This window comes from Cryptomeria japonica, chromosome 11, assembly GCF_030272615.1.
Source record: "Cryptomeria japonica chromosome 11, Sugi_1.0, whole genome shotgun sequence".
Lineage (NCBI taxonomy): Eukaryota > Viridiplantae > Streptophyta > Pinopsida > Cupressales > Cupressaceae > Cryptomeria > Cryptomeria japonica.
Genome location: NC_081415.1, coordinates 299,090,623 through 299,234,801, shown reverse-complemented (window position 1 = coordinate 299,234,801; position 144,179 = coordinate 299,090,623).

Sequence of the window (144,179 nt, the reverse complement as noted above, 5' to 3'; positions counted from 1 at the left end):
GATGAGATTATTCCCACAAAGCTTAGGTGATCAAGCTATGGAATGGTTCTCCCAACTTCCACCTGGTATTAAGTCATGGGGTGACTTAGCAGAGGCATTTATTCAACATTTCTCCTACAACATAGAGACAGACATATCAGTCACTACTTTGTGCAACACCAAGCAAAAAGAGGGAGAATCTTTTGCATCATTTTTACAAAGATGGAGAAATCTAGCCAGCAGATGCTCTTGTGAAATTCCACAAAAACAAATGGTAGAAATGTTCACCCAAAATGTTAACAAAGAGATTGGTTATGATCTAAGGAAAGCTTGTTTGTCCACCTTCAAGGACGTTATTGAAAAAGGCTTAGCGACAGAAAAGGTTCTAATTGAACAAGGAGTCATCAAGATATTTAAGGAAAACAAAGATGACTTTAAAGGGAAAGACAAGCCAAGATTTTGGAATAAAAACAAGAACACAATCAATGATGGTGTTGTTGATGCCAATACAGTGCGACCCAAATTCGTCTTTTCGGGATCAAGTTCTACAAACAATCAAGTGAATACTCAAACAACTTCCAGATCACGAAGGAAGTACACTCCATTGGGAGAACCACTTGAGTCAGTTTTCAAAAAGCTTGTGGCAAACAAAGTGATCACAGTTCCAGATTTTCCTCCATATGAACCAAAGGTTAAACCAAATTGGTGGAATGATGATGAGTATTGTGAATTTCATAAGAGCAAGGGTCATAAGACAGGTAATTGTCATCGACTGAAGAATATTGTGCAAGATCTCATTGATAGAGGTGACATTGAGATTGAGGGACACTCATCCAATCAAGAACATGAGATGTTTAAGGATCCATTCCCAAAGCATGACAAGGGAAAAGCTAAAGTCACAGATGATCAAGCCAACTATACTAGAGCACCTTACAACTATGATTCAACTATCAATCATATCTCGATGGACAATCATATCTCTACTATTACCATCAAGAACAAAAACCCTGAGAATCCTCCTCAGCGACCCAAGACTGTCCTAAAAGGTGTTGGATCTTCTTCTGAACCTACCTCTGAATGTCATGTTACAACCCGTCGAGGTAAAATTACTTTGCCAGGTGCCTCAACTAAAAACACCGCTTCTTCATCTACCAAACCTGAGTATGACCTTGGAGAACAGTTAGGGAAGACACCCGCGCTCATCTCCATACTTGAGCTCTTACGCATATCCCCCGCTCATAAAGCTATTCTTGATAAAATCTTGAGAGACACTACCGTTCCTACTGATCTGAACATGGACCAGTTTCAAGCCATGGTGGGATACCTTTCCATTCCACACTCCCTTACATTCACAGAAGCCGATGACACCTCCGTAAGTCAGCCACATAATGCACCATTACACATTGAAGCCTTCATACACAAACATAGAATCAAACGAGTCCTGATAGATGGAGGAGCAGGTCTAAACATTTGTACATTGAGAACTATTAAACAATTGGGATATTCTGATAAATTTGTGAATGCCACAAACAAAATCACCATCAAGGCATATGATGATGAAGAACGTTCATCCAAAGGCACAGTCACCTTGCCTCTCAAAGTTGGGCCAGTTACAAAGGATGTGGTTTGTCAAGTCCTAGACATCGATCTCACATACAACATACTCTTGGGACGCCCATGGATTCATGAAATGAGCGCAGTCCCATCTACATATCATCGATGTATCAAGTTTCCACACAATGGAGTTGAAGTGACCGTCAAAGCGGATCCAAATCCATTCATATATTGCAACAATCTGCGACCTAGATTAGAAATAACAATCCCAGTCAATCGCGAAGCTGTTCCTTCATCGACATATGTGGATCCTGAATCCTTAAAAGCTTCTACATCCAAACAAGCAGAGCTAAAAGAAAAGTTCAAGATTAAAGACCTAGGATGTGGTGAGTATATATTTCATGTTGACCAACTCCCATTATCTCCTAAGGTATTCTGTCAACTGGAACAACCTACAAGCAATATGCAAGGCCAAGGAATTGGGTGTGAACCACCTAGTGTTGTGGCTACTAAGTCTGAATGCAAATCTCCTCTAGTGGTGCAAGCATCTCTTGATATCAATAGTCCTAAGAGTGGTTCCAGTGAAGAATCTATTGAGCGTATTACCAGCCCTCTTGATAACTCACATAGCCTTACCATATCATCCACTCATTCCATTTCCACTCCACTTCCAGACTTGGATCAACAAGCATTACAAAAGCCCTTACTCATTGGGGATCAAAAATCAAGCTTTGAAAAGAAAAATTTAAAAGTCAAAATTAAAGAAAAGTCCTTTAGTCCAAATCAAAATCAAAAGCTATTGGACTCTGCAAAAATCAAGATCAAGGATAAAAATCCAATGAAAGAAAAAGAGCAAGAGTTGATCTCCCCTAATACCAAAATAACTGGGGGCAAAAGTTCTACAATTGCAAGTCAAAAATAATACTTGTTGATCCTAAGTCTCCATCATGCTATCCTACTTTCACTTCTTTTCACAGTCATAAGCTTTCATCACTCATCCACTTGTTCCACACATCATTTCCTTTCTGGCGATACATCATGGACCTTTAATGGAGCTTCCTTGAAGGACTTTGTTATCAGGGATGCCCAAACTTCTTCAGGTGACACGCATACGGGCCTGTGTAGTCCACACACTAGTAATTCTATCTCAATTCCTTCATCAAGGAAGACAGTCACTCGAGCTACACATCATTCAGTCAATGAACAATACAACTACAATCATAAAGTCAAGCCTCGCACATTTGAGGTAGGTGACTTGGTTCTCAGAGAAAATCCCAAAAATCAGCAAGACAGAGAGAAGAAGGGCAAGTTCAAACCAAATTGGCTTGGTCCTTACATTATTACAGCAGCATATGGATCTAGGGCATATCAGCTCTCAAGTACAGAAGGTGAACCTTTGGAGGATCCAATCAACAACATTCACCTTCGCAGGTTTTACACATAGCTCTTCAGAGTATCCTAATTCAAAAATACAAAAAAAATAAAAAAAATTCAAAAATACAAAAAAAAATTATAAAACAAAAAAATCGTTACTTGGTGAAAACCTGGCAAACAGGCACCTTGTGACACAAAAACATTGAAAAATCGAAAAAAGTAAAGAAAAATAATTTCGTCCAATGGTGAAAACCACTTCAGTGGCGCCCTGGGCAAGTACCATGGTGAAAACTGGGTCACCAGCGCCATGCGTAGAGACATTGCTCCTCCCTCCTTCAGGATTCTCTTTCATCATTTCACTTTGCACACACTCACAACCTATTTGTTCATAATAAACTTACCCATTCCCATCATGGCTTGTTATTGATCTACCCAAGATTGGTTAGCCATTCATAATAAACATTCCTTTTCATCCCTTTCCATCCATAATAAATCAGATCCTATCTGTGGCTAAGGAAAATCCTACGTCTAGTGATGGGTGTGGAACTGAGAACATCACATGTTTCAAGGAGTAAAGTTTCTTCCAACTTTCTTTAGTCTATCCACGCACAATCCGCAATAAAGCAACATTTGCATCACAGATCCGCAATAAAGTTTCATCTTCTCTGCAATAAAGTATCAGTTTCATGGATTCAGTCAATTTCAGATGAGACACAACAGCAACAATGGGCTTCAACAAATCAAATATTTCAACAGACTCAGACAACATATGGTTCAGTGCTATCTATCCTTTTTGTGAAAGTAAACATTGTGACCACAATCAAATAAGACTTATACAAGTGACAAGAGACACTAAACTTGAGGACTACAGTGGGTGTTGGTGTTGAGTCTTGGTTTTCTTCTGATTTTATCTTTCTGGTGACATGTCTTTTAGCTTTTCCGGGATGTCTCTGACTAGAGATTCTATCTCCAGGATGTCTTTGACTAGAAAGGCGAGGATGGGGTATCGTCACCTATTTGTATTTTCTGTCTGTGGATTGTCTCTTAGTAATGCTATGACTTGTCCAAGGATATGAGGACACTGTGAGTCTAGTATGAACTGGGGCATTCCTTGTTTGTGACTGTCTTATCTCCATGCAAACAGGTACAATGACTTTCTGGGTCGAACATATGCCTCGATTGTCATAACCTACTTGCCATAATAAAGCTCAATGATGATAACGCACAAGAAGCTCTTTCACTTTCATATCTTCTGTCTTCCATCCCCCCTTTCTTGATTGACTTCCATCATCCTTCTCGAGTCCGCGCAGCCTGCTATCACATGACTGAGTATAATGACACACCAAAAACATTTGCATTTCATGTAGCTGCACCTACATTACCACATATAAGCATTTCATACATACATATAGATATCACAACAGCATCACATCCTGCACACAACACCTATTAGCACAATTTACATTTGCATTGTCATATTCATCTGCATTACTTACATTCACATTTGCATCATGCATACACATATAAAACATAAACGAACAAAAAAAATAAAATATTACATTGCATCATATACATATTTACATCCATATCATAAGCATCACATAAGAACATTTCATCACATAGGTACACATGTATATAGCTGCCGCAAAGATGCATCATCTCATATATATATATATATATATAAAGTGTCATGATACAATGATGTCAAAATCATATGGCTACAATCACCCGCAGGTGTCTACATCATTATACAAAATGGTACAAAACTGATACAGAGGAACTCACTGATCACTCCTGCCAACACTATTGGTAGTGCTAATCCTATCCATGTCATGGTATCCCATGCCACATGTCCCACCCTCATCTCTAGTCTTGGATCCTAGAACACTCGTCTAAGGGCATCCCTATCTCCATCTCGATCGTACGGAATCAGCTCCCCATCAATCGGTATTCGCATAATACTATATACATCCTCCAGGGTGACTGTCATCTCACCCATCGGTAAATGAAATGTGCATGTCTCAGAGTGCCATCTCTCAGCCAGCGCAGTCAGCAAACCCATGTTCGCCCGAAACTCAGGCACATACAGCACATGTCTCAAACCCATCTCCTCGATGGCAGCTCTGTCCTCGAGCGACAACTCAGTTCGCAACCTCTGTGTCGACAGGAATCTCTCCCGTGACTCTAGCATCGACAAATACTCCTGCAGTCAAACAACTCAATCATGTCAGTTATAGTGGCATTCACTATTTATCACAAAATGCTACTCGCTATCTAAATGCATATGGCTATCTACCCTAGTGACACTCATTGTTCATCACAAAGTGTTGCTATTTATCCTAGTGGTACTCACTGTTCATCACAAAGTACTACGTGTGTGACACTCCCTGTTCATCACAAAGTGTTACTCACATTTGCACTCCCTGTTCATCACAAAGTGCTGCTCATATTTCAGTACTCCCTGTTTATCACAAAGTACTCTATCTTGGTACTCGCTGTTCATCACAAAGTGCCTTGATCTATCCTAGTCTTCCTAGAGGACCTGCTTGAGTGTATCCTCTCAGTAGCTTATCCAATCGACAGCATATGTTTATCACAGAACTGCCGATTTGACCTAGAAGACCAAACTTGCACTTTTCAAATGCAAACGTTCTTACATGACATAAACGCGCTCAAAGACTGCATAGATGCGCCTGAAAAACATAGACGCGCCTTCTTGACACAGACGTGCCTATGCTCTGCACAGAGGCGCCTGAACATTTTTTGACACTTTTTGGACCCTAGCCCTAGCCTTCATTTCCCAAGTTAGTCTTCATTATCCCGTGACTCTGTCACTTTATCCAGTCAGTCCATTCTATCCCGTCTTTCTTATCGAGAGATTGTCTGCAATCTTTTCAGACATTTTCATCCAATCTCTCGAGGGGGCATATCATTCCCATCTTGGGGCAACTCTGTATCAGTTCATATTATCTTCTTTGAAACAACGCGACAAGCCGCATTGTCTCAAAGAGGGGCAAAATGTAGACACCCAAAATTGTCATGTCTAATTAAATAAATATTTTATTTATTTAATTATCTAAGCCTAATTCTTCTATTAATTAAATAAATCTTTATTTATTTAATTAATTCATTTATCCTCTTCTAGCCTTATTTCTCATTTAAATAAATACATTTATTTATTTAAATTATCATTTTCCTAAATTAAATAAATATTTTATTTATTTAATTGATCCCACTTCTTCTATTAATTAAATAAATCTTTATTTATTTAATTAATTCATTATCCTTTTCTACACATGACACATGTCATTCATCTCTTAATTCATACATTACCTACCCCTTTCATTATTTTATTATTTCTTCTACCTACCCTCTAATCATAGCCGACCTCTTTTTACACCTCTCAATCTTATCCCTCCATTTCATATTGTGTCTTCTATTTAAGGAGATGCCTTCTTCATTATCAAACCCTAATCGACAATTTGGAGGACTTGACTACACTACGATCCTACTTGCAACCACATTCCGTTCTTTGTTGAGCTCTTGTACATATAAAATCTGAGAGGAAATATATCAAGCAAGATCAATGGAGATAGGAAGAATGGAGATCAAAACCCTATTGGACATGTGATGGTATAATCTTTGTGATTTCATGTGATTTGCATTGTCTTAGGTAATCTTCATATGTTATGGTGGATCTTTGTTGATTGTTAGGCCAGGGTTTTGTGGTTGAATCTATTTAGCCTTTCAATATTGTTATTATTGTTATCCATTTTCACCATATACAGGCAATGTTGTCAAAGGGGGAGAGTAGAGTGAAAAATGTATGGAGATGATACAAGTTTTGAGTTTTTGGTCTAAGGGGGAGAGTAGAGTTAAAAATGTATAGAGGTGATACAAGTTTTGAGTTTTTGGTCTAAGGGAGAGCCTTAGAAATTTTTGATCCGGTATACAGGTTGACACTTAGCCATTTTTCTCAAGTGTTGCCATCAATGCCATAGCGGGAGATTGTTGGAAATTGACACTCATCTGATGGATTTGATAGTGCTTGCATAATGGATAAGGGTTGTCATTTATGGCAACTCTCCTTGGAAATCCCATTTGGTAGTTATGGATTTTGGTAACCGATAGAGGAAGTGATCCAGTAATCTGTCACTGGTATTTCAGGATAAGCAGACCACTTTTGGTTCGGAATCTTTGCGACGATTGCAATGGTGAGATTTGTGCATGGGATGATAGGGCCGACATGTAGAAATCATTTAGAAATTATTTGGTTGATCTACATATGTTTTGGTGATCCAGTCTAAGCCGACACCCGGTTACACATTGCATTGCATAATATGGATGGTCGATTTGATGAATGTTCTATTTTTTTGATTGCGGATATATATGATCGATATAGAAGATCTTTTTGGTGTATAGTGTTGCATGGCATAGCAAGTAGTGATCGAGAAACCTATTTGGTGTAGTTTCACATGCACATTCTTGATCCGGTAGCTGACTGAGAAGCAGAACAAAGTAGAGTTGCCAAGGTGTTGCAGTCAGACTTTTTGCACTTAACCGAAACTCATCCTGACAGTGTTTGATGCTATTTTGGGGTTCAATCATTGTAGTTCTCATTGTAAATGATCTATAAGTTAGAGAGACTTCCTTATTGTAATCTGAGCAGTGAGATCTAGGTAGTGAGCCTGAATGCATGTGCATCCACCCTTTATAATCTTTATGTACTATTGATCACAGTATATGAATATTGTGGGTTCCAATCCCACCGTGGTTTTTCCCTTTCTGGGTTTCCACGTAAAAATCTTGGTGTTATGATCTTGTGGTTGATTATCTTGTGTTTCTGCATTTTATTTTGTTGCATTTGCTTCCGGTGGTCTGAGAATAAGTTTGAAGATTTATTTATCAGTGGAACACTAATTCACCCCCCCCCTCCCCTCAGTGTTCCTTTATTCCAACAATGATAGCTTAAAATGGAGTTATCAACTAAACTAGTCTTTTATCATTTTTCAAGGTTTTTTGTTAATTTTAATGTAAAACGGTGACTTTTCACCCCAAAGGGGGTATGGTGCCCATTCAACCACATATATAAGTGGTGAAAAAATATAGATATGAAAGGAGAATAACATAAGATAAAATAGAAGACTATCCATAAAGGGTAGAAATTGTAACATATTATTTTCAAAAAAGGGGCTTAAATGTAAAAAGCTTTCAAACATTGTGAAATAAGTATAGTGTGATTTTCTCTAATTTGGTTTCACTTGTTATATTGGCTAAAGTAGCCAAGGTTGTTTGAGAACTCCTAAATGTCATATTTTTCCTATTATATTGATTTGAATATCAAAGGTATTTCATATTGATCAAAGATATTTTACTATCTTTGTGTGATTTGTTGTCTTGATTCTCTCAAGGAGAGATTAAAATTTCTTGTTGACGAGTTGTAGTAATAAGGATAAAATTATTGAATGTAAGGATTCAAGCAACTGACAGATTCATGCAAGGCATGGATGTAAAAATTGTCTAACAAAGTGGTGCAAAACCAATGAAAGAACATGAGATTGACTCTATTGCCTAATGGATGAAAGGCACTAATCAAATCTCATTTCAATATGTTGTCCTCATTTTTGAAAATTCAAAAATGTGACAACCCCTACAAATTTTTGGTTTAAATGTGTCATTTTTGTCTCCAAGGCATATTTTATGAGGTGCAAAACTCACATTTGTTAGTGTCAAATAATTGGGAGTGTCTTTTCCATCATTGTCCAAATTTTGGTCTTCTTTTTCCTAGCGTTTTGTGCAATTTCGGGTTTTAGAGCAGTCATTGCAGGTTGAAGATTTTACTCTTAAGGCATGCTTATGGAGGCAAACGTTTTGCTTCTTCTTGGACTGGATTAATTCTCAGGCCATTGTCGATCCACGTTTAAAATTTCACCACGTTTCGAGTTCGTTTGCTATGTTTTTTCTTCAATTTCGGGTTTTTTCTTCGTGACCGCAGGTGGGAAATTTTCCTTTGATTGCAAGTTTTAATTTTCTCTTGTTTTAGTGTTGTAGGGAAATTTTAAAACAATTACAAGTGCACTTTATTTAAAACTTGTCACTTGTAACTTACGTTTTATTTCCCCCTTGCTTTTATGTCTTTTAAGTCATTGTAGGAATTTTTTGGACAAATTGCAAGTGAATTTAAAATCATAAGTTTAAAAGAACTTGTAATTTCTTTTAAAAGTTCCTATTTAAGTGATTTTAAGTTTTGGTAGGGATTCTTTTTCTCTATTACAAGTTTTAATGTTCTTTTAATTGTAATAGGGTTTTTATTTCCCTAGTACAAGTCTTTTTGTTCCTTTATGTTTTTAAAACTTGTAATGGGGATTTTACTTCTCTATTACAAGTTGTTTTGCTCTTTATTTTTGTGTTCTTCTTTAAAAAACCCAAATTTGCCTTTGAAGGAAAAAATAATGTAATTTAAAACTTGTAAAGGGGTTTTAGGAACCCAAATGCATCTTTTGGAGGGCACATTTTACTTGGAGTTGGAAAGGAAGAACCCAACCTGCACATTTGTTCTCCCAAATCCACTTCTTGTGGCATTTCTCCACTAAATCCATCCTAAATTCATGCAAAATCATTGTAAATCAATGTTTATTGCCATTTTTTTCACCAAAAACAGATTGGGCAAACACATTTTGCATTTTTGTAGGCGTTTTTAGAGACATCTTTGCTGATTATTGCCACGTTTTGGAGTATGAGAATTGCCTTCTTGCCACATTGCAAACACGTCCTCCATTAATGAGTGTTTGAACTCAAGCATACCTCTCCTTTTAAGCCATTTTTGTTGGAAGGGTTTGAAGGCAAAATCGATTTGGTTTGCTAGTTGCAATCATAAATTAGTGGCTTCCTTACCTATTTAAAGAGCATTTCAGTTTCTTTCAAGTCCATTTGCTTTGATCTAGGGCATTTGCTCTTGCTCAGATTTCGGGTTTCTTCAAGATCTTCCCCAAATTGGTAAGTTATTTGCAAAGCAATTTGTGAATGTGCAAGATTTTTTCCCTTTTCATTTTTACTTATATTCAAAATTTCAAAACCCGATTACAAGTAGCTTTGATTATGTTGTCCTTCCCTTTGGTAAAAAGAGTTAACCTTCTTTTTACAAAAAATACAATGTTGAGAGCTTTTCCCATTGTCCAAGTTGCCAAGATGAGAATGTCCCTCTCCATATCTATCCATGGTCACATAAAGTTTGCTATTACCGGTTGGTATCATTTTTCCCATTACAAGTCCACTTGCAACCAAAATTTTAAAACCCGACTGCAGTTGCATCTTCACTTGTAGTCAGCCTTCCAGCACTTGAAATTGGTCCAAAATGCACTAAAAAACACTTGAAAATGAGTCTCTAGGGTACAATTACAAGTGCAAACTTTTATTTTCCCATTACACATATGAAATTACATGTTTGTTCTCAATATTTGCAAGTCAATGCTCTTATTTTACCACACCTGTAATGCAGTTATCAAAACTCGAAATTCACTTGTGAGCCCATCTTTGAATCAATTTATCCCTACCCATGTCAATCCTGTTTGCACACACGACCTACCAAATAAATAAATTAAGGCATGGGCCTTATTTTGCAAGCAAATTTCAGGATTGGAGGATGATACAAAGAAGAGATACAACAACAATTCATGGATGCAAATTATAGAATTCTTTCAAGATAGAGATGGTCATGACATGAAAAGAGGAAGGCAACCCTTTCCCTCCTGAATGAATGGTACTACCCCAAGATTGAAAATAATATTGAAGTTTGTTGGCGAAAGACATAAAGACTATCAAGGGTGCAAATTCTTGTTCCGATTCAAGATGTCTTCACTAATCCAGAATACTTCAATTTCTAACATCTTGTAGCAGCATGAAGATCATCATAAACAAAGGATGATGTAGTTAGAGTCATGTCTTTGGACACATAGAATAATTTCAATTATGCATTTGTAATTTTATTTTACAAGCTACATGTAATGTTAAAAATTGTAATTGCAAGTGTCACTTTTACTTGCATTTTGTAAAATTTAATTACATGTAAAGCAACTACAAGTAGAGTTCAATTAGGGCTATAGTTGGAATAAGTCATGGTGGTTGAGAGAATTTATCAAGTTAGTTAGGATCCTCCCACCTTTTTTTCAAGGTTCCTCTCCTATAAATACTTGAGGGGGTCTATTTTAATTTTTATCTTTTGGCATTGCAACAAAATTCTGCCAATTTGTATGTGCACTCCAAGACTTTGAGCTTGGATGTAAATCAAATTGCTTTAAATAAAAGAGGCAAGTTGTGTTGATACTTTGTGCCAATTCAAGTTGTTATGTGACGACATTTTCTAGGAGTCGATTGTGATTTTTGTTCTATTGTTCAAGAGGGATTTAAATTCAATCTTGCAGACTTTGAGTTGCTAATTGCATTTGGAGATATAGGTTTGGTTTTCAGACTTGGTCTTGCAAACTTTGAGTTGTTTATCACGTTTGAAGCTAGTGTAGAAAGCTCGAGCAAAGGGGGTAACTTGCAGACTTTGTGGTGCTTTTATTTCCTACGTTTGTGCATAAGAGGTGTATCATGTAGTTAGACTTTGAGCTACTACATATCGTGCTTGGTTACCAGAAAACCATCTAAAAAAGGTTGATAAGAGAATAGATAGTTGAAGACTTTGAGATTCCTTTATGTTTTCTCATCCTAGGGAAGTGACAGAGGTCTTTGTGCCTTCATGGAAACTTTGCTTCCCTTTATGTTCCAAAAGTTCTACAAAAAGTCTGATTTTTGTATTTGATGTTATTTATTTCCAATTGCTATTGCTTTTTCGTGAAGAGAAAAGAGTATAGTTTTTCTTGAAAGAAGAAGAAAGACCGTTCTCACCCATATTAGATTAGTTTAGTTTGTAGATAGGGGGCCCTTCCCTAAATTAGGAGAGTATCATACTCACACACTATGGCTGAAACCACAATTTTGTACATCCCACAGGCATACAAAATTTTCAATCAACACAATACCAATTAAATTACTTTCATTTTTTAGTTTCAAGTTGCAGGAGTTACTATAGAAGATAGTATTGAATTCAATTACATTTTTCTCACCTTATTCCAGTGAGGGATAGAACAAAGGAAATAGAAGAGAATCAATAATCTGCTTGTATGAGTGGTACACCTGCCAAGGTATAGCAGAACCTGGAGAGAATGAAATTTGCAACCTCAAAGGTTCATTCTGTTAGCTGGTCAAAGTTTATTGTCTAACTTGATCATAGAGTTTGGCATCCTCTTAGAGTTTGGAAACGTGCAACTTTGAGCTCCAACACTAGGGATGATGGGTTTATATGGAAAAATGATAACAAAGGGGAATTCTTAGTTAAATCTACTTACAATGCGTTGTTAAAGAGTGACTTGTCATTTGGGTGTTGGCGAAAGGTTTGGAACCCCCACTTGATCCCTAAAATTAACTTCTTTTGGTGGATGACCATGCATGGTAGAATCCTCACTCAAGACAATCTTGTTAAAAGAGGATTCCAAATCCCCAATCAGTGTGCCCTATGTAAACAGGAAGAAGAAACCATCTCACATATAATGCTCACTTTTCAGTTTGTTGAACAAGTTTGGCTGAAAGATATAGAAAAACTTGAAGACTCTTGGGTTAGAAGTAGTGATATTTAGCATCTCGTAGAAGAATGGAAAGGTCCCTCCCATAACTTGCCGATTTAGCAACTCTGGAGACAAATCCCCCCACATGTTTGTTGGAGCCTATGGAAGGAAAGGAAAAAATAGAATCTTTAGAGACATTGAAAACGCAGTGGAGATGGTTATTAGAACCATGTGTAAAATGCTTTCAGAGAATTTATCAGTTACCACTTGGAAATGTCCAAGCTACCCCTCGACTCCCTATGATGATAGAGTGGCCAAAAATTGGGGATTGTCTAAAGACTATGCTAAATTTGACAATTCAAAAAGGCTTGTTAGGAGGAACACTACTTGGAAACCTCCTAACCCAAGATATTATAAATTAGATTTGATGGGGCTACAAGACAAGAGAAGGTAGTTGGAGGTGGAGTTATCAGAGGGGCTGGGGGGCAATTGAGTGCTGCTTTCTCAGGTAACCTCAATGAACTTACCAATAACTAAGCTAAGTCCATGGCCCTTTATTGGGAGATCAAAATTTCCCTCTATGAACATTAAAAACTCTGGCTATTGAGGGTGATTCTAAGCTGGTCATTGATGCAACCAAAGGACAAGTCAAAATTAATTGTTCCATGGATGCTATAATGGAGGATATTAGCAAGCTCCTCAGAAGTCTAATTCTGTCCACAACTACTCATACTTATAGGGAGGGTAATAGAGGTGTAGATTTAATACCGACAATTGGACTGCAGATCAATGGTATTATATGTTGGAGACAATGGGATTCCCTCCCCCAACAAGTAAGAAGACTCCTTAGGGAGGAAATCAAGAAAAATAAATTGGGAGATGCAAATCAAAATTAACTTATATTGGTGCTCCATGTTAGGCTTGCTTTTGTTCCTTAATAGGAACAATGAGAGAATGAACATGCTAGCCCAGTGGTAACATTTGATTAGGGTGGGAGATAATTCAAACCACATGAATAGACAAAAGGAAGTTGACAAGTGGAAAGATGACGAGGTAGAGACCCCAAGTGGTAAAATAACATGGCCCATGTTGTGCAAACATTACTATAGGGCAAGGTACACGCTAATATGATGGGATGGTGTCATCCAAAGGACATAGCTAAGGGTGTGATAAGATACTTAGTCGAAAGATAGATTTGGCAAGATCATGTGATCAATGTTGCTCTTATTTTATTGATGGGAATGGTTTTTCAACACATGTGGAGTGTAATTACAAGAAAAGGGAAAATAATGACATGCATAATAATGATGCCCTCAATTATTTTGTTGTTTTTATAGGCCTATCAGAGGTTATTTTTTCTATCAAATTAATAGTGCCAATATTGAACTTTTGAAGTGCTCTAAGAACACTATTGTAGAGAGTGACAATTGGGGGAGATAGAGTAAGAACAAAGCTAATAAGCATGATGAATTAAAAAACAAGCCTACTATTTGGCATATTTGCAAGGAAGGAGGGTTGGCCCAGTATATTGAAGGCATGAATGGATAGAATGAAAATATATCCATTTAATTCACCTCCTCATGGGTTGATCATAGAGTAACAATGGGAGGGATTTTGTTTGAGATTAATGAAAAGGTGATAGAGAAGGCAATGGGTCTCCCTACTATGGGGAGAAAATGGAATAAAATGAGCAAGGTAGCTGATAATGAGAGCCTCAATCAATTTTTTAGGGAGAATGAAAGACCTATCAAACTTCATGGTGGTTTTGAGAGGGAATAATTACCAAAGCCTTAGGACCCGGTATGCCTCATGGTAATGAAATATTTTATGCTCGAGGGTAGATTAAATTTTTTTTGTTTCTATCACATGCCCTTACTCAACCATTTCCACAATCACACTTTGGTTTCCTTTCTATTTTTCCTTTTACACTCTTTAGAGAATTTCGTTATGGAGGTTGTGGAAGGAGCAAAAACGTAGGGTAGAAAGCCCATCCCCTTACACCAAGGCTTAATTTTCCATTTTTCCATTTTCATCTTGCCCTCTGCCCATCGAGACCAATTGTGATTTAGGAATCCCCCTATTCGCCCCCCCTCTCTTAGCTTACTTGACACCCCAGGCCCTAGCAGGAAAAAATGCATCAAGAAACCGAACCTCAGGTCTTGCCAAAGCTCTCAGGAAACCCCTACCCATAAAGCCACGAAGTCGGGTACAGTAGAAGGAAAGCGTAAGACTCCATTGCCAAACAAGAAAGGGAAAACCATGACCAAGAGGGCTAAACTCACTATCCATGAAGTGGGTTCTGAGGATGAAGCGACCGAGGAAATTGGCACTCCTAGAAGGTCTAATAGGCTTGCTTCTCAACCTATTACGAAGGGGAAGAAAAAAGACATCGAATATTCGTGGTCTAAGGAGGAGGAAGAGCACATGAGTGAGGAGATATACATTAAGATCAAAAAGGTGTTGACAAAGAAAAAAGTGGAAAAAGAAGGGGAGGACTTAGAGACTGCTAATAGCTTGACCCATGTGTCTAAATCTGGTAAATATTAACCCATTGACCTTACCCAGGATACGATGTTAGGTGTGGTGGAGGAGACTGCAAGGGATTCATTAGGGACCTATAAAAATAATCAGTTGGGGACTTTTTTGAAATGTACTAAATTAGAAGTGGAGTTGAAAAAAACTAATGGGAGGTTGGCTGAGTTGGAAAGAAAAATGGCTAGCATCTCTAGGTTTAGCTTGAGGGTGATACATAGCACGACCACCATCCTGTACCTTCTATAATAGGAGATGCTTGGCTAGGATGACAAAGTGGATGGGAACTGGAAGGAATTGTTTAAGTTCCTCACCAAAGATTGGTCAAATGTGTTGTAGCAAGCAGGGTGCAAGATTGGAAAAGCTCGCTAGGGATGTGGTCCCTTATGTGTTTTTCTTTTATTGCTTTAAGCTAGGCTTGGATAGACTCTAAATACTTTAATATTATTATGGTTTCCTTAAGTAGTTTGGTTAATATTGCCAAGACTGTTATTAGTTATGTCAGTATGGCGTTGAAGTGTTGTTATGGCTAGCCTCTTTTTGCTTGCTATAGGTGTTTTTCTGGTTTTGTTTTTTATCTTCGTAGTATGCGATTAATGTGTTGCTACTGGTTTTCTGGTTGACTTTATGCCCTCTGGACTGTTGTATTTTGTCACAACACCCATGGTTTATTGTTATTAATATAAAAAACAAATACTTTAATACCTATTAAAATCGAGAAAATAATTATTAATACAATGTTTATAATTGATGAATGATCGTATAAAAAGTGATCTCATGTCTATTTATAAAAAGTAATAAGTCATGAAAAGTATTCTTCATCATCATTTTTGGGTGTTTAATTATGTATTTGTAGAGTGATGAAGCTATATATATTTTAGTTCTTCAATGTTTTAATTTGGTTATTACAGATAAAAGTGAGTGTTCTCTAATGATTGTGAAATTGTTCAAATTTATACTAGTTAAGATTCATGATGATAAATTATTATATAAATGTGTATATTTCATGAATAGATTAGATTTATTAATATAATAATATAAAATATATTATAATTTTTTCTTTTGTGAATTGAACAACTTTATATTCACATCCTTTATTTATAAATATGTAAAATAAACTAAAATATCATTATTTCATGCTCTCAAAACATGGAATAGAATTTTCACAAGTCAACTTGAAAATTTGAGCATGCCATGTATGATTATACATATAACAATCTTTAAAAAAAAATCTATATAAGCTAAAGCTAAAACACACTAGACTAAACCATACTAGTCCATCTCAATGATTTTTGGCTTGATGAACTTAGGATTAATCACTCCATACTGTTTTTTAACAAAACCTCTGTGTAAAAGAGGTTTTCAATAAACCTTTCCTCACGTAGGAATGGAGTAGTATTTTTCTTGGCTTAGCTTCCTTCTTAAGAGAAGATCCTTTTTGGTAACTATGATCTAGTTCCTAGAATTGCCATAAAAAAATGATGGATCCTTGATTAAATTTAAGGCCCTATAAAGAGAGAAAATCTACAACAAAATGTGACAAACTAGATTTGAAGAGAAGATTCTAAAGATTTGTGAGTAAGGCAAAATTTTGGTCAAGATTCAAATTCATAAGACATGAGAATGAGTAATCTTCGATGTTAAAAGTAGGATTATAATCCACCAAGGAAGTATCCAAAAAATGAGGGGAGACTCTAAGTGGGTCAAAATACCCTAAACCATGTTGCAAAGGTGCTTAAGATGAAAGAGGAAGAGAGTATGAAACAATATACTTATGAATTTCATTCAAATCACATCACTTCATACTAAACCTAAGAGGACTTTCCTTTTTTTACAACTATAGAAGCTTTGGACATGAATCTACCAAATGACCCATTGTAAAATATTATATGCATTTGAATGCAACCTTCATAATCTAATTGTTGCTTCTGCACATATCCCACTCCAAGACCAATTTAAATAAGAAGAGGATGCCTTGACTTGGGCCTTCCTAGAAGAAACCTTCCATGTGATCAAATGAGCATTCTATTGGGGAATGGTAGAGTTTTGCTTTGCCTACAATCCTGAATGACAACAATGAGTTATGTGTTGATATGAAAGGTATTTTTTTTTAGCCAAAAAGAACTTTCACATAAAAACATAAGCATCTAAAATCATTTATTTATATTATTAAAATGTAAATACTAGATCATAATTATTAATATTTAATATCGTGTAAAATTAATGATGAATGCAAAAAAACATTTGATATAAGATTTTATATTGATTTTTAAAATTAACAATTAATAAATATTTAAAGTACCTATAAAATTAGAGAAAATAATTATTAATACAATTTTATAATTAATGAATGATCTTTAAAAAAAGTAATCTCATGTCTATTTATAAAAATTAATCTTCATCATCATTTTTATGGTAACTAAAAGTTATGCTAACTATTTTTATAAGTACATTTATATAACAAAAGAGTAAAATGTTATCATATGACTATTAATGAAAATAGGAGTTTTTGGTGGCCTGTTAATGGGCCTCATAGGGCTAATCCAATTAATCAGGATGAGGATAAAGTAGTGTGGCAAAGATTAGATAAATGGTGGATTAAGATTAACTTCGATGGTGCTTCTAAAGGAAATCCATGTCCATCAAGTGTCGGGTGTGTAGCAAAGGATGATAGGGGTAACATCCTTTCAATTAGTGCTTAGAAGCTCGAATATGGAACAAAGAATGAGGTGAAAGCCCAAGTGGCAATTCTTGCAATCAACTTGGATTCTCATCTCTTTGTTACACAACTCCACTTTGAAGGTGATTCCCAAGTGATCATTAACTCAATTATCAAGGGAGAGGCGCAATCTTGGAAGCTTGAAAAATATGTCAAGCTCATCATCTCAAAATTAAAGCAATTTCAAAAAATTTAAGTCTCTCACATCAAGCAAGAGGGGAACAAGGAGGCAGATGTCATTTCAAATTGGGGTTGCCTTGCCCAAGAAGGTAACCAAAAGGAATTGTGGAATGATTTTAAAAACTTTTAGTTCATCACTGAGATGAGTGATGTGATGGAAGGATGGGATGAGGGTCAGCCAAGGAGTAATGTGGATTTTGGTTGTTGAGTTGGACAATTGACTCACATAGGAGCGTAGCAATTGGGTTCTCCGAGGGCTGCAAACATTAATGATGTAGGTTGAAATTCATGCGAAGTGGGGCAATTGCTCCTTTAAACTCTCTTTGTATCATTCCTTATCATTACCGACTTTTCTCTTCCCACAAATTGGTGCTAACAAAGATAGTAGTTGTAAAAGAGAGATATGTGTCCAGTTGCGTAAGCCATAGAAACCAATTTCTCCTTGGGGATGGACAAACAACAACTTGCCTTCATGGGCAAGGTTTCAAAGGAGCAACTAAGGAATATATTCAAGATCGAGGACCCCCGATTTATGAGAATGGTTGACAAATTTATAGGTGAGGATTTCATGAGCTTCAAGTTTAGATACTAGACCAATGTGCTCGTGGTGTCCATGTTTCTGGCTTGGTGCCTAGAGATGGGCACCAAAGAAGATGCTAAATGGGTCATGAGGGAATGTGTAAGGGAGGAGTGGAAATACGGCTTGGAGACCTTACTGATAATGGTACATTCGGGAAATGGTTTCATTCCTAAGGGGGGTTGAATGGATTTGTGATGTTGAATTCATTGCACCCTTACGATCATTTTTACTCTAGGGCGCAAATAGTGATCTTGAGCAGAGGAGGGTAGAAGCTCATGAGGGGTGGTCTCTCAATAAAGAGTTTTTGTTTAATCGTGGGCAAATGGAGCAAACAATGGGAGGAGTAGAGCGGAAGAAGGACAAGATGAAACTTGTGTTTTGAAAGGAGGACTATTGGATTGGTGGTGGAAGTCTGAAGGAGAAGGAGCAACACTAGTAAGCAATAGTATCAAGTATGGTTTTTGTTCAGTTGTTGGTTTGGGAGTCTGGGTCGGTGCTTATAGTTTCTTCATATTATGGATATTTATACATTGAGAAATATATAGCAGTTTATTTTGGATGGGTTCCTTGTGCTTAAACTGGGATATGTATTCATATACAACCATATGTGTAGCTTCTTATTTTAATATTATATAATATATAAAACTTTTACCATAAATTTTTTTTAAAAAACAGGAGTTTTTGGTAACTAAAAATTGTGCTAACTATTTCAATAAAGTACATTTATATAACAAAAGAGTAAAATGTTATCATATGACTATTAATGAAAAGAGGAGTCATGGATGTGTGTGTATGTGTGTGACAATAAATGTGAGGTCCTAGTCTCTAGTCCTTTTGTTACAAGTAATTTGCAAAATGTCTCTTTTATTTATGTTTAATTTTTGATTTTATGATGTCACTCACATTAGAAGTTGAAAAACATTGATTTCCAAATAAAATGTATATCATTTAACATAGAACTTTAATTGATAGTCTCGATTTAATATACTTGAATGTTATCCATTAAAATACTTTCGCCACTTTCTTTCACCTTTTATCCCTCCACATCTCATCACTAAGGAGAACCTAAGAAAGTTACATAAAAATGAAATATCCATAAAGTTCAAATATTTTTGTATCTATTTTGTGTTAGTGTAGGTTTTTAGTTTCTCTTTTGTTAGGGAATATTTTTTTTTCCTACATACATTATTAAGCTTACTTAGGTTATATTATAATGATTAGTATGAGGACACGTGGCATAATCATTCAATAACATGTGTCACTCGCACCCACTTTTAGGTTGTTGAATGTCACACCCTCTTTTGGATTTATTTGCCACCTCCCATAACCACTTGTTTGTCCTTAGTTGAATTGGCGTAACCATGTATTTGACATTTACCAAGTAGGTAAAACTCCCACCTGTTTTCACGGTTAAATCATCATAAATAAGCTAATTAGATTAAGGGCAATCACGAAAACCCAACTAATTAACACATTCTAAATGCAAATATCAATGAAAGTGTGCAAATATCAAATAATTCTAATTAAAACACCCTATTTGCAACTTCGCTTCCATTGTCCTTCTCTTCCTTGTGAAATGTTGGCTCTTAGTGTTGCAATTATCATCTTGCAAAATGGCACAAGAATTCGAAGTTCACGTTGAAATTGAAGGATTGAAAATCAGTTTATAGATTTTGAGAGGAGATTGATTGAGAGGTAGAACTGAAGTGAGCTAAAAAGTTGATTGATAGTTGAATTGAATTGATTAAGAGATAAACTCATTTGATTGATGAGTCAACTGAATAGAATGATTACATGACTAGATAGATTGATTAGTTAATTGAGTTAACTGGGGAGATAGCTAATTTGATTGCATTGTAAGAAAAAGTTGATTTGGAGTTGGAAAAGGTGATTGAGGAGTTAACTAAGTTAACTGGTTAGATAACTGAATTGATTAATCAGTCAGGATTTTAGCATGTGCTGTAGGATTTTTTATTTGAAAAATTCAATTTTGATTTGCATCTGAGTTGAATTTTGATTTTCAAATCATGAAATTGAAATGTACATTTATTTTAAATTAGATGAAATTAGCATTTGGGGATTTTTGAATATTTGAAATGAATGAATTAGTTAATTAAATAATTTAAAGAAATTATTTAACTATTGAAAATTGATTTTAATTAAATAATAAAGACTATTTAATTAAAGGTATTAATTCAAAATTAGTTAAATAATAAATATTTAATTAATAATAAAAAAGGGAATTAAATGATTATTTGATGAAGATAGAAATAGAATAATTAGTAATGTTGAAATATGGTGATTAAATTAGTTTAGAAGAATAACATTACCTTAATTAAATAATTAAAGAATTATCTAACTAATAAAGGTGGATAATTTGCATGTTAATAATGAGACATTTTTAGCTGTCTACATTTGCCCCTCTTTGAGACAATGATGAAACAATATTGTTTCAAAGTAAACGAAAGATTTTCCTGCCCCAATGTGCCTCGGCGATAGTAGGGTGTAATTATGCCCCCTCAAAAATTTGGTCAAAAATTTATGAAATTGAGAACAAATTAACGATATCATGCTCATGAATCATAGTTTTTTATTTTAGGAATTTTCAAGTATGTTTGATTGATCTACAAGTGCTTTAAAGTTCAGGGGGACCACGGTCGTTATGGAGGGAAAAAACCCTAATTTTTGTTCTATAAATAGGAAATCCAAGCTCCATTTGGTTCATTTGCTTTCTTTGAGTTCCTGGTATCCAAAGTACTTTTTGAGCTTTAAGTGAGTGATTTGAGCATGATGGCAGGCATTAGGACACGACAACACTTGTCTGAGTGAGTTCGATCATGCCAGTGTCCAGCTGACACACGAGACATGGTGAGTTTATCCAAATTTTTCATTGAATTTTGCTTGTTTTTCCATCTTTTTCAAAATTTATTAGAGCTCCAAATTTTAATCATTTCGCATGCGTAGTTCAATTTTTTCGTATTCGTTCTAAATATTTTGCATTAGTCATTTGCATGTCGCATACATTAAGTTTATCGCATAAGTATTATGTATTTCGCTTAAGTCTAAACTTATTCACTTAAGTCCATAGTGTGTCGCACAAGCAATAAGTATTTCAAATTTGTTATTTCTCTGTTGCATTTTTAATGTGTTTTGCAAGTGACTTATGTTTTTGAATTCATTCCAATAGTGACAATTTATAGTGCTTTGGTCCAATTTAACATGAAAATTAATCATTTTCATTAACACTCTAATTTGTTTGTCGTTTAAGCCATGCTTTGTGTTCTTAGGACTCGACAGAATAGGCTGAGAAGCCTAGCCTTATAGACTCAGCTACTTCCTGAGGATATTGCCTTGATTCGCCACTTGGGACTATACCATGTTCTTCATCTCCCTGAGGTTACGACCAACAAGGGTCTTATTACAACTCTAGTCGAGAAATGATATTCTAAGACTTGTTCATTTCATTTGCCGACCGGGAAGGCTTTTGTGACTCTTGAGGATGTATGGAGGATACTCCACATTCCTATCCATGGAGAGAGAGTCGCATATGATCATCAGGTAGGGGTTGTTGCTCTCTGTGAGCTCTTTGAGTGCGATGAGCAAGATTTACATATGGATAGTGCTTATGAGATCAAATGGGATCAAGTTAGTCCAGATTATGATGATTTGACCAATGTACTATGTAGCATAATAGTAGGTCCTTTGGTTCCTGACAGATGATGCCATAGATTCCTGGTAGGATGGGGTCAGGTATTAACAGGCATGATTATGGACCGACGAGTTTATGCATGGGTTTCGTGTGTTCTAGCCATGCTATATTATCAGATGCACTTAGTTGTTTATTTCACATATAGATCTATCAGTTGTGGTGTCATGCCTCTCTAGATTTGGGCTTGGGAGCACATTGCCATTTTTCATCTAGTTGTACATGTTCAGTTATTGGTCGATGAGCCTTATTCTTATAAATATATAGGTGCAATCAGACATAGGGGTATAGGTAATACCCTATATTGGTGGCATGCTATTAATATGATTCAACACTTCACATGGAGGCCTTACTTGGATTGCCCTAGTTGGGTTGACAATGCACAACATCTTTCATTTTGTAGGTAAAAACAATATCTTATTGGCAGGATTGTTCATATACAACAAATCATTGAGTTGCATCTGCCAAATTGAATTTTGAGACAGTTTGGGGAGATCTAGGGTATTCCAAATGTTACAACATATTTTACTCGTATCGCTCAAGAGGTGTTAGATTGGGGGTCTGTATAGGTTCTCATGTTGCCTTTGCAGAGTTTGATTCTCCGAGACCAATGTAGTGGGGATGGGTAGTAGGAGTTGTCAATCCTAGGACCACTCCTCAGTATGATGCATGGTGGGCAAGACATCATCCTATTCCTTTGATTGATCCTGCAGTGCCCATTTCACCATCGACCTAAACGACGAAGGGGGAGGGATGGAGATGGAGATGGGGGGAGGGAGACTGAGATGAGGAGATAGACATTGGTGGAGACACCAAGTCAGTTAGCAGGGAGGATGATTCTTTATCGAGATCATTGAGTGGAAAGGGCAGTGAGGAGAGCACAAATGACACTGGCATGCCTAATTTGGAGGATGTTCCTGTTGGATAGGATGTTGCCCCAAGTGAGGATACACAGGTTATGAGGGCACAAATTCTCACTTTACCTGATGTTATAGCTAGAGAGCGATAGCATAGGCGAGACAATTGAGTCACATTCCATTGTGAGCAGGAGGTGTGGATCAGTGAGCAAGATAGATTGATATCTGAGCGTGATAGTTTCCAGGTGGCTCAAGATTTTTCTATAGTAGAGAGAGATCTATTCCTTACTAAGTGTGATGATGTTTTCCGATGAGGAAAATTAGCTCATGATGCATATGAGCATTATATTTCTCTAGGTACCGGTACAACTTCACGTGATGCTAGGCTCATTCATCTGGCATAAAGAGGCTTTACACTGGTGCTAGCATTATGAGTTCATTGTTCCTATGGGACAGTGTTTGCATAGTTATCAATCATACAGGTCTTAAAGGAGGTCTAGTAGATCAAATACTTGAGAGACGAGCAGTGGAGGTGTGATGGGGCCACCTCGTCCACCACCGGGTCGAGTGGTTAGGTAGGATCGAGTGGTCAGGCACCTGGATAGGCTCTTGATAGGGTGAGTGTCGGTTCAGACACTTGTTAGTCATGTTATTTGAGCCTTTGGGCCTTTTATGATATTGTATTCTAACACATTATTATTTTGAGATATATATGAGATATGTAGTTTTGACGGTGTTCTATATGCATGATTTTATGATGCATGTGCTTATGATTTACATTTTTTTACGAAGATTATTATGTTGTTTATGCTATGATTTTCTATATGCTTTTCTTGATGCATTTTATAATTATGTGATGTTATCTTACTTATGCACTTCCTAAATGTTGTTATTGATATGATGATGCAATGATGGTAACACCTAATGAATGAGTGTGCTTATAATGGTAAAACTAAAATGACCTAACGAGTAATGATCTTAAAATGTGATATTTATGTGATTATGCAACCTAATGAAAAATGTAACAATGAATGCAACTTGAATGCAATCTAATGAAAATGAATGCAACCTAATGATAATGAATGATAATTCAACCTGATGATAATGATAATGAATTTTCTAATGTTCAGAAACTCCTTAGTGCTTGTTTGATTAGAGATAGAAATAGTTGATGAGAAAATGATCTTGATATAGAATTAGAGATGAAAGATTGGAAATGAAAGATCGGACATGATAGAACTAGGAACTTTTGTGCCTTTATTTTTTAGCGTAACATATTCATCATTGAGCCTTATTATGTTTCAATGGAGATTGCTACACCAAGGTATAAGGAACCGAGGTGTAACTAATATCCCATTGCAAAAACAAACACGTTATAGGAAAGGAGTGAATCTCTCCATTTTGGGTGTAGCACTAAAGGTTGAGGTATGTGCAATAGTCCCAAGCATAGTTATTGTTAGAGTTATCATGTATTAGCTAATAATTATTTATTTAATTATTAGTCTATTATCCTCTACACTTAAGCTAAACTTAGGCATTTATTAATATTGTAGGTGTTTAATAATTATTCTAATTATTAAATACACATGATCCCTTTAAGGTTTCTTTAGGGTTGCACAATCTCCTTTTATAAGGATTGTATTGTATTTCTTTTTTCATTCCCTCTTTGAATGATAATCTTTTTCTTCAGAGCCATTATTTCTTTTTTACCTCCATTCTTCTCTTGTGACAGGGATTTTGCTTGCAGGTGTTCTTGGGATTTGTGAAGTTGTATTTCTCAACTTCTTCATGATATCAGAGCCTACATCCGCTGCTACTTGTTCCTGATTTTCCAAAAGAATTTTTTGGAGGCTAGGGTTTCAAGATTTTCAAAGTTTTTAAATTGAATATGGGGTGCTTCTTTGTTTATGGTCATTTTGGGCTCAAGAAAACCTCACGATTGAGCTCAAAAACACCCCCAAACCCCTATTTTCGTATAAAATTTGTCCAATTTGGACAACTCTGGCCCCTGTAATTTTCTTTTTTGTTTTTTTTCCCTTTTGGGCATGCATTTCGAGAAAAAAAATTGGGCAATTTAACGACGTACCTAGGCCGACATGGTCTCCGCACCGCTATGGTCATGACACCGGTCACCGAAACCGCTGTCCCGCCACTAGCAGCAGTGGTAATTGCCACCACCAGCAGCCATAATTGCCACCAGCAATGGCAGTAACCATCACCGGTGACCGCCATTGTCAGCCGACCCACCACCGCTGCCCGACCGACCCACCTTCTCTAGTTAGTCACCGCCAGACCCCTCTTGAAAGTCTTTTTGATAGGGGGGTCATTTTTTTGCCATAACTTGGGTAAACGGAGTCGGATTTTGGCAAACAAATAGGCATCAAAAATCTCTTTCCAAGCTCTCTTCAAATATCGAGGTTTAATCTTCTATTTTTGCTATTTTGATGTCTGTTTTTTACTGTCAAAGCCAAAAGTTCTTTTTTGCACTCTGGGAGGCATATCTTGAGCATCTGGACTCCATTTTTGGCACAAGTTGGTTATGTGAAATTTCCAGTGGTATGGGTCTTCTTTCTAGATTCTTCTCTAGGTACATTTTATTTAGTATTTTACATTTATGCACTCTGGTGAATATCTTGGATGTTTCAGCTCCTGAGATCCTTTTCTTTGTGTGGGATGACTCATCTTTTGCTATTATTTTTGTATTTCTAGCCTTTTGTCTTCTTTGAGCATTGTATACATCATTTTGTAAGCATTTTCCTTTTTGCAAACACACTGAGATAAAGTGCCACTATGTCTTGCATGCTTGGGATCTTGCACATCTTGTGCCTTATTGTACTCACACTCCATTATAAAGTGCCATGGGGGGGTTTGATGTTTTCCTTTGTTTACCATCTACCTTTGTCACGTGAGTGTTCCTTCCACAACATTAACCTCATGATGTCTGTCAAGTGAGTGTTCCTTCCATGACACTAGCCTTTATATGTGTTTTTACTTTTTGCTGCACTCTCGATGTTCCTGGTTCTTCGTCATGCAATTTTTCTTGGCATTAAGTTTCAGTGTACCTATCCCCTCTCCCTTGTCAGCATTATGGGGGGTTTTCTCCTGTTGGTTGTTGGTTCTAATGCTTCCTTGGTTCGTTGGAGTGAGCTATGTATTCAATATTTGTTCCTATGTACTAGGCAGATGCAGTGGCTGGTTACCTATGCATTTCGGTGAGATGGATCATTTACCATATGGACACTCTTTCATTCTTATTTTTGGAGGTAACCTTCCATCTTTGATTTATCAACTCTTCAAACTTTGGTGTTATTGCCATCTGTATCTTCGAGTTCAGTTGTTTGCCTTTGTTTGCCATCTAATTCGAGTAGTGTTATTTGAGTGCACTCATGCAGATTATAGTTTTCTCTACCTGATCATCTTCTATTTCAGTGGAGGTTCTTCAGATCGACAATTATTCTTTGACAGTGTTTGCAGCTTTATACTTCAGTGGTGTTCTTCATGTTTATCCTTTGTTCCTTTTTTCGAGGACATTCTCTTGTTCGGAGGCTTCTTCAGTCCTTCACTTGTATTTCTCTCTTTAGGAGAGGAGTTTTTCCCATGAGGTTTTCTCCTTTTCTCCAGTTGTGAGAGATCTTTTGTACTTGGGTACCTCATCAGGCCTAGTTGCCGAGACCCATTGTTACTTTCATGCATTTGTTTACATGCATTTTTATCCTTAGTTGTTTTTAGCTACTCCCTAAGTTCATCTTAGGGGGGGTGTGTTAGAGTTATCACGTATTAGCTAATAATTATTTATTTAATAATTAGTCTATTATCCTCTACACTTAAGCTAAACTTAGGCATTTAATAATATTATTTATTCTAATTATTAAATACACATTATCCCTTGATGAAAAAGGGTTCACATCGCATCTTTTACTTCACTTCCATTTTGGGACTTTTGAAGGTGATTGCCAGTCGAGTAGAGTTCCAAACACAATCTCCTTTTATAAGGATTGTATTGCATTTCTTTTTTCATTCCCTCTCTGAATGATAGTCTTTTTCTTCAGAGTCATTATTGCTTTTTTGCCTCCATTCTTCTCTTGTGACAGGTATTTTGCTTGCATGTGTTCTTGGTATCTCTAAAGTTGTATTTCTCAACTTCTTTAGTTATCCTTGACATTTTTGCATAGGATACTTGTTGAATGAATGTACCAACATAGAAACCCAAAGTACCATTGCCCCAGAACTTCATTAGTTCACACCACAAAAAAACAAACAAAGAAAAAGATCATGGACCATCCTGGCTCCTCTACTCTCTTGTGGACATCCTTGAGTGGCGTAGGAACATGACCTGTTGCCAATTGATAAAAGATAAAGACTTACTAGGACCAAAAATCTAGTAGCCATACTGATCTCTGCCTTTTCTTTGATTGTTTGATGTGATGGTTGATAATGTCTAATCTCAAAGATTGAATACCCCGTTTAAGACTGATTTGTCTAATTTCGAGTGTAACCTGTTGGCATTTTTGTGGTTTATGCTGTGATTGTCATTGATGGACACACACTTGTATTGATATCCCCTTTATATGTATGAGCTTATGCTCAACCGGTATTTGTTCCAACCGGTATGTTGTATACTAGTCTCTAGACTAGTGGCGATTTTGCAGAATGTGTTTCCCGGTCTGAAGCAGCATGTCGACCCTAAGCGGTTCGTAGATCACAAGCGGTATGAGGGAGCAAAGCGGCACAACACATTCTTACCAGTCTTCATTTTTGTCAAATCGGCAACTGGTATTTTGTATGAACCGGTAATACTCTGTGATGAGTTACCAACCGGCATTTTGTGATGAGTTACCAATCCACCGATTGTTTGACGGTGCTGACACATTGACGGTGATTCCTGTGTCATGTTACTAAGTATATCTAGGTTCATTGAACCTAGGAAATTGTAAAGAAATCCTATTGGATCGACATGAAATCAGATTCCTTTAAAAGGACATCATGTCTAGGGTTTTAGGTGGTTGCGAAAAGGGTTAATGTTGAGCTAGGGTTTAAGGTGGATGTTGAGTTGTTGTAAGAGCGATCTTATCTGAGAAGATCAAGTTGTAACTGAGAGAGAGATAGAGAAGACTGAAGTAATACTGGAATGCATTAGCTGTGAGCAATACTGGATCTAACCAAGCAGTTTGTGCTATTAGACAGATCAAACACTTGTTGATTACTCACATCTTTGACAAGTCTGTAGCCCCTAACCGGGTAGGCCTCAAAGCCTTTGTAAAATCCTCTAACAAGGTGGTTCACACATGTGAATCTAAAATCCTCTAACAAGGTAGTCTTTAATCAGACTTATCTCCTAACAGAGATTGAGATTCCTAACAGGATCTGTTCTGGTGAAGAACATTGTAAAACCTTAACCGGTCTGGTTTCTATTCTGCAGATAGTGACTTGTGAGTTCCATCTCACCGTGGTTTTTCCTAGTTGGGTTTCCACATCAAATATCTTGTGTTATGGTTGTATTACTTTTGTGGGTGAATGTTTTATTCGCATTTTGGTTTGCATGTGTGGTAATCAGTTTGACTGTCAGACTGCTTTATCGGTTTATCTTTAGACTGTGTAAGTGTTTTAGTGCAAAGATTTTTGGCACACTAATTCACCCCCCCTCTTAGTATTCATCAATTGGTATCAGAGCCAACCTTTCTATAAGTTTAACCACTTGGAAAGAGATATGGGGGAATACACCTTGAGGGAACTTACTCAATGACTCACTAAGTTTGAGCAAGCCTATGATGATCTTATGGTCAAATACAAGGCATCTTAAGCAAAAAGAAGAGAACAAGCAGAGAGATTGATGGAACTATCTGAAAGTAGTTCTAAAGATGAAGCTAACATGGAAGCCATGATTGCTGAAGTGAATAAGCTGAATGATTCAAACTCCAATCTAAGAAAGGAATTGGAGGGACTGACTATTCGGTTTAGTCAAGAGCTTGAGAACCGGAGAAAAGTTGAAGATCGGATAAAGCATAGAGATCATGAGATCTCCAAGTTGAAACAAGAGATTAGTGCACTGACTGCTCACCTTCATGAGAGCAGAATGGAAAAGGAAGACATGCGAGGAGAACTGAACATAGCCATCACTAAAAATGCAAGTCTAATGGAGACAAATACTGCTATTTCCAAAGAACTCTTTGAGTCAAAGGAAATACTTGATAAGTTTGGCAAAAGTATTGTCAAGCTAGAGCAAAAGCTTGAGTCATCTAGACCAGCAAAGAATACCAATAGTCTTGGTTTTTCTGGACATGAGGAAGGAGAATCCTCAGGAACAAATGCTGAAGCATCAAAGAAGCAACCGACACTCAAAGGAAAAGGTAAGCAAAAATTCAAACCTGTTTGCTTTAACTATCTTAAAGAAGGACACACTGCCAATGTATGTAGGAGCAAAGCCTACAATAATTTTCCTTATTTCATCAATAATGTACCTAGATTCAATAAGTTCAATGGTCATTGTTATGCATGCAACAAGTTTGGGCATAGAGCATTTGAATGCAGGTCTGTAGTGGATAACACTGGAAGATATCCTCAGAGGACCCAAGGAACTGGTCCTGAATCTTTTATGAACCAGAACCATAGTCGGTTTAATGACTTCAATCATCAGTCAAGAAGCGGCGGTCATCAAGCGGCAACCGGATGGAGAGAAAGTTGTATGATCTGTCATGGTCATGGTCACACTGTTGCAACATGCAGAAGAAAGAATGGAAACATGTACAATGGACCTTGGAGAGCACTTGGACTTGCTTTCTATCACTACAACAAACCGGGTCACATTGCAAGATTCTGCAGAAGCAGAAAAAGTATATCTGATGATATACCGATCACTCTGGAAGGAGAAATAGATGTTGAAAAAGTTCAAGGACAGATGAAGAAAACATGGAGGAAGAAACCAATATTGTCGGAGGAGAAATTGGTTTTTGCACCTAGTGTGGAAATATCGGAATTGGCAAACTAAGCCTCAAAGGCTTAGGGGGAGCAAATGGCGAAATGCTTTCGAACCCTCGGTTGACACCAATAAAAGACCTTAACCGGTATGTGATACTTGTTGCTTGGCAGAAGACCAGAAACGGTAAAAAGGCAAATTAGGGTTTATGCCCTAATAGAGGAGCATTAATGACGGTAGGTGAGAGACATGTATAAATGCAATTTTTCAAATCATTTCTCACTATCTGTTTTCGAGCGAAGAAAAGTTTTCAAGTACAGAGCGAAGAAAAGGCGATTTGAGCTTAGATTTCAAGAAATTGGATATTCTTGAAAGAGATTCAAATTTAGTTTGCAAGTGGTAGTGGAGAACTCAAAGTGGTGATTTGGCATCCGACGGAGAGCGAAGTGAAGCAGAATCTGGAAGCCCTAAATTCGCGTTTGAAAGGTATTTTTCGTGTTCTTGAAATACTCTACAATGGCTTCCGCATCACATACCAGTTCGAGTACATCCATAGAGTTAGAAAGTTTTATTCAAAGGAAGGCCAAATATAATGCTTTATCACAAGTTCCGGCTGGAGTCATAGTCGAAGAAGGAATTTCTGATTATATTGATTGCAAAATAGAAGACCTAGGGTCTTTAGCTATTCACACTCAGTTAGGTCTATTTTGTGGCAATGATAAAAAGATCAAACCAGAGTTCAGTATCTTAGAGAAGAAGAAACTCCATAATGCGGTATATTTTCTGGAAGACTTCACAGAGGATCACATCAGGATCATCTTGAGCAGAGTCCATGTTGACAAGATGTACTTGGAGAGGACGCATGATATCACACCTGAGGCAATTCATGTAGTCACCGGTTTCTACAACACAGGGGAAGTGCCAGCCCTGAGAACGGTAAGCAAAACGGAAATGGCCAAGCTCACCGGTTCGACAAGTGATTCATGAGGTATGACAGTTAATCCTATCAAGGATGAACTGGTGAAATACGCCTGCATGGTGATAGGCTACAAAACATTCTCAGCCAACAGGATTAATTCTGTATCTACTACAGTGGTAAATGCCGCTTACCAGATGATTAAAGAGGATAAATCATTTGACATATGCACCGGTATGCAGAGGCAACTCCTGTTAAATCTTAAGGCAATCAAAAAGGACAATTCACTGAGGTTTAAGTTTGGACAACTACTGGTAGGGTTGTTTTTCTATTTCCAAGGCTACTTTCTGGGTGTAGGAGATGTCCAGTGGTCCCCTGACCAACCGGTAACCAAGCAAATAAAGGAAAGTGTGCAAGCCATTGGAACCGGCTACCCTGAGGTACTAAACAAATACTTTGATGAGTTCAGAAGAAAGATGAGTCAGAGGGTAAGAATCTTAGGTGACATAGTAAAGAAATACGAAGATGACATCTGTTTCACTATTCAGGTGGACAAATGTCTAATGGAGGCTGTTGAGACTAGAATGGAGGAAGTGGAGCCTATGGGCTATGAGGTCATGTTTGACATGCTGGAAGGGTATGCTTCAACCCTTATTGCCTCGCCTCTTGATACAAAGGCTAAGAGGATCGAAACCTACTTGGAGAGGATCACACCAGTTGAAGAACCATCGGTGAAGAAGGGAAAAGAACCGATAGCTAAGAAAGCTAAGGCAGTGCCTGCAGCATCGACACCAGCTACCACTGCGACTCCAAGAGTGACCAAGCGGTCACCAGCAAAGAAGAAACTGGAGGTAACACCAACAAAAGTATTTGAAAGGAAGAGGAAGACTAAGGCAAATGAACCGGACTCCGAAGAAACCGAGTCTGATGAACAGCCAAAGAAGGCTAGACAGACCAAGAAGATGAAGAAGAATGAACCGACAACATCCGCACTGGTAAATATAGATATCTCCTCTTACAAACCTTTGACACATTGTCAAAGAACAGTAAAGAATATTAGGAGAAAGTTGCTTCATGATTTAATAGATTATTATGATGAATTCAATAGTGAGGAAAAAGATGAAGTACTAGAGGAAATCATTCTTTATTTATGTAAAAATGACTGATCACCATCAAAGATTAAATCTCAAACACCGGATTCATTATTTAAAGCATTGGATAACAAATGGCGCATTGCCATTGAAAAGGAACAGGAGATTAGGGAGAAATTTTTTGCACAGTACTTCCCTGAACTCTCAAATTCAGAATTGTTTGATGTATTGGATCAAAATAAAGGTCTCTTCTTCACAAGGAGAAGAAGACTCTGGTTGTTGGAGGGGAGAGTTGATGATGTAGAAAAAGATACACATTAGCACATGGCCCATGCTATCAGTTCTCACAAAGCACGAATGGCCAACCTCCAAGCAGAAAAGGAACCGGTTATTTCCAAACCGGATGAGGTTTTTGATGAGGAAGGAAACCTGGTGGAAGAACCAATCGACACCGTAGATGTCGATGCCCTGGATGTAGAAGATGTCACTCAAGATATACCTTCTAAGGATACTGAACAGGGGCAACAGGCCGATCAGGGTGGTGAACAAGCCGTGGACACACAACAAGCGACAAAAGATCAGGAAGAGAAAAAGAAGGAGGATGAAGATGAGAAACAAAAGAAAGAGGAAGAGAAGAGAAAAGAGGAAGAGGAGAAAAGAAAAGATGAAGAAAAGAAGAAGCAATAAGAAGAAAGGAAGAAGAAAGAAGAAGAGGACAAGGAAGAAAAGAAGAAGGAAGAGGAAGAGAAGAAGAAAAAGGAAGAGGAAGAGAAGAAGAAAAAGGAAGAGGAAGAGAAGAAGAAGAGGGAAGAAGAAGAAAAGGACGAGCAGAAGAGGAGAGCAAAGGAGAAGAAAAAGGCAGAGGAAGACAAGGAAGAAGAGAAGAGAAGAGAAGCGGAAAAGAAGAAAGCTGAAGAAGCCAAGGAACAAGAAACGACAAAATGCTCTCAGGTGGAGACTTCGAAGGCAACCGGAAGTCAACCCTCACCGGTTGATCTCTCTAGTCCTATCGATCTCCAATCTGCAAGTGAGTCGGAGCTTATGTAGAGCATCAAGGTTGCTCAAGAGCGCCTTGAGATCATTCGCAGGAAAAAGGAACAGGACATCATCCAAGCAGCTGTAGATACACTTACCGGTCTAATACCCGACACTAATCTTCCTGACATTGATTCATCACTAGCACAACTCAAACTTCTGTGTACTGTAGTGGATGATCAGGTGCAGAGTCTAGAAGAAGCAGCAGAGGCCAATGTAAAGAAAGAGCACCAAAAGGCTCTTAATGTTGCTCTAGTGAAGAAATTGAATGAGCTTAGGACTGAACTGCTAAAGGATCAAAAGGACATAAGGAGTGCCATGGATGAGGGAAACTTGCTACTCAACAAAATCTGTCAACCTCATCTGTTCTGTGATGATGTGCTAGCCAAGAAGCAACAGCTTCAAACGGACTTACAGTCCTACTTGAGCACATTCAAGACTCCTTACGACTCCTTTGCAGCATATGGGCAAACCGTTCACCGGTTCCAGATCCAGTCAGCCAAGATGGAGCAAGAGATCAGCACAAGGTCTAGGGATTTGCATGAGCTTCAACTGGTATTACTTCCACGACTGCAATTTCTCTAGAAATGCTATCTGAACCTAGATGCCCTGACAGTCACACAAGAACTAAGCACAATAGATGCCATGGAGGAACAGGTATCACAAATGCAGACAGAGAAGGAAGTGGCGACCTCCCTACTTGAGTCCTGGTCTCTTTCCATGAAACAATTTTTGCAGGACTTTAAAGTGGTTTTTGACAAGTATTATTCATTATTGTCATAAACTCTTTTATATATATATGGAAACAAGTTTTTCAGCGGTACTTTGTCATTGTTGGCAAAGGGGGAGAAGTATATGGTTTTAAATTTTGAAATTTTGGTATATTAGAGTGAGAAGTATTTGTTTTGAAATTTTGATATATGCTGTGATATATTCTATATGCTCTGATGATTATGCTCTGAATGCAAAATTGCTATACACTCTGTTGATTAAGGGATAATGTATATGCTTAGGGGGAGCAATTTTGTTAATGTCAAGTTTTTCTGTTGTAAAACACTTAGATGTCAAAATTTTATTTTCCTAAGTGTTGCCATCAATGCCAAAGGGGGAGATTGTTGGCATTTTTGTGGTTTATGCTATGATTGTCATTGATGGACACACACTTGTATTGAGATCCCCTTTATATGTATGAGCTTATGCTCAACCGGTATTTGTTCCAACCGGTATGTTGTATACTAGTCTCTAGACTAGTGGCAATTTTGCAGAATGTGTTTCCCGGTCTGAAGCGGCATGTCGACCCCAAGCGGTTCGCAGATCACAAGCGGTACGAGGGAGAAAAGCGGCACAACACATTCTTACCAGTCTTCATTTTTGTCAAACCGACAACTGGTATTTTGTGTGAACCGGTAATACTCTGTGATGAGTTACCAACCGACATTTTGTGATGAGTTACCAATCCACCGATTGTTTGACAGTGCCGACACATTTACGGTGATTCCTATGTCGTGTTACTAAGTATGTCTAGGTTCATTGAACCTAGGAAATTGTAAAGAAATCCTATTGGACCAACATGAAATCAGATTCCTTTAAAAGGACATCATGTCTAGGGTTTTAGGTGGTTGCGAAAAGGGTTAATGTTGAGCTAGGGTTTAAGGTGGATGTTGAGTTGTTGTAAAAGCGATCTTATCTGAGAAGATCGAGTTGTAACTGAGAGAGAGATAGAGAAGACTGAAGTAATGCTGGAATGCATTAGCTATGAGCAATACTGGATCTAACCAAGCAGTTTGTGCTATTAGATAGATCAAACACTTGTTGATTACTCATATCTTTGACAAGTCTGTAGCCCCTAACCGGGTAGGCCTCAAAGCCTTTGTAAAATCCTCTAACAAGGTGGTTCACACATGTGAATCTAAAATCCTCTAACAAGGTAGTCTTTAATCAGACTTATCTCCTAACAGAGATTGAGATTCCTAACAGGATCTGTTCTGGTGAAGAACATTGTAAGACCTTAACCGGTCTGACCTTAACCAGTCTGGTTTCTATTCTGCAGATAGTGACTTGTGAGTTCCATCTCACCATGGTTTTTCCCAGTTGGGTTTCCATGTCAAATATCTTGTGTTATGGTTGTATTACTTTTGTGGGTGAATGTTTTATTTGCATTTTGGTTTGCATGTGTGGTAACCGGTTTGACTGTCAGACTACTTTACCGGTTTATCTTTAGACTATGTAAGTGTTTTAGTGCAAAGATTTTTGGCATACTAATTCACCCCCCCCTCTTAATATTCATCATAACCTTCCCTGTTTAAGACAAGATGATTATTGATTGATATGGTTGGTTGATATAATTGATAAGACGACTTGATTCGTTTGTTTGTAGATTTTGATAAGATAGTTTTATCCTTTGTTGACTTTGTGCAAAATTTTTACTGGATATCTACTTAAGTGTTTGATCCCTGCAAGACATTTTATTGCAAGATTTTGTTGTTGGTTTTTTCGATTTTTAGTGCTTTATTCAGGACATTTTCTTCTTTTTAGGAGTTTTTTCAAGAATTTTTCTGAATGTTTTTGATGATTTGTATGATGATTTTCCAAATTTTTACGGTTTTTACTCTTTTTTCGATGTTTTAGAATTTTGTTCTTTTTCAATGTTTTTGGATTTTTGTGATTTTCATTTTTTTTTTTTCAATGTTATTGGATTCTCTTAGGACATATTCCATTTTTTAGACTTTTTTTTTGAACATTTTATAATGTTTAGGATTTTTCAGGACATTTGATGATTTTTATGATTTTTTTTTAGGATCATATGTGAATGTTTTTGAATGATTTTTTTAGGACCTGCCACTAGTTTGCAAACTCGGGTGATGCAATTGATGAACTATGCATATGATGACAACTGATGCAACATAAACACTTTAAACAATGCAAACTAGAATGATAAATAAAATGCAAGATTTTATTTCAAGGACATACTAATGTGACTTGGTCATTTTGTTACACCCTAATAAAGTTAGGGTTGCAAAACATTTTGGAGATAAGGACCCATTCCATTCGCAACAACCTTTAGATGACTTAACCCACCGCACCAGGTGAGTATGATTTATAAATATAGATGCAGAAAACTCCTCCACTGACTCTTGAGACTTTGGTCCACAATTGCCTATGTGTGTGCATTTGAATTTATTTGCACTATTATGATCATTAACGACCCTTATAATCTAGTATGACTAGCTATGTGAGTCATCCTAACTCCAAAAGCATCTTGGATAGAGCCTCGCTGCTAGCAGACGTCTATAGCCCCGATTAGATTATCAATATAATTTCTTGAATATTTCTCTATTGTCAGCCAAGCGTCCATAGCCCCAATAGAGTTACTTGCATGTTCCCATAGCCAAGTTTTTGATATTCAATGCATTGATTTATATTTTCTTTTTCTTTTAGTTTTGTCTTATTTTTGGATATATTGTTAGGCATCTTTTATTTTTTCCTTTCATTGGCTTATAAGTAATGAAACTTACATGGGTATGATAATTACAGTGGCGTTGAAGTAGGATTTTAGATTTTTCACTAGCCACATTATCAACCAGGTATCTACAATGAATTATAGCAACTTATTAATGTGTGTAAGATATAGCAATTGATAGATTTAGGTAACAAGAACAACAATGAACTCTCTACCCAAACAAAGACCAGTCCTAACGACAAGAAGACACTAAAGATGAGTGACTTTTAGTTTCTAAAACTTCACAAGTGAATATCTAAGAAATGAGATGAAGCTTGACATGTTTAGATGGAAACAATTTGACCAATTCCCACAATTGCCTTTGTTTTATTGATGCAACTATGTATAAATGTCATGCAAGACGAATTGACTTAAATGGGAAAATCAACTATATGCAATGCCATGTAAATGTAAATGTGATGTAACTTTGAAAGAAACTATATGCAATACAATGCAAAATGAAATGCTAGTAATCTTAAACTACCTAGCCACTAAACATAATACTTTTTGAGATGCATAGTATTAATGGGTTCAGAGAGTGAATCTCCCTCCATTGTTGTCAGATGATATGAACCATTTCCATCGACCTTTGTTATTATATACGGGCCTAGCTAGTTAGGTTCAAACTTGCTTGGTCTTTCTTGTTCTACCAGATTTATTTGATTTTGTTTCAAGACTAGGTCTTTGACTTCAAAGAACCTTACCCTTACTTTTTTATTGTAGCTCCTTCTTAGTCTGTTTTGATATCCCTGCAAGTGGTTTAGTGCACTTTGTCTTTTTTCATCTAGTAATTCTAACTCTTGTAGCCTTGCTACTCTGTAATCCTCATCTAATATGATATGTTTCAAAGAGACTCTCAAAGATGGTAATTCTACCTCAATAGGCAAAATAATTTTGATCCATAGGCCAAAGAGTAGGGCGTAGCTCCTATAGTTGTGTGAACACCCATTCTATAAGCCCAAAGTACAAGATTCAACTGTAGGTGCTAGTCTCTTCTAGCTTCATTGAAAACTTTCTTGAGAATTTTGAGAATGGTTTTATATGTTGCCTCTACTTGGCCGTTATTCTGAGGATAGTAATGTGTTGCAAAGCAATGTTGAATGTGGAATTGATTACATAATTCTTGTACTTCCTAGATCTTAAAAGGACATCCATTTTCTATCACTATACACATCGAGACTCCATATCGACAATGTAATTGAGCATGAATTTTGCTATTTGTTTGTCGGTTGTATAAGTTAGAGGGATTTACTCTACCCACATGGAAAAATATTTTGTTGTTGTCAAAATGAATTTGTTCCCATCGAAAGAAGTAGGGTTGATTTTCCCTACTAGGTCGAGTCACCATTGCAAAAATGGTAGTGGTGATATGATAGGTTGGAGGTCTCGAGTAGGTGCATGAATCAGATCTCCATCTATTTGGTATTGTCTAGATTTTTGCACATATTTATATGCATCTTTCTCCATGGTAGGCCAATAATCTATGCGCAAGATTTTCTTTGCCAATGTAGGACCACTAGAATGCGCGTCGCAGTTTCCATTGTACACTTCTTTTAAGGTGAATTGTGCTTCTTCAAAATCCAGACATTGAAGAAGTGTACCATATATACTTTTTCTATACAAGGTATCTTCTATGAGGACATGTCTAGATTCTTGACGCATGAGGTTTTTGTGTTGATTGGGTGATAGATTAGGAGATATATATTATTCATGAAGATATGCGTATATGTCATAATACCATGGTGACTCAGGACCGACTATTACGTATAAATATTCTAAACATGGGATTTCATATGTTGGAACCATCAACTACTCTACCATGAAATCGAATCGTGTTACACTAATCGACACGTGAAGAAGAGATCCTATAGTTGCCATTGCATTTGCTGCTATGTTTTGTAGTCTAAATTTGCTCAAAAGTAACGTGACTAAAATGTTGCTTGAAAGTAACGTGACTAAAATGTTGCTTGAAGTCATCCACCATCCTTTTATAAGGCATTATCTTATCATCTTTAGTGGTATAATCATCATTGACTTGGTTGACTATGAGCTGTGAATCTCCATAGATGTGCAAGTCTATTATTTTCCACTTTACTGCAGTGCAAAGTCCTGTAACCAGGGCCTCATATTCAGCCATGTTGTTATTACATGGGAAACTTATTCTATATGAATTCAGAATTGAATCACCTTGGGGGTGATAAAAAAAGAATTTTGGTTCTTGCTCCATGCTTTGTATAAGATCCATCAAAATATAGCTTCCACCTTATGGAAGTCGCCAATGTAAATACTGCTTCATCAGGGAAATTTTTGAGCAATGGATGAGTGTCTTGTACAGGTGCTCCTGCTGATCGATTTGTTATTATCTGTCATTTGATTACTTTTATGTCAACATACTTGATGTCGAATTCACTTAGGATCATGACCCATTTGGCTAGTCAGCTTGTCAGCGTAGCCTTGCTAAGGAGATACTTGAGCGGGTTAAATTTTGCAATAAGTTGTACTTTGTGGCTAAGCATGTAGTGCTTAAATTTTTGTGATGCAAAAATCATTGCCAACCATGCTCTCTCTATGGAGGTGTATTTGGGCTCATAGCCTACCAATGGTTTGTTGATATAATAGATAGTTCTTTCTTTGCCATGGTCATCATTTTGTGCCAAGAGTACACCTAGAGATGACTTAGTTGTTGATATGTACAATAGCAATGGCTTGCCTGGTGTTGGAAATACTAGGTCTGGTGTTGAAAAAAGGTAATCTTTTAGTGCTTGAAATGCTTCGTGGCATTGGTCTGTCCATTTAAAAGTTACACCTTTCTTGAGAAGGTATTAAAATGGTTGGCACTTATCTGCCAATTGTGTTGTAAAGCACCTAATGTATTGTAACCTTCCTTGTAGAGATCTCAATTTTTTTTAGCATAGATGGTGTAGGCATTTCTAGAATATCTTTTACCTTGGTGGGATCTACTTCAATGCCCCTATTTGATACTATGAAACCCAGGATTTTTCTAGTTGTTACTCCAAATACACACTTTTTTGGGTTTAGTCATACATTGTATTTCTCGAGCCTATCATATATTCTAGCAAGGACATCAAGACAATTATCTTTGGTTGTGGATTTTGCGAATAAATCATCAACGCAGTCTTCCATGATATCGTGTATCATGTCATGGAACAAAGTCGCCATAGCTCTTTGGTAGGTAACACCGACATTCTCAAGCCCAAATGGCATCACATTCTAGTAGTCTGTCCCCCATGGATAGGTGAATGTTGTCTTGTGTTGATCCTCTAGTGTAATTCTTATTTGGTTATACCTAGAAAAGCCATTCATCAATGATAAGATTTCATTCCTAGTAATCAAATCCACAATCATGTCAATGTTTGAGAGTGGAAAGTCATCTTTTGGGCATGCTTTAATTTTTATCTCTAAAGTATGTGTAGGTCCTAATGCCCCCAGTGGGTTTGGTTATAGGTACCAAATTAGATATCCACTCTGCATAGTCTATTGGCCTGATAAAACCCACATCTAGTAGCTTTTGTAATTCTACCTTCACTAACAAAGTGATCCGTGGATGCATTTTTTAAAGTCTTTGCTTATATGGGTTTGCTCCTGGCAGTAATGGCAGATGATGCAAAACAAGTTCTGGATCTAACCCTGGCATATCAACATATGACCATGCAAAATTGATTGATCTTTGCTTGAAGAATTGGATAAATTTCTCTTTCTCTTCTGGGTTTGAAGATTATACCAAGTGGATTTTGTGCACAGTTTAAGCATCCCTAATGCTGACTTCCACTATCTTCTCTACCAACAATGCTAACCTTTCTTGATAAATTGGGAGATCTTTGAGTTTTCTCTTGTCTATATTTTGGTCTTCGTCAAGGTTTTCTAGATCAAGAGAGGAGCTTGCCTCTCCAAAATATGTCATTTTGTCTAAGTCAATTGTGAAGCTTTCCTTGCGGTCTCCATAAGGAAGTCCTTCTTGTGCTCCAAGTAATTTTGCTATGGCTTCATCATTTTCAAACCAATCTAGGTGTTGTTGTTCTTGCTACTCCCAGTCTATCAAATGTGGATATATGAGGCAAAAATCATTGTCGTCGTCAGAGTGAGGTGTTGCTAATATCATGCATGCTCAATTGTCATAATATCTTTTCCAAGAGTTGGGATCTATTTCCTTGTCCTCATAAGTAATGCCATCATCCACGGGTGGATGATGATCATAAAATCTGTCCACTGCATCTGTGTTGCTGCTATGAAGGGACAACCATTCATATTCAATGGGAGTATATTTTTATTTCAATATATGTCTCCATGTTTGACTCAAACTCATATATTTCTTCAATTTATTCAATTGGAGAAAGAGGTGTCCCAACAATGTTTATGACTAGTGGAATGTTTCCATAACTTGTTGACACTTGTTCCATTATTGTGGCTATGCTAGTTTCTTGAATAAGAGGTAGTGGTCTCCCGACGTCTATATCATTAGCGGGTGTTATACTAGTCCCCATTGATATATTGGGCCTCTCTTCTATCACCAAGAAAGAAGCCATTTCTTGAGTAAGGGATTTAGTTTCCATGATACTTGATTCATTAGAGGGATCTACCTTAGTTTTTATTGATGCATTTGGATGAGATGAAGGCACAAACATCTTCATTGATAGGTTTTCTTGATTCAAGTATTTTGGATTAGCGATTATGCTAATAGGATGTTGTGTTGCTGGAGTAGGCATATTCAATATAACTAAGGTATGTTGTCTAGACCTTAGTCTCTGTGATGTATCCCCATATCCCAGACCTTGATTTCTTAGGTTCTCTGAAGGTAAAATTGGCTCTATGATTCCTTTCCCTTGTGCCCCCAGGCCTGTTTTACCATTGTAGCCATGCCTTTGCAATATTTCAAAGCCATTTCCATATTGATCTAAGGGGATTCTAATAGAGGGATTGTCTTCCTCATCTTTTTACAACCATTTGTTCACATATTCATCCACATATTCTTTCTATAAGTCTCCCCATCTAATAAAGGAGAAAGAAGAGCAATATTGTACCACTTCCTTCCCTTTACTTTGAATAACTGAATTGGGCAAAGGTCTCCCAAAAGATCTTGGGGAGAGAGACAATTGCCCCACAAACAATGCGCTCAAATAGGAATATTCACATCCTTCTTTAATTTGTAAAGGTGGTGCAATAGGTGTATTAGATGAAGAGGCCTATGCATCTGTATTTGCCAAGGATTTTGCTTGTGATGTAAGAGGAGTTGCTTGATTGATAGGAACTTGGTTTTTGCTACTTGCTCTTAAGTAGTTGTAGTGCTAAAATGGGTTTGGGTCACCTTGTATGGTGATTTCAATGTCATTATATGGAAACTTAATGCATTGATGAAAAGTTGGTGGTACTTGTACATTTTATGTATCCACGGGCGACCCAGTAGCATGCTAGACCCTAGATCTTTGTTTGACGTATGACATCCGTAGTGACAGGTCCTACTTGTACAGATAGAGTAACCACACCTCTTGATGGATGTTCTTCATCATTATAGGTTTTAATGCTTATCCTTTTTGTTGGATCAATATGAAGATGTGAGTACCAAAATTCTTTAATCAGATTGATAGTCCATATGTTTAGATCAGCTTTGCCATCTATCAACACTCTCTTAACTTTTCTCTTATGGACAGAAACTTCTAAATGTAATGGGTCATTATGAAAAGGTCTATCTGTTGGGACATCTTGCTCCATGAAGGCAACATAGGGAGCAATAGCCAAATTTCCAACCATGGATTGGGAAGTGTTTTCATCTATGTCTCTAGTGACAACAGACTCATGAAGAGCTTTATCCAAGATTGCTTTATGATTAAGAGAAATATGGATCAACTCAAAGAGTGATATTTGTGCTGGAGTTTTCTTCAATTGGTCCACAACATTATAGGTACCTGTTGGCGGAGGAGGATTAGAAGGGACTCCTTGCAATGCTACTTTTTATCAGTGGGTGATAATCTCATAGTCTCGATTCCTTGGGTTGATAGTAATTATGGCCACTACTTCATCGCATGTGCTGATAGTGTTGATTGCATTATCATAGGCAACCTTAGTGTAGTTGGCCTGATTGTCCTATGAATTTGAGCTTGAAGCTTTTCCTTTGTCATGTTTAACAAATGGTTCCTTGAAAATAATATGATCTGTATTGGCCAAACGCTTATTGTTATCTATAGTGATATCTCCCTGGTCAATGAGGTCTTGAATCAAGTTCTTTAGCTTGTAGAAACTTATTGTTTTGTGGCCTTTGGTGTGATGATAATTGAAAAAATCATTATCATTCCACTAGGTTGGTTTGAAAGGACCTAGTTCATATGGCCTGATCTCATGTAGAGTTATGAAATTTGTTTGTATTAGTTTCTTGAGTGAAAACTCAATTGGTTCTCCAAGTGGCGTATAATTTCTTCTATATACATTAGTCCTTGGAGGTTTGGAATTACTAGACTGTACTGCATTTGCATTTGAAGCTGCATTGTTGTCTTGAGACTGATTTCTGCTTGGCGCGAAAGAGTTGACAGGTCCCTATAGTGAAACTACGGGTTGAGCTCTGTTAACCACATGGGCATCTACAACCCCATCACTTGTCACAGTTTTGTTTTTTGACCAGAATTTTGACTTATCATTATTTGTATTACTGGTCAAACCACTTTTTTTTAATTGTTCTTCAAGATACCCGTGTGAGGGAAAATGTGCAAGATAAACTAAACGATTGAAATAATGAAGAAAATAACCAAACAAGTCATTAAACTCAAACACCTCAAGATTATAATGATAAAACTAAAACAAAGAACAAAGCGATAAACAAAACAAACCATAATTCTCGCTTTAATTTGATTATTCTAAGATTGGATGTGTGCTCAAGATGTCAACAGATGTTCGATTATGCTCCATGATGGAAAATAAAATGCGAAGATGATTGGTGAAATATGCGATGGGATGGGAGTGAGTAGCGATTTTTGTAGAGTAACAGTGCATGGAATGAAGATGGATCCAATGGTCTAAAAATGGAGGGATTAAATAGGCAAGATGAGGAAGGGAAGGGGAGGTGAAGAGGAGATATTTGTCCTCAAAAGGGACAAGTGGCTCAACTAAAAAGGAAAGGAGTGAGGGACACATGTCCATTTTGGGAAAAGCCACCCAAAATAGGATATTTTTCCCCTTTTGACGGGGAAAAGTGGTTAGGATGTGCACATATGGAGTTTAGGAGGGATAGGATAGGGTTGGTTGGGAGGTTTGGAGAGTGACTAGGTTCGGGGAAGTTTGGATGGATAGGGTTAGTTATCACCCTAGGTTTAGGACAAGGGTTAGGTTAGATGGGGGGTTAAGGTTAGGAGCCATGTGCTCAAATGGGATAGAGAATTAATTAAATTAATTGATTTAATCAATTCATCGGATTGGGAAAGAAGGGGCATTTATTAATTAATTAAAAGGGGGAAAAGGGACATTAATTAATTAGAGGAATACAATTGGGGGATTAATTAATTAATTGGAAGAATAGGATTTAAATTTGATTAAATCGATTGGTCAAATTTAGGTGTCTACAATACCTTGTTCCACAAAACCTTTCTTACACTATAAGCCTTTCTCTGTAATCTGTTTGAAAGTGCTGAGACACTGCATTTGTAGTGGGTATTTGACTTGAGGAACAAGATTTTTTGTGAAAATATCCACTTTCTCTACCTCATGGATGTGACATGGACATCTACAAGCAAGGGATCTCCAACATTGTAGAAATGAGGCGAAAGTTTCACACTCTCTTTTCCTAGTGGCACATAAATCCATCAGAGTTATTCGATTATCTATGTTATGAGAGAAGTTTGTTATGAATTACCCAACTAATTCTCCCCTTGAGGTGATATTTGGTGGTAAGTGTGAAAACCATTCTAATGTTGATCCACCGAGACTTTTTAGGGAATAGACGCATCAAATATGTGTCTTCATTAGCTACCTCAATGTAAGCAGTGAAGAATTCCCTGATGTGATCTCTAGGGTCACCTTTTCCTCCATACTTATCAAACTTGGGAGTTTCAAATGTGGGGGAAAAGGTGGCATGTATAAGGTCCTATCCAAGGGACGAGGATGAAGATCCTCCATTGTTTAAGTTTTCTTCTCATTTCCAAACTACATGTTTGCCATCTTCTTCTATAGGTTTTGTACTTGTTGGGACGAGATATTCATCTGAGTCACAGACTCATTTTCTACATATGTGTTCCCCACAAAAGGATTAGTGTTTATTAATATTGGTGCTTGTTGGAACATTGAGTGATTATAAATTTGTGTGTCATGGGCTCCACTAGGTGTTGTAAAGTAAGCAAACTGTGTGCTAGCATTAGGTTGAGTTGATCAATGTATATTGGTGAAACCTTGATTCAATCTTTGACCAATATAAGTAGATCCCACAAAGACAGATACTGCAAGTTGGGAAGTACTTGCGGGAGTGGTGATCTAAGAAGTGCTAGTTTGATTTTGCGTTGAGGTGCTTGAGACATTCAACGTGGATTGTGAAGTGACATTAGCATTTGTTTGAGATGTGATGTTTGTCGTTGAGGATACAGTGCCAGATTGTGAGTTCAAAGTTGAAGCCATAGTGGCTTGAGTTGATGTTGCTTGCATATTTTGAGTTGTACCATGGGCTGAGCTTGAAGATGCAGTGTATGTTTGTGAGGAGTTAGGTGTTTGATTCACACCTTGGTTTAAAGTGACCTCTACTGGCAATATTGTTGTGACGTCAAAGTTTGAGGGTAACTTAGCTCCATTTTTTATTAAGAGGGAAAGATATCTATCCCTATCATGATTAAGAAGAGCATTTAGGACCGTGAGAACATGCGGGTCTTGTTGGGCAACATCTAGTTCTTTTGCCATTAAGTTGTGTTGGATTTTGTCTATTGACCACATGTTCTTCATGTTTGTTGGCAATGTTACACCCCTCCAGGGTTGTGAGCATGGATAAGTAGACAAATTCATGTCCCAGGTAGGGTTGAATAATTGGTTAGTGTTTGGGTCCATCTGACTCTTAGCCTTTTGTGATTGTGTTATGGGCATTTAGGGCTCCTAAGATGACTAAAAAATGTAAGGCTTATGACTGTTTATGATGAACTATGGATCTAAATGCAAGACTTGAATCTAAGGATTGATTTTGTATGCTAGTATGCACCCTAACTTGACAACCTATTGAGGGTTAGGACAAGGTTGTTGTTGTTGTAGCCTGAGTCTCTCAAGTCTCTACTGAATGATTTCTCTTTCAACTTCGGCCTCGATACGATGAGATTTTCATATCTCATCCTCTATGATAAATGTAACTCCTATACACTGAGGGACGTTCCTTCTTAACCTCCAAGCAAGGTTACTAAGATTGTCAATAACTTCCTCTTGATCATCATTTGGTCCTAAATTAGGCTGCAGGAATGGAAAGAAACCGTCACCTGGTAAACCCATATTGACTCATGCTCTAAGGCTCTTTCTAATTGAGAGATGATTTCTAAGATGAATATGCAATTAATGAGATGTAAAGATAAAGGACCAAATGGTTAACACCGCTCTAAAAGTATTAAGGTTTAATGTTGACCCAGATTGAGACACTGATATACAATACCTTATACTAGACTGATGAGCAAGGCACCTAGTTTGATTGATGGTTGATATGAGGGTCTTTTGATCTTAATGAATTCTTAAACAAATGGTTGGACTTGATCCTAATATAATGTAGGTGCTAAATTAGGACTATGCATGGAATTTTTGAGACTTGATAAGGACTATTTGATGGACTATGCAATATGAGGACTATGCAACTTTATGAGACCTATGGATTTTGGACAAACTTATGATTGCAAAAGATGTGAATAAGATGCTTTTGTTTTGAATGTGAGGATCTTGTTTGCAGTTTGTTGTTGATTGAGTTTGTCACTTCTATGATTTTGTTTGAGCACATTTCAATAATTTTTGAGAACATAGAATACAAATTGCAAAGACAGTATGGCCAAATGAATTCATTTTTGACAAACTTTGATAGATAGAGTTGCACAAGAAAGGACCTAGATTAGCCAAAGATTTGATTGACTCTTTACTAGTCCAAAACATGAATGATTTTAAAGATACTTTTAAAACACTTGCAAGGTTAGTTTGTAATGTGGAAACCATTCAATTGAGCCTCTACAATAGAATACCACAAGAAAGATGAACATATAGAGATTTTCTTAGTGTTGGATCCCCCACCATGACACAATTATTGGGCATGCTATATTCTCTTACCCCCAAATTTTGAAGATCTTATAACCGAGGCATTCCTGTCTCATCTTGAAGGGTACATAAGAGGTATCTATGGGGTATGATCCACACACCCCGAACCATTAAATGTAAGATTTTTTCGTACTAATTTGGTTCGTAGTATTGTTCCAAGGAATCCCAGTCCAACAAAAGATTCTCGAAGCAAGCTACTTAAGGCTTTATTTGATCTTATCAACATAGAGAAGGCCTCCACATACATCAAATTTACTCAGCACTTCAGTTGTTTGATCAATATATTTGTATATCATCTTGAAAAACCCGCTTGAGATTACGCTAGGAGAGTGATATCCCCAATGCATCCCAATTTTAAATACCCTTGTGAGGTGATATAATACCCAAGCAAAGATATACCTCTACTAGAAAATAAAATGTGGGTGGCATTATCACCTTTCCCTCTCTCCCAAGACCTCGAAGACGGGTGGAAAGGTACTCAATGCAATAGTGGCTCCACCCTCAGATCGAGCAAGCACTCAAGAGACAAAAAAAAAGTTCATTTCTTTTAAAGATAGCAATTTGTGAGCTAATCTAAACAAAAGGCAGATCCATGCCAATTTATTAAACCCAAATTGAAGTGTGAGCTACCATGCATATCCATTTTATTGCACCAAATTGAAGAGTAAAATTGCTAAAAGGAAAACAAACACATCCTATAGGCCAACAAGTTAGTAGTTTGATTTAAATATTTGGCTGATCAAAACATCTTTGTTACCCTTGCCACATGTTGTAGAAAAACCATTAATAGCACCAGAGAATTAGATTAGAGTAAAGCACAAAGACAGAATGAAATCAATGATTATCAGTCTTATGCGAAACTGGAACTGGATGTATGTGACATGCTAACTAAACACATGCAAAATATTGTCTGAGCGATTGTGAAATACTAATAGAATGCATGCAAAACACTAATTAAACACATGCAAAACACTAATTGAATGCATACAAAACACTAATTCAACACATGCGAAACACTTTTCTGTGTAAAAATTGAAAAACAAGATCTTACAAAAATGAGGGTTAAAATTCATGAATTATTATCAGATTCCTAACCTGACACCCTCTATCATCTTGTATTGCACTATATAGGCTTGGACACATCTCTGATATTGAAAATAGGAGATTTGCAACTTTGGTTCAATGAATTTGCGTTCTGCATGAAAGGTTCATAGATAATATTTTTGTTGTCTTCTCTGGTCTGCGCGTCATCTAGATCCTGCAATCTTAAATTTCACTTTGCATGTCATTTTCATTAAATAGATTGCAAATAGAACATTCATCTATTCAATCCACTAAAAAAAATTTGAGGTCTAAAACTGAGAGGCGACACAGTAATAAATCAGAATGATTTAAATACTTTACCTTGCTTTTACCTGGAACATGTGCGAAACACCTGAAGAACGGATGCAAAACACCATCTCAACGCATGCAAAATATGATCTACACACATGCAAAATACTGCTCATATGCATGCAAAAACCTATGTATAATTGTGAAAATCCGTACAATGTATCTACAAAAACATAGAAAATTAGGTTACTCTAGTTTCACGTTGAGTTCACCATTGTTTTCATGGTTAAAATAATTAAAACTAAGCTAATTAGATTAAGGACAATCATGAAAACTCTTGAACTAATTAACACATTCTAAACATAAATATCAATGAAAGTGGATATGTTACCTATTTTTGCTAATAAGCTCAATTAGGTAGAGCTTTTATGTTTTTAATGAATAGTAAGGTACATTTTATTTATGTTGTATCACATTCATGTGTATAAAGAAGAGAACATAAGATTACACCATCACATTTCATTATGGAGATGCATATGACATAGGAGAGTGCACAATTTTTGAGGAAAAAGTAATCTTTACTGATAGTATAAATGGATGATGTCTCACACAAGCCGTGAGACTAACTTCAATAATGCAAATGAAAGAAAACATTATATATTTGTAAATGCAAATATAAATAAATGTACACATAAGGAAGGGTGACTCATCATTTCCTAAATGATGAGTCTTGACTGAGTTGCCTTTTGTCATCTTGAGTCTTCCGCCTAGCTTATATCCAACTGTTTCTTCCTGGTTGCCCCTAGGTGCCTGCATTTGAGAGAGAGAATATTGTTAGATAAATGAGAGTCATCATTTAGTATATGCACATGCATCTATAAACATATAATATAATCCTCATGTTCATTAAAACAACTACCCATTCTGATTACCATAGTGTCCAAAAATAGGAGATTATGAAAGAAAATCATCAAATTCACTGTTTTTATCTAACTTGTTTGCTTCCTCTGCAGGTATAGGTCAAATCTTGATTCCTGTTTTGTTTTATCAAATTACACCATGTGGGTAAAAATATGGCTCCCACAAGGGTTGAGCCCAACATGTTCTCCTTTTGTGGTGATACTCTAAAGATACAACTTGCAACAACTACACTAAAGTTCACAACCCCATAGAACTACCACAGGAAGCTTCTACAATTACAATGAATTTGTATTGATAAGTGAGGACAATGAATATAACATTGAGCAAGCAATCTTCAGTCACATTGAAAAATTCATGTTTGTATTAGTACCTTCAAGGTCAAAGCACAGTGAACTTAAGAGATAGCAAGCGGTATTCAAAACAAACACAGTGATATCATACCATGAAATGGCAGTTAAAAAGCTATTTTTGGGAGCACAAATTATATTTAAGACAGTTTATGAGATTGTATTCATAGTATTAAGGCAAACATAGCTATAGAAAAACAACAGTTACTAAGAAGATCTATAACAATGACTTTGAATAATCATCAAATAATGGCAAAGATATATAACATGGCAGTCCTCACAGTGCAAGTGCACATAGCGAAAGTAAACTATTTCAGAATACTTAGAGCAACCTATGTGAGACAATACAGTGTCAACAAGCACAAAGTTTTCAACATCACTCACATAGAAGGGACATTGAGCAATAATTATAAATAATTGTGAATCACCATAGTCAAAGGCACCTTCAGCTATATCATATTGAGCTTATTTTGAAGGAGAAGGTTCCAGTCGTAGGTCCAAACACAGTCAGTCAAGTTTGCAAAGATCATTGCCTAAAGGGTAGTCAAATCTTTTGATGTGATAATACACAACCACACCTCATGAGAAAGCAATACAGAGGAAGAGGTCTATCAAAGACTAAGATCATAATATAATGGTACCGAACAATAATATGTCACAGAGGAAAAACAATATGTATTCATAAGGACTGTAGTATCTATAACAAAATTTCATATGAGCAACCCCTATCAAAGGTAAAGAGAATCAATGAGAAGCTTTGAGAACAAGGGCACAATTAATCACTGTCAAAAAGACCAAGACAATATATGTCATTGATACAACTAATGATCATAAAGATATAAGGAGCAATGATAGATAAGGTATTGTTACAACAGTCTTAAGATCAGAACATGAAGACATAATAAATCATGGATTTTACCAGTTTTGGTGATAAGAAATGTTTGGTAGACTCAATGCATAATGTATAGTGTTAGAAAAACATCAAGGCATGATATATTATCATGAAAGATCAATAATAACAGTGACATATGAAGATTGGTAGCTACAGTTTTGATAGAAGTCACTAAGGCTAGTAGACAATGATCACACTAAAGCCATTACAAGATGTATAGAGCAACCATAAAGAATAAAGTCACTATCTGAAAAAACACAATCACCATAAAAAGTAATCAAAAAATAGTCTTCTCCATAGGGAAATAGTCATTCATGACTATTACCAACACATTCAAAAGCCACAGACATGTGCAGTGAGACAAGGAAACAAAAATAGTAACAATGAATCTAAGGGAGTATAAAGTCAAAATGGAACATAGTAAAGTGATTCTCTATCAAAGGGACAATGTTTTCAGAGCCAAGACAGAGGCCCAAGTCATGAACTCACAAATCTTTGAGTCATGGAGCCATATGCAGTGAAAGACAATCATTGTTTATCATCCATGATGCATCAAAATAAAAAAAAACCAATAAGTAAGGCCCAATGGATCATGAGCAACTTTGAGCTCTAATGAGCTTGATACAGAAAGAAACATTAGCTATATAGAAACAATCATAGCTAGGACTGTTCTTTTTCCAATGGTCAGGGGAATTACAAAGGATGTAGCAGTGGTACAAAAGATAATCATCTATGATCACAACTTTTGGTTATAGCATAGTCATCCCTGCAAAATATTAGACCAATAACAAAGACAACTTGATTGTCATGATGAGTAATATCAAATCAAAAAAGATCAAGGTACATAGATTGACTAGAATGCAATATGATTTGCAGTAATAGTTTTGGCTCCATGATAACAAATATAGTAGTGTGCAACAAGCACAAACTTTACAAAGATCTCAGGGACACAATGAAGCATTCAAATGAGCCCATTGGTATGGGGTTACAACCCTCAATACAAGAATATCACTATTTTATAAACAACCAAGAGCTCAATAGTCTCGCAAAACAAAACAACAGAGAATATGATGCAAGGTATCATTAAAATCACAGCGATAGTGCAACCCATGATTACCATATACAATAGGGGCAGATCTTTCATAACCAGTAAAGAAAGATGCCACAGTCGCAAATATGGTGATCTTGAAGAATGCAACCACATGTTCATTTCACAAGATATTTGCCCAGGAGTAGTCACAAAATGATATGAGAAAAGAGCATAAATGTAATAGGAAGTGAGCTTACCATGCATTCCTCAGTAGAAATCATCAGCAAATTGTGAGAGACAACATCAATTGGGGGTTCATTCAAGTTCAGTTTCTAGTCGATTAGGGTTTCCATGGCGGCGACACCCTCACAAGTGGTAAAGAAACAAATGAGGGAAAAAATGAAATGCTTTGATGGCTTTTACCTTGGTATTAGGGTTTAGAAACCCTAATAGAGTCGATAAGATGCAAAGGATTTTTTACCTTTATTTTAGAAAAGGCTTTATTTACATGTTTGTGTCATGGGTCTTTTGAATTTGTAATTCTTCTAAGTGATTCATAAACACATATAAAATTCTTTTATTTTTGCATTTATTTAAAAAGATTGTAAATCTTTATTTTAAAGTGAAAATCATAAATCACTTTGAATAAATGATATTTTGAAATGCAAGAATGTAGATATCATAGATGTTACGTTGCTTTTAAAAAGAATAATCATAAAAGGGGTTAGTTATCTTTGATACCTTTGCATGCATCTAGGAGACAATTGAAGAGATTTGCAAATATGTGGAGCAAAATCAGGTGATTTGGTCATCTACTTGATAGTTTAGCTTCAATTAAAGAGTCCAAGTGGTTGGAGTTTGAGTCAAGGAGGATTTTGAGGAACATAACTCCTTGTTTCTTTTAGTTACATCCCTATTTTGGAGGGATTTTCAGTTGCATTTGACCCCTTGAAGTTGTTTTCAAATTGATAAATATTTAGTATTTTTTGAGGAGTTTTCTTTCAGTCACATGCCTGATTTATGGAGAGGATGGAGTTTTGACAACACATCATGTTTTGGAGCCAAAATTCAAATTTTGAATTTTTGCAACCTTTTGTATAAGTCTTTCTTCTTCTCTCAGTTCTCTCTAGTTCTGAGATTGTGACTACTGTAGTAGGTTGTTCATGCTTCTGTAACTCATTTCTCATGAGTATTTTCAAGATTTTGCAATACAATCAATTCCTTATACTCAATAAAGAAGTTGAGCTCCTTTTCATTTTATCTTGATGTCAAATTGTTGTATGTGAATAGTGAGTTGAGAATATTGTGATTTTGATTAGAAATACTTTATTTTTATATAATTCCTTCAATGCTTGGTTCAAGAGTAGCATGCTATAGTGCGGGTCCTTGACCGTGTTCTCATTTTATGAATGCAAGTTATGAAAACAATATTTGTTTTCTTTCAAACAAGCATCAAATATTGAAGCCTTTCAATGAAACATTTATGCAAAGCATGTGCAGTTAAATTGTGAGCCTTTTTAGCTTATTAGTAGAGTATTTTGTGAGTTTGACAACATTTCAAGTCTTTTTTATCCATTGGTGCATCATTTGTTAGTCATTAGTTTCAATTTTAAAGCATCTCTCTTACCCTTTTCCTTGTAAATTGTTAGTTTTAGGATCATAAAAAAGGAAATCGACCTATAATCCAGAGGTCTACTCTCACTATAGGATACCCATAGCCTGAGAGTATTCCCATGTTGTAGGAGATTGCATATTTTTTCATATTTGCATCGGGTGCAAATCCTTGTGACAATAATCACACGTATTTCTCCTAGCATGGTTGTTCACATTTCTTCCACTAGTGCTAGTGAGTCTGCCCTAGATACTCCCCATGATAATATTGAGAATTTATTCTCTGCTTTTTGCAATTTGTTTGAAGTTTCTACCACCATGTTAGATGAATTTGACAAGTTTATGACAAAGACGGGTCCTAGAACCAATGATTCATCCCTTGAAAATATTCCCCTAGTTATCACCACAATGTCACCTATTATGACTACTACCCCTCAAGAGTCAATCAATCCCTCTCAAGTTGTGACAAAAGGTGACAATGATGATTCAACATTGCCTCCATGGTTATTATCTAATGCTCCCAAGAGAAAGAAGCAAGCAATGTCTCCTAATGGCTTTGATTTTAGTCAGCTTCTCCCCACTAAACCAAAAGTCACCAAGAAAGCCAAAACCTTATGAAGAGTAAATGTGGAGAAATCAAGAAACAAATATGCAGAGATTGCCATCCCTCCTCCTAATAAAGATATTGATCATATTCACTTGAATTAGATTATGTAATCAAGAGGATCGAGTTAGGCAAACAAACTCATGACTCTACTGCAGAAGATGCTCAATCAGCTTTGGAAGCTCTTATTGCCAAGTATGATGAAGATAAGGCAAGAAAGGATCAACTCAAGGCACAGATTGATCAACTCACCACTGTGTTACTCAAAGTTATCAAGTCTTTGAAAGTTATTGAGCTGGTGACTTCATCACTGGATGAACAAGTTGTGAAAAGGGCCGATAGAGCAACATTACGAGTAGAGAAATGCGAGAATGGATGGACCACATGCTAAGTCAAGGTACACGACTCTTGAGATCGAATTTCACTATTCTCAGTAATATTGATGTTGTAAGAATAGAAGTGGACAACATTATAGAAATATTTTGTCAAGAATTGGAAGCACAAGAGAAATTTTTTGAGGCATGGTTAAAGCTTGAAGACTTTTATTTATACGATCTTATCAAATATATGTTGAGCAACGAGAAGCACTGGAGCATGAAATGAATATTTTAGAGCACCTTATCAAGGACATGAGGAAAGCCCAAAAAGAATGTGCAGACAAGAAGAAGGATATTGTTGATAAAATCTCTGAGATCCCATGTGCTTTCCTTGATGAAAATCAAAAGTTCTTGATGTCGATGTGGTCATTAATGAATTCAGCTTGTTGACATCTTCTAAAATTGATAGAGAGGACTTCTCTTTGTCCTCAATTGATAATTTAGTTGATCTACAATTCATTTTGGACTTTCTGGATTCTCTTATGAAGAAACATAAGAAGTGTTGCATCGACTTAGAAGACTCTATCATACAAGTTAATATTATAACCAGTCATACCCAGGGACCCGATGGAACTCAAATGAAGAATGTCTTACAGAAATTTGAAGAGTTCCAAAAAAAAAAGACAATATGAAGAAAATGACACTTAGTCATTTTTGTGATCTAAATTGTGTATGATTATTGCTTCAATGTATTGAGGAGTAACACGAGTTTATAAAGGTAGAATTTGTGTTACTTTGAGAATTCAAGAATAGGAAATTGGTGTGTATAATATTGGAAAGTCTTTGAGCTTTTGTTTATTGTCTTTGAATTTTATATTGAGTGGATAAGAAGGTAAAGTCTTTGTACTTTACAAAATTATCTTGTTAGAGTAAAAAGTCTTACAATATATCTGAAAGCCTTTGAGCTAGAAATATATTGGTATTTGGGATACAATGGTTGATGGGACTTAGGTATTTGAGAGAAACTTTTAGTTATTTGTATACACAAGGCTCATCCCTAAGTCATTTTCAGAAAAAAAAAGAAAGATAAGTAACAGAAGGCTTTGTTCTTTCACAGACACTTTACTTCCTTATAAGCATAGTTTTAATATTACTGCAAGTTTGAATCATTTCGATTGAAAGAATAAATTCGTTCTAAATAGAGAATTAGATATAACTTGTTATGAAAAAAGAGAATAAAGTTGTTGTGGCATCTTGGATTAGTGTAAAGTTAGCAGGTAGAAAAGGGAAAATAGAAATTGTCGTAGAAAGGGGGATCCTTCCCTTATAATTAGGAGAGATTGTACTTTTCCTTTTGAGGAGTGTTATCTTATGTACTGTTGTGAAACTCAAATTTTGTAATCCTTCACTATTTTACAAAATTTTCACCCAACAAAGCTTCACCTAGGTTTCCATGGAAAATGTTAGTTGCTTGGGCCCTACACCTTTTAGGGAAGCCATTAGTCTATAATTTATTCTCATGGAGACATTAGATGTAGGGCTCAAAGTCATAAAACTCATGCACAAAGTGAATGAAGGAAATGTCTAAATAATGATATTTTTAACAAATTGACTATTTAAACATTGCATAAAATGAAGAAAACTTGAATCTCTAAATGCATAAAATGTAATACAAATCAGATCTAGACATCTAAATTAGAAATAAGCATAGGATATGTCAGGTTCATCAATATGTAATGGTAGGGAGATGATCTACTAGGATCAAGAAGGCTTAAGCACTAGGTGGATGCAATGATTCTGCGTTCTTGTGTACTTGAAGATGACTATGTAATTGTAAATAAGAATCAAATGAACTAGGATCAAATAAGCTCAATTTGACAGCTTTCGACATGCACAACAAGATAAGAAATTGGCAGACTAATTGCAGAAGAGGAGAAAACAAAACATATTGTAAATAGTCCAAATTTGAGGCATAAATGGAGGGACTGGGGTGCCCTAGGTGACCTGCTATAAGGACTGGGGGACTATGGGTGACCTGCTCCCAAGACTTTTTGCTTTGACGAATTACAAACTGTAGATATCCACCTAATCAGCTTGTACCTATTTCTGCAGTTGTGCCACATGTTCCTACATAATAGAAAAGAGAAAATGTTGGGCAAGGGATTTACCAAAGTCAAATCCTGATTTTGGAATCAACCTTGAAATTGAATTGAATTAATTTGAACATCAAATGAAAGTGTTTTGTTAAGTAGCAGAGGCTAGAATTGAATTACACCTTCAAAACCCTCTTTAATGTCAAAATGCTCATGAAGATATGATGTTGCCTTAAATATAGTTGAACTTAAGAATATAAAATATGGGAGACCTTCAGATATGCATAGACCTGTTAAATGCTCCTAGTTTTCAATACCTTCAATGCTTGATCTCTTGCTCTTGAGGACTTGAGATGTAATTGTATACACCTAAAAATGGTCTGAAGATAATTAATTGAATAAGCAATTATTTAATTAATCCTCCTCCCCAATCTAATTGAATTCATCAACAATTTGATTAAATCTCCCATTCATCTACTTATTAATAAATCTAAGGATTTATTTAATAGGTTCATTTCAATAATCCCCTTTGATTAATTGATTCAAATTAATTAATTCCCCCTATCAAATTCATTTATTCTAATCCACTAATTAATTAAAACAAATCAAATTTATGAGTTGAGATTAATTAGCCTTTTCCTATTATTTAAATTTTTAAATTCAAATTCTCCTAACTTCTAACCACCTAACCTAACCCCTTCTAAACCTAACTCATTTCATCTAACCTTGGGTTTAATTAACTCCATCCTAGCTTGCACATCCTAACCACCATGTCCCCTTTCCTTGAACACTTTACCCTCTCATGAGCAAAGCTTTGTGACACTTGTCACTAAGTGTTCCCTTTCATCCAACCCCTTCTAGAAGCCTCTTAACACTTGTCACCATAGAGATGACAGATGTTCCCTTTAATCCAACCCCTTTTCCAATCTCCTCCAATTTAACCATTGATATCTTCAAATCAATCTTGACCGTTGATTCCTGCCACATCACCCTTAGCCTTGGAAAATCCTATAAATAGACCTCATTTTGGAGCACAAAGGGTCACAATTTCATATCATTTTTTCACCCCGATTGATTCATCTCATTTGCATTCAAACATTGTTACTATAGGCATCCAGCTTCTAGTTTATCATTTCAAGCATTGTTATCATGTTCAATCTTAGCTTAAGTGCATCTTCATTCTAGCTTATTTTCTACAATAATCATGAAATCATATAGCTTAGTCATGCTATCATTGCTAGATCATGCATCTTTCTCATTCAAATCCTTCATCTAAGTGTAGTCAAGTCACTGGAATTTGCATAACAAGATCTGAGAGCAAAATTCATACTCACATTTACTAGGGGGCGATAGATCGCTTAGTTATGATTTTATCTTTCTTTGATTTAAATTCATAACCATGCTTGTAATGATCTATTGAGTGTTTTTGTGTTTGCAGGTACAGGTACACTTCACATGCACGACAGTGTTATCGATATCATGTCATCATATTACTTGAGTGGGTTACCCAAAATGAGGAGGATACCTTGCTTATATACCTCTCCCAAGAATTTTGGGGTGTAAAACTCAAAGCAGGCCAACATAGGAAATGATTTCCCACCCAGCTTAGTTTAGCGTGCCATGGTTTAAATTTGGGGCCAAACATCAGGGAGCGGGGCACCTTGCTCCCCCATGTGGCCTCAAATTGGGACCTATGGTCCAAAATGAGGAGATGTCGAAAATAGATGTTGAATTGGGGCTGGATCAAGCATGTTGGACACAAAAAGCTAAGAATGCTAAAATAGGGCCTAGATGAGTAATAATTGCATTAAGATTCAATTTACGACACTACAACTGTATCATCTCCTAAGACTATACCTCTAGTAGGCCTAATTGTTGGGAAAATGGTGTCTCAACCTTGTATTTACATGAGGTTAATATTTATAGTAAGTTTTTGTTTGAGCATGAAATGGTACGAAATTCTCCCCGAAGCTTCTATTTGGCTAGATGAGCGTTTCGGTAAATTTTTGTCACACGATCATAGCTAGTTTTGAAGATATTAAAGTTTTTATTTTTGGAAGGTGCGATGAAAGGTTTAAATTTAATTTTGAGGACTTTAGAGCCTCTGAAATACCCTGAAAAGTGGACATAAATTGAATAGCCATTTACAAGATGATAGAGCCCTTCAAAAGCTTTACAATGCTTCAAATGGTTTGTCAATTGGACACATAGTTCACAAGTTATGGCCTCTGAAAGTATGGACTCCTGAAATAGGAAATATAAATTGCATCGGACACATAAATGAGCTATAAAAGAGAGGGACGCCTATTGATGTGTGTTTTGATAGGTCATAGGGCATCTAAAATGGAGATAAGGTGAGATCTACTTTATTGGGTGGTTTTAGCCCATGGTTTTGTAATACTGTTTGACAGTTTCTTGTATTGTATCTCCTTTATATGAGGTGGATGAGGTAGAGGTTGTGTGTAAGAGTCTTATGGCTATTGAGTTACATTCGAGTCTCTAATTAGTGGTACTCCTATGAAGAGCTTGCTTTGGAAATACATTATAATTTGTTATTTATTGCTAAATAATATATTGAGCTACTTTTAGAGTGTGGGTTTTTTTTCTCCCGAAAGGGTTTTCCCCACATAAATCACTATGTTGTTGTGTTGTGGTATGCGTGATATTTTATTTATTTTTGTTAAGTTTCTATAACTGGTATAACAATCTATAAAAGTTTTTGTATTACCCTCCTCTCAAGGTTAGTGTAGGAAGTTGTTCTGCTACTTAACTTCCTTACACTAATATTTCCTTTCAAAGCTACATCAAAACTTAATTTAGCCTAATAAGGGTAGTATGGATCATTTAATGTTAGTTGTAGAGGATTTTTTGCATTAAAATGAAAAACAGTATCAAAACTAATTTTATATGAAAGAACCACCTCTGGGTCAACAATAGAAACCTTTAATTTAGGAAGATAAGTAGCCCTACTATTGGTATGCAAGAGGAAATTCTCCTCAATAACAAGACAAAATTTATTAAATACTTTTGTAGAAAAATATTTATGTCCCTATAATCCATGTTATTCCTCTCTCTCCATATACCCCATGCTATATAAGGAGGCATAATTTCCATTTGAGAGAGTGGTTTTATAAAGGAGTCTTCTAAGAGATCAAATCTTATACCTCAAAAGAGAAGACCTAATAAACTCTAAAGAGATCCAAAATCTTAATCCAAACCTCCCAAGACAAATGGCATGTAATTGATCAATGGGATCCACTCTCTTCATCAAACTCATAAAGTATGACATATATGAGGATAAGTAAAGCCTCTTTTAAATAAGTTATCAACCATAAGGATGCTATTTTTGGTTTCCAACTACAAAAATAACGATCTTTAACTTATTTTTGGTTTCCAACTACAAAAAAATGTTCTTCATAACCAAGAGGATCATTTAAATATCATACCAAAAAGATATGGGCCTTGATTAGAAAGGAGGAAAATGATAAATCTTTAGTAGGAGAGGTAACCTAAATTAACACATCTCTATAATCAACCTTAGATAATATGAAAGGATTGCAGTCAAAAATTGAGATTTGGTAGGTATAATTCAAATTGGAAGGAACAAACACATTCTTCCAAACATTCATTTCCTTAATATATTCTACAAATTTTATCAAAAACATAAATGTGAAAGATAAAATAATAGGATTTGTCCAACGTAAGACACTAAAAGGCGAATCAACGATCCACGAGCCCCCCAAAATGTATATACTTTTGAAATCTTCAAGTTTCCATTCAATTCATTTTTAAATTTTTTAAATCCACTAGAAACTATACCTTTCTAGATCATGGTGTTGTCCTTGTTTTCATTTTTTGTGAAAACAGGATAACCCCTATGATTTTTAAAAAAATTCATCCTCTTTTCTCTTAAGTCAAGTAATGAGGCATTTTTGTCATCTCATTTGTCCTCGAATACTTAGTATTTGATCTTGGAATCCTATCCCTTTGTTTAAAATTTCAAATTTTAACTAAATAAGTTATCTTTCCTATTTTGGTGTCAAGTCGGGTTTTGAACCCGATCTTGCATCATTTTTGGATTTTTGGTGTCATGTCGGGTTTTAAACCCGATCTTGCACCTTGGAGATCAATGTTGGTGTCAATTGAACTTATAAGTCCAAATAAAACCATTATGATACATGATTTACAATTTATTGCTTTAAGAGTCCAATTGCAATTGTGTTTCGTATCTTTTTATTATCGATTCACGCCCTTATTTCTCATCATTTGTTTGCTTGGAGATTCATAAGGCATCGAGGATTTTCTTGTTTAAAATCTAATTCATCTTTCATAGGTATTTTTTGATCTTACCCCCACTTTTTATTCATCGAATCTTTGCTAGATCAATGCAGGTTTAGAATGATAAAAATATACAGTTAAGTTCATACTTCAATGTATATTGTTATTATTCAAGAAACTACTACTCATTCTTCCCTTTTGTTTTAGAAACCCTTGTAGATGGTGTGAGCCAAATTTTGAACCCAACACACACCGAAGCTTTGGTTTCAATATGTGTTGGATTCAAATCCGACTCACATCGTATTTTGATTATGCCCTTAGTGGTGGATGGCAGGACTGTGTGTCTATCATGCACCATTGCTATTCCTTTGTGGTGTGTGGTGGGCACACAACCCCGCCACCCACTGTTTTTTTCTTGCATTGTTTTATAGTGGTATCGGGAGAGATTACTAACTTGATTCCCACCATAGTCTTTGACTGTGGTGATGATCAACGTCATAACCTCAACCCACCATCGTTTCCATGTTTTGCTTTGCTAAGTTCCATTTCTTGGTGCGTGGCGGAGATGTAACCCCATCACACACAAATTTTTTATTTAGTGGTGTGTGGTGGGGTTACAAACCCACCACCCACCATTTTTTTTGCCCTCTTTTCATTTAATTTTGATTGGGTTGAAAACCCGCTCGACACCACTTGGTCATTTTTACAGTTTTTGTGCAGTGCTTTTCCAAGGTGTTGTTTGGGGTTGTATCCCTGACTTATACCAAATCAATCTTTTTATGATGTAAATTGGGGTTATAACCTTGATCCACACCTTGTTTCAGTTCTTCCTTTCAGCAGTGTAAATCAGAGTTATAACTGTTGAACACAAGATGCCACTGAGAGGGGAGGGGTGAATCAGTGATTTCCAAACATAACCCTTTTCTATCCTATGTGTGTATACTAGTTAACTGATCTAACATAAAATAGACATACCAGTTAGATGGGAGGATAAAACAAATACAACCACACATAAAAGGGACATCTCATAACACCAAATGTATGAGGAAAACCCAAGATGAGAAAAACCTCGGTGAGAAGTGCTGCTCCAATCAAGCCTCACAATGAAAACCTTGGTTACAACATTTAGGGCACCATCCCAAGGAGTACCACTCCTTCTTTAGGGCACCAACCCCTAATTTATGACACCAACCCAAGGAGCTCCAACCCCTGCACCAAGCTCTAACTCAGTGATTACAAGATCATATCATAAATACAAAAATAATATTCCTGTTACAAAAGAACTTTGTAACTCTCATGTATGTCTCTCCACCGATTCTCCTCTCTCCAATTCACTGTTGGTTCTCTGCTTACTTTCTCTACTGCAACCTTATCTCCTTATGAAACTTACTCTATGCTAAACCCTTACCAGTTCAACCTATTCTTCTTCTCTACTGGTTTTACTCTCTGCCAGATCTCCTTCCTCTCTGTCACAATGCTGCTAGTCACCATCGGTCTTCTTCACTCAGTCAGATGTCTTCTATTTGATTATTGCTGATTTTTAGCTTACCTTCTATGCAATCTTACGTGACTCTTCTCTGTTAGTTCATTCACCACCGGTATACTCCTTTGTCAGACTTAATGGTAGGCTACTGGTTGCCTCACTCTTGCCAGCTGAACTCTTCAACTCGATTCTCTCTCCCACACTCAGTCTCTTCTCTGATTGACATTGAGCACTTGATTGATTAGATCTCTTCACTTCTTCACTCTCTCATGCAACAACAACATCTACTTCTTTGGCTTGCACTCTTATAACCATATTTTCCTGCCTAAACGTGAGTTTGAATATAGGCACGCTAAGGTTCCCGCCATGCACTAAATCCGCATCCAATCTGATCTTTGATCATTGTGACACATCATATCCGAGCAGATCTCATGTCCTTGATTGATGATCAACACTCAATCAATGAGCATTGCCCTACTATTTTTCTTGTGATTCACATCTTCTATCTTTAGTTGTTTGTAGCATGATTTTCAGCCTTGTGTCTGGTCAATCACGTGCATGATGTGGTTTCCTTCATCCACTTCGATTTGCTAGATCAGTCTATCCTGGATGCCTGTTGTTTCCTTGATCTCGATCCACAATCTTCTGTCATCCTTCCTCGAGCTTCGTAGTCACCATTTAATGTTAGACGAACCGCCAATGACCTCATCAACACACCACGTCGACTTGTGCATGCATGCCACTTCAACTCCATGTGGCCCCTTTGTCAGCATCCACCTTTGCTAGGTATTTTGTGTTAGTCCAAACAAGATCACCGACCAACCACTCAATCGGGTTTATCTACTGGTTCACAAACCCTGCTAGTTATACCCTAACCGGTCTGTCTTCAATCTGCACTTTTCTTTTCTTCCAGTGGAATAGCTAAACCCATCAGCACACTAGCCAACCTACCTCATGCACATCTTCAACAGATGGAAGCCTTTCACTTCTGCACCTTGTCAACTTTACCGGTGGACATACTTATCAGTCACCACTTTGATGACACTATGATTTCAACCTTCAACAAATCTTCATCTGTCTGCACTGCTCAACCTTGCCTTCTTCATCATTTGACCGGTTCTACTATCAATTGGTTTGTCAAAGTGACAAACATATCCTTCCTTCTCTATATCGGCAACCCATCATGTCTGCCCTTGCAATTCTGGTACACATTCCCGATCTCATGCACCAAAGGCAACTTAGTGTTTCACTAGTTGATCCGGTGTGAGCCTTAAAACACCTGCCTTTAACTCTTTTGTCTTATCTCAGATGACTATGATGCATTCCATGCATAATAGGAGATAAGCTTCATTTATCGGTGGGAGTGGATTCTTGTCATCTACATCCAGCATTGGACCAATATGGCTTCCTTGTTTGAGCATGCATATCGTCAAATAGACACATATGTGTTGGCATTTGCATGAAGATTGCATTAATGATATTTTATTCTGTCATTGATGTCAATTGAACCAGTAATGGTATATAGGATATTGCTGATATTTTTATTATTGATATTGACTTGTAACTCATCACGTGCTTTGCATTAGATGCAATCCACTTTTCTCATTCCCTAGACAATCAAACAAATGTGCCAAAACAATCTGAACTTATCTTCTTACAATGATCACACATGTCACTATCATTATCATTCAATAGATAATAAACCAACATAACCATTTTAGCAAACTTAATCGGTTAGGGTTTAACAATTGGTAGGGTTTACTGGTTTACATAACATAGAAAGGGTTTAACCTTATACACCGATTACCGGTTCAACTCACAAACTTTCATACCGGTTTACAACATCTTCCTCAAAGATCTTCCTACCGGTTACAAGACAATATCAATAACAACAATATCAACAATATCATAAATACCATTACCGGTTTAATTGACATCAATGACAACATAACATATCATTAATGCAATCTTCATGCAAATGCCAACAATCTCCCCCTTTGGCATTGATGGCAATACAAATATCAATGCCAACAAATACTTCACTGACCAAATATTTCATCTCCTTCAGACTTGAGATAAATATTACTATCATCACTAGTTCTTGCAAATCCTATCTTCATCAGAGGTGTATGAAGTTGTTCATACCATGCTCTAGGTGCCTGCTTTAATCCATACAAAGCTTTATGCAATCTGCATACCATGTCTTTCTCATCAGTCAATGCATAACCAATTGGCTGCTCTATGTATACCTCTTCTTCCAATATCCCATTAAAAAATGCAGACTTAACATCCATCCGATATACCTTGAACTTCTTATTCTTATTGGTCCACATAGATCTGTATTGCCATCAATGCCAATATTTGTATTGCCATCAATGCCATCAATGCCAAAGGAGGAGATTTTTGGCATTTGCATGAATGATATGTTATGTTGTCATTGATGTCAATTGAACCGGTAATGGTATTTATGATATTGCTGATATTGTTGTTATTGACATTGTCTTGTAACCAGTAGGAAGAGCTTTGAGGAAGATGTTGTAAACCGGTATGAAAGTTTGTGAGTTGAATCAGTAACTGGTGTATAAGGTTAAACCCTTTCTATGTTATGTAAACCAGTTTACCCTAACTGATTAAGTTTGCTTAAATGGTTATGTTGGTTTATTATCTGTTGAGCGGTAATGATAGTGACATGTGTGATCATTGTAAGAAGATAAGTTTAGATTGTTTTGGCATGTTTGTTTGATTATCTAGGGAATGAGCAAAGTGGATTGCATCTAATGCAAAGCGTGTGATGAGTTACAAGTCTGATGAAGTGGTGATCATGGAGTGGTTGGAATTTTCTTTAAGAATGTGTATTGATTGCTATTGAATTCCAACAGTCACACTTGAACTGATTTGTTTGTAATCTCTATGAGATAATTAGGTTTTTGTTATGTTACCGACCTAATTGATTTGTATTTAAGGTCGATGAAGTTGTTTTGTTTAGTGTTGGCTGAAATCAGTTGAGTGTGTGGTTGCCTAACTGGATAATGGATTTGTAGTTTGAGTAAAGGCAAATTGAAGCTTAAAAGGATCTGATCAAGCAAATGTAGTGCTATTCAGACAAATCAAGAAAAACCTATTGTCTTCTAACAATTACAGCATAATTGAAATCCCCTAACTGGGTAAGCTCTAACCAGCTTGGTTACTTCTTAAATCCTCTAACAAGGTGGTCCATTAGCATGGATTCTCAAATCCTCTACCGAGGTTACTCCTAACAGGGTATTTGCTTTTTATCAAGGCATTTTGTAAATCCCTTAACCAGGTGATTCCTAACAGGATAAGTTCTTAACAGGACTTATTTTAAAAGCTTTAACAGGCTTGGCTCCTAATAGGGTGAACTTCAGAAGAATTCAGATAGCTATCTTGTGAGTCTCATCTCACCATGGTTTTTACCTATTTGGGTTTTCCACGTATAAACATTTGTGTCATGTGGTGAATGTTTTTGTGGTTATGATCTTATTTGTTGATTTGATTAACTTCTGATAAGGCATGATAACTGGAAGCATTGAGAGATGAAGTGTGTTGATATATGATTAAGCATTTGGATGTTTACAAGATTGATGTTATTTACTATTAAGTTGTTATAACAGTTAACCGACTGATGTTAAGCATTCTTATGAGTATTGATCTTGATAGTGATATTCTATTGATAAGTTTACTTTGTGAGTTTTAGTTTGCGATTTGGAAGTTTGTATCAGTTTTTCAGTTTACTGATTCACCCCCCTCCCTCTCAGTAATCTACTGGATACTTATTCTTTCATCATACCATCAATATGATCTAGTTGGGCACATTCACTGTCAGTCATCTCTTCATATGGTGACCGCATCTTTATCCGGTGGGAGTCGTGTTGTTTCACATCCACATAGCATACCGGTGGCCTGCACCTACTTCACCTTCGATGTTGATGTGATTTTTGTAACATTCCACCTCTTCATCACAATCAACAACCCAACATCTTGCTCTCTTGTTGGTTGGAAACAATGCACCGCCAACATGTCACTTACCGGTCTACAGTCCTTATGTCTTCAACACAAGTCAACACTAACTTGTGTATCGGTGACTTGCTAGGATAGGTGACATCAAAGACATCACATCCTATATGTATCAATAAAAGTACTACACATACATCTCCCATACCGGTTGCTATCATATACCGGTTGACATCAATGACAACACAATGCCAACAATAACTCTGATATACACTTGATCAAAAAATTTCCCTTGGTGCATATTGGACATACAAAGCCGATATACACTTGTTTTAATTTTTTGATTTATATTAAATGCAAATCAGACTTATAAGTCTGATATGCACTTGTTGATGAATTTACACTTATATTAAGTACAGATTGGATTTATATGTCCGATTTGCACCTAATACACACACTTGCAAATTGGTGGTTTTTGGCCAATTTGTGATTGATCGATGGCTTTTATCCTATCAAATGAAGATCCTTATGGAGACTAATCATTTCAAATGATGATCTTTTCATGTTACAATGCAGCTATTGCAAATGACGAAGTCCTCACCTAGTAAGAAAACAATGAAGTTCAAGAAACAAGAGATTCTTCTAGTTTTTCCTTCTTCGTCTGTATCATCCAATATTGATAATATAAGAGATACAAAGATTGGCCATGTGGATCATGACAAATTCTCGAAGAGAGTGAAAGTGCCGCCAGTGTCCTAAAAAATTGACCCCACCATCAATAGTGGAATTCATCTAGTGGTGGCCTTTCCCATGTCTATACAAAATCCAAAATTTGTGTTTTTCCTAGCTAACATGTATGATCCTACCAATAGATTAGTGAAGGATGCAGATGGAAAGAAGACCCGTGTCAAGATCGATGAGGACTTATTTGACACAATTTTCAAATGTCCTCCCATAGATCAATATGAAGATATTGATATGCAATCAGTTGTTATTTACTTTGACAACAACTCAGATAAATGCAGGAGGAATATGAATGAGAATTGATTGAAGACTCTTAGGCATACAATTGCAAGGTGGCCAGAAACTCTTCCCTCGCAATGATTTCATTGAGGAGGCAAATGACCAAATTACTCTTCTTGGCAAGGTAAAGGGTCTCCCGACTTCTAACACTTACCACAAGTGGATGTATCAATAAATTCACATCATCAAGAAGAATAAGAAGTAGATCTACTGGGGTAAGTAGATTGTAGATGCCTTGTGCGAGCAGTTGACCAAGGTGCCCACCACCTTGAAATTTTACATGACTTCCTATCTTGTTTATGTAGCCATCTCAATAAGGCATTTTCCAAGTTTATCTACCACAGGTGATAGGAGTCAAGTTCTTGTTTACATTTACTTCACTCAGTTAACTCTCAAGGAGAGTTTGGACCATTTTAGGAGGGTCAATGATGATTTCTTTGTTCACTATATGTGCTTATTTGATAAGGATCTTCAAAACAAAAGAGTGTCAGATGAGGCTTGGAAGATGGTGAGTGAATATGGTTGTATTTTCCTACAATTCCCCACATTTACATATATCAAGATTGGATGCTTTGATGGAGAACCCTTCATGCTCCCAAGGTATCCATCACATAAGATGATCCTTATGGAGATAGCCCACCGGATGATATTAATTCATGAGTGTCAATCTGGTGCTCATAGGGAAGGTCTTAAGTTCTCCATTTCCATAGGGAGATATTCCATCAACTCCATCTACAAGGCCATGCCATGGAGGAGGAGATGAGGACGGTGACTATGATATTTTTCAAAGCCAGGAAGTATTTTGACTATAGGGGCATGAAGAACAAAATAAAAAAGACCTACACTCATGTCCACTAGATTGAAGATGTATGGGTTGATTGTAGAACTGAAGAAGATGTCTGGAGACTTGACTACTATCGTGTGATAGTAGAATTGAGAATTTTGGTCTCGCTGATGTTCTTGAGGATCTAGAGGAGGATGGAGACATCTTGGATCCAAAGTATGAGAAGAACAAGGTTGTCGGATCACCTTTGCCTCTTATTCAATGGTCCCAAAAGGAGAATACTTCAATAAGGGTCAGGTTCCAAAATATTTTAGCTAATACCAACATGTGTTTGAATTTGCATAGTGTTAAATTGAAGCCTTTTCAGAATGGATCCAAGGATGATACTGCGGGGCCTATGGGAAAGAATTTTGAATTAAGGACCAAGAATAGATAAGATCCTATGGTTCCTAATGGTCCAAATTTCAAATTTATGGTTGGAACAAGTAAGAGTCAAGGTGAGTCTTCAACTCAAGAAACTCAAGAAGTTAAAATTCATGATGAAGAAGGTGAAGACAATGAAGACGAGCATGAAGAAGAAGAAGAACCTGAAAAGGGACAAGAACAAGAGGAAGGATAATTTGATGAGGAAGGATTACCTAAAATTGTCCTGATACTTCCCAGTCTCAAGAGACACAAGAAGGTATTCATCCCACATCTTGTGACATCACAGGTACTACTTCAGTCTCAGTTACTGATATTGTTCATCTGAGTGCCATTGTTTCATTTTCATCTCTAGCTCCTGAAATTCATGTTATTCCTTCCAATCCCACTAGTGGATAAGCTCTTGATACACCTCATGACAACCTTGATACTATTTTCCTTCCCAATTTGTTTGAGGTTACTTCTTCCATGTTGGAAGATTTTTAATAAATTTATGTCAAAAGCCCAAGGTCCTCCTAGGGTATCTGTTACCCAAAATTCACCCGCTATTGTTACTTATACTCCACCCATTGTTACTACTAGTATTCAGTCTTAGGAGTTGGTGACACAAGTGTTGACTACTGGAGTAGATGAGGATTCATCATTGCCACCTTGGTTAGTGTCTAACACTCCCAAGAGGAAAAAGCAGGTCGTCTCTCCAGATGATTTTGATTTTAATCAATTGGTTCTCATTAAGCCTAAGGGTAAGAAGAAGGCTAAAACTTTGTCTAGGGTGAAGGTAGATAAATCAAAGAACAAATATAAGGAGATGACGATTCCCCCTCCAGACACAGATTTTGATAGAGTACAACTTACTGATTATGTCATCAAAAGAATTGATTTGGGAAAATAAACTCATGAAGGAATAGTTGAAGATGCCCGGTCCTCTTTCCAACATCTTGTGGCAATGTTCAATGAAGAGAAATTTAAGAAAGATAAATTGAAGAAATAGTTTGATCAACTTATTAAAGTATTGATCAAGATAACCAAATCATCAGAGATAGTTGAGCTTGTCACACCTTCAGTGGACGAACAGATCATGAAACAAGATGAACAAATCAATTCTCATGGGATAACTAATGGTGAATGGATGGAAAAATTATTGAGTAAAGGAACTCATCTCCTATGTTCAACAGTTGGTCTAATGAATAATTTGGAGGAGGTAAAAATTGAAATTGATAAAACTTTGGATTTGTTTTCAAATGAATTGGAAGCATATGAAAAAGACTTCGACTCTTGGTTGAAGTTAGAGGATTTCCAGTTGGATGCTCTAGTTGAAAATGGAGTGATCCCTTCAAGGGATATGTACATTGAGTAATGGGAAATACTTGAACATCAGATGAACACACTTGAGGCACTTATCAAAGATATGAGGAAAGCGTAGAAGGAGTGTAATGGTAAAGGCAAAGACATCATCGAGAAGATATCAACTCTTACATGTGCCTTCCTTGATGAAAACTAGAAGCCCCTTTATGAAGATGCCATTGTCAAAGAATTCAATAAACTAATTGGTGAAGAAGTTGACATGCAAGCTTTCTCATTATCCTCCATTGATAAGTTGATAGATATCCAAGTAAATCTGGATGATCTAGCATCTCTTTTGAAAAAGAACAAGAAATGCTACATGAGCCTCAGAGATTCTATCACCTAGGTCAAGGTCATCACAAGTCACACCAAGGGACCTGATCAAGAACAAATGAAAGGAGTTCTAAAAAAGTTCAAGGAATTCATGAAGCAGAATCAAAATGGAGTGTCTGATGACACTTAGGATTTTTCATAATTTAGAATTAGTAGATGTATTTTTGAATAGTACTTTGACACTTGAAGTGTCATTTTGTATTTAGTTTTTTCACTTAGGCAATGCACAAGTCCAAAGTCAATTAGGACTCTTCTTAGAATTAGTCATAGTTTTTCCTAGTTTTTCTCATCACAACTCCTATATATATGAGGTTTCTTATTGTAATTCAAATCTATTATCTGTAATCTATATGCCAAAACTCTGCTGAAGTAAAGAGCAAAAATGAAACTTTGTGTTCCTCTTGTAATTTTACAAATTTGATCAAATAAGAAGAAAGAATTGGCATCCAGACTTTGTGTTGGATTCATTGGTGGTTTATAGTGAGAGTGTTCTTATGTCATTTCCATTATAAATTCTTGTATTGGTCAAGTAAAGGTGTGTTGAGAGAATATTGTTAAAGGGTAGAGGCAATTGTTAATTTGTGAACTTTGTGTCATATTTTGACTATTGTTAATAGAATTAGGAATTGGTGAGCATGATATCATCTTGAAGATTTTGTGCTTCATATTCGTATTTTAAAGATAAAATTAGTTGAGATATATTAAGGTAACACTTTGAAGACTTTGCACTTTATTATGTCATCTTGGAAAAGGAAAACTGTGATTTGAAGACTTTGAGCTCCTTTCATTATTTTCAAAAAAATATTATCAAAAGTTATAATAAGGAATCAAGATAAAGACTCTGTGCTTTACTGTGGTTTTCTCAATTAACACTTTGGGTTACAAAAGAAGTTATTTGAGGAAAGTTGATATGAGAACAACGATTTTAAGACTTTGAGCTTAAGCACTCTTTCTCGACCCTGAGAAGCAACACAGGACTTTGGGCCTTTATAGAAACTTTGCTTCTTTTCTTATCCATTTCTTAATCATTCTTGCATTTTAAGTTAATTTGTAACATTGAAATTGTAAGAATCATTGCTGCTTTATATTGTAAATTCTTTCCTGAAGTAAGAGGAAAAAAATAACATCTATCTTAAAAAGGAGGATAGGATGATGCACCACCTAGGCTTAAATTAGAAATTGAAAGTTGTATCTTCCAAAAATAAAGAATTCTACTTAGGAGAAATCAACTTGGGAAGAATAAGTTGTAGCCTTAAAGAAATGAATCTAGATAAAATATTGTACATTGATAGGCCTAAACTCCATTAAGGATTTTTCTCTATTCTTATTTGGAATAAGAACCCGAATTTTTTCATTTAATTCTTTTAATATCCTCTCACCCCTTATAATCTCCCTAGTAGTAGCTACCAAATCACTGGATAGATATCCTAGTGTAATTGAAAGATGAAATAGGGGAACTCATTAGGACTAGGAGCTTGGTTACCTTCAAAAGTGAACACAACAAATTTTACTTCCTCATTTGTGATTAGTTTTGACATGAAAGGATGACCCATATCTAAAAAAATAAAAGGAATTATGTGAAGATAATTACTTTGAGCTTTATTATCTTATTCAGTAGATCTAGAAATGACATTGCTGAAAAAGTAGCAATGTTTTACCTTATGGCCATCTCATCTGTTGACTTGTCTTCATCTACCCAAATTTTAGTTAGCCAATTTGAAGGTTGATGTTTCAAAATAGTTATGTGGAAGAACTTTGTATTTCTAACACATTATTTTAATAAAGTGGCTTTTGACCTCTACTTGCAATATATCCCCTTCATTGGTAATAAGAGAATGGGAGTTTACATAGGAGACTACTCTATTTTTATATCATTGAATGGTCCATCCTTTGGATCTAAAATTATTTTTGCAAATTCTCCAATTGAACCATTGTTTCATATTTGTTTTTAAATATGTAACCAAATTTTTACTTATTCCATTTCCTTATGTTGTATTTAGCATTTCTTAACCTCTCAAACACCCAAAACACAAATGAACCTTCCACTTGGATGTTCCACCACTACACAATTTTTTGACTAAGATGTGAATAATGTGTCTACATTTTTAAATTCTAACAAGGTATCCTTTTTCATATGTTTCTCTAAATACACCACAACAGGATTAAGATTTGAATCAACTATAGTGCTCAAGTAGATAAAAGGAGAGGAGAACATAGTCTAATACAATAGAAATTAGGGTAGACCCAACCATTTTGATTTGACCATGTAAAATATGTACATTTCAAATCTATGTCTAGTAGAACATTAAGATTGAAGAATTCAATCAAATCTTCCAAGCCTTCAAAACAAACCTACAATCCCTCTAATTTTCCATTTTCCTAGATAGTAGAGTTTAAATCACCCATAGCTATCCATTTTAGATTAGGATTAATCCTTCTAAAAATAGATAAATTTTTTAAAGGCTCACACCCACACCATATAGAATTAGGAGCATAGATGTTGTAAATTACCCATGAAATAGCATCCTTTTATGAGAAAAAATAATAGCAACAAGATTTGAATTAGAATAAAAAAGAGTTTCATCCAATAGGGAAGGATATTATAAGGCCAAGATGCCCCCTGACACATACATAACATCCACACCTTCACAACCATGGTATTCAAGGAACTTGTTCTTGATTTTGATAACCCAAAATAAAAATATATTAATGTAGACACTAAAAAATGGTCAACACTTGTGTTCGAAAATTGGGAATAAACAATGGCGAATACATCTCTAGACTCGCTTACGCTCAAACAACTCCTCCTTGCAAGAGGTGGAATACTGGTTTTGGAGTAAGGCTAGTATACACGAGTTAGGTGTCAGAGGTGGAATAATGGTTGGGCTCCTTCAATTCAATAGGTGCAGTTATGCCTTTTGAAGAATAGGTGGAAACAGTTACACTGGGTGGATACAGTTACACCTCTTCACCAGTTTTGAACACATTGTTCATCAGAAACACACCGTTGGGCAGTCGAACTACCCTATGGGCAGTCGTTTTAGAATTACCCTGTGGGCAGTCAGTCATTCTAGAAAACTAACCTATGGGGAGTCATTTTAGTCCCAGTTTCCACCTAATCATATCTATCTTCCTCCAAAATAAAGATAATTAATAAATTTTATTTATTAATTCAACTTTATTTGATTTTTGTGAGGAGATAATTAATAAATCTTATTTATTAATTATCACTATTTATCCTCCCATGTGAGGATATTTCCTTTTTTTTTTTTTTTTTTTAATTCTTCCGTTTTATCCTCTTATATGGAGATATTTAATAATTTTTAATTATTAAATTTTCTCATAAAATCCTCCTAATTTTCAAAATTGCAAATTAATATCTTTCCTTGATTTTCAAAAATCAATCTTTTTGGCAATATCTCATTAATCATAATTTTTAAATTAAAAAATGAGGTTTGCATCTTCAAAAATTTGCTTTTTGTAAGAGGATATTTTATTTATTTTTAATTCTTCTATTTATCTTTTCAAATGAAGATATTTAATGATTTTTAATTATTAAAATCTTCCGGATATTTTCAACCTGCTAATTTGGTATTTCTGAGAAGATAATTAAAGATTTTATTATTTATTCTCATAATATTTTCCAATTTGCTTTCTTCTATCTCCATCCTTCCCCGAATAGCAGCTCTGTTGTGCACTCAATCAGGTTCGTTCATCTAACCAAAAATATTTTCAATCTTAGCCATCCAATCAATCCTAATTTTTCTATAAATTGAGCTCTCATTGCTCATTTTTGACGACCACATTTCAAGTATCCTTATGCTATCAAAGTTCCATTCATCTTTCTTGCATCACACTTTCTTTGTAGGTGAGATTAACAATAATTTGAAGGAGAAAGAAGAACAATGAAATAATGTGGAAGGAGCATTTGTTTGGTTTGCATTTCCTTTTAATGCTTTGTTTCTATGCTTTCATTGATTGTATTAGGAGTTATTTTGATTGCATTTTAGTCTTTGCGGTTGGCTAATCTATTGCTTTGATGCTTGTGCTCAATTTCGTAGTAACATTTTCTAGTGAATCCGACGTGAACATGCAAAAGCTAATAATTCTATGAATCTATTTGCATGCAGGTTTTATGTGCTAATCCATTATTGCATGTAGGTTTTTTGAACTAATTTGTTGTTGCATGAAGGTTTTATTTGTGGATTTTTTGTTGCATGCAGGTTTTTTAAAATAATTTGTTGTTACATGCAGGTTTTTTGAACTAATATGTTGTTGCAAGTAGGTTTCAAGTGTTGATTTGTTGTTGCATGTGTGTTTTATGCACTAATCCATTGTTGCATGCAGGTTTTTTGAACTAATTTGTTGTTGCATGTAGGTTTTAAGTGAAGATCTATTATTGCATGTGGGTTTTATGGATATTAAACAATGATTCATGCAAGATTTCTTAACATGCAATGAACAAAAGTTTCTCACATAGCCTAATTAGGAGGTTTTAATGAACAACAATTTTTCACATAGCCTAATTAGGAGGTTTTAATGAACAACAATTTTTCACATAGCCTAATTAGGAGGTTTTAATAAACAATAATTTCTCACATAGCCTAATTAGGAGGTTTTAATGAACACATTTTTTTCACATAGCCTAATTAGGAGGTTTGAATGAATCCTACAATTCTCACATAGACTTAATTAGGATTTGGATAAAAGAACAACAAATTTCATATTTCATGCATGCAAGGGGTTTAAAATGAACAACAAATTGGTTTAAATTGATCAAATCCTTTTCAAATTAAGGTGGAATTAACCTCATCTAGTCTTAATTAGGATGTAAATGGATCAATGAAAATTTCATTTTCTAAAGTTTATACAATCAATGTTTGTCATGTCTTCTTTTATTTTGCTTGTGTGTTTTTACCCTTAGAAGTGGGCCTGCCTCCTGATTTGTTGGGAACTTCACACAGGCATTGGTGAGAGGGAACGACCTAAAGTGGTGAAAATCTAAGACCAAGCTCTTCCAAAACACTCTAAATAACTATGTTTGCAACGGAAGTTATCAACAATGGGTGTTGGAATGACATAGCGACGATTAAATTCGTTGGATCTATGCCTACCCGAATGGATGCCCTGACTAAAACCTCTTGTGTTTAGAGACCAAAATATCTCTATTTGTTGACTCAGGCATTGTGATATGAACATGCCGAAGAAACCTCTCATGTTCCCGTCAATTAGAGATAGTAAACTCTTGGGAAGTGATGCCCCTGAATTCAAAGCTTAGTATGCCCATAGAAGTGAGTGTCATGGAGGGGATCCAGTGCTACCAAGATTCTAACTATCCAGTTGAATGTGGTATTTAATGGTAAGAGGATATCAATAGATTTTATCCTTGCCAGCCATAGGAAATGTTTTTGAAGGTGCATGATTGTCTTGGGTCAAAGTCAAACAAACATCTTGTCTTCTATGCTTGTTAAAAGTTGAATTAAAAACAATTGTCACAAGTGGTCATAAACAACCTTGATTTTCAAAAGCAAACAAGTTTTCAAGAAATTCCAAACATTATCCAAACCAAATTCAAAACAAGGTTCAAAAAAAGGTCCAAGATATTGTCCAAGTATTCATCCAATGTTCAAACATGGCTTGTCAAAACATGGGAAATCCTTGTCTCAAAATACATGTCACTTAGGGTTAGAATTTACATAGTCTAAACTTAGGTCTTAGAAAATAATCATTACTCTTCATTTTAGTCCATTTCATTTTAGCATCCTCATTTTGCACTTAGGTTTAAAATCATTTCCCTAAGTCTTCATTACATTGTCATACCAAAGCTAGGTTTTCACTTAGGTGACATCTTGCATTATCATTGTCATACGCAAGCTAGGTTTTCACTTAGGTGACATTTTTCATTATCATTATCATACCCAAAACTAGGACTTAGGTTTCATTTTGAATTTTTCAAAGTCATTGGTCCTTACATATCCATATCACATTGGCTTTATCATTGCATAGTCCGAACCTGAGGGCTTGTCTTAGGTTGACATTGTCATACATTTGAATTTACAACCCTAAGCTTACATCGTTAGGTCATATCATATCATTACTCCAAATCATATCATATCATAACATTGGGTCATATCATAACCCTAGGTCATATCTTTGCATGATAATCATAACTTTGGTCCATATCATAACATAAGGTTGCATTTACATCCTTAGGTCATGTCACGTTTTTGAGTCATATCTTTGGTCCATTTCATATCTTAAGGTCATTTCATATCTCTAGGTCATAACGCATCTTGAACTTGTATTCATATAATATATTGGGTTCATACCCTAGGTCCTTGTCATTATCATTGTCCTTTTTCATATAGTCCCAAAATTAGGTTTTGCCTAACTTCAAAAAATCAAAACTTTAGATTAAACCCTAAGTCATTGTTACAGAGTCTTGACCTTGTTCAAAATTTGTCCTTTCATCAACATCATTTGTCAAACCTATCTTAGTATCCAAGCATATAGGTGAGACATTGTCACTTTTTCATTTGTCCTCTTGTCCTTCTAAGGTCTTGACTTCATTTCAATTTCCCAAGATTGGGTCTTTAGCTTTGCATTCCAAAAGTTTGTCCAAATTTTGAAAACAACAAAAAACATAGATTGGATTCTTGTCCTAGATTGCATGATCATCTTTTAAGGTTGCACTAAGTTGCATTTCATTTTCATTCCAAAAATTCAAAAAGACCAAAAATATTTAGTTGCATTTTCAATCTCCTAGGTTGCATTAGTTGCATACATCATTCCTAAATTCAAAAATCCCAAAAATATTGCATTGCATAGTGACATGTTTATTGAAACAAGATTCCAAGCTCCTATAATGCAACAAAATTTGACATATCAATCGATGGTTGGACCAATGAATAACACAATGCAGTCAAGTTTTAATCCAAGACAATCACAATTCTATCCAACTGAACAACAAGGAAATATTGGTCAAACATTTTATGATGAAATAGGTATCCAAATACAAAAACTAGAGGAGAAACTAGCTTGAGAAAAAGATATCTTAGAACAAAAAGTGAAAAACCATGAAAAGAATAGATCACAAATGTCCAAAATGTTTCAAAAATTTCCAGGTTCAAATCCAAATATTGAGTCAGTTGATGTAAAGGCTCTCATCGAACGATCAGACATACCAACTCTCATCTCACAAATAGAGACAATGAAAAAATTTCAAGCAACAAGCACAAAGTTTAACCAAATACCAAATAAAATTTTGTTTGACCAAAACCCAAGACAAAACTCAAATCAAATCTTGAATCAACAACCAATTATCCAACACCATCCAATGATCCAATAAACTCAACCAGTGGTCCAACATATCCCACATCAACAACCAATGATCCAACAACAACCAATTGTCCAACATTTCAAATCAGAACAACCAATAATCTTATATACACAACCAACGGTCCAACATATCCAACCAACACAATCAATGGCGCAATGCCAACAATATGTTCAAGAAAACACACAGTGTCAACAATTGGTTCAACCAACTAACAAGTATCAACAACAAACTCAGTCAACAAATCAATATCAACAAATACAACCAAACATTCAAAAAAAAAAAGTTGCAACTCACATCAGGCCAAACTTCGAACATGTCGAACCAATTCTACCAACATTCAATTCAAAATCAAAATGTAAAATCGAACCAAAACCAAATCACCTTCAAACAAGTTCAAAATCCAAATCCAACTATGTCAAAACTTTGCAAGGATTCAAATGTGTCTCCAAAGAAAGGTGGCTCTATTACACAACTCTTAAAGAGAGCCCTAGGTGATTTTTTTGAGAAAGATCAAAATCATGCAACCATGTCTAGCAATGGCTCATCCCCTCGTAAACAAATTAAATCTCTAGTGGCATCCATCCCCACACCTTTTGAAGCTTTGCAAGAACCTTCCATATCATCCTCATCAAACAATACACCCAAGGATGAAATCCCCCAAGGGATATCCACAATTGATTGTCAAGCTAATCCAATGCATGATGCACATCCCTACCATGATTCAGAAATGCTAGACGCAATACCATCATGCACATCATTCCCCATCAAACCTATTATAGAGGATCCCATTCAAAGTCCATTTCCCCCATGTCAGAGCATTGATCCCTTGCCAGAATTCCCCACACATGTTCAAAGTCCAATCCCATGTCAAGAGGATAATTTAGAGCATGAACAAATGAGTCCCAAAACAAATCAAGATCAAGATACTGAAATCTTATTATCCCATCTAATTTTTGACCAGGATCCCATCTCCCAAGACACTCATGATGATCCCCCTATTCTTATCCAAGAACACAATGCCTTTTCAAATCCCACTGACATTCCATTGCTTGAGAAAGATCAAGATGTCCCTTCCATTCTTCCTAATGATCCCATTGAAATCCAAGAGTAGAGCACCTTTAAAAAGGAATCCAATGATATTCATCCTTGTCAAGATCAATTTATCCTTCCTGATTCAAATCCTCCACAAGATCCTATCATCCCTTTAAATCCTCCACAAGATTCTACCATTCCCCCATCTCCATGTCCTAATCCTCCATATACACTCCAAGATCTCATTTATTTTGATGATCCCACTATTCCTCCCATTCCATCTCATGAAGAGCCTATCATTGATCTTGATCCCTCTCATGATTTTAACATGTTGATGCAAGATGTTCATGAACCCCCTACAAGCACAATTGGTTCCTTCACTTTGGTCCAGTCTGATCCACTTCATGATCCCATCATTCATTTCATATTACATCCACCTCATAATGGACTCACATCTTCTTCCTGAAGCAAAGAGTATCCTATGGGTCAAAGTATTCATAAAAACAAAGGGGTAGGCCTTCATGAGCAAGAACCCTTCCATGTTAAATAACATCCTAATGGTCATGGCATTAGTGACATTCCTCAAGACGTCGGTATCCCTATCAAATCTAAATCCAAACATATGCCTTCCCCTTCATCCCTTCCATCCATTTTAGGTCATTATATCCTTTTGTCCCTTATGCAAGTTCAACAAAGGCACAGATCCTTGAGAACCTTTCATCCATCCAAACAACTTTTTTTTCATTCCTATCCATCCATACATTCATTTCACTCTCCAAGCAATTTGGATGCCAAGCATAAAAGTCGTAAGTCCAAAAATCTACATGTATTCAAGGATAAACATGTCCCATCTAATCGACATGTCAAAACAAAGAAAAAATTGATCCAAAAAGAAAAAGAAGTATCTAAAAAACCACAAAGGCCCATTGCTCAAAAAGAGAAGTCAAAGGCTATATGGGTTCCTAAATCCCTTGTGCAAGCAATACAAATCAAGGAACCACAGAAAAATGAAAAATAAAAAACCATGTGGATCCCTAAGCAGCTCCTTGAAGCACAATGATCTAAAGAACAATCCAAATTGGCATCCAAAATTGCTACTACATCCAAATATTTCAAATCTATTCCTCCATCACCTCCTTCATCCATTTTGGGTCTTTATGTCCCAAAATCCATGGCCTTTCCTCCATCAAAATCTCAAAATTTGAGATCCACTTTCCCTCCATTAGTTCACTACCCCTCAAGGTGTGTGCCAATGATAATCTTTCCAACATTTCCATCTGCTCCAACCCAATTCCTCCAATACCCTATCCATTAGCCAATGCATATTTTCCATCCTTCTGTCCCTCTAATCCAATATTTTACATAAATCCTAGTCTTAGTCCCATTTCATTTCCATGTCATTATCCTGGAAACGTCTTTGAGCATACTTTTAATAGTCATGGTCCATTTTCAAGGCTACAATCCAAAAAACAAGATGCTTGAGTCCTTCTTCCATCCCCTATAATGTATCAATTTTCTATTAAAAGTAAAAAATAAAAATAAAAATTGAAAAAAAAATATAAAAAAATACAAATTTTTTTTTTTAAAATTAAAAAAAAAAAGGAAAAGAAGATAAATAATTCGTCCACTGGTGAAAACCTATCAAACATGCACCTTGGGCAAGTACCATGATGAAAACTTGGCAAACAAGCATCATGTGTAATCTATGAGCTTCTTGCATACCATAATTGGGGGCAGGTTTCATTTCCCTTTATTCCTTCATTATCCTATCATGTCCTATTACCCTCCATTATCCTATCATAACCTATTGCCTATCATACCCTCCATTATCCTATCGTCCCTCATGTCCATATCCCCTTTTCCACCTTTGATCTTGACAAGGCTGAGGATCTTTATGAATGCCATGCATCTTGTTCGTAGCTTTCAGCCTATCATAGCTTTTGGCCTTTATCCATTGGCTTATTACAACCTTTCACCCATATTCCTTGGCTTATTACAACCTTCTGTCACTATCCTTTAGCCTATGACAACCTTCAGTCCATATCCCTTATCCATTTTTTATCTTGCTTATCCTATCCATATCCTGTCACCATCCATACACTCGTTTTCATCCCTTGGTCTTGATCTGACCTAAGGATGTTGAATGCAAAACATGGTTTCAAAAACCTCTTCACATGTCCCTCCTACCATGCCATCGATTTATATTGTCATATCCAATCCCTTATACAATCGTGCGATAGCCCTTGGAAATTGAATTTGCTTTGTCTCCATAATACATGGTAAATGTCTCCCTTCTATCCACCAACATTTCAGCAAGCTCATTTATCCATTTGTCATATTCCTTGCCTTGCCAGACATTGGGAGCAAATTAATAAAAATATATCCTAAAATAGTAAAATAAAATCAAATAACGTCATGAAAAAATCACTAAAAATCAAATAATGTCCTTTAAAAAATCACTAAAAATTGAAAAATGTCCTTAAATAATCAAAAAACATCCTGAAATAATCCAATTTTTTTGAAAAAGTCCTGAAATAATCCAAAAACATTGTAAAATGTCCTAAAAAAAGCACAAAAAAAAATAAAAAATAAAAATCCTAAAAATTGGAAAACATCAAAATCCAAAAACAATCATTTTCATTGAGTCAATAAAATGTCCCTTTTGTACATAGACAAACATTTATGTAGACATCAAACAGATGACACATTAAATATTGCGCTTAACAAATCACGCGTTAATAGATGAACTATTCAACCAACCAAGCATTCAAACTTGTCAACTTGTCTTATCAATCAAAACAACATCAACATCAATATTATTGGTCCTTGTCAACATTATCATGGGTCTTATACAAGGTGTGGTATACTCTAAACTAGACTGTGTCGTGTCTTAGACGGGGTACTACATTCCCTAAAACTAGGCAACATGATCGCCCTATCATTAAAACAAAACATTATCATTTTTGACAATGAAGATCAGAATGGTGTTTCACTTGTTTGGATTTGTGAATCTTATTTTTCACCGATTTATCTTCCAACATGTTCCTATGTTTCTCAATGATGTCACTGAGTGATTTATAGTGGCCGGGAAGGCTCATGATTTATTTATTTTTGTTTTTGTCTTCTGTTTGTGAGGTGTTTCATATTATTTTGGGGCAAGTCTGTCTTAGGATGCTTGGAATATTCCTTGTCTGCAACATGTTTGTTTTATGCAAAAGGGATTGTATTATTGTTCTGGCCTTCATTGCCATGGTGTGCAACATCCATTTTGCCATATCAAATAAAGGTTCTCACCTACTATTTGCATTTGTGAAAGCAAAATTTTATCACACTAATCATTCTTCACTTCTCACTTGCATTTCTTCCAACTAACATTTCTTCTATCCCATGATTCATTTTTTCTCTTTATCAAATCAATCATTATCATGCTATCTATTCGATCTAATTGTAGACACCTAAAATTAATTAAATTAATGTTTAATTAATTTAAGCCTGTCAGCATAATTAACCAATTTAATTGTGTTAATTCCCTTCTTCTTAAGGTTAATTAAATCAAATCAGTCTTGTCACTATAGTCCAATAATTAATTTATCAAATAAATTAATTATTTCCCTATTCTTCTAAAGTCAACCAAATCATTAAGTCTTCTAAATTCCTCTTAGTTAATTAATTCTAAGTAATTAACTTAAGTCACGTGATTCCTACAAATCACTTTTTCCTAATCCCCACTCAGCCTAATTAATTCTTCCTTAATCATACTTATCATTATTCTCCAATTTTACATTCCTTCACTCATGTCACATCACCTTTGATCCTTTCAAGGAAATTCAAATTCCTTGAATCTCCCCATGCATCCTCTTCCCAAGGAATTTTTAATTCCTTTATCCATCTAGTCTTCCCACACATCCTTTATTTTGAAAATTTTAATTCCTCTCTCCTTTCCCCAAGGAATTTATATTCCTTTTTATCCTCCCAATATACCTTGATCCATGTCTTTCATCCCAAATCAATCTCAACCCTTCATACCCAAATCAATCTTGACCCTCCATTGGCCTCCTTCAATCTATAAATTGGAGTCTCATTTCTTCACAAATGACTACATGAAATCTTCTTCTAATCTTATGCTACCCCTTTCTTCCTCTAGCTTCTCCTATCATATCCACATAATGTCCTCATAATATCCAAATAATCCATCATCCAAGACAAATCCCTTTTCATCCAATCTATCCATTCCTCATCCATCATAATCCAAAGTCAATCCTAATCCACTAACATTGTTTTGTATTTGGAGAGCATTCCATATCCATCAAGAAGAGAATATCCAAACAAGTGGAGAACAAATATGTCTCTACTTCATCAAGCACAATCGGAGGAACATGAGAGACTCCTCTCTTGCAAGGTATAATCTAGTTAACTTGTTGTTTTAATTTAGCTTTTATACTTATTTGGATTTAACTAACCTGCTAACCTTGCATGAAAGTTTCCCTTGGTTCATTTTGGCATGCCCGGTGGGACCCAGTCCCAAAAATTTAACCTTTTTTGCAGGTGTTTCACCATTTTTATTCGTAGGTTCTGGATCAATGCTAGAGTCTGCAAACCAGCGCATGCGTCTCGGCTTCAACACGTCTGTTTTAAATTTAAATTTTACTAACCCGCCATTTTTGTAGGTCTACCGATAAGCATGAGCGTCACAACTTCAGCGCGTCTGCTGTTCATGATTTATCCCATTAGATGTTTTAGGTTTTCTTCTTTTTATTTTTTGCTCCTAATTAGTTAAAATAAAAAAATAAAAAATAAAATAAAAAATAACTAAAATTAAAAAAAATTGTAGCTTGTAATTCTACTTAGATTGATACTTGATTTTTTTGGTTAATTGCGCAATCAATGCGTGTGCAGGCGGTTCGATGCTTGCGCCCTGGTTCCAGTGCGACTGCGAAACCCTGTTAACCGACTCATTTTGAAATTTTGAAATTTTCTTTTCTCGCTATTTTTTTTTTTATATTCTTGTTTTAATGCGTACGCACATGCATCAATGTGTCTGCTTCGGCCTCAACGCGTCCAATCAGGTATAACCGCAATTCAAATTTTTGAATTTAAATTCAGTCTTTTTTCCCGCTTTCTGATTTTTTTTGTAGGCAGCAGACTTACTTCAGCGCGCGTGCAGACGGATCAACACCAGCACAAGCGCTGTGGCATGTTCGCCTGTTAAACAAAACCTACACTGTACCCCTTAGGGATTTAACATTTCTGATCAGTTTTTGAGTTTTGTAGGTCTGCACCGTCTACCCAAGATCAAAAATTGAGACTACTGACTCATTTTTACTGCAACACATTTGACGAAGACATGCTCTTTCCACTAGTTTAGGTGTTTTTCATGTATATTTTGATTAGCAAATACTTACTTTTGGGTTTAAAATCTTACAAGTGTTTCTCTCTTTTAGAATAGTTGCACATTTTGATTTTCTAAAGTTTAAATAACATCATGTATTCCATGTCCTATTTTATTTTGATTGCATGTTTTTACCTTTAGAGGGTCTGCCTTCCCGATTTGCCTGGCACTTCGCACAGGCATTGGTGATAGGAGAACGACCAAAGTGAGTACAGCTGAACCCAAGCATTCCAACTCAGTATAATCAAATCACCTTTTTAGATGAAAATCTCGGAGGATGGAGCTATCTGAGTTTACTCTCATATCGAGCACTTTGTAGGGCCCTTGAGGTCTAAATCATTCTTACGTGACTACTATTGTGCTTGGTACTTTGTTGGGGTATAGTCCTCAATCGTGCTTGTGCGACTACAAAGGATAGTCTTTGAATGAAAACCCTTACTAAGAACCCTAGGAATAGAAGCTACCCGATTCACCTCCGAAAGGTGGATAATCTTTGTGCAAGGGAGATATTAACTCCCCCAAGAGACTTGCCATATTGTGCCCCCATTAGTGTTTGGAGTCAACTAATACAATGTTGAGGATCCATCATGCGAGACTCAGCGACCGTATTCTGATTAGCTATTGGGTGTGTACTTGAGTCAGTAAGGAAGAGGTTTTCCTCCTCAACCAACTTCCTAGGATAGCATGCTATGCTTGAAGCCTCTATTTGTGTCAATGGCTAATGTGTTTTCTATGTCTTCTTGCCAAGAGTAGAACTAGTATAAAACACCACCCCTTCAAATTCCTCTTTGTCATTATCAAACCCCTATTTCCCTCATCTTCATCCATATCAAATCCCTAATCCATTTTCATCCATCTAAACAATCATTAATACCCAACCAATATCTCTATTCTATCATTAATCCAATCTGGGGTAACCTTCCCCTTCCTCTTCATACCTCCAATCCATTCTTCCACAATCATTTTCATTCCATCCTCAAGGACTTATCACATTAACCTAATCAAATTTCCAAAATTCCAATCGATCCTAATCAACCCAATCAATCAAATTATCCAATCAATCAATCAATCAACCTCATCCTAAGGTCAACGCTTTGTGAAAGTTTAATTTAGACCTTTATCTTTAATCAATCAATCAATTAGCTTTTGTGCTGGGGAAAGAATCTCCCCCAAGTACCTTTGCTTAATCAATTTGGGTTGATCAAAACCCTAATCATTTTACCCTCTTTTGCTTAGGAAGGTAAGGCTACCCTAAGTAGAAGAAGGTTGATCAATTGCAAAGGTCTAAATTTTACCTAGATTGGTTGTCACCTTGCTTATGGTCCACATCATAAGTTCTCATCTAAAGTCCTAATCTAGAGGATAAGGGGTCATCCTAATCCAAATCAATCTTGTCCTAATCCAAGGACCAATCCAAATTAATCTTGTCCTAAGCCAAGGACCAATCCAATCAAATCAAATCAATTCCAATCCAATCCATGAAAATTAAATCGAATCCAATTAATCCTCAATCCAATCCGAATTTGCTAAGTCTTAATCCTCATCTCCATCTAGCATCATCTCATCACTTTTATCCCCTCATTCTCATCATGGCTTGGTATGAGAAAAGGGTTATGGAAGTTCAAGGATCACCCTATCAACCATGCCCATCCAACTCATGCATACCTCAATTATATCCAACCTCCATCTACTCATGTCTCCCACCCCAACCCACTTACCAAGTCAATCCCATAACCCCCAATCCATCTACGCTATCTTTATCCATTCCATCTCACCAAATTATATTCAATTCGAATAATCCATCTTATATTCCTTATCCTTCCTCTACCTTTGAAAAGGGAAATCCATCTTATTCCCCATCCATGCCTTCATATTATCACTCATCCACATACCCTTTCGATCCAACATCTATACCTCTATCTTCTCCCCCAATCCATAATACCAATCCTCCATCTATTACCAAACCTCCACATAATCCTTGTAAAGTGGAAAATTGAACCCTAGTGATTCCGCACTTAGGAGAGAGAAAGAAAATAACTAGGATGATTTTCACTTGGGAGATACTTTACATTCAAAAGAGGGGTTGCATTCACTAGATCCAAACCCTAGAGTGAATAAGGATTTGAATACTAAGTGAATTGCAAGGGTGCAATGCAATTTACCCTCTTTTGTAAGTAGAAGAGTTGACTTGTTGACTATGCAAAAAATGAAGACAAAATGGGTGAAATAAGGAGCTACCGATTTAGGATCACGCTGTAACTTTTGATATGAGGTGCTTAAACTGATATGGACCTGCCCTACAAATTTGGAGAAAAGTCATCAAAACCGAGTTGAAGTTGCACCCAGTCCTTTGAAAAATCCACGCACCAAAAAGGGTTTTTCCGTCTCTGCAAATGAAGCCTAAATCTGCAATTACAGTTGCGCACCTGCAACCTACACAAAGAAAAGAAGGGAAGAAGGGTTGTGGATAAGGGTTTGCCTTATTCAAACCCCGGTTGAAGAATCAACCTTGAAAGAAAGTAAAATCAAATGCTTAATGTAAATAATGGAAATGTATACCTTGTAGGTCTGCAATTTGTTGATGATAGTTGCTTTGCTTCTCGAATGTAATCACAAGTGTTGCATGAAATGGCATGTAACATGACAAAACCCTAACACACACATACTTGCAAATGAATGTTGAAATGTTGCTCCAATGGATAAATGAAGAAGACACACGAAGAAGAAGATGTTTGAAGACTTGAACACTTGAACTCTTGATGATGATAATGCAGGCCTCCCACTGAATTTTTGCTCATGCGAATGAGAGGAATAAATCCCTTTTTATACTTTCCTAGGAGGATAATTTTTATCTCATCGAAGGCCGACATAGGGGAGATTGAATCCCAAAGAGAAAATTAGGTCCAAGGGTCAGATGGACCCATCTTAGGGCCACTCTAAGAGGGAGGACATGGGCACCACACCCCTGTCCAAGGGGGACAGGGGAGTGATGCCCCTGTCCTACCCTATTTTGGGGCTGGACAGGGTCCTGAGGTGATACCAAGGCTAAAACAGGAGGAAATTTGTAATGATGATGCTGAGAGGGGTCCCAATTGAGTAGGGAGTTGTAGTCGCAAAGGTGAGGGCCTAAAATGCGATCAAAATTGCAAGGGTTGCAATTTTATGATGTTACAATCCTAATCCTCTAAAATCCGCATCATCCCCATCCTCCAAGTCCTTAATCCATAATCTTATCCAAGGCATACTAGTAAAGGAGACAAAATCCCCACCTCGAAACTGAGTTGCCAAAACTTCTCAAGTCCTCCATCCACCTCCATCACCTCCAAATCAAGACAAACCTCAATCCCCCCAGCTTCATGTTAACATCATCCCTCCATCTACCCAAGTTAGAGCTTCCATATTCTCCTCCATCATACAATCCCCACAACTCCAAACATGCCAAGAGCTTGTTCCAATACATGCTAGCATAGCTTGCTCTTCACCTCAAGCTTAAAGCATTCATCCATCTCATGATACCTCTCCATCTCAAAATCCATGTGTATTCTCCACTCCATCTAATGATATCATCCTCTCCACTTCCACTCATGATCATATGATCCCTACATCCAATCCTCTCCCTCCATCACATGGTCCCCTTCCATCTCAAGACCCAATAGTCTCTCCCACTCCAACACATGTTCCCCTCCCAAGTCAAGATCAAAAGATTCCTTCCTCTCTATCTCATGATCCTAATCCCACACATGATCCTAATCCTCCGCATGATCCTAATCCCACACATGATCCTAATCCTCCGCATGATCCTAATCCCACACATGATCCTAATCCTTTGCATGATCCTAATCCCCCATAAGATCCTAATCCTCCTACCATATCTCATCTCCCTCAAAATGGACTCACACCTTGTTCCCAAAATAATATGTATCCTAATGGGAAAATAAATGCTCAAGAAATTGGTACATCTCCTATTCCTTCTAAATCTAAAAGCCCTTCATATAAATCAAAATCCCACCATCCCCCACCATCCCCCATCATCCACATCCATCTTAGGACCCTATGTTTTAAAGCTAAATCCTCCATTCCATCCATCCATCTTGGGTCCTTACATCCCTCCATCCACCACTACATCACCTCAAATAATCCCTAAGAAATATCAACAAAGGCACATATCATTGAATCCCTCCCAACACTTTCCCTCCATCATCCCACCATCCATAAAATCCATAAGACATCCATCCTCATACACCCGTATCATTTCTATTGAAATAAGTTTGGATGCCAAATCTAAAAAGCATATAGTCAAGAATCCACAAAAATCAAAGGATCAACATGTCTCCTCAAAAAGACATGCTCAAGAAAAGAAAAATATGATCCAAAAGAAAGAAAAATTCAAAAGGCCACAAAGGCCGCAAAAGAAAAAATAAAAACCTATGTGGATTCCCAAACTACTCATACAAGAAATGCATCTCAAAGTAAAATCCAAATTTGCATCCAAACTTGTTAATCCAAAAGCTCCCTCCACTCATAAGTCATCCAATCCCCCATTTTAAAAATCCATTTTGGGTCCACATTTCCCAAAATCCACATTTTATCCACCATCTAATTTAAAACCCTCTCCTCCACCACTCCACTACCCTTCAAGGTGTGTGCCAATGTTGATCTTCCCAAAATCCCCATCCATTTACCCATTAGTTTTTCATAACCCCATCCATTAACCAACATCCATTTTTCGTAATCCTGTCCCTTTCATTCAAAATTTTACATAAATCATTATCCCCATCCATCTTTCATCCATTCCATATCCCCATCTATTTCTACCAACCTCTACGAGCATACCTCCAGTTGTTTTGGTTCAATGAAGAGCATCTCTAAGGGATACTATCCATGGAACTTGATGCTTGAGTCCTTCCTCTATCCTATCACACACTCACTGTCTTCCAAATCCACTTATCTACATCCACTTATCCTCATCCCTATCCATCCAGACTATTCCCAAAAAAATTAAATAAATAAAACAAAAAACAAAAAAAAAATGCATTCAATGGTGAAAACCACTTCTTGTGGTGCCTGGGTAGGTACCATGATGAAAACTTGGTAAACAAGTGTCATGTGTAATCCCCTCATCCTCTTGCACTCTACACTTGGGGGAAAGCTTCATCCATGTCATCCTACCATCCACATCCTCCTTATCCCCTATCCACATCCTATCTAAGTCCATCCTCCTTTCTTATCTTTGATCTTGAATATCCTATCCATATCCTCCATCTCATATCCCTCATCCTATCCAAATGCATCCTCCGTTCCTATCTTTGGTCTTGATCATGTTAGAGGCAATATAATGTGTATGCATGCTTTGGAACACACAAACCTTAATTCCTCTACCATCCATATCCATTACACATTATCCTTCCATCTCATACATCTTTATCCACCATCCTTCCATCCTTAATTCCACTAGTGTGGGGCATTGCATTCCTTTGCAACATAGTCCTTGGGTCTTCATCATCCTACCCTCCATCCTTTATTCCTCCATATCCTATCCATATTTATCCACTCAATCCATCTATCTCCTATCCAAACAATATCTCCCTCCATTCATCCATCCTTTTACCAAACCTTGGTTCTCCCTTTTCATGGTTCCAATCCATTTATCCTATATCCATAATCAAATCCTATCCATTCAATTATATTCTCCATCTATCAATCAAATCCTATCCATTCAGTCATATTCCCCATCTATCATCCAAATCTATCATATTCAATCGTATTCCCCATCTCATCCAATCCAATCCAATCATATTCCCCATCTCATCCAATCCTATTCAATCATTAATCTCCCTCCCATATTATCCAATCCATTTATAATCCCCATCACACTGAGTTTTTACCAATGAAAACTGAGTTTTTCCCATCTATCTAAGCTTATATTGACTTGCACATAATCCAAACACCCATCCATAATGTGCTAACCAAATCCAAGTGGCAATCCTCCCATCTGCACACCTTGCACAACCAGCTTATTTGTTGCCTCCCATCAATCTTTTCACACCATGCCCATCGGGATGCATCCTTCCCATGTCTGGCAGTTTATCCAAATCCATCACCTTGCCCATTGGGATGTATCCTTCCCATGTCTGATAGACTATCCAAATCCATGTCCTACTCTTGGCAATAGATATTAGTTGGCCATTTGCATGTTGTTTGCATGATTACCTTGTGTCCCAGGACATTACTTGTTTAGGACTGCCTTGATCATCCTATATCTTGGTATGTCTTGGCTGGTGTATAATGGGGCATAGTTTTTATGGTATGGTGTGTTTGAAGATTTCCCTTGTATGTACTGGCAACCCTCCATTTGTGTTTATTAACACTTGCATGATTATGTGCAAGGCATACCTTTTTGTTTGAGAGTCAGTCCACGCCTTGGGTTTTCATGACATCCTGCTTCCTATAATCAATGGTGTAGATCATCCTTGGCAATATCAAAACTAAGTTTGCTCTCCATATCCGCACAACAAGAAATCCTATCCACTCTATTTCATTCATCTATCTTAGAGGCTCCAATTCTTTTATTTTGTCTTTCATCATCTTCATTCTTTCATTATTTAGTCTTCTAATCCATTTCGAGAGCACACTCATGTTCTTTGAACCCGCTTGTTCTCTCAAGGGGGAATACCATCACTTCCTTGTCATCCTTCCTCCTCATCATTTTCCTCATCTCATGACTGAGGCATCAAGCTACTAGTCCTTATCCTCATCATCCACTGTGTTTTACTCTTTGATATAACATCACTTCATGACGCTATATCAAAGAGGGGCAAAATGTAGACACCTAAAATTAATTAAATTAATGTTTAATTAATTTAAGTCTGTCATCATAATTAACCAATTTAATTGTGTTAATTCCCTTCTTAAGGTCAATTAAATCAAATCAATCTTGTCACTATAGTTCAATGATTAATTTATCAAATAAATTAATTATTTCTCTATTCTTCTAAAGTCAACCAAACTATTAAGTCTTCTAAATTCCTCTTAGTTAATTAATTTTAATTAATTAAATCAAGTCATGTGATTCTTACAAATCACTTTTTCCTAATGCCCACTCAGCCTAATTAATTCTTCCTTAATCATACTTATCATTATTCTCCAATTTTATATTCCTCCACTCATGTCACATCACCTTTGATCCTTTCAAAGAAATTCAAATTCCTTGAATCTCCCCATGCATCCTCTTCCCAAGGAATTTTTAATTCCTTTATCAATTTAGTCTTCCCACGCATCCTTTATTTTGGAATTTTTAATTCCTCTCTCCTTTCCCCAAGGAATTTTATATTCCTTTTTATTCTGCCAATACACCTTGATCCATTTCTTCCATCCCAAATCAATCTCAACCCTTCATACCCAAATCAATATTGACCCTCAATTGGCCTCCTCCAATCTATAAATTGGAGGCTCATTTCCTCACAAATGACCACATGGAATCTTCTTCTAATCTTATGCTACCCCTTTCTTCCTCTATCTTCTCCTATCATATCCACATAATATCCTCATAATATCCAAATAATCCCTCATCCAAGACAAATCCCTTTTCATCCAAATCTATCCATTCCTCATCCATCATAATCCAAAGCCAATCTTAATCCACTAACCTTGTTGTGCATTTGGAGAGCATTCCACATCCATCAAGAAGAACATATCCAAACAAGTGGAGCACAAGGGCGCCTCTACTTTAGCCAGCTCAATCGGAGGAACAAGAGAGACTCCTTTGTTGCAAGGTATAATCTAGTTAGCTTGTTGTTTTCATGTAGATTTTATCCTTATTTGGATTTAACTAACCTACTAACTTTGCGTTAAAGTTTCCCTTGGTTCACTAATCAATTGAGAATTTCTTCATTTGGTATCAATCAACCCTTTTTCTACATTCCATTAACATTCTTCCCTTCTTACTAGCATTTTTATCTTTCATCATATTTTCTCTTTCACCTAACATTCTTCTTTTCTTTTGAGAGATCATGCATTTCTTTCATACATAAACAATCTCTCGAGGGGGCATCCTACCTCCATTCCTTGGTTTGTTGGGGCATGATCATTTTTTTAATTTTCTTTGAAACAACACTCAAAATCACATTGTCTCAAAGAGGGGCAAAATGTAGACACTAAAAAATGGTCAACACCTCTGTCTCCTATTTTTTAAGATATCATGCGCATGGTGCCTCTTAGGTTTAATTAATTAATAAAACCCCCTTTTACTAACAATTCTTCTAAGTCCTAAATAAATAAATTAAATAATTTATTTATTTGTCTCCTTTATCCATTAATTAAATAGATTTATTTTATTTAATTAACCAATTCATAAATATGAGCAATAAATTAATAAACCATTTTTATTAATTTATCATATCTATCTTTCTCCAAAATAAAGATAATGAATAAATTTTATCTATTAATTCAACTTTATTTGATTTTTGTAAGGAGATAATTAATAAATCTTATTTATTAATTATCTCTATTTATCCTCCCATGTGAGGATATTTCCTTTTTTTTTTTTTTTTCCTGTTTCATTCTTCTGTTTTATCCTTGTAGCTAGGAAATCGGAAATCATCAAAGCAAATCAATATTAGTCATAGCTCAATCACAAAAGCTCAAATGCAATGATCAATCCTAATTACATCCAATAGAGATATGAAAACAAGATATTCAAGATTGAAAACTTAAGCAAACCAAATGCAGACTTGAATGTCTCCTTCATGTGACTCCATTGTCCTTCTTTCTTCTTCAAATAGCTTTGTTTGTGGATCTCACCTACAAGTGCATACACATGAGATGAAAGCACGTAGACAAGATAGTAGCGCAAGAATACTCGAAGCGTGATTGATTCGACAAAGTGATTCGAAAAAGTGATTAGTTCGATAATGTGATTCGAAAAAGTGATTCGTTCGATAAATGTGATTCGAAAAAGTGATTTGTTCGATAATGTGATTAGTTGGGATTGAAGAAATTCATCCAATTTATAGACAAATTGGAGAAAAGATCAAATTAGCATGAAGAGATTCAAATGGAAATTGCAAATCAAGAATGTCAATTATGACAAATTATGACAAATTTGCACTTTCTATGCAAAATTGATTGATTGATAATTCATGACAAAATTATGACAACTTTCTATGTCAAAATTGATTGATTGTCAATTATGACAAATTATGACAAATTGAAATGTCATTCCGATGAAATTAGGAGGAAAATAGGAGAGAATTGAAAATTAGAGATTAGGAAATTAGGAATTAGAAATTGATGAAAATTAGGAACTTAGGAATTAAGTGAATTTAGAAAATTAGGTAAATTAATTAATAATTTGTCATTTATTAATTAATTCACAAAAAGAGGAATAATTAGTTAGCCAATTAAATTAAACATTTAATTGTGACACGAAGACCTAGGATAAATAAATAAATTATTAATCCTAGAGGGGGAAATGTCAAACAGGGTTAAATGAATAAAATCATGAAACCCTAAAAGATGAATTAGAAAATGCAAGAATGATAATTAGGTCTTGACAAAAGATAATTGATATCGATTCGATTTGATCATGATTCTAACTTGATAAATGACCAATGCTAATAAGTGATTTGATTGATAAAATGTGCCAATTGACATGGAACAATGACTAATTGATCCAAATTGACACAATTGAGAAAGGACAAGGATCGATGTCAAATCGATCGCAAAATGATAAGATTGATAAGAGGACAAAACCCTAATTCCACCATCGATTAGGATTGATGATGTCAAAATATGCCAAATGAGCACGCACATTGATGCGATAGGATAAGATCGACCAAAATCATGACTGAAGATTGTTATCGACAAGACCAAATTCAAAAGCGAGACAATTGAAGAATGCAGAAGAAGGACTCGATGCTCGCAAATGATAAAGACCAAGTGCGAATCATAGGAGAAATGTTAATGCAATGCAAGAACCCTAAAATAAGGCAATGCGCAAATGTTAAAGTATGACTCCGCAAGCGTTGACCATTTTTAGACGTCTACATTTTGCCCCTCTTTGAGACAATGCGATTTTAAGCGTTGTTTCAAAGAACAATAATGAAAATGCCCCAAACAATGTTAATGACATATGCATGCCCCCTCGAGGAATTGGCCGGAAACATCCAGAAAAGAGGCCAATTGATCGATAAGAATGACAAAAAATGATAGGTTCAAACAGATCGCCAAGACTGATGGAAGAAATGTTAGTAAGAAGAAATTAGACAGAGGACAGTTAGAGATGAAGAAAAACTTGCTTTCACCAATGCACTTTGTAGGTGAGAACCTTTATTTAATGTAGCAAAGTGGATGCAGAGCATCATGGCATTGAAGGCCAAAGCTGGAACGCAACCCTTTTTGCAAAAAATAGACACATCGCACACAAGGAATGAGTGAAGCATCCTAGGGTGCATACATCAAGGGTCGAGGTATGTGCGGCGTTCACAAAGCGAACATTCTTATCACATACACCCAATGATATAGTTGCCCTAGTTTGGGACAAACATTCCACAAACAACAATCACAACAAAAAGAAAGGGACCATGAACCATCCCGGTCACTCTAAATCACTTAGTGACATCCTTGAGCAACATAGGAACATGATCGAAGCCAAAGATAAATCAATAAAAAGATAAGATGCACAAATTCAACCAAGTCAAACAAACATTGTGATCATCATTGTCAAAAGTTGAAAGTGTTGATAGGACGATCATGCTGTCTGGTTTCAGGACATGCGGTACCCCCGTCTAAGACAAGACACAGTCTGGTTTCGAGTATACCACACTCTGTATAAGACCCATGATAGTGGTGACAAGGTCAAATGATATTGATGTTGATGTTCGATTGATAAGACAATTGTAATTAGTTTGAATGTCTGGTTTGATTGAAAAAGTTCATTTGTTTATGCATGATTTCATTAAAGCACAATGTGTGATTGCGTGTCGTTGGAGAGATGCTCAGTGATCTATCTTATGCACAAAGGGATCATTTTTTTTTTTTCTTTTCGAGTTTTTTACAATTTTTTTGTGTTCGTTTTTTCAGGACTTTATTTGATGTTTAGGGAGTTTTTCAGGACTTTTTTTTTGATTTTTAGGGATTTTTTCAGGACATTATTTGATTTTTTTAGGGATTTTTTCAGGACTTTATTTCATTTTTTTTTGGATTTTTTCAGGACATTATATGAATGTTTTTGGATTATTTCAGGACATTTTTCAATTTTTATGATTTTGCCCCTAGTGTCTAGCAAGGCAAGGAATATGACAGGTGAATAAATAGGCTTTCTGAAATGTTGGTGGATAGAGGGAAGACAAAGGCCTTTTATTATGGAGACAATACGAATGTAATTTTCAAGGGCTATTGCGTGATGGGACAAGAGACTAGATATGACAATGTGAAGCAGTGACACGGCATGAGGGACATGTCAAGAGGTTTTTGAGACCATGTTTAAATTTTGCGTCCTTATGTCAGATCAAGATCAAGGAATGAAAAAGAGTGTATGGATAGTGATAAGATATGGATAGGATAAGCAAGACCAAGAATGCATAAGGGACATGGACTGAAGGTTGGGATTGGCTAAGGGATAGTGGCAGAAAGTTGCAATAAGACAGGGAATATGGATGAAAGGTTATAATAAGCAAATGGATAAAGACCAAAAGCTATGATGGACTAAAAGCTGTGAACAAGATGCATGATGCTCATGATGATCCTCAGCCTTGTCAAAATCAAAGGTGGAAAGGGAAACTAGACATGAGGGACAATAGGATATGAAGGGTATGACATGGTATGATAGGATAATGGAACAATGAAGGACAAAAGGATGTGAAGGAGGAAACCTACCCCCAAGTGTGGTGTGCAAGAAGTTCATAAATTACGCATGATGCCTGTTTGCCAGGTTTTCATCATGGTACTTGCCCAAGGTGCCTGTTTGCCAGGTTTTCACCAGTGGACGAATAATTTTTTTGCTTTACTTTTTTTCTTTTTTTTGTCTTTTTTTTCACTTTTTTTTTTTTTTTTTTGACTTTTTCAAGAGAAGATGGACACATGATAGGGGATGGAAGAAGGATTTGAACATCATTTTGTTTGGATAGTAGCCTTGAAAAAAATGGACCATGACCTTTAAAAGCATGCTCAAAGACGTTGATAGGATAAGGACATGGAAAAAGAGATGAAACTAAGGCAAGGATTTATGCAAAGGATTGGATCAAAGGGATCGAAGGATGGAAAATATGCATTGGATAACGGACAGGGTATTGGAAGAATTGTTCTTGAGTGGATAGAAATGTTGGCAAGATTGACATTGGCACACACCTTGAGGGGTGATGGACTGATGGAGAAAAAATGTATTTTGGATATTGAGATTTTGAGGAAGGAAAGGCTATGGATTTTGGGACATAAGGGCCCAAAATGGAAGAAGGAGCTGATGGAGGAACAAATTTGAGAGGTTTGGATGGAGGAATAGCAATTTTGGATGCCAAGTTGGATGTTTCTTTAGGCTTTTGTGCTTCAAGGAGCCGCTTAGGGATCCACATGGTTTTTGATTTTTCATGCTTTTGTGGTTCCTTGGAGTGCATTGCTTGCACCAAGGATTTAGGAACCCATATATATTTTGACTTTTATTTTTGAGCAATGGGCCTTTGTGGCCTTTTGTATATTTATTTTTCTTTATAGATCATATTGTTCTTTGTTTTGACATGTCGATTATATTGGACATGTTGATCCTTGAATACATGTGGATTGCTAGACTTATGACGTTTATACTTGGCATCCGAATTGCTTGGAGGGGGAAAGGAATGCATGGATGGATATGAATGAAATGGAGTTCTTTTGGATGGATGAAATTTACTCAAGGATGTGTGCCTTTTCTGACCTTGCATAGAGGACAAAGGAATATAAGGACCTAAGATGGGGAAGGTGTATGTTTTGAATTTGGAGGAGGGATACCAATGTCTTGAGAGTGAGTTGTGTAGACATGAGCCTTAATATCTTCTTTGATATGGAGGGGTTCTTTCTCTTGAAGGTCTACTCCTTTGCCTTTATGAATATCTTGACTTGTAGGATACTCTTTTCTTTGGGAAGAAGACGCGAGTCCATTATGAGGTGGATATGATATAAGAGAAATAATGAGATCTTGAAGTGGATCGGATTGCACCAAAGTGGAAGAACCCATTATGCATGTCGAGGGTTCATGAACATCTTGCACTGACATGTTAGAATCATGAGGGGGATTAGGATCATGAGGGGGACTAGGATTGTGTAGTGGACATGGTTCAATGACAGGCTCTTCAAGAGATGGAATGGGAGAAATAATGGGATCATCAAAAGGAATGAGATCTTGGAGTGTATATGGAGCATTAAGATAAGGAGATGGAGGAAAAAAAGGATCTTGTGGAGGATTTGAAGGAATAATTTGATCTTGACAAGGAGGAATATCATTGGAATCCTCTTTAAAGGTGCTTTGCTCTTGACTTTTAATGGGATCATCGGAAAGGATGGAAGGGATATCTTGATCTTTCTTAGGAAGTGGAATGTCAATGGGATTTGAAAGGACATTTTTTTCATGAAATGGAAGGGGATCGTTTAGGATTGGATGGACTGGGATATCTTGATCTTCCTCAGGGAATGGAGTGTCAATAGGACTTTGGATAGGATGGACAAGAATAGGGGAATCATCATGAGTTTCTGGGAAGATGAGATCCTAGTCAACAATTGGATGGGATGATAAGGTTTCACGATCTTGATCTTCATCTATTTCAAGACATGTTTCTTCATGCTCTAAATTATCCTCTTGACATGGGGTTGGACTTTGGAAATGCATGGGGCATTTTGGCAAGGGATCAATGCTTTGGCATGAAGGGGATGGAATTTGAATGGGACTCTCTAAAAGAGAAGCATTTGATGGCATTAAATCTTGCATTTCCAAATAGTACAAGGGATTTGTATAAATGAATTGATTAGCATATATTTCTGTGGCAAACAATCCTTGGGAGGATGCATTATTTGATACATCATTTGGAGGCAATGGTGTAAATTGCTCTTGTGAAACTTCAAAATATGATGCAATGGGAGGGGAAGTGGAGGCAAATTGAGGGTCAAATTCTTGTTGGATGGATGAGCCATTGCTAGACATAAGTGTATTATCTTGATCTTCCTCAAAGAACTCACTTGGTAATTTCCTTAAGATCCTTGCAATAAGGCCACCTTTCTTTCGAGGTTTTGACATAGTTGTATCTGGAATTTGAACTTGTTTGAAAAGGAGTTGGTTATGGTCTGATGTCATGTTTTGATTTCGAACTAGATGTTGATCAAATTGGTTTGACATGTTCAAAATTTGGCTTGGTGCATGTTGCAAGTTTTGTTTTTGAATTGGTGATTGTAGTTGTTGATACTGAGTTGTCCATTGAGTTTGTTGTTGATACTTGACAGTCGGTTGGACATATTGTTGAAATTGGACCATTGGTTGTATATGTTGGACCATTGGTTGTGTCTGTTGGATATGTTGTTGATTCGAGATTTGATTGAATGAAATTTGACCAAATGAATTTTGATTTGGGACTTGATTGAAATTTGTACTTGTTTTTTGAAATTGTTTCATCATCTCTATTTGAGAGATGAGAGCTGGTATGTCTGATCGTTCGATAAGAGCTTTTACATCAATTGGCTCAAATTTTGGGTTTGGACCTTGAAATTTTTTAAATGTTCTGGACATTTGGGATCTAATCTTCTCACTATTTTTCACTTTTTGTTCCAAGATCTCTTTTTCTCGAACTAGTTTTTCCTCTAGTTTTTGTATTTGGAGCCTTGTTTCATCATAAAAAGTTTGACCGATATTGCCTTGTTGTTGGGTTGGATATAATTGTGATTGCCTTGGACTAAAATTCGATTGCATTGTTGGTTGATATGTCAAACTTTGTTGCATCATTGGTGCTTGGAACCTTGTTTCAATAGACATGTCACTATGCAATGTTTTTGGGATTGACAAATGCAACCTAAAAGGATGACAATGCAACTTAATGTTTTTGTTGTTTTTCAAGATTTTGACAAACTTTTTGGAATGCAAACCTAAAGACACAACCTTGGGAAATTCAAATGAAGTCAAGACCTTAAAGGACAAAGGACCAAATGAAAATAGGACAAATTGACAATGTCTCACCTATATGCTTGGATACTAAGATAGGTTTGACAAAAATGATATTAATGAAAGGACAAATTTTAGACAAGGTCAAGACTCCCTAACAACAACTTAGGGTATCATCCAAAGTTTTGATTTTTTTAAGTTTGACAAACCAAATTTTTGAGACTAAATGCAAGAAGGCAATGATTATGACAATGACTTAGGATATGAAATGAAAATGATCTAAGGATATGATATGACAAGATGAAGCCAGGACAAGATGACAATACAATGATAAGGATATGTGAAGACCAATGACTTGGAATATGCAAAATGCAACCTAGGCAAGACCTAATTTTAGCATGACAAGGATAATGCACGAATATCACCTCAATGGAAATCTTGCTTGGATATGACAATGAAATGCAAATGTAGGGAAATGATTTTGAACCTAAGTACAAAATGAGGACGCTTGCAATGAAAAGGACTAAAATGAAGGGAGATGGTAATATGTCCTAGGACCTAAGTTGGACTATGCAAAACCTAGCCTAAAGTGACATGAATTTTGAAACAAAGATATTCAATGTTTATGACTTATTATGTTGAATAATTCAGCTCATAGCCTACTAGTGTCCGGCTGATATGATCATTCTTGTTTTCCACTTTTGACAATGAAGATCAAGATGTTTGTTTGACTTGTTGGAATTAGCGAGTCTTATCATTTACTTATTTCTCTTCGATCATGTTCCTATGTTGCTTGATGATGTCACTGAGTGATTTAGAGTGACCGGGATGGTTCATGGTCCCTTTCTTTTTTGTTGTGATTGTTGTTTGTCTACGATGTGTCTGTCTTTTGCAAAAAGGGTTGCGTTTCAGCTCTGGCCTTCAATGCCATGATGCTATGCATTTGTTTTGCTACATTAAATAAAGGTTCTCACCTACAAAGTGCATTACTGAAAGCAAGTTTTTCTTCATCTCTAACTGTCCTCTGTCTCATTTCTTCTTACTAACATTTCTTCCGTCAGTTTAGATAGTCAGTTCGGTCTAGTGCTCCGATTTCCCCAAACACATATGCTGCATCCTGCATTCATTGGTTAGTACATTTGCATTATATCAAACATCACATCGAGCATCATATCAAGCATTTTATCCATTTCATATTATAAATGCATCAAAAACACATAAAAAAATATATCCATACATGTTCCACAATGGTACATAAAACCTTGCATAAGTCATCCATACATGGAAAATAACTATCAGTCATAACACATTGCATCCCATCATATCGATGCATATCATATCATATATCAACATAATATCGGAGTACAAAATTGGACTGTCTGTCCTAAGTATGGCCCACATGCTGACTATATAATATCAAACTACATAATGTCCACTGTCTATCATAAGGAGTACGTGCCTCTGTCACTGGGTGCTCCCTCTGTCCTCCTCATCCCTGCCATGTCTCAAGGATGATGTCCCTTCTGGTCCTGGATGTGGTGGTCTCATAGGTCCACTCACCCCCATGCTGCTCAATGACCTCCGAGAGCATGCCCGGCTCTCTGTCCTCGATTGTGCCCGATATGAAGTTGCTCTCTGCTCTGGTGGAACTGCACTCTCATATAGTGTCCTCCAATGGTGTATCTCCTCTCTGGTCTCTACCAACATCTATGCCATCTCACGTGCACTAACATCCCTAATCGACCTAATATACTCAGTGACTTGCTGTTCTTCTCGCTGTACCTGAGCTATTGCTGTATCTCAAGCCGCTGTCAGTCTGGCTATCTCCGCTCTGAACTGATCCTGCTCTATCCTCAAGATGGCATTCTATCTCTCTAAAGTCACAATGTGATCATGCTGACTCGCTATGGTAGCCCTGCACATCTCCATCTCCTCTATGCTAGCTATCTCTGACTCTATGGGTATATCCTGCAATGCCTCCTGCTCGCTTGAATCTAGCTCATCCTCGTCATCCCCATCCTCATCTCTGTCCTCATCATCCCCCTCATCCTCATCACCACCCTCATCCTCCTCGTCCTCATCATCTCCCTCCTCCTCTCTTGTGAATGGGAAGTCCTCCTGTCTCCTCGGTACTGGAATGTCCAGATCTATCAATGGCACTGGCCATCGTCGTGCAAACCATCTCTCATACTCCTCTATCATCCTGACATGCTCCACATCTGATCTCCAATCCCACTGTCTCTGTTGTAGCTATGTGAAGTCAGCATATGCTATGTGTGGCTGAATCATACTCCCCCATTGACTCGTCTCTCTGTGAGATCGGGCAGAGTGTGCAGTCCTCCTAGGTACATCCTGCCTCTCTCCAAATTTTCATCTGACTCTCTCTGGCAGGTACATCTCAATCACTCTTTGGCGATTCACTGGTCGCCCAATCAGGTACCTCTCCTGTCTACAATACGGTAGCTCATCACTATCATCTGACCATCCAGGGCAATCACGATATGGCCTCCATGTGAACTCTCTCAGTCTATCTAGCTCATGTCGCCAATATAATATGTATCCAAATGGACCCTATCTCAGTGCTCCTCCATAGCAATACACATATGGTTGGTGTGGTAATACCTGTCTCTCTACAATTGGTCGACATATGGCTATGTGCTCAAATGCCCATACCTGTAACAATGTGACTCCACAGCTCAAAGTCTGCACTCCCTGATATGCTATCTGATGCAACTGAAAATACAGCATAGCCAGTACACATGGTCCCCATGCGTACACCATCCCCTCTATCGCCATCCACTCTAACACTCTTCTGCATCCAATAGGGAATCCATGTCCTCATTTGTCTCCTACTAATAAGCATGCTATAACCACTACTATCACCACATATCGCCGATCATACTCTGATGCCATGGTCTCCCAGTCGATCTCCCTCTCTACAATATCCAGATCATCTATGGCACACTCAAATAATCTGCACAAAGTGTCTCTCCCTATCACCAGGTCATACTCTACCATCTCTCCATGAATCAGAATGTGGAGGATACACCATACATCCTCTAGTGTCACAGTCGCCTCTCTAGTTGCCAGATGGAACGAGGAGGTCTCCGAATGCCATCACTCTGCCAATGTGGTCAGTAGTCATGTGTTTGCCCTAATCTCAGGCATGAATGTGATATAGTATATTCCAAGTCTTGCTAATGTATCTCTATCAGTGCTCCTGAGTCTATGTCATAACATGAAGCAGTCAGGTCAGTTCTCCCGCGTGATCAATGGATACTATCGACTCTGCATCACAATTGGGGCATATTTTGTCAGTTTTAGGGTTTGCTCCTACAGGTTGCATTTCCTCATTTCATGTCCAAATCAGGGTGTTTTTCCTCTATTTTGACCTATCCTATTCTTATCCCCCCTTTTCGGATCATTCGCATGCCAATTTTGACCAAATTAGGGTTTACACTGCACAATTGCGCCTGCGTGACAAGTCTTGCGCTTGTGTAGCGTAACCTGCACCTGTGTACCCTACACAAGTGTAGAAGACATTACACAAGTGCAGAATTCACCCTACACAAGCGCAGACGACAATTTCTGCATTCCCTGTGGGCCCCGCAATGTCCCGCAAGCAAGTCAAATTCATAAAATTGAAAACATGGGTTTTTGAGATACATACCGCTGCTCCCGCGTCGTCCGATCATCTGTATGTGCATACATGTTCTTCAAGGTGATCTGCCCTTGGAATGTTCGCCATCTCTCTGCACGTGTCCTTTTCCAGAGCAACAAATTCTCCTCTTTGGCTAGTGCAAATGAGCAATTTCCACTCTCTTTGTCTCATTTATAGATCTTTGTCAGTGCATAGATGGATGTGCACTCTCTCCATCTTATGTTGGTCATGGTCTTTTGCACCTTCAATTGCTTGTCCTTTGTGTATCCAATCTCCGATTGTTGGTCCGTTTGATCCTATCATTTTTATCGATCAATTGGCCTCTTTTCTGCATGTTTTCGGCCAATTCCTCGAGGGGGCATGCGTATGTCATTGTTAGTTGTCTGGGGCATTTTCATTATTGTTCTTTGAAACAACGCTTAAAATCACATTGTCTCAAAGAGGGGCAAAATGTAGACGTCTAAAAATGGTCAACACTTGCGGAATCATACTTTAACATTTGCGCATTGCCTTATTTTAGGGTTTTTTTGCGTTGCATTAACATTTCCTCTATGTTGCGTACTTGGTCTTTATCATTTGCGAGCATCGAGTCTTTCTTCTGCATTCTTCATTTATCTCTCTCTCGAATTTGGTCTTGTCGACAATAATCTTCAGTCATGATTTTGGTCAATCTTATCCTATCGCATCTATGTGCAAGTTCATTTGTCATCATTTTGGACATCGTCAATCCTAATTAGGGTTTTGTCCTCTTATCAATCTTGTCATCATGCGATCGATTTGTCATCGATTCTTGTCTTTTGATCAATTTGTCATCAATCTTGTTGCCTTGTGATCGATTTGTCATCGATCGTTGACATTTTCAATCTTTTCATTTTGCAATCTATTTTGTCATCGATCCTTGTCTTCTTGTCAATTTTGTCATTTTTGCGATCAATTTGTCAATCAATCGTCGTCTTTCTCAATTGTGTCAATTTGGATCAATTAGTCATTGTTCCTCGTCAATTGGCGCATATTATCAATCAAATCACTTATTAGCATTGGTCATTTATCAAGTTAGAATCATGATCAAATCGAATCGATATCAATTATCTTTGGTCAAGACCTAATTATCATTCTTGCATTTTCTAATTCATCTTTTAGGGTTTCATGATTTTAGTCATTTAACCCTGTTTGACATTTCCCCCTCTAGGATTAATAATTTATTTATTTATCCTAGGTCTTCATGTCACAATTAAATGTTTAATTTAATTGGCAAACTAATTATTCCTCTTTTTGTGGATTAATTAATAAATGACAAATTATTAATTAATTTACCTAGTTTTCTAAATTCACTTAATTCCTAATTTCCTAATTTTCATCAATTTCTAATTCCTAATTTCCTAATTTCTATTTTTCAATTCTCTCCTATTTTCCTCCTAATTTCATGGGAATGACATTTCAATTTGTCATAATTTGTCATAATTGACAATCAATCAATTTTGACATAGAAAGTTGTCATAATTTTGTCATGAATTATCAATCAATCAATTTTGCATAGAAAGTGCAAATTTGTCATAATTTGTCATAATTGACATTCTTGATTTGCAATTTCCATTTGAATCTCTTCATGCTAATTTGATCTTTTCTCCAATTTGTCTATAAATTGGATGAATTTCTTCGATCCCCAATTGATCGCATTTTCGAATCTACTACCTGGTCGAATTAATGTAGCTAGGAATTCGGAAATCATCAAAGCAAATAGTAATAGTAATCTAGCTCAATCACGAAAGCTTAAATGCAGTGATAACAATCCTAATTACATCCAATAGAGATACATGAAAAACAAGACATTCAATTCAAATGCAAACCATCACAAATGTGAAATGTCTCCTTCATGTGGCTCCATTGTCCTTCTTTCTCCTTCAAATAGCTTTGTTGTGGATCTCACCTACTAGTGCATGAGCATGATGTGAAAGCAAGTAGACAAGATGATAGCGCAAGAATACTCGAAGCGTGATTGATTCGACAAAGTGATTTGAAAAAGTGATTAGTTCGATAATGTGATTCAAAAAAGTGATTCGTTCGATAGAAATGAGATCCTCAACCTTCCAAATTGAGACACAAAAAAATAGTTTGCCCAACATAAACAACCATGCTATACAAAAATATAGACAATCAAAAAGAAGCCTCCCTAAAAGTGCATCATTGAAAGGGGCATCCCAAAAAAGAGAGACCCAAAATCGAGATAAAAATATATATCAAGTGTACACAAAAGAGAGTTGATTCCATAATCATGGGCTCATGGAAGATTCCTTAGAATTGGCCACTGAAGTAGGAATTTGAAATAAAGAGGGGTAGCCATGAGGATCCACCTCAACATGATTAAAAAACTCATGAATTGTATCAAAACAAGCCAATGCATAAGGAAAAAGAGGTTCTCCAATATCTTGTTGATGAGAAACCATTCCATTTGTGAAAATTTTCCCATTAACCATAGAAATCGGAACTGACTTTGAAACTGATTCTTCCAGTAGCTTTGTTCCGCAAAGGAAACTCTCAATCACTGGAGAACCTTCAAAAATGTTATATTTATCCAATTTACTGCTAAGCTCATCCTAAGAGAATCGAGAGGGGTGTACATAATTCCCTACCAAATTCTTAGTCATATCCATCAACCAAGTGAGGTACATCACCATGGAAGCAAAGTGTGATGGAGTAGTAGACCGAAGGATCAATGAGTTACAAATAAGCCAATTGGGACCAAGCATCGTTATCAATGCTTCCTCCACTGGCTGGCAAGGGATGGTAAAGGTAGACAAAATCTTGAAACACATATCTTTTTCACTGACCTTTGTCTCAAAAAACATGCTTGATAACATAATCCAAAATGCTACAACGAGAAAGAAAAATAACAAATGAGAAGCAATACAGGTGAAAGTTACCATGACCAAAACACCTATATTAAAGAAGACAGTGCAATTGAAAGCCACTGCAAGTGAGACCCAATTTTGTCATTTACAGAAAAAGAGGGAAGTGAGTAATAGGCATGTATACCATCCACATGCAAGAAAGATCATCAACAAGATCATCTGATGTAGATGATAATAATGAATAGGTTGGTGGATGGGAACAATAATATCCAAATTTAGATACATGTTGCTACACAAAGAATACATAATCATTAATAAAAACCAAGCATGTTAATTATTGCCTCAATCTAGTGATGATGGTTATGAGGATGTGTGAATTTAGATAATTTCACATGTTAAACAACATCAACACCCTGTCCAATGTACTCATGATAAGGCTTCTCACAAAAATTGAGATTGGAAACAAAAATGGAGGCTACAAGAACAGTACAAGTACAATTTCCTTTTGCCCAGCATGTGGGTTATCCCCTCAAAAACATCTTATCATCCACTCTTGGAACTTAATCAAGAAAGGAACTCATTAAGAAGATGTTTATCTTGCTCACCAAACTGCTAATATTTTAATGTTCAAATTGGAAAAAAATCCCATTCACCATAATTTATCTTTTCAATTATAGCTTTTTTTTTATCAATTACAGATTTTTAACCTGCTCCAATTGTCGGGTGAGGCCACAAACTAGAGGACCTCATCCCGAATCCAACAATTCAAACTTGCGAGCACAAAATCCCAATAGGGACCCCAAGCCCATAGGAGTGAAAGACTTGTTTGGGTCTAATATAGAAACACCAGGCATGAAAGACCCATGTGGGTTTGACATAGATTTTGTGAGCATCACACACCAATGAGGATCTAGATTTGCGAGCAACATGCACCTAAAGCGAGTCTGGCACATGTCCGCTAGCAACACACACCTAATGTGGGTCTAGCACAAGGTCCATGAGTACACCAACCCAATGAGAGTCTAGTATAGTCAGTACTTAAGCTCATCCTGAGCACCTCCTCCTCCTCCTACATGTTCTCTGATCTCCACCTCTACAACCACCAACACGTCCTCCAATCTTTGCACATCCACCAACCTTTGCACGTCCACCGAGGTGGGACCAAACCAATATAAACACTATTTTGGCCAAGTAGGGATTTAAACCTTGGTTGCACCATTAACAGTGCAACCACTAGACCACTACACCACAACGTGATCCCCCTTTTCAATGAGCTTTATTTTCTAAGGTATCTACCAAACCATTAGCCTTCCTATTATAAAGTAAAAATTATGACCCTCATCACCTTTAGTGGCAACTGTGACATGTGGTGCCTCCCCCACGTTTCTTGGAGGACAAGATCACCAACTTGTCCTTTTATCCACCGAAGAAGTCCATGTTAGCTTCCCCAAAAGTGTTACCAACTTTATTGATCTGAGAGATTCGTAGGACACAGATGCGGCGCGGAGATGTCCATGTGGCGCACTATCATCTCGCGAACCTGCTAGCCAGCAGGTGGACGTTGGGGCGTTACAACCCGCACCAGGAAGGAATCCTAACACCTCCCTGTGTGACCACCGATATTGAGACTCGTCCCTTAGCCTATATCCTTAGTTTTGGGACATTTCCAAAGGATCTTTTAGCAGATGGGAGACTTACTCTTGGAGATTGAAGCTCTTGGAGAGACCACCACCATTGTTGCAGCATCGTCAAGCTACCAAGTTTATCAAGCATTCCAACACTTGCCAAGCACTAGGGGATGTTTCTAGGGGTAAATTAAGCGTAAATAACATAATTAGATTATCAGAGTGAATCACCAACTCTAACCTAATCAAATTACTCCTAAATTAAAATGAAATAATGCTAATATCAATTGAATTATGAAATGAATTGAAATCTAATTTAAGACTCCCTCGATTGATTTAACAAGGCTTCCATTGCTCTTCTCCTTAGTTGTTGTTGAATTGGCTCTCAGGTATTGCACCGATTTCCTGCATACATTAGCAACTATTTTGAAGACTGTGATTCTCTAGCTTGAAATGAGAAAATGATGTTGTTTATATAGATTTTCAACACAAAGGAGGTGAGAAATAGAACTCAAGTGTTGATTGATAGTCAACTGAGATTGATTGAAGAGTGAACTCAATTTGATTGATCTGTTAACAGGATTGATTAGGGAGTCAACTAAATAGATTAGCCAGTTGACTGATATGGTGAAGGAGATGCCTGAATTGATGGATTAGAAGACTAAATTGATTGATCAGTCAGAAAAAGCTGATTTGGAGTGAAAAAGGGAGATTAAAGAGTTAACTAAGTTAACTAACTAGTTAATTGATTTGATCAATCAGTTTGATTTTCAACATGTGCTATAGGATTTTGAAGTTGAATTTGATTTTCATTTTCAATTTGGATTTGAATTTAGATTTTCAAATGGTCAAATGCACATGAAATTCATCTGAAATTCACATTTGGTGAAATATGAATTTGATGATTTGGAATTAGATGAAATTAACTGAAATTCACATTTGGGGAAATATGAATTTGAGAGAAATGAAATTAGATGGAATTATTTGAAAATCAAATTTGGGGAATTAGAGGAATAAGTTAATTAATTTAAATAATTTAAACATTAGAAATAAAACTAGTTAAATAATAAAGGGAATTAATCGTAATTAATTAAATAATTAATATTTGAGAAAGGGGGTGAATGATTAATTGATTAAGGAATAGAAATTGAACAATTAATAAGATGAAGAATGATGGTTGGGTGTAGAAGAATAATTAACTTAATTAAATAATTATTTAATTAATTAGGATGAATAATTAGTACATGATTTAAAAGACATTTTTCAGTGTCTACATTTGCCCCTCTTTGACACAATATTGAGATGACGTTCTTTCAAAGAAAACAAAAAATTTATGCCCCAGTATGCCCCGGTAAATGTAGGTAGGATGCCCCCTCAAGAGATTGTTTATGCATTGAAGGCATGAATGATCTCTCAAAAGAAAAATAATGTTATATAAAAGATGGAAGAATGGTTAACTTGATGACATGAATGGGTTTAATTGGATAGAAGAAATGGCTAGAATGACTTATAGATTGATTGAATGATAAGATTGATGGGATTGATAGGATAAAGATAAAGTCTGGTTTTAGGAAGGACTCATCCTATATAAGACAAACATGATCAAAATGTTTGGTTTCAGGAAGAATACATCCTGTATAAGACTGATCTATCTGGTTTCGGGAAGGATACATCCTGTATAAGACAAAGATAGATGATCACGTCTGGTTTCAGGAAGGACTAATCCTGTATAAGACAAATGATAGATCAAAATTGGATGAAAAATGAAATATGTTGAAAGTGAAGAATAATTAATTGAAAGATAGAATAGTTGATGTGAGGAAATGATAGAATTATAGATGGAAAGATTAGAATTAAGTGATGAGAGAGATTATGTTATAATGATTGGAAGAATTGAAAAGGTTGATTCAAGAAAATATTCTTGATGAGAGAATGATCTTGATCGATACAATCAACATGATGAGATTTAAAAAAATGAAATGATATGATGATGATAAATAGTCTTCTTGTCTTTACTCATAGTGTGTGCAGGAAAAGCGGTGCAATGAAATGAAAATTACAAAATTCAATGACTTGCCCACACACCAATGGGACTCTTTGTAGTACCCCTCCTCGATTAGCCTCTTTTGTATGTTTTGAGTTACTTCAGTGATTGTTCTGTGGAACATTATTGTATTTTGATTCAGATATTATGCGATGTTATTTCATGCTTTATCTGGATTTATGGTGTATGATTTTATGTAGTATCTCAGTGCTTATGGATAATGTTATTTTATGGATCTTTATCATGGACTGACACTTTTCCCTTATATTGCGATGCATTATTTATATGTTGCATGTTTGCAAGTGTATTGGGATGCGAGGGGATGATTTTCCTTCACTCACTCCAGTGCGAAAGGGAACGTCACGATTCTCCTTCATCGTTGTGCGTTACGTGTCTGTGTGTGTGTGTGTGTATATATATATATTGGTCTATATGCACATGTGGTTCTTTGGGTGCAGGACATTGCAGGTACTAGTACCAAGTAGGTATGGGGTATTGACTCCACTTGGTTTCACAGGTTTGAGCGTCCCTGATATATTCGATGGGAGTGGAGGAGATAGTTGTGGTACCCTAGCTTGATCGTAGTTACACTCGTGTGAGTGTTGTTAGTTGGTTGTCTTTCCGTTTGGCTGGTATGCGAGTCATAGTGCCTTGGTTTGGTCATTTGAGAGTCGTCATTTGATCTATCTTAGTTTTGCGTGTTTCCATTGATTTAAATGGTTATTTAATTTAAATGGATGATGCTATCTTGTGTTGGTGTAATCATTTAATTAATATGCTTTATGATTATTGATTTATTTAAATTAATGATTGCTAGATTAAATGGTTAAATGGCTTAATTTATTGTGTAAAGTTGCATAATGTGTTTTGTGGAATGAAATAAATAAATTGCCTAGCCATTTAAAAAGGTTAAATGCTTATGTTGAAGGAAGTATTTATGGAAAAAGAAAGAAATAAAAGCGTCCCTTTTTACTTTTCCATTTGGCCTTTTTAATTTAATCATTGGAAAGAATTATTATTTTTGGGAAAGAATTAGATCTGATTGCCTTTTAGTTTGTAAAAATATTTAAATCTGATTGGATGAAATAATTTTAACCTAGAAGCTTAGGTTAAAAGATATTTTGGGCATCCATTCTGGGGATTCACAATAGGAGAAGAAGAGAAATTTGGAGAGAAGAAAAGAATTCTGGAAAACTTCCTGGAGGAGCTGGAAATTTGAACGGGTTGCAAGACTGGAATTTCTTCATCTCTTTGCTTGCTAATTGCTTCAAGGTTGGAGGTTCCCTTCTTGTTTTGAATTTGTTTTTGAAAATTTCAGTTTGCTTTCTGTGTATGGAAATTTATACAATCTTCTCGTAGATGCTTGTGGAATGGTTGGAATGGAAGAAATAGTGTTTATTATTGTTGGTTTTGTGAAATCTATATCACATGTTTGCATTTAGGAAGGAAATGGTTCATTTCTCTATCTGCTGTGTGTTTGATCTTGAAAATCAAATTTCTTGTTTTGCATGTTCTATTTGGAATGAATGATCTAGATTTAGCTTGTTGTGTGCTTTCTATTTTCATGTTGCATAGATTTGGGGTTCTTGTGGGTCTATATTTCATCTTTTACCTTGCTGGTAAACATCCATTTGAGAAAATTGGATTTGGCACTGTGTATGTGTGTGCCTATGAATTGATCCGAGAATGAATCATTTTTATGTTTAAACGATTTGGTGGAGAGTTGATTTTTATGCCTGGGAGGCATGTGTTTTTTTTTGTTCGTAAACTTTACCGCTCCCGTGATGGGCTTGTCTCATCACGTGAGTTGGTAGTGTCTTCTACTCGCAGGTAGCAGAACTACCGGTCGGCAGCACCGCTACGCAGTAGCAGTGCTATCGGTCGGTAGGACTGCCACCGGTTGGTAGCAGCACTATCGATCGGTAGGATTGCTACTGGTTGATAGCAGTGCTACCGGTTGGTAGCGGCACTACCGATCGACAGTACCGCTATTGGTTGGTAGCAGTGCTACCGGTCAGTAGTGGTTGTTACCAGTAGTAGTGGCACTACCTGTCGGTAGAGATATTACCAATGGTAGAGACACTACCGACATGTAGTGTTTGTTGCCTCAGCAATAACACTAATGCGGGTTGGCTTTTGCCACCGCTTGACCCTGTGCCTTACCGGTGCAAATCGGTATGTTATATATTAATTTAATTTTGTTAAGTGAACATGTTGAAGTGGTTGTTTTATGTTAAGCATAAATGGTGATTTTTCATGTGATTTTTATTATGTGGTTAATAAATTTATCAATGGAAATCAAGGCATGAATTAGTGATTCAAATCGGTAGATTGGGTTATATTCTAGAATTGAATTAAATGCCTATTTGGAATTTATATTTTTATTTGGTTGAATGTTCAATGTTGCTTTGGTTTGTGGTTCAGTAATCCTGTGGAGGCGTAATTGGTTCCTTTGACCAAGAGATATATGTTGGTTTCACTGTCTTAACCATGTAGTGTCTTTGCCTTATGGTTAGCCAAGAGTCAGTATGTCCTTGTTTGACCACTTGTTTTTGATAGTGGTGTTATGGCTTTCTGCTTCGCCATAGGGTCCTCGGGGAGTGACCATGTTTGTTTAGTGTCCTTTGAGAGAGTGGCTTTCACTTGGGGGTTGTGCCCAAAGTGGTAGGCATTACGACCCAGCAAGAGTAAGATAATAACTAGTAATCTAATGAATTGATTAGGTGGGTAGTATCATAATATTAATAAAGATAATTGTACCTCGCACTTGGGTGAGTACTTGTATGAGACTCATCATGTTGTGAGAAGGCCTGGAATGGAAAACCGACCACCTTGTCTTCACGAAAGGCTGGTAGGGTCCGCATGAGACTTAGTTGGAGTCGGAGGTTTGGGAGAGGTTACCAAGACGGTGAGCCGGGACCTATGGAGGCCAACCATGGTAACCATCTTAAGCTATGCGATGACACTCTCTCATTTGGTTCACTTGCGTGTTTGTGCTGTTGAGTCACCCAGATTTTTGTGGGGTCATTTTGTGCTATCATGGAGTTGTATTGTTTTGTTGACCATGTCATGCTTATGCTTGTTTGAGGGTCCTCAACTATCTCCTAGCATGGGGGGGGGTGATTCCTTTTGGGAATTACATGGTCAGGTGGTAGTGCCACTTCCCATTAGATGTTCGGATTTGTACCTTCATGCGAGGATTGGCTTCGCAGGTGTTCCTATGGTTCGTGACTCATGCTTCATCTCTTGTTTGAAGATTATTGTTATTTGGAGACTCTTGTGGTCATTGTATCATTGATCTTTTGCAACCTTGTAATTAGATAAGATGTATCTTCATATGTATATTGAGAAGCTATGTATTGGAAGAGCAATGTAATCCTATGTTGGGATGTTTTTATTAGTTTCCTCGATGATGTTAGTAAATGCTTATTGAAGTGGAAATTATATTGTATCCTTTCAATCTGTCTATGATGAATCTTTATTTGCTTATGACTTCTTGTGATCATTGAGTTAATGATGCATATGTGGATTTATGTTTTGTGGAATTTATTCTTGAAGTTAATCATTCGTTGGTAACCCTTAAGGAATTCTGGTGTAAGTCTTCCGCTTGTGTTATCGTGCATATTGTGTAGATGCACTTATGATTTTTATACTTTAAAAAAAAAAAAATTGTTTCACCCTTGTTATGGGTTTTCCTTCGGGGTTCCTGGCAGGGCATTACACTCTTGGTGCAAGTTATGGAGCTATATGGAATAGATCAACTTCCCAAGGGGTGTTCCATTGTTCTCTATCTCACAAGACCCCTCAAGCCAATGCCTTTGCCCTCTAATCATTGAGCAAAGTGACTTAGGGATGACAATCATGAGAATGAGGGATGCTTTTTGATCAATCTTAGTATAAATGCAATCTTATCTATGCATTATTTTAACAAATATTAACTAAACTAGTGATGATAAGATGAAAATATTAGTACAAGACCATCCTAACATGATATACTAGTTTATATGATTAACTAAGATGATAGAAATGCTTCTAAAATGTTTATTAGATTATTTCTATTTCAAAGAGAGATTAAATGCTTGCTAAAAATGAGTATAAGTGAGATGCTAAAGACTTTGATTATGAGAATGAGGGAACGAGGGCTCTATTTATAGGAAAAGAAGGGCAATGGATGGTCCAGATTGGATGATCTTATCAAGGGTCAGGATTGAAAGTTATCAATCCATGTTTACAATTTTCATCAATGAAATGGTGACAATTGTCAACATAAGACTGCTTGAGAGGAGATGTAAGAAGCATTAAATGCTTGAGAAGACCTCATGATTACCTTAGGAGGTAAGGGTTAAGGCTAGGTAAAGATTACCCATTGGATAAAGCTTTTACCCAAAGGATAAACTCTTGTGCAAGGGTTAAATGAATAACCATGGTCAAAGCAATAAATGCTTGATGAGACCCTTGGGCTAGATGAGGGTTGAGTTAGGGAAAAAGTCTCTAACCATGCCACAAAGGGTTAGTTAACCATTAATGGTTTGGAAGACTTTGGGGACAAATTTGTAAGAGTCCTTCCAAATTTGGGGGTATTCAACAAGTTAGCTTGTTGAAGACATAAAGGCTTTAATGCCTTTGGAAGACTTTACTCCAAATTTGAGAAGTGACATCCTCAAATTTAGGGGAAAGGGATAATTAAAGGGGTTAGGCTAATTGATTAGGATTAGATAGGTTCTAGAAGAATTTGGAAAAGGGTTTAAGAGGCAAGTGGGAGATGTAGGATTTTGCAAGTGGGTGGGAAAAATATAATTTAATTAAAATAAATTGCTTTATTTCAATTGTGGTTGCAAGTGGAGGATTTAAATAAATTAGATTTATTTATTTGGAGTGAATAATTTAATTAAATATAAATTAAATTAAAAAGAGAGAGAAGGGTTTTAATTAAATAAATTGATTTATTCAATTAAATTATGTGAAAGGCTTAAGTGAATTTAAATAAATAACTTGAATAATTTATTTAATCAAATAGAGGAATGTGAATGATTTAATTAAATTAGATTTAACTAAATAGAGGAATGAGAATAAAATGAACATTAAATATTCATTTAGGAATGTGGTCATTTTTATATGTCTACATTTTGCCCCTCTTTGAAGTGACGTGTGTGCACATGTTGATTCAAAGAAAATTGATGTGTCATCAAAATTTGATCAGTGTCGAAATGTTGATGTCGTGCCCCAGACTTTGATAAATGATGTTAATAATGCCCCTTCGAGAGATGAATCAAAAAAATTGAAAATTTGGTTGATTTGATAATTGTTGTAGATTTGATCGCATTTTAAAATTTTGTCGATGTTGAATGCACGCCAATTGATTCGTCTCCCGATAATGATGTTTGCTAGGGTTAGAAGCGAGACCACGAGCAAAATACATGCCCCACCTACTAACCCTAATGTTCTTTTACACTATAAAAAGGTGAAAAGTGATTTTATTTGTATCATTTGTGCTTGTTGACTTTGGAGAAAGTGACATTTGGAGAGAGAGACAAAATTTCGGTTCCCTATGCTTCTCATCGATTCAAGCGCGTTCATCAGTACTAGAGGGCCACCACGTATGGTCCACCTGTAAGTCATCTAAATTTGCCCCTTTTTGCTTTTTGCTTTATCGATTTTGAGCACGTTTTTTATTTTTTATGTCGGATTCTCATGGGTTAGCGCGTAGGGTATGCATCATAGCGCATACGATAAAAACTGTAGCGCATAGAGTTTTGGAATTAGGGTAGCCTCAGGGTTAGGTTTTGTAGCGCGTAGACAGTGTAGGCTAGCACATTAGATAGTTTTAGCGCATAGGGTTAACAGGCTAGTGCATAGCAGGGAAAGGGTAGCGCGTAGGTGAAACCTAGTGCATAGGGTTAGCCGGGTAGTGCAGTGGGAGAAAAGGGTAGCGCGTAGGTGAAACCTAGCGCATAGGGTAAAGATGGCAGCGCATGGGTGGAACAGGGTAGCACATAGAAAAAGTCTAGCGCATAGGGTAAAGTCTGCAACACACAGAGGTGTTTGGCTAGCGCATAGGTGGTAGCTTAGTGCATAGAGAAAATGTCTTAGCGCGTAGGCATAAAATGTAGTGGTTTTAGGAGGAAAATATGATTTTGTGAGGTAATTTGAGAGGAATGAAGATAGTTTGGGGTAAGTAGTTGTTTGCCAATTTTTCCTGGATAGGTGTGATAGCAAATTTGCGTTCCTGCTGTGCACATGTGTGTTTTGTTTTGATAAATTTTGCGATTGCGTTTGCTATTGAAGTACCAAGCTGATTGATTTGAATGATGATCCTTGTTTTATCTTTTTGATTGGGATCTTTGATTTGTTTTTGTCATGAATCTGATGTCCGATATGAGTTCCGATATGGTGTCTGATATGAGTCTTTCGATATGGATTTTGATTGTTCAATATGGATTTGATAGATAAGACTTGATTGGATTTGCGTTGTTTCAAGTTGATATGAATTTTGATATGAGTTGGATGTTTGATATGAAGCTTGATTTTATTGTCGTTGTTTCAAGTTGATATGTATTTTGATGTTGATAGGGGTTTGATTTTTGATATGAAACTTGATTTGATTGTCGTTGTTTCAAGTTGATATGGATTTGATGTTGATATGGTTTTTTGATATGAAACTTGATTTGATTTTCATTGTTTCAAGTTGATATGAATTTTGATGTTGATATGGGTGTGATTGGTGATATGAAACTTGATTTGATTTTTGTTGTTTCAAGTTGATATGAATTTGATGTGAGTTGGATTTTTGATATGAAACTTGAGTTGACTTTTATTGTTTCAAATTTGATATGAATTTTGATGTTGATATGGGTGTGATTGCTGATATGAAACTTGATTTGATTTTCATTGTTTCAAGTTGATATGAATTTGATGTGAGTTGGATTTTTGATATGATGCGGGAATTGATATTGGACATGTTTTGTTTATGACAGGAGCGGCTTGGGGTTCTTCATTCGCGAGAGCGATTTTTGAGGCCATGGTCTCTGATTCCGCGATTGACACAGGTGGATAGAGATATCATTAAGAGATGTGGATTGTCCTCTTTGTTGGACATGCCTCGATATATCATTAACCAGGGTTTATTGACATCATTGGCAGAGAGGTGGCATAGTGACACCAACACCTTTCACTTGGCGATAGGCAAGATTATAGTCACACCAAAGGATTTCTATCAGATTATGTGGATCCTTGTGGTAGGTTCACTATTGCCTTATGAGCAGACTGAGGAGGGTGGGAGAGAGGCACTTCACCAGATTTTGTATGATGATATGATTTGTGGGTATGAGATCCCTTGGTAGGAGTTTATTGATTTGGATTATGCCCCATTACCATCAGTACTAGCAAGTTTCATAGGTGGCTTCTTGTGTCCCGACCGTAGGTCGAAGGGACTGGCAGTGGGATGGGGGTTGGTTCTGGAGGATATGGTGACACAGGGTGGCCGGTTCGCATGGGGGTCCAACATGTTGGCCATTTATACAGAGATTTGCATCAGGTGGTATACTTAGGCTATAATAGTTTATTAGCTGGGGTTACATTGCTACAGGTATGGGCATGGGAGCACATTCTCGCAGTGAGGCCACTTGCAGACAGAGATAGGCCTGTTGGGTGCGCTTATGCATATGGATACATAGGGATAGTTATCCAGCGGAAGCTGGGCAAGCTAGAGCATTGGAGGAGGGTGCTAGATGATATCAATAGGTTGTTTGGAGACCGTATATGGAGTGTGATGTGTGGGTTGAGGATGGGTTAGAGACGCCCTATGTGTACATGTCTCGATTCCTAATAGGGCCGATGCCATTTGTGATCGAGATATTCCTGCACGGCCGAGTTCAACGACAATATGGTCGATAGTAGGGTATACCACATGGAGCATGCTTATATGCTTGTCGGAGGCAGGATGTGCTAGAGTGGGGTCTGACCATTGATAGTGTTGCGACGGTGGAGGAGTACATGCATCTAGCTGACCAGATATGGGATTATGCCTATGGGGTAGTGGATGCAGGGATGACGGAGGAGTTTTCAGTGCTCTTTGTGGCTCATGCTGTAGCCCGGATATCTGATCCAGTGGAGATGATTCACACTTTTGATGATGATGAGGATGAGCAGCCCGAGAGGCTAGGGAGATAGAGAGATGAGGGAGAGGAGCTTGAGGAGGGAGTTGGGGATGGTGGAGGTGATGATGGTGGAGGAGGTGGCCGAGGTCGGCGTGGAGATAGAGCAGGGAGAGGAGATAGGGGGAGGAGAGGAGATAGAGGAGGAGTTGGTGCGGATAGAGGGATGCGAGGTGATAGAGGAGGATATGGTGGGGATAGAGGGATGCAGGGAGAGAGAGTAGTGCGGCGAGCAGTGGAGGAGAGAGGGAGGGGAGGTTTGGCGATTGGAGGTGGTGGTGGGCGAGCAGGGGAGGTTATAGCAGTTGTGGGTGGGACAGATGATTTTAGATGGCCCACCCAGAGGAGGAGGTTAGATGTGCTACCCCCACTAGTGTCGAGGACAGGGAGAGGGATAGGGGGTACCACGACACAAGTACCCCTCCAGATTTGGATTCCCACTCTTAGAGAGGATGCTCAAATTAGATCTTTACAATTGTCAGTGCAACATCTGCAGACATAGTTATTGGTGCAACTACGTCAGATTACGCAGATTACTAGAGAGCGAGACACAAAGAGAGAGCACCGGGGTCGAGTAGAGGAGCTTGCAGAGAGACTGCAGAGAGCGACATTGGGTGCCCCGATGCAAGACACACGTAGGGAGATACAACACACTACCATGGCGGTCGAGTACTATAGGTGGTTGTATGAGGATGTAGTCCCCAGAGAGCAAAGGCTCCTAGTTTTAATGCTAGTCGGTCAGCTCGGAGTCAGTCAGGGATAGAGAGCAGAGGTGTGACTGGGCCACCTCGACATGATCCACCCGAAGATCCAGGTGCAAGGACATCTGCGGTGAGACCATCACCCTTAGGAGATAGTCATACTTGAGAGACCTTATCTCCATTGTATTTTGATCATTGTGTTGTATTTGGACAGACATGACATCTTTTGTATATTCGATCATTATATATATATATATATATATATAAACGACATCGATTTTCTGATCCACATGTGATGTGTTTTATGGATGATGGTTTACATGTGATTTTAATGATTCTATGATTTTGATGATGTAATGCATGTGATTTGATATTTGATGGATATGACTGGATAATGCATGATTTATGATATGTGAGATGTATCTTGAAAATGAGATGTATGATAATGATATGCGACTAATTGTAAGATGATATGCAACTAATTGTAAAATAATATGCAACTAATTGTAAAATGATATGCAACTAATTGATCATCCTCATTCTTCCGTTTGTCATTCCTATATAGTCACATGTTGTTGCTTTCTTTGTGTTTATCATCATTGAGCTGTTTGGATATGTTAAAAATTTATACAAGCATAATGGTATAATTGAACCATAATGACCTAATAAAAATTTACATGACTTTTGATTTTACAAGATGACACAAGCATCGAGGTATAATTGAACCAAGATGACCTGAGTGTTGCTTGCGTATAAACAGACAAGATTAAACCATTTGTAGGTGCAAAGTGGAATCATGCCTTTAGTGATATGCTTTGAATAACGTCTCGAGACAAGTATTTGCATAGTACAAGTGATCGCCTCTCAGACAGAAAACTAAAAAAATATTGGGGTCCCAATCACTTTCTCTAGCTCAATGCATCATTGAGAAAAATTAGGGGATCCAATAGTTCAAAAAGAGTTCAAGTGCAAAAATTGTCAAAACTTCAGGCAAGATGTAAACAATATATACTTCAGAAAATCATCCATTATGTTTTGTGAATTTTTTAAGTGTATTAATGTTTTGTTCTCTTGATTGCTGAATTTGTGTTGGATATGATTCTCTTGGCTTACTGCAAGTTTTGACATGACGGAATGTAGATCAATGTTGCCCCTAGCTAAATTTACTGCCTGATGCAGATATGTACAGTGATTACCAAGCCATGGTGGGATATGATGAAATGATATTTGGATAAGCAAGGACAGTGACTACACTATGTATGTCTTGGATAATGCTATTTTGACAAAGTGTTGGGTAATGGCTGGTGGTGCTTGATCGTGGATATAAAAGTTTGAGAGTAAAGATAGATAGAGGAGCCATTCTCTCACAAGTAGTGCCTGTTGCCAAGTTTTCACCATTTGTTTTTATTGCATCTTTTTTTTTTTTTGTTGTATTTTTCACTTTTTCTGTGCATTAGACTACTCAAGTATAGTATTTCTTCAAATGGATGTTGTTGGTTGGTTCATCGAGTATATCTCCTTTTGAAGTTGTTAGCTAATAGGCGCCTGATCAATAGGCTGAAATGATGACATAGGGACCCGACCAGTTAGGTTCAAACTTCCCTTTCTTTTCTCTATCCTGTTGATTTTTGAGATTTTCTTTGAGTGCGAGATCATTGATTTTAAAAATCCTAGGGATGACCTTGTGGTTGTAGCTTCGGCACATGCGTTGCTAGTATGCTTTGAGGTGAGTATAGGCATGCTATCGTTTTTCATCTAGAAGTTCTAGCTCTTGCAGTTTGTTTACTCGATACTCTTCATCTGGAATGAGGCCTTTCAAAGATACTCTGAGTGATGGGATTTCTACCTCAAGGGGTAAAATTGCTTCTGATCCATATACCAATGAATATGGTGTAGCTCCTATAGTTGTGCGGATGCTAGTTCTATATACCCAGAGTGTTAGATTGAGTTGCACGTGCCAATCTTTTCCTGCATCATTTACTGTTTTCTTGAGAATTTTCAATATTGTTTTATTTGATGCTTCTGCTTGACCATTCCCCTGCGGGTAGTAAGGTGTAGAGAAACGATTTTGGATTTTGAATCATTCACACAGTTCTCACACATTCTGGTTTTTGAAAGGGTGCCCATTATCTATTATGATGGAACTTGGAATGTCGTATCTGCAGATCTGGTAATTAAGAATAAAACAAACAATTTGTTTTCCAGTTACTGTGGTCATGGGGACCGCTTCAATCCATTTGGTAAAATATTCTATTGTAGTGATAATGAACTTGTGTCCATTTGAAGATGAAGGGTGTATTTTACCTACTAAGTCTAGTCCCCACTGAGAAAAAGGCTAGGATGTTGTAAATGGATGTAATTCTTGTGCTGGTGCATGTATAAGATTGCCATGGATTTGGCATTTAGGACATTTCTTTGTAAAATGATAAGTCTTTTTCCATTGTCGGCTAGTAATATCTCATTCTTAGAAGTTTTTTAGCAAGAGTAGGACAACTTGAATGTGTGCCACAGATACCTTTGTGAAGCTCTTGTAAAGCAGAGTTAGATTCATTACGATCAAGGCAACGAAGAAGAGTACCATCTAGACCTCGACGGTAAAGAGTATCAACAATTAGAGTATAACGGGCGACTTGCTGGATAAAGTTGTATTTTTTATTTCAAGATAAGTCAATAGGTAGGGTATTGGTTTTGAGATATTCATATATTGTGCCTAGAGAGTCTAAATCGGTTTTGAGATATTCGTATATTGTTTGAAATCATCCACCATTTGTTTATATGGTAACAACTTGTCATCTTTTGTCTGATAGTCATTGTTGATATGATTTATGACTAGTTGTGAATCTCCGTAGACTTTAAATTCTATGATTCTCCATTCCATGACCATTTTGATCCCTGTAACCAGTGCCTCATATTGAGCAATGTTATTTGTGCATAGGAACATGAGCCTATATGATCTTGGTATGGTGTGTCCTTCAAGAGTGATGAACAAGATGACAACACCTGAGCCATGTTGAGTGTAGGAACCACCAAAGTATAGGGTCCATTGCTTGGTGGTAATAGTAAGAACATCCCTATCTAGAAAATTGATCTCCATTAGTTGTTTATCCGACAGTGGTGCATCAGCTAATTGATCTGCAATTACCTGTTCTTTGATAACTTGATGCTCTATGTAGTGGATACCAAAATCGCTGAGAATCATTACCCATTTAGCCAATCTACCTGTGAGAGATACTTTGCTGAGTAAGTACTTTAGAGGGTCAATTTTTTCTATTAGCTTGATTGTGTGAGCTAGCATGTAGTGTCAGAACTTTTGAGAAGTGAATACCACTATTAAACAAGCCTTCTCAATGAATGTGTAATTGAGCTCATAGCCATTCAAAGTTCTATAGATGTAATAGATAGCTCATTCCTTGCCTTCTTGATTTTCTTGTGCTAATAGTGCCCCCAATGATATGTCCATTGTTGATATGTAGAGAATAAGTGGCTTGCCTGCTATTGGGGGTACCAAAACTGGTGGGTTCATTAAATATTGCTTGATTTGGTACAATGACTCTGCACATTTGGCTTCCCATCTAAATGGCACATTCTTGTGTAGAAAATGATTTAATGGTAGAATTTTATTTGCTAGTTGGGCGATGAATCACCTCATTGACTAGAGCCGTCCTTGCAAGTATCTGAGTTGGCTAATGTTTTTAGGTGGTGGCATCTCCATGATGGCTTGTACCTTTGTTGGATCTACTTCAATGCCTTTTGCTGACACGATGTAGCCTAATAACTTGCCTAATGTTACCTCGAAGACACACTTCTTAGGGTTGAGCCTGACTTGAAATTTGTCCAACCTTTCAAAAAATTTCTCCAATATGCCTAGATGTTCTGCTCAAGTAAATGACTTAGCTAGTAAATCATCCACATAGTCTTTCATGAAGGTATGCATCATGTCATGAAAGATTGTCGTCATTGCTCGTTGATAAGTTGCCCCAACATTCTTTAAGCCAAAAGGCATGACATTCCAACAATAGGTTCCCCAAGGATAGGTAAACACTATTTTATCTTGATCCTCTAGAGCTATCTTGATTTGATTATAGCCAAAAAAACCATCCATTAATGATAACATTGCATGGCCTACTGTGAGGTCTACAATTATGTCGATACTGGGCAAAGGAAAGTCATCCTCTGGACAGGCTTTGTTGACATCCCTAAAATCGGTGAATTTCCTGATGCTGCCATCTGGTTTTAAAACTGACACAATGTTGGAAATCCATTCAGCATAGTCTATAGGTAGAATAATTCCAACGTCAAATAGCTTCTTTAACTCAGCTTTGACCATGAGTGCTACATGTGGATTCATCTTTCTTAATTTTTGCTTGACTGGCTTAGCTCCTGGAGCAATGGATAAGTGATGAATGATTAAGTGTGGATCAATCCTGGGCATATCTGCATATGACTAAGCAAAATTGATTTTCTTTTCTTTGAAAAATTTGATAAACACTGATTTTTCTTCCTCTGTCAAAGATTTTGCTAAGTGTATGTTTTTGGCTGCTTCTGTTGTACCAATGTTGATTGATTGAGTGGGCTCAATCAATATGGGTGATCGCTCCTGATAGTGTTCAGGAAGAGTGTCAAGTCTCTCAACTTTAGGTGCCTCAAAAAGGTTTTCACCCGCAGATGCGTCTTTTATTTTTACTTTGTTATGATCTAGTGCTGCCATTGACTAGTTTTCAGCAGTAGATCCTTTATTTCTTTCATTTTTGCGACTGAGAGACTTGACACTCCCCTGATTGAAGATGTCTTTACTTTGTTTGCTGGTAGAGTCTATTTCCGGGTTGACAGTACATAAGTAATGGATAATGGAATCATCATTTGAAAAAATAGGTATGTCATGATTTTTAGGTTCATCCTAGTCTATGAGATGAGGAAAGACAAGTGGTAAAGAATCATTGGGTAGATTGAGTTCAGCTGCTGTAAGTGTTAGGATGGAGGTATCATCAAGGTTGGCTGGGATATTAAATAAGTTAATGATTTTGTCAAGGTCTTTGATGGTATCATCTTCCGTGTAGACTTTCTCATAATGTCGCTGCTCGTTTTCCTTGGCATCGTAGATATTTTGTGGACCAAATTCAAGCAGTCTAGGATATGTGCCTTGTTCTTCTTGAGAAAGGGGTGTGTGACTATCATTTTTAGTAATATCTTCAGTAACATTTGAACAACTGCCCCATTCATAATCATTTGAATCAGTCTCAGAATTATTATCCCAGATTCTTTCAGTGTTGTGGACAGGTATGTTGTAGGGTGAAAATAGGTCCTTGGTGATTGATACTAGTCTGATAGTTTTCTCTGATTCTGTATTAGATCCTACTTCTACTCTTTGCATTTGCTCATATACTGTCTCTCCTCAGGGAGTAATTATGTTGTCAAGGGGTGATTCTTCTTTGTTTGAAATAAGTTCTTGAACATGATGTACTTTTGTATAAGATGCTTCTTCTCTTTGAATGGTCGACTCCTCGTGTTGTGTCTTTTTTTCCTGGTATTCCCATTCCTTTTGTATTGTTTCTGCTGAGTCAAATAATGCCCCCTACAATGAGTCCTCCTTGTATTTCTTCTTTACCCTCCACTGAGGTTTTTGATATTTATTTGGTTTCTACTTTGGGGGTAGAGTGTGTTCATAGCCCAATCCTGTTTTATCTTTAGAAAATTGTGAAGGAGGATCCAATGATTCTGTGACACCTTCCTGATGCTTGCCGATAGGTCCTTTGCCATTGTATCCCATTTGTTGCATGATCAGGTAGCCTTTTCCATACAACTGTGTTGGTATAGCAACTTCCATAGTAGCTTCTCTGACTTCTTCTTCATCCTTGTATAGCCAACTAAGGATGTCCTTCTCTTCTGATTCATGTGCTAGTGTGCCTAGTTGGATAAATTTGCCATCAAACTTGGTGTTGGGCTGTGTTGCTTGATGTATTGATGCTAAAGGTAACCCATGAGATTTAGGCGATGTTGGTAAGTTGATTAGACATAAGGGTTCCAAAGAGTACTCTCCCATGCCTTGTTCTTTGATTTTCATCTTCAGTTTGAAATCCATAGATAAAGATTTAAGCTTTTCTTGCTGAAGGTCTGGTGCTCAGGAAGTTTGTTTTTCTTTGTTATGTGGAACCAAATTGTCTTGGGCTACCCCCATAGCATTACAATGTTGAAAAGGGTTATGATCTGCTGATATAGAAATCTCATGCCCATTGTATGTGAACTTAACACACTGGTGGTAAGTTGAGGGTACTACTTGCATTTCATGTATCCAAGGTCGACCCAATAAAATATTATATGTGAGGTCTATGTCTAAAACTTGGCACATAGTGTCCCTTTGTATCGGTCCTACTTGAATTGGCAACATCATGGTTCCATTGGATGATTTTTCTTCATCATCATATGCTTTGATAGTGATCTTTTTGCATGGATCAATAGATTGCTCAGAGAAGCCTAATGCATAGATAAGTTTTAAGGTACAGATATTGTGTCCAACTCCTCCATCTATTAATGCTCTTTTAACTCGATGTTTGTAGACCAAGACTTCAATGTGAAGTGGAGTATTGTGTGGATGGCTCAATGAAATATTATCATGCTCAGAAAATGTGAGATTATGAGGCCCTATCATGTGAGCTACCATGGCTTGGAATTTGTCAATATCCAGATCTTGAGGTACATTTGTTTCCAATAGTGCCTATTCCAAGATGTCCTTGTATTTTGGTGAAAGTTTCAGCAACTCAAGTATAGATATTTGAGTAGGAGTTTTGTGCAGTTGATTGACTAGATCATATTGAATTTTGGGTGTGGTGTTTGCTGCTGATGTATGCCCTTTCAAGACATATTTTTGAGCTTTGGTGGTTACATTGATCAATTCATTTTTGTGTTTGTCCTTGATTTTAATGACATTTACTTGATTGTCATCTGTTGATATATGATTGATGGTGTTATTGCATGTGATTGATACACGCTCCTCATGTATCATTTGATGTTGAAGCTCCATCCTTGTTGTAGTTTGAAAGAGGATTCTTAAAGGTGCCATGGTCACCATTTGTTTTGAGACCATCAACTGTTAAATCACCTCTATCAATCATGTCTTGAACAATGTTTTTAAGACTCATGCAATAATTTGTTTGATGTCCTTTGTTTCAATGAAAATCACAAAAGTGTGAGTCATTCCACCAAGGTGGATTGACTTGTGGTTCAAAGTTGTTGATTGCTGGTAATGAGATAATTTTGTTTTCTAGGAGCTCTCTGAATGCTAACTCTAATGATTGCCCTAATGGTGTGTAAATGCATTTAGGAAAGTTGTTGGTGTTACCCTGTGAGTTGGTATTAGGTCCTCTATTCGTGTTGTTGTTTTGGGTATTGTTAGTATTGTTTGCATTTGAAGGTTCTCAATTGGTATTGGGTGCATAAGTGTTATTGCCTTGGTTAGCACCCTTTTGATTCTTGGTAACCCAAGGATTGCCTGATAAGGCCAACACTGGTTGTTTAGACTTTACATCATTAGCTTCATTTCCTCCTTCATTTCCTCCATTTTTGTTTATGGTTCAGAACCTGGATTTGTCTAAGTTGTTGTTGTTGTTCTGGTTATTGTAATGAGAGTTGGGTGAATTTGTTCCTTCTTTAAATAATTTTAATGTTCCTTTCTAACACATGCCTCCTCTACTTGGATGTCATTTTCAATCAATTTAGCAAAAGATGGTATGCATTGGAGCTTGAGTATGTAACTTATCTCGCTATTCAAATTGTCAATGAAAATTTCCATCTTTTCCTTTTCAGGCACATCTTGAGGATATCTTGAAACCATCCATCACCAACGTTGAAGAAAAACCATGAATGTTTCGTTGTTCTTCTGTTTGGTATTGTAGACATCCAGCATGGTGATGGCATGTTGAATATTGTAGGAGTATTTGAGTGATAAATTTGTTGACTAATTCATCAAAGGATCTGACAAGAGGTGTGATTTTGGATAACCATTCCATTGTTTGTCCTCCCAAGCTTCTTGGGAATAACCTCATCAAATAGGTGTCATCATGGGCAAATTCCAGGCTCATGGTACAAAATTCCTGAACATGATCATGAGGATCGATTTTTCCATCATATTTGTCAAATTTGGGAATGTCTGAATTTGGGGGAAAAGGTACCATGTTTAATCTTCTGTCAAAAGGATACGGACAAATTTTGTTTAATGAATATTGCACTGTTGATCCTTGTTGTAGGTCCTGCATTTGCTTTTGTATCATTTACATTTGTTGTGTTAGAGCAACCGAGGGTGCATTTGCTTGCCGAGGGAAGAGTTCTTCCCGCTCATTGTTTTTAGTTTGGGTAGGCGTGTGTTGTGGTATGTGTGACTCATGTATGTTTTTCTCAGGGTCACCTGTGTCTTCTTCTCTTTGTTGTTCCTGATAAGTATAATGTCGAGACCTTGTTCTAAAGGTGTTAGTATCAAAGTCTTCAGGAATCCTAACTCCTTTGCTTGTAAGCATGAGTAGGTATTTTTCTTTGTCAGCCTCTATGAGGTGTTCCATAAGTCTTTGAAATGAAGCACTTTCTTAACATTCTTGGAGGAGCTCTTCAATGATCTCTGTGTCTTCTAGATTTGGATATTCGAAAGGATTTGATAATCTTCGACCCATGTTGGACTTTGGTTGTGGTTCAATTTGCTTGTTTCGTTGAGCGAGTGACAACGAGCATCTAGAAGAAATTTTCTGTGACAAAGGTGATGAATTCCTCTTCAATGTTTTTCTCGGGGGTTGGTGGTTCAAATCGAGGTATGTTGTAAGTGATGCAAACTTCTGGGAAGAAAGTTGGATTGATCTTTCCTCCACGATTTAGGTGTTGGCTGAATGTTAATTTTTGACAAAAGGCTCTAGTTCTCATTGGCTCTTCGTCAAATTCGTTTGACTTGTCTTGAAGATATAAGTGCATATTATGGAGAAAGGTGCGATGAGATTTGAAGAGATGGAAATTGATGTAGAGAAATCTATTCCTTTTAGAAAGTTTTTGGAAGCTAGGTTGTTGTTTCCTTAACTTAGTGTTGTGATGAATACTTTTTTTTCTCAAAATATGAGGATTAGTCATGCACAGATGATCAATGGTTTCCTTTGATTTATTTTGGATTGAGATACTTTGTTTGGAAACTTAAGTCTACTTTTATCAAATGAAGGTTAAGATGCCCCCTCATGACAAAGTGCGTCAAATGTTATGGAATAAGAGCTTTCCCGATATGGAAACTCGATTTGACAACTTTAGTTTGAAACAAGTATATTTTGAGGATGAAATCCATTTGATTGGAGGACCTTTTGATGTGTGTGATGATGTTACCTGATTTTGATAGGAAAATGTGTTTTATCCTTCAGCTAGTTTTTGGACTCCACAACTTTTGTTCTAAGAATATCTTGTTTTGATTGTTTTGGAATAGTTCTGACACTCTGATTTGAATTTATGCCTAACGGAGTTGAGTGAGGATTGAAATGGCTTCCCAAACTATTTTAAAATTTTTTCAAAAAAAGTTTATGTTTGTTCTCTGTTTTCTCAGTTTTGATATGCGCTAAGCTAGAGACCCGATGCACTAACAAATGCTATCAATGCGCTATAGAAAGATCTCAATGCGCTAAGCTGCCCTTTTTACGTGCTAACTTGAATTGTTTGGTTTTGACTTGGTCTGGAAAGTTATGCGCTAATATGTCCTTCCTACGTGCTAAATTTTGAACTTAAAGCGCTAATGTTTGCTTCCAAAGCGCTAAGCTATTGCTCCAATGCGCTGAGCTGTTTTCAGGAAGCACTTGTTGGCAATATTACAAGGATATTGAGAAGGTTGTTGATGATTATGGACATAATTGATTAAAGATGTTTTACTATCTTGATATTATTGTTTTGTCATTGATGTCAAGAAATTGATTTTCTAATTCAGTATGATGTTGCCATATCTTAAGAAATATGATATGAAGATTATAAAGAAGTCGGTAAAGACACAGGAAATAATATGATGAATAAAGGGATAAGTTATTCAATGGGCAACTCTACCAAGTCAGACAATGATGAGATCTTGATGTTTTAGATTGTTCTAACATCATACATATGGTGTAAAATGTAAAGGTTAATACTATACTATGTTATCAAGCAAAGAACCTAGTCGGTAAACCCTAAGGAACCTAGTCTGTAAACCCTAAGGTTATCGCAGTCGGTTAATGAAGACAGAATGTCTACCGAGTAAAGTTTAGTATTCACCGTGTTGTAACCGAGCTATAACAGAATGCATTAAATATTTACATGTGATATTTAATGAAAGATGCTGATGAGCTGGAGCGGATCAATGATTGGCAAGCCATAGAAAAAGTTTGGTTAACAAATCTAAGGCAATGGAAAGTCGGCAAGAAGATCTACAGCTCAGATTGAACCGCATTACCCTAACACAAGTTCCAAGATGAATGTGCAAGTTCTGAGGTGGGGTAAAACATTTTCAGATCAAAAGATACAATGAACCTGGACAAGGTTGAAGATTTGATGACTATGATTGATCATGGGAAATGTGATCAAGGAGATTAAGCGGTTAGAAGATTGTTTATAAATAAGGAATTGTTGATAAACAATGTATGCGGGCAAGTGTATGCACAGGGATGCTACATAGTTATTACTGAGCATAGAAGCTTGAAGACCTATTAGAATAATAGAGTATTGATGCCCAACAGATAGACAAGATTAGTTCTATGTCTAGATTGTATTGAACAAATAGGAATCTGCTTTAGCATTTTAGATGTGAAGTTGCAGATAGATTGTATTACTGTTATTTTGTGAAAGTGACAGGAAATCTCTTAACCGAGTGGACTTAACAGTCTTATATGTAAATCCTCGAACAAGGTGACATTCTGATTGAGTGTTTGAAATCCTTTGACAAGGTCACTTCTAACGAAGTGAAGATCCTAACAGATCTAAGGGAAATCCCTTAACCGGGTCACATCTAGCAATGTGTTTTGTAATCTTTAACAGGATTGGATTTTAACTGAGCATACTCTAGAAGAGTATATTTCTTAGTGGGTCTGAAATCCCACAGTGGTTTTTCCCTATTTGGGTTTCCATGTTAAATCTGGTGTTATGAGGTTTATATTGTTCATATGCTTTTGAGTTTGCATGTTTGACAGTTTTTGATTATATGACTGATATATGTTACCGAGGCTGAATCTGATGTTTTTATGGATGAATAAGTTTGTATGTTTCACCCCCCCCCTCTCATCTTGTTGGCTGTTGGATCTGTACTTAAATTAAGTATCAATACTACCAACACTAAGTTTTAGTTGTTGAATATTTTAAATGGATTATGCGCTAGTTCTCAGAATAGTTGTGTTATGTTGAAGCGTGGACGTGCTAAAAGATGCTTTCAAAGCATTGAGTTTTTCTCCAGATGTGCTAAAATGTTGCTTTCACGCGCTAAACTCCCCTATTTGTTTTGACTTGTTGGTTTTTCCGTGATTTTTAACTTTTTATTAACTATCATGGATGATTTTTTGAAGTATGAAATGCAAACACAACATGAAAAAGGTAACCATTTTCACCTATTCTAAACAAAGAGTGTATATTCTGTGAGGATGTGTTCAAATCCCCAGTGTTTCAACATGTTTGAATACAGATAATGCAATTCAATCAGACTCTTTATTCAAGGGTAATCAACAACATCATAGCCCACTAGTCTTGATACTCCGTCAGCTCAAACAACCTTGTCACCCCCTAGGGGGCGCCTATTTTTTTGCCTTTTGTCAGAAATTAACCCAAAGTGAATTGTTTCACAATTGAGTAGCTATCTTGGGAGATATATGATGAGTAATCTTGGGGGAGGATTCTTCCCCACCCTTGCACTATGATATTGCCAATAGCTAGATACTGACTCAACTCAAAGTTTCTATTGCTAAGGTTCGTAATCAGGCTTCCTGTTCAGCTGTCAGTGATAAACTCCCTCAGGAGGCTGCCCAACCTTTAGAACAAAGGCTTTACATATCATAAAGATACTAGGGGAAGGCTAATCGCTGCATGAAACCATTGAAAGGGGCTTTCGTCACCTTCCACTTTTGATTATCGTGGGTTAGAGCACTTGGCGTCAAAGTTGTTTCCCACTTAGGTCATTCCCCTCACACTGGCCAAAGAATGGCTTTAAGAATTTTTAGCTCATCGGGAGGGTAGGCCTGCTAAAGGTTTTATTGCTTGAAATACTGAAAGCGTAAGAGTGGTTTGGCTTTTTGATCACCCAATTAAGGGGAGAGCATATACCTTCCACTTTTGAGACAAGGCAAACAAGGTTCTTTTTATCCTTTCAATGTAGTGATTTGCTAAAGTCTATTTGGAGATGTTGCTCCAAAAAAGCATGGTGTTTATTTTAGTTCCAAAATCAATGATTTTCCAAGCTAGTATAAAAATCCTGGTCAACAAAGCAAAGAGTTCGATTTGGTCAACAAAAAGAAATTGATAAAGGGGAAGAACTTACCTCTTTTGGTTGGCTTTTTTAAAAACTTTGGACAAATGAGGTTCTTTATCTTGCAAAAGTAAAATGGATCCTTTTAGACACCAAAGGATGGTGAGGTTCTTTTTCTTTTAAAAATATTTGCAAAAGTAAAGTTTGCTTGATCTTTTTAAAGCTTCCAAATTGAAGTGTTTTTCTCCTAAGAAAGCAAGAAATGGTTTAGTTGTTGTTTTTTTTAGGTACCCCAAAGTGAAATATGATTTCAATTTTATCCAACAAGAAAATAAAGAAATTTCAACTTAACTAACTTAACAAAGTTAGCAAAACTAAATTACTTCAATCCTAACTTTGGTAAAATAAACTCTCCACCCTGCAAATAAATCATTAGTCACTTGGAGTAAAACCAATTAGCAATTTTTTTGTTTTGTAGACTTCTACAAGTCTATTTTAAGCTTCTGTTGCAAATTTGTTTTCTGCTTGTGTCTGTGATGCGCTACAGAATGGACTTGATGCGCTACAGAAAGGCATTGATGCGCTACCGAAAAGCCTTGACACGCTAAATTGTTGTCTGGATGCGTTGGACTGTTTAATTAAGGTGCTGAAACCTACAATAAACAGTAAAATGGCTATGCGCTAAAGTTTGGTTTCTACGCGCTAATAGGTGGTTTCGATGCGCTAAATAGTCAGTCAGATGCGCTAGATAATGCTCTCTACACGTCGATTCTAGTTTCCCGCATAACTGGAGAGTTAGTCCTACATAAAGAACGATTTGATAAATGGGGTTATGCCCCACAGTGGGCGCCAGAAATGCATGCGGGAAAAGCGATGCAATGAAACAAAAATTACAAAATTCAATGACTTGCCCACACACCAATGGGACTCTTGGTGTAAGTTATGGAGCTATATGGAATAACTCAACTTCCCAAGGGGTGTTCCATTGTTCACTATCTCACAAGACCCCTCAAGACAATGCCTTTTCTCTCAGATCACTGAGAAAAGTGACTTAGGGATGACAATCATGAGAATGAGGGATTCTTTTTTATCAATCTTAGTATAAATGTAATCCTATCTATGCATTATTTTAACAAATATGAACTAAACTAGTGATGATAAGATGAAAATATTAGTACAAGACCATCCTAACATGATATACTAGTTTATATGATTAACTAAGATGATATAAATGCTTCTAAAATGTTTATTAGATTATTTCTATTTCAAAGAGAGATTAAATGCTTGCTAAAAATGAGTATAAGTGAGATGATAAAGACTTTGATTATGAGAATGAGGGAATGATGGCTCTATTTATAGGAAGAAAAGGGCAATGGATGGTCCAGATTGGATGATCTTATCAAGGGCCAGGATTGAAAGTTATCAATCCATATTTACAATTTTCATCAATGAAATGGTGACAATTGTCAACATAAGACTACTTGAGAGGAGATATAAGAAGCATTAAATGCTTGAGAAGACCTCATGGTTACCTTAGGAGGTAAGGGTTAAGGTTAGGTTAAGATTACCTATTGGATAAAGCTTTTACCCAAAGGATAAACTCTTGTGCAAGGGTTAAATGAATAACCATGGTAAAAGCAATAAATGCTTGATGAGACCCTTGGGTTAGATGAGGGTTGAGTTAGGAAAAAAGTCTCTAACCATGCCACAAAGGGTTAGTTAACCATTAATGGTTTGGAAGACTTTGGGGACAAATTTGTAAGAGTCCTTCCAAATTTGGGGGTATTCAACAAGTTAGCTTGTTGAAGGCATAAAGGCTTTAATGCCTTTGGAAGACTTTACTCCAAATTTGAGAAGTGACATCCTCAAATTTAGGGGAAAGGGATAATTAAAGGGGTCAGGCTAATTGATTAGGATTAGATAGGTTCTAGAAGAATTTGGAAAAGGGTTTAAGAGGCATGTGGGAGATGTAGGATATTGCAAGTGGGTGGGAAAAATAGAATTTAATTAAAATAAATTGCTTTATTTCAATTGTGGTTGCAAGTGGAGGATTTAAATAAATTAGATTTATTTATTTGGAGTGAATAATTTAATTAAATGTAAATTTAATTAAAAAGAGAGAGAAGGGTTCTAATTAAATAAAATGATTATTCAATTAAATTATGTGAAAGGCTTAAGTGAATTTAAATAAATAAATTGAATAATTTATTTAATCAAATAGAGGAATGTGAGTGATTTAATTAAATTAGATTTAACTAAATAGAGGAATGAGAATAAAATGAACATTAAATATTCTTATAGGAATGTGGTCATTTTTATACGTCTACACATAGTGCAACATTTTCATCACTAAGCCTTATTATGTAACAATGAAGCAATGCACATCAAGGTATGGAGAACCAAGAGGTAAAGATATCTCATTGCAAAGAAACAAACACGTAGCAGACAAGGAGTGAACCCTCCATTCTAGGAATAATAATAGGGGTCAAGGTATGTATGGTAGTCATAAGAATAGTTGTCCTTCATGGGATACTTGCTAAATGAACATACCAATCATAGACACCCATTGGAACTATTGCCCCAGAACTTCATTGGTTCATAGCACAAACAACAAACAAAGAAAAAAATCATACCCATCACGGCTCCTCTAGTCACTTGTGGACATCCTTGAGTAGCATAGTAACATAATCTGTCACCAAATGATAAAAGATAAAAACTAACTAGGACAAAATCCAACAACCATACTGATTTGTGTCTTCGTGTGATTGCTTGATGTGATAGTTGATAATGTCTAGTTTCAGAAAGTTGCGGACCCTGTTTAAGATTGACTTGTTTTGTTTCGAGTGTATCCTCTTTTGTTTAAGACAAGATAATGATCACGTGATAAGGATAAATTGTCGATTGATAAGACTTGATCAATTTGATTGCAGATGTTTGGTTTAAGATAGTTATATCCTTTGTGAACTTCATGCGAAGTGTTTGTTGGATAGCTACTAGGATATTTGATTCTTGCGAGACATGTTATTGCAAGTTTTTGATGTTTTTCAATTTTTAGTTTGTTTTCGAAGAGCTTGTCGATGTTTAGGATTTTTGGTATTTTCTCAATGTTTTTGTTCTTTTTTTAGGATCGTATTTGAATATTTTTGTTGTGATTTTGATGTTTTTTGATTTTTAATTTTTTTCAAAGAGCTTTAGGGTTTTTGGTATGTTGATGTTTTTTATTGTTTTTTGGATTTTTTCAAAACATGACTTGCCATTAATTGATAAAGATAAGACTAACCTGGACAAAATCCAACAACCATACTGATCTATGTAATTGTTTTGATTTGTGTGATCCTTGATAGGAATGTCTGGTTTCAAAGAGTGAATACCTCGTATAAGACCAATCTGTCTGGTTTTGAGTTTACCCTTCCTTGTATGACATGTCGATGTTTGATAAAGTTTGATCAATAGATTAATTAACAAGACATGTGATCAGTTTGATTATAGACTTTGAGAGTTTGTCTATTATTGATTTGATTTGATGGATGGTCTATGGTTTCTTGCTTTGATTTTTCAGTTTTTGATTTTGTGATTTTGGTTACTTTTTTAAGGACATTTTCAAATTTTTTGGATTTTGGATGTTATGATTTTTAGATTTTTTTTCAGTTATGCCCTCAAGTATGCAAACCTGTATGATATGATGATCTAGGCAATGCACATGGAGACAATGAATTTTCGATATGAGATGAAAATGAAGTTCCTATTCGAACAAAGATGATTGCGTGTATTCTTCATTCTGAAATGCACTAATTGAATCAAAGGTAGGAAACGTTTCAGAGATAGGAGTTCAACCCATTCTCAGAAAACCTTAGACCATCTAACCTAACACACTATGTAACCAAGATTTATGAATGGAGGCATGGAAAACTTCTCCATCAATTCTTGAAACTTTGATCTTCTTGTGCCCATGTGTGTGCAATTGAATTTATTTTGACTCTTATAACCATCAAAGACCCTTGGAATCCTATGTGACTAGCTACGTAGGTTATTTTGACTTCAAAAGCAACCTGGATAGAGCCTCACTGTCGGTAATCTTTTAGGGCTCCAACGCGGTTAAGCACCATAATCTCTCAAATATTGCTCCATTTCCAACAGGCGTCCATAGCCCTGATGGAGTTATTTGCATGTTCCCATAGTCAAGCTTTTATTATCGCACTTGTATGTGTGATATTTCAGTTATATGTCTTTGCTCTTTTTGCCATGATATTTTGATATTGATTTTGGCATAGCACTTTTTATTTATTTATTTATTTATTTTTTTGCCTTGAATTGTAAGTAATGAAACCTTCTTGGGTTTGACAATTACAATGGCACTGAAGTAGAACTTTGGGTTTTTCACTAGCCAAATGACCAACTAGGTATTTGTAATGACTTAGAGCTATTGATTAATGTGTGAGATATAGAAATTGATAAATTTTGGGTAACAAGACTCAACAGTGAAACTTCTACTCAACCATGGATAAAGCTCAATCACAAGGTGGCATTGAAGATGAATGACTAAAGGCCTTCTAAAGACTTCATGAACAAGTATCTAGGAAATGAGACAACCTTCATGCCTTTCAATGCAGACAGGTGAATGACTCAGACAATCATCATGTTTTTATTGATGCAACTGTATGAGAAATCAATAATGATATGCAACTATATGTTGTGCAATGGTGATATGCAAGCAACTATGATGTACTCTGAAATGAAGATATGCAATACAGTAAAGAAATATGCAAATTCAGTACTAAAAATTGAAATGAACCCACCCTTAGATTTAATATCTTTTCAGGTGCATGTTGTTATTGAGTTGGTATGAACTTTGTGTAGATAATTCATTAGTCTTTGTTTGGATGAACCTCTCTTTTTCAATAGGATATTCAGTTGGGTATCTTTCATGTATAGTTTTTGCTATGGCCTCATTCTTTTCAAACCAATCCAGCTATGGTAGACCTTCTTGCCCCCAATCTTTCAAGTGTGGGTGTATGAGTCAAATAGATTTTGGTTCTGAAGTTGTGACATGAGCGGGTGTTATGTTTGTTTCTATTGATGCACTTCAAGAGGATGATGAATCCAAATAGGTGTTGATCTCATTAGTTGGTGTTATGCGTGTGCTTGAAGAAGATGATGTAATAATTTGGGTATTGATTTCATTAGCTAGTGCTATGCTTGTTTTTGTCACCACATTGGCATGTGATAATGGTGCACATACAATTGTTGACAAGTTGTCTTGTGTAGTATATGATCTGGATTGGTGATTCCATCGGTAAGGGGTTCATGAAAAACTTGTATAGAGACATTGGGATCATGAGGGAGACTAGGAGATATGGTAGATTCATTTGGTGAGATGGAATCTTGTGAGAGACATGGAGGATTATGACATGGAAATGATGGGATGGAGGGATCTTGACAAGAATATAGAGAAATAATGAGATCTTGTTTGGGACATGAAGGTAAAAGTATGCTTTGATCTTGGCTTGGAAAGGGATTATTATGAAGGATAGAAGGGCTATCTTGATCTTTCTTAGGAGGTGGATGTTTGATGGGACTTGAAAGAAAATCTTGCTCTTGCGAAAGAAGGGTGTTATTATGAGTGGAATAGAAGAGAATGAGGGGATCATCATAAGACTCTTGGTAGGTTGGATCTTGATCAAAAATTGGGTAGGATGAAAGGGCTTGTTCTTGATCTTGATTTGTTTCATGATTGATTTCTTCTGATTTTGGATTATCCTCTTGACACGGGGAAGGAGTTTGTATGGGAATTTTTTTTAAGGTTTCAACACTTTGGCCTGATGAGAAAGGATTTTGAAGCAGAATCTCTGAAAATGAAATATATGATGGCATTGGATCTTGAATTTCTGAAGCATGGAAATGAGTAGCATCATGACTTGGATTAGATTGGATTTGTATGATGGATAACCCTTGGGAGATTGTGTTATTGGATAGAGATAGTGTGGATTGGTTTTGTGTGACTTTAGGGGATGATGAAATGGTGGATAGATATGATTGATTTGGACTTTGGTTGAAATGGATTTGATTTTGGTTGAAAGGGGTTTGATTTTGGTTGGAAGAGGTTTGATTTTGGTTGAATGAATTTTGATTTGGACTTTTGTTGAAAGGGTTTGATTTGGGTTGAAAGGAGTTTGAATGTTGGGTTGATGTGATTGGTATGTTTGATATGTTGCGTTGAAAGAAGGTTGACATGACTCTAATGTTGGTTGAATTGAGGAAGGAATGATTTTGTTGAAGAATGAAGGTTGGCATTTTATAATGGTCCCACAAGAAGAAAAAGGTTGACCTGATACTGATTCCCTCGTGGTTATCACTTCTCTCATAATCTTTTCTAACCAATCCCTATGGTTGTTAGGACTAGTCATGTCTATCATTTGTTGTTGCAAAGTATTGATCTGTTGAGCTAAGGTTTCTATGGATGGTGATGGAATAGGAATAGAAGGGATGAATTGTTCACCTTCCCTATGAAATGCATAACGCCAATCCATGATGTTTGCTTGATTAGTTTGGACCTAGGATCACAACATGTAAGATGTTTTCTCCATTTCTTGAATGTTTGATTTTGATTTTAATGTTGATGTTGACACTTGATCTTGTTGTAGGTGTTTGATCTTGTTGATATTGATGTTGCAAAGACACAGTAGAAAGCAAAGAAAACAATCTAAACTAAACAAAGAGAGCACTTATTTAAAGGACTGTGAGATTTTGCCAAGATCAAGGGCACAATAAAAAGCACAAAAGATAGATAAAAGTATGACAAGAAGAAACTGTATTCTCATTAATATACAAATGATCAACTGGATTAACCAATACAATGAATATAGGCCTGCATATATAGGCAAGGCCAAATGGATATGTGAGAACAAAATCATGACATGTGGCTCAATAAGAAACAAGGGTAGGTAAGAAAAAGTAGGGGTAGGTAGGAGAAATAATATAATATTCCACAAGAGGTGGATGACCCACCGAATGTGGAGTATAACAGCAAGATAAGACCACAAAAGGTGGAATTTCTCCTACAAGCTACATCCCTATGTGCACACTTCCCTAAGTGTCTCATATCCAAACTACGATGAGATGCATTATCCTAAGTTAAATAAGTAAAGTGTAATTATATCCTATAAGAATAAATAATTACACCAACACCCCCCCTTAAATGCAACTTAGGGGAATGAAGACTCAAGTTAACAATGCAAGATGGGTCCCGACTACTAGGCCATGATAGGTACCCATGTACAATATGCAAATGCAAATAAACCTATGCAATACAATCTCTCACAAATGGAGAAAGGGAGAAAACCCAGTGGGAAAAAACTCCCCCCTAAAAGAGAGATAAATGTACAAAAGACTCTCTCAAAGAAGAAGGAAAAAACCTCAAAGAGGAAAAAGTCCCCCCCATAAGAGGAATGAGAAGTCAGCTGACCCCCCTTAATGAGACATCTCGCACCCTCAAGAGATCTCGCAACTATTGGAATTTACTCTTGGTGAAGGGTTTGGTGAAGATGTCTGCAACTTGCTCCGTTGTAGGAAAATACAACAAACCAATTACCTACTCCTGAATCAACTCTCGGATGTAGTGCATATGAATCTCAATGTGTTTGGTCCGCTAATGCTAAATCAGGTTCTTTGAGATTGCAATAGCACTCTAATTGTCACAATGTAGAACTGTCGGTTGTGGAGTGGAGAACCCAAACTCTGTGAGAATATGATGAAGCCAAATAGTCTTAGTTGCTGCATTAACATCCCCTCGATACTCAGTCTTAGTCGAAGAGAGAGCAATAGCATACTGCTTCTTGCTTTGCCAATAATTGGGGCCCGAACCAAGGTGGAATCTGTAACTAGAAGTAGATTTACGATCATCAAGATCACCAGCCCAATCGAAGTCTGTGTAACCAACCAAGCAAAGTCTTGTGCCTACTGTATAGTGCATCCCATAATGATGTGTACCCTGGATGTAGTGTAGGATGCGTTTGGCGGATTTCCAATGAGCTCATGTGGTTCCTGCATGAACTAGGAAACCATGCCAACCATAAATGAAATGTCAGGGCATGTGTGAGTCAAGTAGATAAGAATACCCACAAGTTGATGATACAATGTGGCATCAACTGGTGGAGAAGAGCACCTAGCCTCAGGCTTGACTCTGAAAAGAAAGGGAGTTGATGCAGGCTTACAATCGACCATATGAAAGTGTGCACATAGATCAAGAGCATACTTGGGTTGCAATAGTGTAATCTTGGAAGATGACTGTGAAATATCTATGTTGAGAAAGTAGTGCAAAGACCCAAGTCAATCATATCAAATATGTCATGCAAAGCAGATTTGACACTGCTAATGATGGATGTGGTGCTCCATGTAATAATCAAATCATAAACATAGAGCACAAGTATCAAGTGTGAGTCATCCTATCGCAAAATGTAGACATTTGGATTGGAATGACACCTGGTGAACCTTTCTAAGAGAAGAAAGGAATCCATCTTGGCGTACCAAGCCTTGGGGGCCTGCTTAAGGCCATAGAGAGATTTCCCTAGTCTCCAAACCAAGGAAGAATCCTGGATGAAACCCTGTGGATGCTCCATATATATCTCCTCATCAAGATCCCCATGAAGACAAGTACTCTTCACATCCATCTGATGTACAACCCAACCATGAGCTATAGCAATAGCAAGTGTCAAGCGAATGGAGTTCATCTTGGCTACGAGCGCAAAGGTCTAAGTATAGTCAAAGCCTGGAACTTTTGAGAAACCTTTCGCAACAAGTCGAGCCTTATACTTATCCACACTACCATCCGCTGCAAACTTGGCTCGATAGATCCACTTACATTGAACCATCTTTCTCCCCTTAGGGAGAGGGACTATCTCCCATGTGTTGTTCCTCATCAAGGAACTATACTCTTCCTCCATAGCTTGGTCCCACTCAGGAACCCCTGATGCTTCCTGAAATGTCCGTGGATTGGAAGCGGTAGAAATGTATGCATGTGGAAGGTCTTGATGTTGTGAGTGAGTTCTTTGTGTATCTAAAGGATCCCCAACAAGAGAACCCACTGACTCAAGTGTCTATCAAGCCCAACAAGGTCTAGGTGGAGGTGGAGAATGAGTCTCCTCAATTGCAAGTGGATCATGCAGAGGTGTAACCATGCGAATTGGAGTTGAAGGAGTCTCACCATCTGAATCACTCTCATCACTATCCACAATGGAGGAAGGTAGAGGAAGAAGGGAGGCTAAGATAGGAGAGATTTCCTCAAAATGAACACTCCTCTCAATAAACACCTCATGTGTCTCAGGATCCATCAATCGATATTCCTTAACACCCTCGGGATATCCAACAAAAATACAAGGCCTACTCTGAGGTTCCAATGCCTTGCATTTCTGCAGAGGAATGTGAGCCCATGTGGGACACCTAAAGACTCTGAAATGTCTCACAATTGGTTTCCTACTAGCCGAAGCCTCAAATAGAGTAATACCTGTCAAAGCTTTGTGAGGAACCCAATTTTGGATGTGTGTGGCACAACTGATAGCCTCTGCCCAAAAGGTGAGATCAAGAGAACATGCATGTATCATACAGCTGGCCATTTCTTTGAGAGTTCTATTCTTACATTCTGCAACTCCATTCTGTTGTGGAGTGTAGGCAACTGAATGCTAAAGATCAATCCCCTCAAATGTACAAAAATCCTCAAGTCTTTTGTTCACATATTCCATTCCATTAGCTGTGCGAAGAATCTTGACCAATTTCCTTGATTGCTTCTCCACATGAGCCTTGAAGTCTGGAAATATGTCAAGCACTTCAACTCTTATGAATAAGAAAATAGACCCAAGTAAAGCATGAGTAGTCATCAATGAAGGTGAGGACATATCAGGACCTACTAAATGAAGGTGATGGAAATGGACCTACTACATCCCTGTGAACAAGTTGAAGAACTTCCAAAGCTCTCCAAGCTTTCCCCTTATCAAACTTCTCCTCGAGATGCTTGCCCATGGAACATCCTGAACATACACCCTCTGAAAAACTGATTTGAGGTAGACCTGTGACCATGTCTTTAGTGCTAAGCTGTTGAAGATAGTGGTAGTTGAGGTGACCAAACTGCTCATGCCATAGCTTACTTTTTGAATTTGAATGAGTAAGCAAGGCCCTAGAAGGAGAACTTGGCACAAAGTGGGAGAATGAATAAAGTCTTGAGTTGTCATTGACTTGTCCCACTGCTACCAAGGCATCATTATCAAGTTCCTTTACCACAACTGAATCAAGTGTAAACTCAACCTTTTTCCCATTCCCATAGTGAGTGATTTGGTAGATAGAGAGAAGATTGGTAGACAAGTCAGGAACATAAAGAAAATTCTCAAATGTTCCATCATCCATGTCAACCAAACCTTTCCCTTCAACCTTAACTTGTGTATCATCTCCTATGTAAATGTGAGGTACCTTTGATGGCTCCAATGAAGAAAATTGCTCCTTTGTAGAACCCATGTGATAAGAGGCACCCGAGTCAAGTATCCACTGCTGTGAAGAACCCATTTTAGCCACAAATGCTTGCCCTTTTCCTTTAGACTGTGAGGAAGTGGAAGGAGATGAATCCTTCTTGTTGTAGGCGGATGGCAAATTGATGTTGTTCTTTTTAAGAAGATTTGTCAACTCATCAACTTGCTTGGTATGCCATCGATTCTAATCATGACCATACTTCTTGAAATAAGCACAAGTTGGTTTATCCTTCTTAGGTGGAGTCCCCTTCTTGGAAGAGGATGATTTTCCTTTTTCCTACGGTGTCTTTGACTTAGATTTCTTCTTCTTCTTGTTGGAATCTTTGCCTTGACTCCCTTGACTCCCTTGATTAACCACCAAAGCCTTGGACTTTTAAGACTTGAGAATCCCCATGTTCAACAACTTAGATTGTTCCAACATCAACATTTCTATGAAAGCATCAAATGAAGGCATAGTGTAGGAACTCCCCACTGTCAAATGATGAGTTTGGAAGCTAGAAACAAATGCTGCATATTCAAGTGAAAGCTTGTCCAACAAGTTGAATATCAAATGAGCATCCTCTTTGTCAATTCTATAATCCTTAAGCTTTACTCTTAGCTCATTTGCTTTGGTGACATAATCTTGGATTGTATCAAAAATCTTGGGATCCAAGTTGGCAAGCTCATTGTCAATCTTGTAACCTCTGATTTCATCAACTTGACCATACGATTTTTGAAAGATATCCCAAGCCTCTTTGATTGTAGAACACTTCTCAATGTGAAAAATGAGGTCATCTGATACATACTTACACAAAGTTCCAAGAGCCATGCAATTCTTAGTGAGCCATTCTAATTGAGCATTAGGATCAGCCTTAGGATCTGGTGGTGTGGCTATTGTTCCATCTATGTAATGCGTGAGTCCTTTTTCCATTAGTTTGCTCCATGCTTTAATTTTCCAAGATGCATAATTGTGAGGAGTTAAAGGTGGAAATTTATGAGGACTCATATCAACAAAAATGAAAGAGCACAAGGAAAGAGAGGCACAATCACACAAGACACCCCCCCAAATTCACTCAATCAAAGAACCCCCCCCCCAAAAAAAAAATAAAAATAAAAAATGATGATTTGGCACTTTATACTTAGTGCGTGTACAATGGGCCACTTGCAAAAAATGGCAAAGTGGACTTCTGATTTCAACTTTACAACTGCCTCAAAGAGGCCAAAGGAGACTCAAACTGAAAATGCAAGAGATCTTAAGTAAGATCCAAGCAAATTACAAGTACTGAGTAGGCCAAAAAGGTTCTGAAAGTAAAATATCAACTCAAAATGTCTAAAAACTGATCATAGAGTATGAAATTAGACAAAAAAACATGCACTTTAAAAAAAAATGACACCTGAAAAGGAGGTCGTATGAGGCCAAACAAAGCCTTTGAAATTGCAAAATCAAGGATTGGACAGGTACAACTGAGAGAATCTAAAAATTTATGAAAAACCTGTGCACCAAAATTAGAAAATAATCACACCACTGTGGATAGCATGAAAAATTATCCCAAATAAAAAAAAAATGCACCATAAAGGAGCAAAATTGAGCAAGTTATGAGCCTCCAAAGTTGACCCAAAAAACCAAACTGCTCAACAAAGAGGGGTCTAAAATTTTCAAAAAGGTGTTGAGGCAGGCTGACGTCAGCAAATGATTGTGTTAAATTTGACAGCCATATGACCGTCAAAATGGCCGTCGCACCCCCTGGCTAACTGTACGGAAATTGTGATGTGGCGCTAACTATACGGATGACGTGGCACTATTTTTCCACGGGCCAGTGGCTTCCTGCCACATGGCGGATGTGGATTCATTGATTAGGAGTTTTGCAATGGCAAGGAGGATGTTGGCGACTGCTGGTGGTCGGACCAATGATAGGTGGCTGGTGCTGGTGGCCAAAGCGGCGACTGGTTGCGAAGGTTGGCAGTGAGTGAGCCCGATGTTGATTGTGGCTGGCGACGATGAAGCCGCTGATAAAGTTGAGCGAAGTGCTGCGATGGGTGACCGATGGTCAAGCTGTCGAGGATGGTATGGTCTGCAGCAGAGGTCACTGCTGAGGACAGTGGCTGCATGTGGTACAACCCTACGATTTATGTGGGGTACGACCCCTGCAAAAAAAAATTCTTTCTTTCTTTTTTTTTTTAAAATAAAAATAATTCTACAAATATTTATATATTTTTTTTCAAATAAATAAAAAAATTTGTAGAATAGATTTTTTTTTCCGAAAATCCATACCGTACTACTTGAATTGGGTAAAAAATTCCTCCAACACCCAAAATTTGACTTTCGCCAAAATAGGTCGAGTTTATACTCGATTTTTTATGGAAACAGCCTCCCAGACGCAATGGTGAGGTTGAAAATGCTCTAGGATGCCTCCAAAATGCGTAGTACCTTAGATCCAAAAATAGAAGCCTTCCAAGATGTCTCCTGATAAGATGATACTTTGACATGTTTTTTTATCAAAACTCTTAGGTTATTGGCATCTTTTGGGTTGCATTGTGATAGTAAAGGATTGCGAATAGACTATATGTAATCCATGTGTTGAACCTGAACTTATGAAATCATGTTTGAACTTTGTCGGTTTATTCCTACAGCCAAGTGATTTGTCCCTATTGATATGCGGATTATTTAGGATAATGTCATATGTGAGTTAATGAATGTATTAATTGAGTAAGATACGTATGCATGCCCTTGTATGTTGTTCTTGTTTAGTGCAGATAATAAATGATGTTGTGGTGGATGATTTTCTTTCGTGCCCAAAGACTGAAGAATCACGTTCAGATAACTGGAGATCAAATTGAAGGGGATCCAAGTAGGCACAATGTATGGCATAATCGAAGCAGTCATACTTCACTATGAGAGTTTAACTCTAGTGCATATTGAATTTGCACTATATCGCTATGGCGTACAAAGACTGTGGTTCAGTTTAGATCCACTGACTGTTCCTGCAGCCAAGCGCTAGTTATCTCCTTCATCTGATAATCATCCACCTCTTCTTTTGGGCGTGATTTGAGTTGTCCATTGTAGTTTATCTTTTCTTTATAATAATCTCTTCCTTTTTCTTGGAGGTTAGACAAGATAGAAACGAATTGAGCAAAGAGTTTTTAAAAGCATTCTAGAGTTTTCTTTTTAGAACATGTAATCGATTTCAAAAGGAAATAAAGAAAAGATATGTTGTTCTGATCTATTAAAGAGTATTTTGCTGGAAGTTTGATATCACTCATCCAAGGGGGCCCACTTGGTGAGTGATCCTGTGTTTATGTTCATTAAAGTTAGTTTTTACCTAGTTGCAGTAGAAGTTCATGACTGGATTGTTCCTGCAGCCAAGACAGAACGGTGTGATTTCTGTTATTTACATTAGATCATTCCAGCATTGTTTTATAAAGCTTTCATGTAGCCTTTTATGATTTCCATTCTTGACTTTCCTTTCTACTTAATGTTAGTTACTGCAGCAATGCAGAATAACCATTTAAGGAGCTTAGTGCATATATATTGCAGACCCATTTCAAGTTTTATGTTCCTGGATTGATAACTAAATGAACACCAGCCATGAAAATAGTAAACTCTACCATATGAATGTCCAAACTTCAGATTGAGATTTCAATTAGAGTAATTATTATCATTATAGTTGGGGTGGACATCTCCCAAAACCAATCAATGACGCCCCAATGGCTTTGATACCATGTGATATTTTGCCAAGATCAAGGGCACAATGAAAAGCACAAAAAAGAGACAA